The 144,179-nt window shown below is 42.0% G+C and overlaps 2 protein-coding genes and 2 non-coding genes across 4 annotated transcripts in view; 1 reads left to right on the forward strand and 3 right to left on the reverse strand.

Annotated features, from left to right (window-relative positions):
* Positions 1-9,350: 9,350 nt before the first annotated feature.
* Positions 9,351-59,375, reverse strand: LOC145415681 (calcium-dependent secretion activator-like). The gene is made up of 4 exons (XM_080284896.1): positions 59,342-59,375; positions 58,057-58,245; positions 18,254-18,390; positions 9,351-10,065 (listed from the first exon to the last, which is right to left on the reverse strand). The coding sequence occupies exons 1-4, from the start codon at positions 59,373-59,375 to the stop codon at positions 9,586-9,588; spliced, it is 840 nt and encodes a 279-aa protein (XP_080141022.1). The 3' UTR covers positions 9,351-9,585.
* LOC145415819 (5S ribosomal RNA) lies at positions 27,073-27,191 on the forward strand. Its single transcript, XR_013900127.1, has one exon. It is a non-coding gene; the product is annotated as a 5S ribosomal RNA (ribosomal RNA).
* Positions 35,084-35,202, reverse strand: LOC145415825 (5S ribosomal RNA). The gene has a single exon (XR_013900132.1). It is a non-coding gene; the product is annotated as a 5S ribosomal RNA (ribosomal RNA).
* A 38,040-nt stretch (positions 59,376-97,415) lies between the features above and the next one.
* Positions 97,416-144,179, reverse strand: part of LOC145415682 (calcium-dependent secretion activator-like) — a 603,137-nt gene continuing 556,373 nt past the window's right edge. The window contains exons 13-15 of the mRNA XM_080284897.1: positions 144,126-144,179; positions 108,747-108,922; positions 97,416-97,525 (exon numbers count right to left, since the gene is read on the reverse strand). The exon at positions 144,126-144,179 is cut by the window's right edge and continues 53 nt beyond it. Coding sequence (XP_080141023.1) covers positions 97,416-97,525; positions 108,747-108,922; positions 144,126-144,179 — 340 coding nt within the window. The remainder of the gene's footprint in view (positions 97,526-108,746; positions 108,923-144,125) is intronic.

Genomic DNA, 144,179 nt, shown 5'->3' on the forward strand with positions numbered 1-144,179 from the left:
ATGGCAATAGTTACCTACACACTATCCTACTTATTTATCCACAACTCTTGCACACATGGCTGTAGCTATCTGTACACTATCATACTCTGTGTATATATATATATATATATATATATATATATACTCCAAAAGCATCAACACTCCTGAAACTTCCATTAATATTTGAGCAATCTCTCTCTCTCTCTCTCTCTCTCTTGTAAAACAGAAGCACCCTGCTCTCACCACTAGCCACAAACAAGGATCAACATACTGTACAAATGACACTAAAAATCAAGAACATCAATCATATCCTTCAGCACACACTTTAGGAACTAAGTACATTAAAACCACTCAGTGACAACAGTTAAAGATTTTAACTAGAAACAAATGACTCTAATAAGAAAGTTATTTCTCAAAATTCTCAGAAACAATATTCTCAAAGAAAATTTTGTTTCATTTTAAATTTATTGTAACTAACAAAGAAGTATATTGAAAAAGAAAAAAAAAAGCTGAATGGGAATGCCAAAACAAGTATGAGGTAAGTCTGTTTGGTTAGGAAAGAGAAAAGTTATTTCCTTTAAACATACCTTAAAGCTTGGTGACTGCCACAGAGAGACACACAAACTATCATCAGTTAACATGTATGGGCGAGTCTCAACTCAAAGAAAGCAACTCACTGGAAAGCTTTGTTCAATATGTACATAAGTTACTAAGAGAGAGAGAGAGAGAGAGAGAGAGAGAGACAGAGAGAGAGAGACAGAGAGAGAATGTTTGACAAAAACAGAAGCATGAGGAAATTCAAGGTGAATTTTTGAGAGAGAGAGAGAGAGAGAGAGAGAGAGAGAGAGAGAGAGAGAGACAAAAATAGATGCATGAGGAAAGTCAGGGTGAATTTTTGAGACCACAAGAAACAAAGTTAGGCCAAATTACAGCTGAGAAAACGTTAGCCAATGATTTACACTGAAATATTATGTATACAAACCAATAAATGACAAACTTCACGTTACAGTATGGTATATAAACACTAGTGGCACTAAACATAATATTCTTAACATCTATTAAAGGGGCTAAGTTGCCTGGTGATGCTTAGTAATTTTCATTTCCAATGACCTTAATTTAAACTCAAATTACAACTGAACTCACAGCAGATATAGAAACCAAACAGGTCACCATCCCAAAAACTCTTGTTTCTTTTGCAAATGTCACACAGACATATAAAAGAAGATGACATAGCCACCACCACTATCCCCCACACAAAAATTCAGTGGAAATTAGGAAATTGTATTCTCAAGTAGACTGGTGCTGCAACTCCACTGTAGCAAGAGTTTTACAACTTTCCCTAGTTTCATAAAGTCAACTATTGTGTTTGGGAGCACAGGTGAGCATGAGATGGAGCTGCATCTAGCCAAAACAGCTGGACACATTATATTGTTCAGCATCATAAATAGTTTTGAAATACTCAATGCCCTCACACACAAAAAAAAAAGAAAAAAAAAAAAAAAAGTGCCTTGAGAAGGAAAAGCAGGCATATGGTCCATCTGGTACTATGCCTGAACAGGTAACATCATTACATCCTGATGGAAAAATAACATGTTTTTGAAAAAGTACGCAAAAACCAGTTCTTACACTCCTAGTCAACTGTTACAGTATTAAAGGAGGATGCCCAAGCAAGGGCAAAGGGACATATTTGTTCCCTACATCTTCTGTTTATTTTTGATTTTCCCACTTAATATGAATACTCTACCTTATTTTCTTCTCTTTAACCTTCTCTCTTTATAATGGTTCTAGCAATTATGCATTTCTTTTACCTTCTCCTTTAACCCTGTCTCTGTTAGGAAGTCTGGGAATACAGTTCATTGTTTCCTTTCCGCAACCATCTCAGGTTACGAAGGATTTCCCTCATCTAAATTATCTGGTATATGACAGAGCAATGTAAGAGATTGATGAGGCTAGGAACTGACAAGGGATTCAGTTGGTTGTATGTCCTATGATAAAACATAACAAGGATTTGACATCCCCCATTTAACATTATAATTGACAGACTGGCTCAATCTGATAAGTAACGGGAATATGAAGTGCATCTACAAAACCGTTTTGTTAATAAAGGCTCCAACATGCTAGCATGCATTGGCCATGGTCACCTAATGGTGGCCCTCCATACTGCTCGATCTCTGGCACCTCCATGCTCATTGATCTCTGGCAGCCTCCGTATTCAGTCCCTTAACATGATGCCAAACTCTATGACCATGTCTCAGGTTTTTTTTGGTCAGCTCCTCACAACCCTACCCCCAGTGTTAACACTCTTCACTTTCTGCACCCAACTGTCATCCCCCATCCTCTCCACAAGCCCAGATCATCTCAATCTACCACTCCTCATCACAAAACCAATACACTCCGGTCCCATCCTTCCTCTTAACTCTTTGTTGTATGCCCTATGATAAAACATAACAAGGATTTGGCATCCCCAATTTACCTTTATAACTGACAGATCAGCTCAATCTGTTGGGTAACAGGAATATGAAGTCTATCTATCTATTACCAGACGCCTCAATCCCGTCTGGGGTGGCCACAAACAAATTGCCTCCACGTCGCCCTGTCCCCCGCCATTTCACTGCCCTGCTCCCAACTCACACCCCCCCTCTCTCATATATGAGAGGAATATGAAGTGCATCTACAAAATCATTTTGTTTATAAAGACTACAACATGCCAGCAGGTGTCGGCTTTGGTCAGCTAATGGTGGCCCTCCGTGCTGCTCAATCTCTGGCAGCCTCCCTGTTCAGTCCATTATCCTGGAGGTCACACTCTATGACCATGTCCTAGTTCTTTTTTGGTCTGCTCATAACCACCCTACCCCCAACATTAATGCTTCTCACTCTCTGCTCCTAACTGTCATCCCCCATCCTCTCCACATGCCCAGACCATCTCAATCTACCTCCACTCATCACATTACCGATACACTGCAGTCACATCCTTCCTCTTAACTCTTCCATTGTAAACCTAGTTCCCCCAGGTCTCCCATTCAAGGATGCACTGCACATTCACCTAATCATTGTCATTTTCTGTACATCTGAGCCTGCGAATATAGTCTTGTTTTACTTCCCAAGTCTCACTACCATAAAGCATTACATTCCTAACACATCCCACATACAAAGATCCCTTAGCACAGAGGGAGAGCCCTCTCAATGTCAGAAGACACAACAGTTCCCTGAACTTCTTCCAACCACTCTTCACTCTAGCCACAGAGTTCACTCCAGCCCTACCTCCAGTACATAACATGTTTCCCAAGTAATTAAACTCTTCCACACACTCGAGAGACTCACCAGCAAGATCAAAATTTCCATGCCTGACATCTCCACATGCTCTCCCCGACACACAGCACACATGAAATCAGCATTATCTTGCACCCTACCTCTAATACCACTACATCTCTTATGTACTCATTTATCACAAACACTACAAAATAAAGAAAATATATGTGGATGGTCATGCCTATGATGTGAAGTCAGGATTCTGGGGGCTCAGACTGTAAGTAACTGAATGTACTGTATGGCCTATTTCACTGGGAATGCTGTTGGTTAGTTCTTTCTCTACCATCTTTTTCCAGGCTTTTATAACCCTGTCTCATCTAATCCTAAGGTGGGAAAAAGCAGTTTGGAGGATGATTATCATAATGAAGAAGATAAATGTGAAATATCTGTGGGGTGTTTTCAACACCATCTCATTCTTAGGTGCAACAGAGAGGTTGGGATGATGATGATGATGATATGATGAATGTGAAATACCTGTACTGTACAGTATTTTCAACATCTAATGGTGTTTCTCAGGCAGATTTTTTACCTTTTTGCTACCACCACCATCAATATACCAGGCTCATTAATTTAAAAACTGCATGTACTTTTCCAGGAATGATCCAGTATTTCAGCTACTTATGGCACCCCTCTACTCTCCACCCATGTGAAGCTGGTCAAATTTGGCTGAGTGAATGTAACACTCTCCAGTTAGAAAACAGAGAGTTGGTGGAAGGTACAGTAGGAAGTAGAGAAGTTGAAGAAGTAAAAGGTTGTGGGCTGTCCATCTTGCTCTTTCTCTTATTTTGCCCAAATTCCTCTCTTACCTCATTACTCTCCCCCACTCTGTTCCATCTTCCTATGTTGCTCTCCTTATCTGACAACTGATGCTTAAACTTCACCCATAGGAAGCTTGTTAATGACCTGGGCATAGTGCTTATTATCTATGGATCTGCCTGTGACATAATTCTATATCTGGTACCAATTTACATTTTTTTTTTTTTTAAATCAAGCCCATTTGCTACTTCTCTCATCTCTGATCTAGCACTTTCTATGTACACCATTCACAGATTCCTTGTTGCATTCAATATTACATGTCCTCCTCACATCTGTCCCTATACATCCATATATGTGTATAGATCATTCACTCTTTCTCTCATTCCTTAGCCTCACCACTCATTCTTTTTTTCCATAATCCATCATCCTTATTTCTTTCACACCTGCACATTTTTAACAAACATTGCCTATTTTTTTTTATGATGCTATCATCACATGCTCATATATATATTCATGTGAACATCTGTGTAAACACACACACACACACACACACACATTCATAATTCATATCTCATTAATTATTTCCTAAATGTGTAAGACTTAGATATTTGTGAACAATTTTACCAATTTTCATTATAGTATCTACCACTGAATGCAATACAAAGCATGTAAATCTACTTACAAGTCTCTGGCACCATTGCATTTACTATCAGTTTTCGAGGGACTAAAGGTAAACACATCATACATACTATAATTCCAATTGTTCACACGAAAATATAGAAAGTTATCTTTCCATCTCTTATGTACCCCACATACTTGTAACAGATCCCAAATACAACATCCCAAATAACGGGATTTTTTCAGTCATCAGTCAGGACTGGCACATCTTCTCTGACTCAGGAATTACGTGGGACTGAATCACAGGATAACATTGCTAAAATCTGCTAAGAAAAACTGACAGTTTTAAGACATGACAAAACACTTTTAGCACTGGCATGTGGAGATAGTTAAGAAATCAGGCAGTGACAGTGAAAATGTTAACCCCCTCAATTTGAGTAATATTTTTCATTATATACTTGCTACCACTAAACAGTTTTATTTACCCCAAGAGCTAAATTTTTACAGCATAAGGGTGTTACAACAACTTTTCCTCAATGCAGAACTGTGTTGAGATGACTCTCACTTCTACTACTACTTAGTGAACTGCGTTGAGATGGCTCTCACTTCTTCTACAACTTAGTGTGTGGCAGTCAGTGGTGGTGGCTGTCACCTTTATTTTGCTTGTTGTACTAACCAACAAGGAATAAGAAATTGAATAATATACAGTACAAACAAGTGAATATCCTGCACTCTACTAATAATAATTTCCATTTTACATTGTGAAAAAAACATCTATTAATCTTTACTCACCATTACTTAACCAGGTATTAAGAGATGTCAAGAATACAATACTATCCCCATGGAAATATGGAGAGACAGAATAGAGGGAGGTAAAGACTTAACACAGCCCAATAACCAGAGAGAGAACAGGCATAAGAAAATGGAGTAATCTTTAACAAGTTATTTTACAATACAACAGCTTTAAATCAAAAGTTGGGAAATAACAAGTAAGGATATACAGTATCAGACAAAAGATTAGAGTGAGTGTCCTGTATCCAGGCTGCTCTACAGAGGTAAGGATGATTTATTTATAAATGGCTTTCTGTATCTAGTGACCATATGTGCTGTTTCTGAAATGTTACACAGTTTTTGGAAGAATAAGGAGTCCCTAATATGCAGCAAGCAAGTAAAGCAATTCAGCCATACAATGTATCCACTCAACTGTCTCTACCCCACAAGAAGTAGCTCTTGCTGTTCATCTGAAAATAATCATTATTCCACCCCAAATCTAAAATAAGAGATATATCTGTGTCGATGAACATTTTCAGCATAAATGAAAAAATGTTCAAGTACTACAGAAGTTTGGTACAGAAGTTACTGAGACTAACTGTGCTGAAATTCTGTTCAAAACATGAACAGAATAAATACAACCAAAAACATGTATCATACTTCTGAAATCATACCAAGTCACCAAACCAGTTACTAACATATCATTTCTTTCAGCATCTGAAATTCAGGATGTGTATGTTGTCAGGATGGTCTATCAATTCCCTTCAGGCAAGATTAACTATTCTGGAAAATCAGCAGAAAGAGTCAGTATCTACTTTCTCATTTGCCTTTTTCTAATCCTTCCTCTACTGCAATATCTCTTTTTAATAGCTTTGCTTCAGAATATTTCCTTTGGATTAAAAGCTATAATACACCTACATTTTGGCCTTTCACGAGAAATCTGCCTAAACCATATTAAAAGTTATATTCGGTCATTTTCACGTTTAACTATGCCTCTTATTCTCCATGAATTTGTAGCAAATTTCAGTGCATGTATTACTCCTGGGTTGCATTTATTTTCTCCTTGTGATCAGTCCATGCATGCAAGAGTACCAGCAACACATTGTATATTAATGTGATTACCCTAGCTTCCTATCACTGCATCCAACATTGGTTTATGGGTCTTATTTGCTATCTAGCTTGACTATATCATACAGCCTTGCTCATTTTATAACTGTTGTTGATGTAGAAGTCTGGGAGCAATGTACTGATATGGATATGCTACAAGGTGTTAAAGTAACCAGGGATAATCTGGCCATATGCAGAGAATGGAGAATGAGACTGACAGGGAGACTGTACAGTATGTGGGTGAGATGGAGCAAACTGAATCAAGCAAATTTAAACTTGGTACACATAGGAATCTCAGATATGGACTTGACGGGCAATGAGAAACAATCACAGTGAAGAGGTTTTGTTGTATATATACATGCAACAACTACCTTTGGCTTTGATGGCAGTACAGAGAAAGCAGGAAACAGAAAATAGCATGCTGTCAGTAACCACAGACTGGGTTAAACTTTCATTTGGGAATGAAGCCTGGGTATGGAGAGAAAATTTCTAAACTGTAGGCTGTAGAAATTACTGTACATTTATCAGACCAGCTGGAGAAATAAGCAAGAGAGATGATGTAAGTAACAAAAGTTAATAAGTAATTAAGCATTAAAGAAAAGGTAACAGGAGTGAGATCTGGAATTACTGAAGAGATAAAATTGATATGGTTTGGGAATGTTGAGAGGATAGAAAACGACAAATGGGTGCAGAAGGCAAGAAGTGTAAATGCTGAGGGTACAGTTATGAGAGGCAGACCAAAAACAGAACTGAGACGAGGTCACAGAGTGCAACCTCATAGATGAAGGACTGAATAGGGAGGCTGCCACAGACTAAGATGCATGGAAAACCGCCATTAGGTGATCAAAGCAGATGCGTGCAAGCATGTTGGAGCCTCTGTAAATGATATAATATAATACGAATGAGATGGTGGGGGCAAATTCAAATAAGGTACATCAGTTGGATGCCCCATCTCATAGTAAGACTGAGGGAAATGCTGGAAGATGCAGGAAAGAGTAGAGCAATATATCAGTGAGAGAGAAAGAAGGAAAAGAGGAGTTTCTGAGATAGCTACTTGAATTATGTGAAGAATAAGTAGCCTGAAGCAGGCCATTTCCTGGTACGAGGTTCCCAGGTGTGAACAAGGTGTCTGGGGTGATGATTATGAAGAAGAACCAGTGATGTGAGGAAACATATTCTTTTTTTCTGTTATTTCCTTGTTAAGTGAGGTGATGTGTGTGTGTGGTTAATGGATGTGCAGGTATTCACTGGACTATCACCTTACGCCATGTTGCTAAGAATAATTTCATGAGTTCTACGAGGAATCATGTGTATGTACTATGTAATTTATGCCTTATATTTTACAACATAAGAGGACAGCCATCAATACATACTTGTGCTGTGAGTAACTGTCTTCTTATTTGGAGAGTATAACCTAAAGCTGTCTGATAGTATGGACTGACTGTTTAGATATATTACCAAGATTATGTCTAGCTTTTGCTTTCTGGTGAATTCCTCTATTTGCAGTTTCACTATGTTTATAGAATAATATTTTGCATTTAAAATTCAATGATTGGATGAGCTGTTGATTTTAAAAATCTGAGAGTGGTCCATTCCAAAATGCCATCATTTATAGAAATGGCTTTTCTATCTATCTATCTATCTATTGCCAGACACCATTATCCCACAAGAGGTGGCCATTTGACTGTGAGTTATTTGTTTTACAGGGAGGGGCACTAACCCTCCACCAACCCACTTGTTGACACGTAGGGAGCACGAATGGTTTGGTTATATGGTTACCACCCAGCGTTGTAAATGGTTTCTTGGCTTACAGGAAACCATTTGGCTTGTCACTCAATGTAAAGCCACCTGTAATGGAAAGAAAAGCAATAAGAAGTGACAGGAAAGATGGGAGAAATACGAAGAAAGGAGGGCAGGCACAGAAAAAGAATGATAAAGGCTAAGGAAGAAGTAAGCAGCACTACATGAAGTGAGTGAATGATGGTCGCCACCACCTACCACTATGGCTTTTAAAAATCTAATATACAAGGCTGAAGGTAAATATGTCTGAAGTAAGGGAAGATTTTTTTTTTTTTAACTTAGACGCTAATATGGCCTTACTACTCGACCTAACTGTCTGTGAAGTTTTCTTGCAGAGTGCTCAAACAATTTTTTTTTTTCCCTTTTTCTTTTCTTTTTTTCTTACCGAATGTCTCATTATAGTGTATGTATCGACTGTTAGCTCTCATATTTAGATATTCTGCTCCTCATTACAGGGCTTCCATATAGCTACTTTTGTCATGATGAACTGCATAGAAAAAATTATTAAATTATTAGGTTAACCTTTTTTACAGTTCTGTGATTTTCTGTTTCAGAAACAGTGGGTGGCTGTTGGAAATGGATTATCACACAGTTACAAGGATGTAGTTTCTGCTGGTGACCTTCACTGAGAGGACACATCTTGGAACCTGACTGTAAATGGTGTCCAGTCTGTTGTGTTCTTTCAATTGATGGCTTCCAAAGTTCTTCCTAGTAAGTTGTTTATGCTGGGATTTTCTTGTTGATGGTAAAGTTATTCATGGCAAATTCTTTCAAGTACTCTACATTTATGAGGCTCAAATAACAGGACTGGTCACAAGAAAATAACAGCAACACAAGGAATAAATGGAGTTTGTTGGGAACCTATGGAAGACAGGAAGGAATAGTAGAAAAAAAATATATATACTTTTCATCTGTTATAAAGGTAAATGGCCAGTTTGGTCCACAGGCAATCAGCAAAGGGAGTTTCTGATCAATTTCAATAGTAGCAAGAAATGGCAATAGGTGGCTTTATATACTGCCTGTATTTTCACTGTGCAGCACTGTTTTTCCTATCAATCTTCCAAAAAACTATGGTGTGTTGTTTTTCCATTCTTCTTCTTACATTTCCATCCATTTTGTATTCTATACTCTGTCTGAATTATTATGGCCTAAAATATAAAGTTTTCCTTCACTGAGGTCATTCAGAACAAATTTCAAGTTCTGCCATTACCCCTGTTCATTGCTTAATTACTACCTATATAATGCTCAGTCATCCAACCTCTGCTCAGGTCTGGTTGGCCCTAGTCTACCAAACATATTGACTATCTCCTTAAACACAAATAAACTTACTCTGCCCACATTAGTCAGGGAAGGAAAAAAACTGCAACACCAAACTTTACATAAGTGGGAGTTATCAAAATCATACTTAGCTAGACAGATTTTGTTTTTATTTTTTTCTTGGAAGGAACAATCATGTGGGCTTCTGGCACTTGGTTCCTTCTTTCTTATTAAGAAAAAATAAAAACCTCCATACTGCCCAACCCTATCCTGCACTTGCCTGTTGCCATGGACGTGAGAGGCACAGAAGGCGAAGGAGTAATGTATAAGGGTAGGATCAATCATCTGGCCCTTTTCTGCTCGGTCTAAGAGGTCCTCCAAGTAGCACAGATGTCGGTAGCAACCTCGCACGCCATATCTCGCCTGGTACTCATCTAACACGAAAATCTGGCCAGGGCTGAACCATCCCTGAGGTCATTAAAAAGTGAAGGATGTGTGTGAGATGAGAAGTAATGGAAAGGAAAAATCTGTCTGAGAGGTATGTGAGGAGACAGGATGAGTGAATAAAATTATTGATTAATGTTCACAAAGTGAACTGATTATGATTACTACGACAAGACATACCAGTGAAACTAGTTTAAAATTAAATACAGTAATCATCATCATCATCATCATCATCATCATCCCAAACCTATTTCCCTTTATAAAATGGGAAGGGTGAGATATAGGAAAAGGCAAGCACAAAAGTATAAAAGCTATTGACCCAATGCAAAATGAAGCAGACAACAAAACGATTCACTCATCCTTCAAATCTTCACAATTCTTGTTTCTATGCATAGGGAAGGCAAAATCATTCACTTTTTTTTCTGTTCAGATAAACAACATGAGGGGCACAACCATTCAAAAAAAAAAAAAAAAAAAAAAAAAAAAAAAAAAAAGTATCCAACCAGTCATGTGCACCTCCATTATCCATCCACTGTAATCCTTTGCCAATTATTCTGCTTCCTCATATTTCACTACTTGCATTCCCATATATTCATTAATCACTTTTTTCATAGTCTTCTTTTTACTATAAGATTTACAATATATTGTTGTTTTGTCAAATGCAATCCCTGGCAAAAGAATATTACTTAATAATATTAACCATTGCAGACAAACTGTGCTACTACTGTGTCAAAATTATTGTCTATTAAAGGGAAGATACTGGAGCCATCCTAGTATAAAACAGTCTTTCCTGCAGTCTACCACTCCCTGGTCCATGGATGACTGGGAAATGCATATACCAGACTGAAACAAGTACACTGATCAGCTATGTCCCTATGTCATGGTGGTTCAACTGTCACTTAGTAAACCATCAACTGGCATAATTATATGAACATGAACAATAGAAATGACCCAAGATATTCCTGTGTGGTCAATTCAAGCCATTCAAGTACTGGAAAATCCTTTCTTATATGCACTATTAGCCATGTTTACAGAGCAATCACAGCCCATTTTTGGTAATTCAGGAGCAGTCACATCAGTTTTAGCCCATTAAGTTTGGGATTGAGAAATGACTGGTTTGGGTGCTTATGGCAAGGTATGAGGGTACTTGCATCCAGCTGTGAGTAAATGGAGGTTTGTGTGTGAGTTTTCTGTGAATGATGGTGTCCATCAGGGGTCAGTTCAAGGTCCCTTACTGTTTATCTGGGTGCTTGAGGCTCTCTCTAGTGAGCTCAAAACTGGACTCTCGTAGGATTTTTTTTTTTTTTTTTTTTTTTTTTTTTTTTTTTTTAAAGCAAGGAAGAAGAAACCAAAGGCCAGGAGCCCACAAACCGTTCCTTCCATGAAAAACAAAAACAAAAACAATACAACAGAGAGCCAATTTCAAGATCCGTTAATTTTGAGATGCCTGGACACACTGCATCTGAAAGACTGGAGATCATAGGATGTGGGAAATACAGACAGAGGGAGACAGATTCAGAGTTGGCCTGTTGCATAAATGAAGGATTGGGAGTAATGGTTAACTCTTGCATTAGAAAGTTGGACAGAAAAGAGATATGTGTTTGTTGCTAGACAGGTGCTATGTGCCCATCGTGGAGGTGGACGGTTCAGAGGAGTAGTGACTACTGAAGTAGCGACAGAAAAATGATAAAGATGCAACAATGCGATGAAGAGACAGAGGTTGAAGAGAGCCAGTAAGAGGAGGAGAGTTAATGAGACAAATAGCCTTTGACTCCTTGTTGAGAAGAGCTGTATGTGGGGAGCCTCCCCACACGAGAGTTATACTCTACACAGGGACGAATGAAACCCATGTATGAAGTCAACAACTGTACAGGGGTAAAGAAAGTATGGAGTCAGCTTAGCACACCTCATCTCTTGGAAGCAGATTTTACAAGAGATGTAATATGATCTTTCCAAGATAAATATCAAGAGAATGAAACCCCAAGTATGTTGAAGGATGATGCAGGACTGAGCTGCATATAATTAAACATTAGTGGGTACTCCCTGGAAGATTTTGTTGGGTTGAAAATTGTAAGAACTGAGTCTTTGATGCATTAAAAACGACAAGATGAATTGGTGATAATCATGGAGAATGAGATAGAAGCAAAGGAAAGGTTCAAGTGACGGAGAAATGGGATGGAGTACTATACAATGGTTTGGGAGTAATGTAAATGTGGATAAAGCAAAAGTGATGATATCTATGGTAGGTGATGATACTGTCAAAGCTGAGGAAGTATGGCCATGTGCAGTTTGCCACAAGAGTGAGATGTAACTTCATCTTGTGCAGTGTTTGTGGTAAGAGGATGCATATGAGATGCAGTGGTATTAGAGGTAAGCTGCATAATTTCGCTCATTTTGTGTGTGCAATGTGTAGGGGCGATTATGCAGAGACACAGAGATGGGAAAGGGTTAATCTTGCTGAGAGTCTCTTCAGTGTACGAAAAAGAGCTGTTACTTGGGGGATATAATATATGCAGGGGATGGGGCTGGAGCTACCTCAGCAGCATGGGTAAGTAGTAGTTGGAAGATCATACAGTTGTTGCTGTTACTGTCTTTGAGAGAGCTCTCCCTCAATGCACAGAGGTCCCTGTTTGCAGCATGTGTTAGGAGTATATTGCTGCATGGAAGTGAAGGAGGATATTCACAGGCTCAAACATGCTGAGATTAAAACGATACGACAGATTTGTGGTACATCCTTGACTGACAGACCTGCGAGGTTAGGACTGCAAATGAATGGTTCAGAGGAAGGATAGGACTTCAATGTATTAGTGATGCAGTGACAACAAGGGGTAGACTGAGATGGTTTGGGCATATGAAGGGGATAGAGGATGAAAACTGGGTGTGGAGGACGAGAGGTGTAAACACTGAGGGCAGAGTTGTGGGAGGCAGACCAAAAAGACCAGGGATGTGATCATACAGTGAAAACTCTAGGACAAGAGACTGAACAAAGAGGCTGCTAGAGATCGAGTAGCATGGAGAGTCACCATTAGGTGACCAAGGCCAATGTCTATAAGCATGTTGGAGCCTTTATAAATGAATGTACAAACAAAGGAGGGTTCCAGGATATTTGATATTCATTAAGTCCTTTACATTCCAGTGTGTGGTAATCACAGGAGCATTTGTCTTCTTAGTGTAATAGGAAAAGTATATGGTAGGATACTTATTGACAGTTAGGGAAATAACAGAGGAATTAGTTGGAGAAGAATAGGGAGGCTTTAGGAAGGGAAGAGGTTGTGTAGAACAGATATTCATCCTTAGATCTCTAGTGGAAAAGTGTCTAGAGAAAGGAAAGAAGTTGTATGCAGCCTTCATTGATTTGGAGAAAACATATGACAGTGGATAGACAAGGATTGTGGAAAGTATTAAGAATATATGGAGTAGATGGGAAGTTGTTGAATGCTGTGAAGAGTATGTATTAGGGTGCTAAGGCTGCAGTGCATGTGGATAGTGAACTGAGTGAGTTTTTCTATTTGAAGGTTGGGTTGAAACAGGGATGTGTCAGGTCTCCATGGTTGTTCAATCTGTATATGGATGGGGTTATAAAAGAGATACAAGGTAGGGCAGTGGATGTTGGAGTGGCCCTAATGAGAGAGGGCTGTGTCTGGAAACTCCCAGTATTGTTGTTTGCAGATGATACTGTGTTGTTATGTGAAGACGAAGGGGAGCTGCACAGCTTTGTGGATGAGTTTGGGAGTGTGTGTAAGAAACGGAATCTAAAGGTGAATGTAGGGAAGAGTAAAATTATGGTCTTCGAGAGAGGTGAAGTCAGTGAATGTACAGTGAGGTTGGATGATGAGGAAATGGAAAATGTGAGTAGGTTTAAGTATTTGGGTAGAGTGATGAGTAAGGATGGAAGTTTGGAGGGTGAAGTGCTTGAAAGGGTACAACAAGGAAGAAAGGTTGCTGGTCCCTTGACAGCAGTGATAAGAAACAGGGAAGTTAGCATGGAAGTGAAGAAATTATTACATGACAGTATTGTGATACCAACTCCAATGTACGGTATGTAAGTGAAGCTTGGACGTTGTTGGAGGGACAGAAGTCAAGAGTGAGACCGGTGGTAATGAGTTATTTGAGAGGTGCCTGTGGTGTCACATGGAGTGACAGACTGACAAATGAGGAAGTGAAGGAGCATTGTGGTGTGGATGTGATAGGAAGTGATAGGAGAAACACAGTGAAGTGGTTTGGCCATGTGGATAGGGTGGAGAGTGAGAGACTGATGAGGAGAGTGTATGTGAGGTGGAGGGGGAGAGAGGGAGGGGAGGGTCAAGGATGAGATTGGAGTGGAGAGGTATATGAGAGAGAGGGGTGTGAATTGGAAGCAGGGAAGTGAAATCGTGGGGGACAGGGTGACATGGAGGTGATTTGTTTGTGGCCACCCCATATAAGGGATTAAGGCGTCTGGCAATAGACAGATAGACATTCCATCCAGCTCAACACGCTCAGTTCATATTAATTCATGGCCATTCAGGATCAACTAGGTCCATTATTCTATGCCACTTCAGAATTAATCAAGTACGGGCTCTGTTCAGAAAGTATCTGATCTTAGGCTCTGAAAAAAATAAACAGCTAACCTGTTGAGCAAGGACACAAATCCCCTTTCAAAGCAGGTCCCTTCTGACTTGACATATGTGGCCCAGCATTCTTTCCACTGCCTGAGATATTTTTCAAAGTCAATTTTCGGTATCTCCTGCAATGTTTCATCACATTTGTCATGCTCTCTTCGTATTAAACAGGGAACCTTTCAGCGGAGTACTGAGCTTGGGGAATAACCGAGAGTCGCATGGAGCCATGTCTGGTGAGTAGGGAGCCTGTTGGACCTGCGGGATGTTGTGCTTGTCCAAAAATTTCTGAATCAGTTGAGATGAATGGGCAGGGGGGTTGTCATGATGCAGCTTCAAACTTGCTGCTTTCCAAAGGTCAGGTCTCTTCTTTGGGCTGAGGTGACCCTGCATGCTTCTGCTGGGATGACTGTGCTTTGGTTTCTGGATTGTACCCGTACACCCAAGTCTCATCTCCGGTGATAACAGTCTTCAGAAAGTCTGGATCACGATTTGCACACTCCAGCATGTCTTGGCAACGTTTATCTGCAGAGCTTGTTGTTCACGTGAAAGTAGTTTTGGAATGAACTTGGCAGCAACTATCATCCATTAAAATTTTGTGTGCTGATCCATCACTGAATCCATTTTCATTAGCAATTTCTGTGACAGTCAACTGACAATTTCCCATGACCAAATTGCAGATTTTCTTCACATTTTCAGCACTCTGCTTGTTGATGGCCTCCCAGGACATGGATCACTATCAATTTGTACCACTCCATTATTTGCATTACCCTCATGGCTTCACTCCTCAAAACTTGCCAGATCTTCCTGGTAGTTTCAACCTGGGTATCACCAGTTTTTGGTAAAATCTGATGCAGCAACGCTGTTCAACTTTTCGGTCATCATTACAAGCGTGGGAACACTATAAGCATAAGGTGCATGACCATGAGCACCAGCTGACTGACGGCCACTGAGTCACTCACGGCAGCTGGCATTAATCACGCATGCAAACACAGGTCCTGCATTGTGCTACACTAAACGCCGCCCCTATCCTCAAACTGGTTGGTGAGAAAAAAAATGAGGTTGAACACTTTCTGAACAGACCTCGCAATTCACACCCTTTCTGGATTAGTCAGGTCATATGTGGTCAGTTTCAGGCTATTCAGGTCCAATTTGGTTCACTTAAATCCAATCAGGCCCATTTAGGTTGATTATATCTATTCAAACTCAAGCACATCACTTCCTAAAGGCAATGTCAGGAGAGACAGCAACTTCCTAAACTTCATCCAATCACTCATAACCCACACAACTGAGCCAGCTCAAATCCCATCTCCAGCACATATCATGTCCCTCAAATAACAAAACTTCTCCATGCACTCCAGATACTCTGCAGTAAAATTAATCTTTTCCTGCCTCTTTCCTTCCATATGCTCTCCTTTACATATTACACATTCAAAACCAGCATTATATCCTACCCATTATACCATTACATCTCTTGTGCACCCACTGATCACAAACACTGCACAAGATGGAGTTACTTCCCACACCATTGTGGCAAACTGCATATGGTCACAGTCCCTCTGTTTTGACAGAACTGCCATCAGCCTTTCATATTATCTCTTTTGCTTTATCGATACTTACTCTCAAACCCTTGAGCCTGATTCTATCTCTCCTTTTCCTAAATCTCTCCTCTGCCTTCCTTTCATCCTCTGTACTTGACACCAAGTAATCAGCATATATCTCCCATGGGAGTTCATTTCTGAAGTGAAAGAGCCTCAAGCGTAATGACAAACGTAAGAGGCTCAAGACTGACCCCTGTACGTATGTAAATAGGTATGTGGTGGTTACAGGCAGACCAAGGAAGACATGGGACAAGGTAGTGTGTAGCTCTTGGGCCTGGAGGCATTACTAGAGAGCTGGTGCAGAAGAGAGTATAACATAGGAGTGTCATCAAGTGAATTCAACTGACCCAGGCTACATGGAAAAGAAATGTAAAAGTGAAAATCATGATGAGGATGATGTCTGCATACACTGGACAAGATACAAAACATAAGAGATTTGTGACAGATACGAAGCAAAGTTGCCAAAAGGAAGCAAATAGTGTACCTTATGTGCTTATGGTATGGAGAAGTGGAAGTTGAGTGCATACAGCTGTGGACTGCTGTCCAAAAGAATGTGACAAGTATCCCGAACTAAGGCAAGGAACGACTGTGTGAATTTTAATTACATTCGGTTTGTACATGTCCTCCACAACATCGACCAACATGTAAAATTAATAAATCAATAAATAAATACGAAGACCACCACACCAGTCCTGAATGAGTCAGCTCTAGCACGTTTGCAGTATGGATGGTAGGTATTAGCATCAAAGTGATGCTATGAAATGACGCACAAGTAGGGAAACAGACTCTTGGGCATCAACGAACAGATTGTGCAGTTTATGCTGAGTTGGAAACTTGAGATGTTAAAGCATGGATAAATAAATACTGCAAATATGAAAAAAAAAATTAATGCTAAAGATGATATATGCAAATGAGCTTGAGGGTGGGAGATGGAATGGAATGCCAAGAACAATGCTGAGTATGTCAAATAACTGTGTGAAAGGTGCAATGTACTGTATGGAATTTAAGGAATGGAGAGATACATTATGCATGGAAATGCACATGGCAAGGAATGTATCTTTTTTACCTCTACAGTTTACAGCATGACCCTTTTCCACAAGCTTGTGTTTAAAAAAAAAAAAAAAAAAAAAAAAAAAAAAGCCTCTGGTTAAGCATGGAATTTCAAAGGCATGAATGATAAGTGATCCGATGCATGGTCCATTTCATGGATGCAGACATTCTGTCAACAATTCCCCTACAATTATAATTTCCTTTTCTTGTTTCCTACTTACATCACTTATCTGTGGGAAACAGGTTTATAATGATATGATGACGACAATGACAACAACAATGACGATGATGATGATGAGGAGGAGGAGGAGGAGGAGGATTTTGCTGTTTACATTAATCTGACAGATATGAATCATCCATGGAAAGTATGATCCCTAAAAGTACAAGAAAAAAAAAAAAAAACACTACTTGAATATCCTGTGCTTAAGTACTGTAATTATTCATACAATAATAATAATAATAATAATAATAATAATAATAATAATGTCATTCATTCATTCATCATCTAAGCCACTGTTGCCCCATGAGCAGTGTAGGAGCCCAGGGTTAGGCAAGTTGGTCCTGGCATTTAAGATGAAAGTAACCACCCTCACTCATCCCTCAGTGGAATTATATGAGCAATAAACCCCAACCACCCCTTAGATATAAACCTTCACAGGCTCAATCCGACTGGAGTGCCGTAATTACCCACTAAACCACCAGGTGCCAAAATTTAGTTATATGGTTACCACCCAGCATAGTAAATGGTTTCCTGGTGTACAGGAAATGATTTGGCTTAATAATAATAATAATAATAATAATAATAATAATAATAATAATAATAATAATCAGATGAAAAATAACAGTAATAGTAACGGAAATTTTGAGTTGCATTAAGTAACTGGGTTTCAACAGTACAGTACCAACACTGCATCATATTCAGCTCTGCTAAGTCCATGATGACAAGAACAGCAGGTGACTCACCAAGGAACAGTAAGGATCATTTAGCCGATATTCTAGGGTTTGCGCTTGTAGGACTCTGAACAGGTTGTGGTGATCAAATCTCACTGGGTCGGCTGAGATATACTCATCCATACCATGCTTCTTCGCCTTGTCTGCATCTAGTGGAAGGAAAGCGAGAAATGGAAGAAATTGATATATCACCCCCAGAACAATGACAGTTTAATGTTTCATTCTGGGTACTTCCAGAAGATGATACTTGGATTAAATATGTTCCTGAATGAGGAGGGTGACAAACTGACATGGGGATGAAGCCTTGCCTTAGGCCTTAAGGCTGAGGGTTTTAGAATACCGTGTCAAGGATGAACTTCTTCAATATGCCTTGAGGCTGAGGCTGAGGCCTCTTCAAAGGAGGCCTCTTGAGGCCTATGCAAAAATATATGTAATTCTACAATTTTACATTCAAGGAAGTCTAAAATCAGTAACATTCACTGATGCTTGTGATAGCTTCCCTTTCTTTAAATAAATATATAAAATGTTGATTTTCCCGCAATAAAATTAAAGCCAAGGTTCAGATACTAGTCCAACAAAGAACATAAACCAGGTGAGGACACATCAAGGGTAGAGCCAGGTGGTCAGGTCAGGAAAGAATATAACAGGGGTAAGGTGTAAAAGGAATTGCTCTCTACAAAGGAATGAATGTTCATTAATACCTGAAAACACGTTAAGTACTTACTGATGGTATACTTCCTCTTACCATGACTGAAAGACAGAGTCCAAATAACCTTACAAACAGTATTACAGCAACAGGGAGGCCATAAGGAAAGGGAGATAGGGAGATGATAAAGGGGGTCGAGATGTAGAGACTGGGAACTTAAAATGAGGTACAGTAACTGATTTTTTTATGCAAAGAAGAAACAATCAAAGGCTGAAAGCCCAAACACAAAAGTGGTGCTCTTTTCTTGAAAACTGGTCACAATGCCTATATACACGTGGGGGTCACTGGCAAAGGGAAATACGGAGACAGGAAGACATTTCCAGAGTTTACCTGTTGCTCTCATGAGGGACTGAGAGTACTGATTAACTCTTGCATTAAAGAGTTGGACAAAACAGAGGTAAAGTGCACTGCCAGATGGATACTGCACCCCTATCATATGGGAAGGGGGATACATGCAGATAGTTCAGAAGTGACTACTGATATAGTGATACATGAGGGTTAAAGATGCAACACTATAACAAAGAGAGGTTGATGGGGGTCAGTAAAAGGAGAATTCTTGAGATGAAATGCTTATGACTCTACCCTGTTTAGTAGAGATGTATGTGGTGTACTAACCAGAATGAAACTTAAATTAATCAGTGGTTTGGCTGGGATTTGATTTCAGGCCCTTGCACTCCACACATGCCCACATTACCACTGAGCCAAACAGAGGATCCCCACTTTGCATCTGGGCAGCACAGGCATTTATAGACCCCATTACACCACTCTTTTCTCCCCTTGGTTATATTTGGTTAGTTTTTAACACACAAAGTAGCGCAGCATCAGAGGCTACCACTGGGGACATGTCAAACAGCTCATCCCCAGGATGTAAGGACAAGGACACTGCCAGCTATCCAAGGAACATCATCAAATTGCCAACCAAGCCTTGCCTAATATCCCACACCACTAATAACCAAGGTAAATAACTGGAATGAAACTTAATAAATTAATCACTAGTTTGGCTGAGATCTGATCTCAGGCCTTCGCATTTCACATGTGCGCATGTTACCACTGAGCCAAACAGAGGATCCACACTTTGCCTCTGGGCAATGGAGACATTTATAGACCCCATTACTGTGGTGAGCACTCCCCTCCCCCTCCTCTGCCATATGAAAGTTGTACTAAATACAGAGGCCTATCAGACTCTTGTATTAGTTCAACACTGAGTGGGGGGGAGTGGAATAGAGTCATCTTAGCACACCTAATCTCTTGGAAGCAGATTTTGCAAAGATGGCAATGTGATCTTTTCATGATAGGTCCAGAGAGAAAGAAACTCCAAGGACACTGAGAAATACTGAAGGGTTGATTTGTGTACTGTACTAATGAATATTATGAGATGATCTTGCCAAGACAAAAGATGAAAGAATTGTGCTTCTGAAGCAGCAAAAACATGTCTTATAACCCAATAAAAAATAACAACCATGTCAAAACCAGATGAGCCACAGCTTTAATCCCATAATTCAACACTGTAACTGATGTGATGGATACTCTGAGCAGCAGGTGGAAATGTGAACCTAGATGTGTAGCTCAAAGGATCACTGATGAACACATGGTAACGAGGAAGGACAATAAAAGGGGGGAGGGGAGTTGGGAAGAGATATGAGTTGGTACTTCTGTGAATAGATGGAGAAAACAAAATGGAAATTGGGTAAGTGATGGAAAAGTAAGATCACATCAAAGGATGAAATGAAGAGTGGAAATGAGAAACAGAGAAAGGAAGGACAGAGACCACTAGGTGGGAAAGATGGTGGTGGTGAGGGAAGAGACAGGTGAGATACTAAAGTATTAAGTCAGGCATCTGTCACCACACCATGCTACTTTTCTCTCATTATAGCTCTTAGTATCAACACATCTATCTCTTCACACATGTCTGGTGCTGGAGATTGACATCTTCAAGTGGTGACACCAATATGACTAGGCTGCCTGAATTGTATAAACGACCCTCAAACCTTTCCCTATAATGTGACAGGAGGAGGATGGACTGAAGGGCAGCTTAACCTGCAGTCCCCTGGGTTTAAGCATGGATGTATTCACACACACATGCTGGAAAGAGGGGAGATGAGAACAGAGCAGCGACACTGTGTAAGGAAGTGAAAGTAGACTAAATGTAGAGAATATATAATGGTAGGATGAGAGTAACTCTGACAGAGCAGTGGACAGAGAATTATCACTTCATGAAAAAAGGAAAAGAGCCCCAAGATAGACGGCTCCCTCTGGGCACTTCCTACCAAAGGGAACACACAGACTTGAGAAGAAGATTGAAAAATAAATTAATAAAAAAATGCCATCTGGGAAAAAAAACAAAAAAAAAAAAAAAAGCATGAAATAAGACTCTTTACCATATTCCAGTTCTACTGTTGTCACTCAGATACAACAGTTTCAGTTCAGTTTGGATGTTCCTCATGCAGAGATAAAGCTCTTCTAACATGAATTAAGAAGTATGGACCAATTAGTCTGCATCAGTTATCCTTTTATATTTATAGATCAGAAACAGAGATGATCAAAACATATAAGAGGATAACAGCAAAATGCTGCCTGATCCATGCTTACCAGTGCCTGCAAAAGAGGGATTACAGTATGGTAATGAATACAGAAAGTTAGAGAAGAGAGAAAGGAAGCAAGGACAATGAAAATGTGTGTGTGAGTGTGCATATGAAAATTTCCTTGTTCTATTAATGCTCTGTGTTAAGCTGATACTGTCCTCTCTCTATAAATACTTTTATCAAATTTAGTGTTAAACATACAAATGTTCTCTGTTCACACCACCTTCCCTTCCAGATGTGTGTGTGTGTGTATTTACCTAATTGTGATATACAGGAAATGAGCTACGCTCGTGGGGTCCCGTCTCTGTTTCTCAGTAAGTCAAATTTAGCTTTAAACTCGTTTAAGTTTTTAGACTGGACGATCTCTTTGTCCAGGCTATTCCACAGGTCTATACATCTATATGGAAAACTATATTTCTTGATATCTTTCAAGCAGCTTGGCTTCTTCAGTTTCACTCCATGTCCTCTTGTTACTCTCATCCCATAAAAACAGTTCTTCTTTGTCAATTTTATCTACACCCATCATGGTCCTGAACACTGCAATCATGTCGCCTCTCTTTCTCCTTTCTTCTAAGGAAGGCAAATCCAGCTTTTCCAGCCTCTCTCTGTACGACATCTGCCAGACTGGGGACCATTTTGGTTGCTGGTCTTTGTATTCTCTCAATCTTGTTCATATCTTTTATTTTGTGTGGGGACAACACTACTGCTGCATACTCTAACCTGGGGCAAATCATGGCCACTATCAATTTCTTCATCATCTCCTCATCCATATAATGAAAAGCTACTCTTATATTAGTCAGGAGTTTATATGTTTCTCTAACTGTCTTATTAATGTGTTTTTCAGGTGACAAACTGTCCTGGACCAGCATTCCCAAATCTTTCTCTTCTCTTGCTTTTGTGATTGGTTCATTAATCATGAAATAATTCAGTGATGGCCTCTTGGTACTTTTTCCCATTTCCAAAATTTTACATTTTTTTGCATTCAATTTCATTTCCCACACCTGGCTCCATTTGTGTATCCTATCCAGATCCTCCTGCAGCATTTTACAATCCTCCTAAACCTGTACCTTCCTCAAGATCTTTGCATCATCAGCAAACAGACTTGCATAACTGTTCACTCCATCTACCATATCATTTATGTAAATCAGGAATATTACTGGCACCAACACCGAGCCCTGTGGGACTCCACTTGTTACTTCCCTCCATCCAGACATCCTGTCCTTTATTACTGTCCTCATTTGTCTGTCTCTCAAAAAGTCTCTCATCCATTCCAGGAGGTTCCCCTTCAGTCCTCCTACATGCTCTAGTTTCCATATTAGTCTCTTATGGGGTACCTTGTTGAAGGCCTTCTCCAAATCTAAATACACACAATCCACCCAACGATTTCTCTCCTGAAGCACGTCAATCATTCTTGAGTAAAAACTCAAGAAGTTGGAAACACATGACCTTCCACTTCTGAATCCAAACTGACTATCACTCAAAATATTCATCTCTTCCAGATATTTTACCCATCTATCTTTCAGAATTCTCTAGCACAATTTTGCGACCATGCTGGTTAGAGACACTGGTCAATAATTCAGGGGTTCTTCCCTGTTTCCTCCCTTATAAATTGGTACCACATTTGCCCTCTTCCATTCTTGAGGCACTTTCCCCTCTTCCAGAGAACACACAAATATCTATATGGAAAACTATATTCTTGATATCCATCAAGAAACTTGGCTTTTTCAGTTTCATTCCATGTCCTCTTCTTACTCTCCCGTCCCACACAAACAGATCTTCTCTGTCAATTTTTTCTACTCCTATCATGGCCCTGAACACTGCAATCATGTCACCCCTCTCTCTCCTTTCTTCTAAGGAAGGCAGATCTAACTTTTCTAGTCTTTCCCTGTATGACAGATCTGCCAGGCTAATCTTGGTTGCTGTTCTTTGTACTGTATGCTCTCGATCATGTTTATAACTTTCCTTTTATGCGGGGACCACAATGCTGCCAAATATTCCAACCTGGGGCGGATCATGGCCACTATCAATTTTTTTCATCATCTCATCCACGTAATGAAATGCTACTCTGATATTACCGTATTTGCCCATGTATAAGATGACTTGAACCTCACAAAATAATGTCCAAAATTGAAGGTCGCCCTAAACACCAGGTATAAAATCCTAACCTCTACATCCTGTGGTTATGGGATCCACAGGTGAGATGGGGAACATCACCAAACACTCACCTTGACTACTGTTTTGCTGATTATAGTACTGTACATATACTTTCAAAAATCATTGAAGTTACTAACATCATCATCAAAAATGACTTGTTCTCTATATGATGGCAATTTATTATAAAAATATCTCCATGGATACAGCCATGAGGACATAAAGGTGAGTAACCTGTTGAGCCCATGCCATGACCAATGGCATGTATCTTGGTCTGAGAGTGTCTGGCTGGGTTGTGGGTTGTTTGCCACTGAGTGCAGGGTTACCAGATCTGAAGCAGGGCTCACTGATAAACAACAGTGACACTGCTGTTATTCTTGGTGGATAAACTTCAGTCCTACAACCACTTGATGTCTGTCTGAACAAACAATTCAAAGACTGCATCCGTGAGCAATGGAGTGAGTGGATGACCAGTGGTAAAATGTCGTATACAAAAGGTGGGAATATGCATGCGCCAGGTTTGGATGTGCTGTGTGATTTCAATATCATGGCATGGAATGATATTTCTATGGAAACAGCCATCAGTTCTTTCAAGAAATGTTGAATGGATGGCATGGAAGATGACATTTTGTGGGCAGATGAGGAAAAGGAAACTGATCCCAAAGCTACACCTCTGAATTCAGAGCCTGATCCTTATGATGAAAAACTGCAAACATTAACCCACAATGATGTTGATGAACTGATGAAATCAGATGTGGATGATACTGATTTTGAAGATTTTAAACACTGACAATTGGTGTGATGACTGTAATAAAATATTAGTTTCTTTTAACCTATTGTATAAAACTGATGGTACCATGATTTTAAGTTTCTAATACAGTATAAGTTAATACTGGATTATTAAATGTATAACCCATTTATATATTGGAGGTGGCACATGCACGGTAGATAGCCTGTAAAACCCACATAGAAGCTGCTTTAAGGTAAAAACCTAACCAAAGGCTGTGTTGCTTAGCAAGGTGTTAATAGTATCACTTCACTGGTCAATGGAAAGAGTGATAAAGGATTGGAGTTGCTGGGGCAGCAAGCTCCCAGTGTCTGATGAGTTAGGGCTCGTCTTATGCACAGAGTATACCTCTAAACTTACATTTTGTATGGAAATATTGGGGGTAGTCTTATACACAGGTCAGCCTTATACACCAGTAAATACGGGTGGTCGCAAGATTATACATCTCAAGAGAGAAACTTGTATTGTACACAGGAAAAATCATCCAATATATTACCAATATGCCAGGAATCGAACCCAGGTCTCTCAGGTGAGAGCCAGGCTGCATACCTGGTTGTGGTGTAGTGGTATGCTGCCTGGCTCTCACCTAAGAGTCCCAAGTTCGATTTCCAGCATATTGGTAACATACTGGATGGAAGATTATACATCTCTCTAACTGTTTTGTTAATGTGTTTTTCAGGTGACAAATTATTCTGGACCAGCACTCCCAAGTCCATCTCTTCTCTCGCTTTTGTGATTGGTTCATTACCCGACAAATAATTTAGTGATGGTCTCTTGGTACTTATACCCATTTCCAATATTTTACATTTTTTGCACTGAATTTCATTTCCCACATCCAGTTCCAATCATGAATGCTATCCAGGCCCTCCAACAGCAATTTACAGTCTTCTTCAACTTCTACTCTCCTCATGATCTTTGCACCATCAGCAAACAGACTTGCATAAAACTGTTCATTCCATCTACCTTATCATTTATGTAAATCAGGAACATTACGGGCGTTAATATCGAGCCCTATGGGACTCCATTTGTTACATCCCTCCATCCAGACATCCTATCCTTTATTACTGTCCTCATTTGTCTATCAAGAAGCCTCTCATCCACTCCAAGAGGTTCCCCTTCAGTCCTCCCATGTGTTCCAATATCAACATTAGTCGCTTGTGGGATACCTTGTCAAAGGCTTTCTCCAAATCTAAATACACACAATCCACCCAAATATCTCTCTCTTGTAGCATGTCAATCATCCTTGGGTGGAAGCTCAGCAAGTTGGAAACACACAACCTTCTACTTCTGAATCCAAACTGACTTCATGCCAATATGTCCATCTCCTCCAGATATTTTATTCATCTGTCTTTCATGATTCTCTTGCACAATTTTGCTACCATCCTGGCCAGGGACACTGGTCTATAATTCAGGAGTTCTTCCTTGTTCCCTCTCTAATAAATTGGTACCACATTGGCCCTCTTCCATTCCCTAGGCACTTTCCCTTCTTTCAGAGAACATCCAGTTAAACTGTGAATCTTATCTGCCAGTTGTTTTCCACATTCCTTTAGATTCCAAGTAGAGATCCAGTCTCGTCCTGCAGCCATCCTCACATCCTGAGTTTCCTGTAATTTATATACTTTTTGCACTTCAACTTTTACATCTTTTAACACTACATTTCATGTCATGCCCTCCTCCTCCACACAATCACTTTCTCTGGTGAAGACTGATTGAAAGCCTTTGTTCATTATTTCAGTTTGCATAATTGCATCTTTATAGACATTTCCTTCTACTTTCAGCTAATTGATTCTTTCCTTTTGTTTCAATCTGCCATTAACAAACCTGTAAAACAATTTAGGTTCTTCCTTACATTTGTCAACTATACCTTTTTTGAAGTTTCTTTCTCACTCTCTATGTATTCTTGCATACTCATTTCTAGTTCTTCTATAGTCTTCTATAGTCTAGTTCTTCTATGGGGGGGGGGACATATGCTACTGTGATGTCTCTTTTGCCTTTCCCTCCGGTTTCTAGTATCATGTTTATCACTTCAGCCATACCTACGCCCAGTTCCACACTATCCACATTTAGGCTGTTTTTCATGGATATCATCACTCCTCCCACTTTTTCTTTTCTATCTCTTCTCCATAGTTTGTATCTCCCATCTCCCATTTGGATTTCATTGTTCTCTCTTAGCTTGGTCTCTACAATGCACATAATGTCTGACTCATTAACCCTCAAGAAAACATGTTTCTAGCCTTGCTGAGATTACACCATCTACTTTAGTGTATGTCAATTTCAATCTTTTTGCATTGCAGTAAATCCTCTATAATTCAGATTAATTGGGGAGAACCCTATGTCGAATTATCCAAAAATCGGAATTATTGGAGCTCATGCTTACCCCTATCCCCAGATCACACCCTCGCTCACTAAAACATGGCTTTTTCACAAAAACATTGAACAGTACAGTATATTATTACTTAATACACAAAGAGTGCACAATACAATAAATAAAATAGTGTCAAACCTTGATAATGAAGTCTTGCAATGCAATAGTAGAGTATAGTACACTTAACTGTACCGAAGGTACTGTACAGTTCTTAAAAATTACATTTATTACTACACTTATGCCAACGGCCATATCACGTTGAGTACACCGCTTCCCGTCCGATCAGCGAAGTTAAGCAACGTTGGGTCTGGTTAGTACTTGGATGGGTGACCGCCTGGGAACACCAGATGCTGTTGGCATCCCTACGTGTCAAGTGGGGTTGGTGGAGGATTAGTGCTCCTCCCTGTAAAACAATTAACTCTAAGCCGTTGGCTACCCCGTTTGGGATACATGGCGTCTGGCAATGAATGAATGAATGAAACTACACTTATCACTACAAAAACTGTTCACATCCACTTATCACTGGAACCCTTTTAGGACTTGTCTCGCTTAATTCGAATTTCTATCTGAATTAAAATTATTTATCTGGTGGTCAAAAAAGATCCAAATTATCCGATTTCCAAATTATTTGGGTTCGAATTAGAGAGAGTTTACTGTGTTTCTTATTTTTTTATTCTGTCCTTCTCTCTCCCTCTCCTTTGATACCACTTCCTCAATTTCTGATCCATAACTCTCCAATAGAGCTCAGTCTTCTGTTCTTCCATTCTCTGGTCGTTCTTTTCCTTAGCTTCCTTAACAAGTTCCTTTATTATAGCTCTCTCTTCCTCATTTCCATCTCTCCTTATCTATATCATTTTCAATCCCTCCTTATCTGCTAATTTCCAAGTTTTATTGATTATTTCATTTACCAGGACCTGAGAATGAAATTTTACTCTTAGTGGCCTTGCCCCTCCCTCCACATATTTTCCCAGCCTAAACACTTCTTCAGTCTCCTCTTAGGCTTCATCATTTCCTTCCATAACTATTGACACTATTTCCTTCTCCCTTCTCAGTTCTTTCCTTTCTCTTTTTGACCTTACTGACATCGGTTTTTCTTTCAAACCTGAGATAATCATGCATTTTTTCTTGTCTGCTGCATCTCTGACAGTTGTGTCTTTACTTTCTAGTAGCCTAACCACTACTTTCTCTACTTTTTCCTGGTTTTCTTTCCTCTGTTGTTCTATAATTTCCTTTAGATGTATTTTCCCTTCCTCCAGAGTTCTCTTCCACCCCTTATGCTCATCCTTGATTTCCTTAATGTCTTCATCTTGCATTTTTGCTTTTGGTTCACACTGTTACGTCCCTGTCCCCACACTGCCACAGGCTCCAACAGCAGTAGTTCAGTACAGGATGGACATTGCCCAGTGAGTTTTGCTTCCTATGGTCAGCCTTCAGGTGTACAATACACAAGATCAGCTGAGGCATTGTAAATAAACACTGGCATCTTAAAGTTCACTGTCTTTATTTCCCAAATGGTCACACTTAATGCTTTCCAACGTCACTTTACTATTCTCACAAGCACTGGAGCTATACAGATTTTACTAACTGAAATTACACTTAATGCTTGACAACACTTCACAGTTTTTCACAAGTACTGAAAATAATCTTCACTGACAGCAATTACACTTAATACTTACCAGCAACTCTTCACAAACTTCACTAACAGCACTACACTCAAACTGAACCAAAACTGACCGAACTTGTTACCGATCCTTATATAAGCTTGCATTGTACTAGAATGATCTACTTCAACATTCTAGGATATGCTGGTCTTGCATCAGCCCCTAGCAACAACAGTTATCAACTAGGAGACATCAAAACATGCCAAGAGTTTTCCTACATTACATAACACTGTAAATTATTTAGCATACTGACTTGGATAATTAACAAGTATCACATAAACATTATAAAGAAGAAAAGAGCACAAAAATTAATGTATAACTTACGAAATAACTAAGCTCACAAACAGCAGGCAAACAGGCAACTCTGACTCGTACCAGTATGTAAACATCAAGAAACGTCAAGAAGCTATGAGACTATCTAACTACCAAATCTCGCTTCCTAATAATACTCTTTGAGTTTACTTTTCATCCTATCCCTTTCTACCTCCAACTTCTTATTTTCTCTTTTAGGCTCTTCTACAGTGGGACACCATCTTTCGCGCCTAATTGGGACTGAAAATAATGCGTGAATGTTGAAATCGCGAAAGTTGGGGCATTGTCCTTATGGCAAAAATGCTAATTTGTTCCTGGCTATCCAGATTTTCATTTTCACTAGCAATACAGTACAGTACAGTACATCAAATCAATATTGTACACTGCACTGTGAGATCATTCATCATCATTCATTGCCAGACGCCATGTATCCCAAACGGGGTGGCCAACGGCTTAGAGTTAATTGTTTTACAGGGAGGGGCATTAATCCTCCATCAACCCCACTTGACACATATACAAACAATAAATACAGATTATATAAGGAGAAACATACCACAAAGACAAGGTTGAAGTATTTAATGGATGCTGGGGATATGTATCTGAGGTGTGTGGTGGGGTTATTGGGTCCCGCCAGCCACCTCGGAGCTACCTCTCGCTGCCTCACTGCCAGACGCCTCACCGCCACCCCTCGCTGCCTCACTACCACCCTCCCTCTCTCTCTCTCTGCCTCCTCAGATGCCACTTGATGCAACACTTCCACTTTGTGCTGAATTTCCTCTTGTGCTAGGTGCTTTTCATTTCACTTCATTATCATACTGCTGTTTCTTCACTCAAACACGATACTCTCTTTTTGCCTTAGCCTTTCCTCCCGATTTTGAAGGTCCCGGGTACTTTTTATCACCACCACTACCTCCTGGCCCTCGCCCCACACCACCTGTCCCTTTCCCAACACCACCAGGTATAGTAGAGGCCACTGAACCGTGAGAATCCAACACAATGGAGCCAGCGGTGTTCGTACACAATGGCGGGAGTGGGTAGACTGAGTGTTGACATGACGTCATTGAAGATGGTGGCGGGTTGCAGGTGGCCGGTGTGGAAAATTCAAAGTTCAAAATATTACCCAAAACCCGAAATTTGTGCGCAAAACTCGATTTTTTTCACGCAAAAGTGGAAGTTCAGGAACATTTGGTCAATGCTGCGAAAGTTGAATTCGTGAAACCTGTTGTCACGAAACTTGGTGCCCCACTGTATTTCATTTGAGGCTGATACATTAGGCCTACTCACTTCAAATTTTCATATTTTTCTCTCTTGTTCACCACTGTGTACATGGACTTTGTCTAACTTGGTCTGAAGCTCTTTAATTACTGACCATACCTTCTTTAACTCCCTAGCATTCTTCTCAGCCATTTTCTCTACACCTGCTACTCTTGTCTGGCTGAAATTTGATACTTACGTTATCCTGGTCATTGGTGGAAAAACCTGTAAATTCAGATTCACTAGATGTAAACATCAGAGAATTTCCTTCCACCATTATGTTACAGAGCAAAAACTATAAACTTTCACTGTGTCTTATGCTTGTTTTGACTGAATCCTCCGGTTTTCGTTTTTTTCACTAATATCAGACGGGACCACCACCTCGTGCACTCATTCCACGTATTCACAAATAGGTTGGCCTCTTCTTTTTTGCTGATTAGGCATTTTCTCCCCACGAGTCGACAAAGACTTCTGCATCCGATGACATCTGGACTGTGTATGTGTGTGAGTGTGTATTTACCTTATTTACCTAATTGTGATATACAGGAATTGTGCTAGGCTCATTAGGTCCCGTCTCTGTTTCTCAGTAAGTCAAATTTTATGTACGTGTGTGTGTGTGTGTGTGTGTGTATTTACCTAGTTGTGATATACAGAAAATGAGCGACACTCACGGGGTCCCGTCTCTTTTTCTCAGTTAGTCAAATATTGCTCTGAACTCGTTTAAGTTTTTAGACTGGACAATCTCTTTGTCCAGGCTGTTCCACAGGTCTATGCATCTATATGGAAAGCTAGTGCAAGAACTTAACAAATAGTGCAGCGTGTAATATTTAGTGAAGTGATACCATATCTTTGTGTGTGGAGAGGTCGTCCAGGCCCTACAACTGTCCCTGTCCTTGGGGAAAGGGGGAACATTGATGACGACTCACACCAGCATGTGACAAACTTCAGGTAGACTGTAGCACCAGTCGAGCAGGGCGGTACTCCCGAGGTGGATGGAAAGCTGATGACAGGGAGTGCTGGAGCTCCCGTTTCATCAGCCCTCAGGACTAGTTCCTGACCATCCCCCTTTGCTGAACTTTTTCAGTGTCTCAGTTACACAGAGAGTAGGCCAGCATGCTCTCCAGTACAAATTTCTCTAACTATCTTCACCAAACTACATGCACAGTACACACTACACTTCCTATTCAAAATGTACCCAAAATGGCGTCGTTTTATCAAGCCTCGGAGTCCCCAGGGGGGGAGACCATAAATGCCCCCACCATCTGCCCCTCTCCCGGTGACGACTCAAGGTGCCTGGAACCACTGTCTGACTCTCTTCTTCTTCATTTCTGCAACATTCGCGGCCTTTTCTCTAACTTTTGCTCTGTTGAGCACCACCTCTCCTCCTCTAAACCTCACCTTCTTTTTCTAACGGAGACTCAGCTGTCTGAGGCAACTGACAGCAAACCCTTTTCTGTATCCTCCTACTTTCTCTATACTCATTTCAAAGCCAAAGGTGGTTGTTGTGTATATATACGCAACGACTTATCTTGCTCTCGTGTTCCTGAACTTGATTCTTCTGAATTCTCCACACTCTGGCTTCGGCTTTCCTGTCATTCTCTGACTAAATATATCTGTGTTGTTTACTTATCCCCTAATTCTACTGACTATCAAAAATTCTTCGACTATCTTACTTCTACGATGGAACACATTCTATCCATTTCTCCTTTCTCTGAAATCTCCATTCTTGGAGATTTCAATGTTCACCACCACCTTTGGCTCTCCTCTCCTTTCACGGATCCACCTGGTGAACAAGCCTACATCTTTTCTATCCTTAATGACCTAGAGCAGCTTGTACAGCACCCTACCCGTATCCCTGACCGCCTTGGAGAGAGCTCCAACATACTTGACCTGTTCCTCACAACTAATCCTTCTGCTTACTCTGTTAATCTTTTCTCTCCGTTGGGCTCCTCCGATCACAACCTTATTACCTTAACCTGTCCTATCACTCCGGTACGGCCTGTGGACCCTCCAGGGAAACGTCGTCTGTGGCATTTTGGAGCTGCAGACTGGGAGGCCCTCAGGCAGTACTTCTTTGATTTTCCCTGGAATGATTATTGCTTCCATGGCCGTGAGCCATCTGAGTGTGCCTTGCGCATTACGGAGGTTATTCTCTCGGGCATGGAAGCATACATTCCTTTCTCATATCCTTTGACTAACGCAAGAAAGCCTTGGTTTAATCACACTTGTTCTAATGCTGTCCGCAACAAGGAGAGGGCCTACAAAAGGTACCGGAGCCAACCCACCTCTGAATCACATCATCTTTACGTTTCTGCCCGGAATCGTGCCAAGTCTGTTCTTCGCTCTACTAAAAATAATTTCATCCATACTAAATGCTCTCAACTCTCCAACTCGAATTCCTCCCACTCCTTCTGGCATCTTGCCAAAAATCTTTCTAACAACTTTACCTCATCATCCTTCCCTCCTCTTTTCTACTCTGATGGTTCTGTAGCTATTTCTTCTACTGATAAAGCAGATCTCTTCGCACAGACTTTCTCCTCCAATTCTACCTTAGACGATTCCAGTGCTGTTCCTCCATCACTTCCCCCCTCTGACTTCCTCATGGCTGACATTAAAATTTCTTCAGTTGATGTATTTTCTGCCATCACTGGCCTCAGTACTAACAAGGCATATGGGCCTGATGGGGTCCCTCCTGTTGTTCTCAAGAACTGTGCTTCTGTGCTTACACCCTGCCTAGGCAAACTCTTTCGTCTTTGTCTGTCAACTTGTTCCTTTCCTTCTTGCTGGAAGTTTGCTCTCATTCAGCCAGTCCCAAAGAAGGGTGACCACTCCCAACCCTCCAACTATCGTCCAATTGCTTTAACGTCCTGTATTTCAAAAGTTTTCGAGTCAATTCTTAATAGAAAAATTTTAAGGCATCTTTCCTATCACAACCTTCTTTCCGATCGTCAGTATGGGATCCGTCAGGGACGCTCCACTGGCGATCTTCTCACCTACCTTTCAGACTCCTGGTCATCCTCGTTTCGGGACTTTGGCGAAAGCTTTGCCATTGCACTTGACATCTCAAAGGCTTTCGATCGAGTCTGGCATAAATCTTTAATTTCCAAACTGCCCTCCTACGGTTTCTATCCTTCTATCTGTGCCTTCATCGCTAGCTTCCTTTCTGGTTGTTCTATAGCTGCTGTTGTAGACGGCCATTGTTCTTCTCCTAGATCTATCAACAGTGGTGTTCCTCAGGGCTCTGTCCTATCACCAACTCTCTTCCTTTTATTCATCAATGATCTTCTAAGCTGTACATCTAACCCTATCCACTCATACGCTGATGACTCCACCCTTCACCTTTCCATTCGGTTCCCGCAACGCCCATCTCAACAGTTACTTCAACAAACAAGGGATGAGGCTATGGCACACCTAATGTCTGACTTGGCTCGTATCTCTGACTGGGGTAAAAATAATATGGTTGTCTTTAATGAAGCTAAGACTCAGTTCTTACACCTTTCAACCCGACAAAATCTTCCACAGGTATACCCACTAATGTTTAATAATATTCAGCTTAATCCTGCATCATCCTTGAACATGCTTGGGGTTTCATTTACTCGGGACTTATCTTGGAAAGATCATATTACATCTCTTGTAAAATCTGCTTCCAAGAGATTGGGTGTGCTAAGCCGACTCCGCTCTTTCTTTACCCCTGCGCAATTGTTGACTCTATACAGGGGTTTTATCCGCCCCTGTGTGGAGTACAACTCTCATGTGTGGGAAGGCTCCCCTCATACAGCTCTTCTCAATAGGGTGGAGTCAAAGGCTTTTTGTCTCATTAACTCTCCTCCTCTTACTGACTCCCTTCAACCTCTGTCTCTTCGCCGCACTGTTGCATCTTTATCTCTTTTCTATCGCTACTTTAATGGTCACTGCTCCTCTGAACTGTCTGCTTGCATTCCTCCACCTCTACGACGGGCACGTAGCACCCGTCTGGCAGCAAACTCTCATCCTTTTTCTGTCCAGCTCTCTAATGCAAGAGTTAACCGTTACTCCCAGTCTTTCATTTATGCAACAGGTCAGCTCTGGAACTGTCTCCCTCTGTCTGTATTTCCTGCTGCCTATGATCTCCAGTCTTTCAAACGCAGTGTGTCCAGGCATCTCAAAATGATCGGATCTTGAATTTGGCTCTCTATTGTATTTTGTTTTTCTTTGGAGGGAACTGTTACTGCGGGCTCATGGCCTTTGGTTCCTTCTTCCTCGCATAAAAAAAAAAACAAAAAAAAAAAACATCATTTTTATCTACTCCCATCACAGCCCTGAACAATGCAATCATGTCGCCCCTTTCTCTCCTTTCTTCTAGGGAAGGTAAATCCAGCTTTTCCAGCCTCTCTCCATAAGACAGATCTGCCAGGTTGGGGACCATCTTGGTTGCTGTTCTTTGTATTCTCTCGATCTTATTAATATCTTTCTTTATGTTTGGGGACCACATTACTGCTGCATATTCCAACCTGGGGTGGATCAGGGCCATTATCAATTTTTTTATTATTTCCTCATTCATGTAATGGAATGCCACTCTTATGTTAGTCAAGAGACTGTACGTCTCTTTAACTACCTTGCTAATGTGTTTTTCTGGTGACAAATATCCTGAACAAGCACTCCCACATCTTTCTCTTCTCTCACTTTTATGATTGGTTCATTACCCAACATATAATTCAGTGATGGCCACTTGGTACTTTAACCCATTTCCAATCTTTCATATTTTCTTGCATTAAATTTAATTTCCCACATCCGGCTCCAATCATGAATCCTATCCAGGTCTTCCTGTAGCATTTCACAGTCTTCCTTGACTTCTACTCTCCTCAAGATCTTTGCATCATCAGCAAACAGACTTACATATCTGTTCATTCTGTCTACCATATCATTCATTCATTCATTCATTGCCAGATGCCATGTATCCCAAACGGGGTGGCCAAGGGCTTTGAGTTAATTGTTTTACAGGGAGGTGCACTAATCCTCCACCAACCCCACTTGACACGTAGGGATGCCAACAGCATCTGGTGTTCCCAGGCGGTCACCCATCCAAGTACTAACCAGACCCAACGTTGCTTAACTTCGCTGATCGCATGGGAAGCGGTGTACTCACCGTGGTATGGCCGTTGGCATCTACCATATCGTTTATATAAATCAGGAACATTACTGGTGCTAACACCAAGCCCTGTGGGACTCAACTTGTTACTTCCCTTCATCCAGACATCCTATCCTTTATTACTGTCCTCATTTGTCTGTCTATCAAGAAGCCTCTCATCCACTCCAAGAGGTTTCCTTTTAGTCCTCCTATGTGCTCCAATTTCCACATAAGTCGCTTGTGGGGTACCTTGTCGAAGGCTTTCTCCAAATCTAAATACACACAATCCACCCAGCTGTCTCTCTCCTGTAGGACATCAATCACTCAAGTAAAAGTTCAACAAGTTGGAAACACATGACTTTCCACTTCTGAATCCAAACTGACTTTCAGCCAAAATGTTCATCTCCTCCAGATATTTTATCCATCTGTCTGTCAGAATTTTCTTGCACAATTTTGCGACTACACTGGTCAGGGACACTGGTCTATAATTCAGGGGTTCTTCCTTGTTTCCTGCCTTATAAATTGTACCACACTGGCCCTCTTCCATTCCCGAGGCACTTTCACTTCTTCCAGAGAACATACAATTAAATCGTGAATCTTATCTGTCAGTTGTTCTCTACATTCTCTCCGTACCCAAGTGGAGAGTCCATCCGGTCCTGGGGCTTTCCTTACGTCTTGAGTTTCCAGTAATTTTACACTTCCTGCACTTCCACTTTTATACCTTTTATCACTACATTTCTAGTCACTCCCTCCCCCTCCACAAAATACCTTTCTTTAGTGAAAACCGATTGGAAACATTTGTTCATTATTTCAGCCTGCATTGCCACATCTGCATAGACCTCTCCTTCTACTCTCAGTCTGGTGATTCCTTCCTTTTGTATAAAACAAATCTTTTAGTATAAAACATATCCTTTGACTAACGCAAGAAAGCCTTGGTTTAATCACGCTTGTTCTAATGCTGTCCGCAACAAGGAGAGGGCCTACAAAAGGTACCGGACCCAACTCACCCCTGAATCATATCATCTTTACGTTTCTGCCCGGAATCGTGCTAAGTCTGTTCTTCGCTCTGTTAAAAATAATTTCATCCGTACTAAATGCTCTCAACTCTCCAACTCGAATTCTTCCCGCTCCTTCTGGCACCTTGCCAAAAACCTTTCTAACAACTTTACCTTATCATCCTTCCGTCCTCTTTACTACTCTGATGGTTCTGTAGCTATTTCTTCTACTGATAAAGCAGATCTCTTCGCACAGACTTTCTCCTCCAATTCCACCTTACACGATTCCGGTGCTGTTCCTCTATCACTTCCCAACTCTGACTTCCTCATGGCTGACATTAAATTTTCTTCAGCTGATGTATTTTTTGCCATCACTGGCCTCAATACTAACAAGGCATATTTGTCTGATAGTCCCTCCTGTTGTTCTCAAGAACTGTGCTTCTGTGCTTACACCCTGCCTAGGCAAACTCTTTCGCCTTTATCTGTCAACTTGTACCTTTCTTTCTTGCTGGAAGTTTACTCTCATTCAGCCAGTCCCAACAAAGGGTGACCACTCCCAGCCCTCCAACTATCGTCCAATTGCTTTAACGTCCTGTATTTCAAAAGTTTTTGAGTCAATTCTCAATAGAAAAATTTTAAGGCATCTTTCCTATCACAACCTCCTTTCTGATCGTCAGTACGGGTTCCGTCAGGAACGCTCCACTGGCGATCTTCTCACCTACCTTTCAGACTCCTGGTCATCCTCGTTTCGGGACTTTGGCGAAAGCTTTGCCATTGCACTTGACATCTCAAAGGTTTTTGATCAAGTCTGGCATAAATCTTTAATTTCCAAACTGCCCTCTTACGGTTTCTATCCTTCTATCTGTGCCTTCATTGCTAGCTTCCTTTCTGGTCGTTCTATAGCCGCTGTTGTACACGGCCATTGTTCTTCTCCTAGATCTATCAACAGTGGTGTTCCTCAGGGCTCTGTCCTATCACCAACTCTCTTCCTTTTATTCATCAATGACCTTCTATGCTGTACATCAAACCCTATCCACTCATACGCTGATGACTCCACCCTTCACCTTTCCATTTGGTTTCCACAGCGCCTGTCTCAGCAGTTACTTCAACAAACAAGGGATGAGGCTATAGGACACCTAATGTCTGACTTGGCTCGTATCTCTGACTGGGGTAAAAATAATCTTGTTGTTTTTAATGCATCTAAGACTCAGTTCTTACACCTATCAACCCGTCAAAATCTTCCACAGGTATACCCACTAAAGTTTAATAATATTCAGCTTAATCCTGCATCATCCTTGAACATGCTTGGGGTTCATTTACTCAGGACTTATCTTGGAAAGATCATATTACATCTCTTGTAAAATCTGCTTTCAAGAGACTGGGTGTGCTAAGCCGACTCCGTTCTTTCTTTACCGCTGCACAATTGTTGACTCTATACAGGGGTTTTATCCGCCCCTATGTTGAGTACAACTCTCATGTGTGGGGAGGCTCCCCACATACAGCTCTTCTCAATAGGGTGGAGTCAAAGGCTTTTCATCTTATCAACTCTCCTCCTCTTACTGACTCCCTTCAACCTCTGTCTCTTCGCCGCACTGTTGCATCTTTATCTCTTTTCTATTGTTACTTTAATGGTCACTGCTCCTCTGAACTGTCTGCATGCATTCCTCCACCTCTACAATGGCCGCGTAGCACCCGTCTAGCAGCAAACTCTCATCCCTTTTCTGTCCAGCTCTCTAATGCAAGAGTTAACCGTTTCTCCCAGTCCTTCATTTATGCAACAGGTCAACTCTGGAACTGTCTCCCTCAGTCTGTATTTCCTGCTGCCTATGATCTTCAGTCTTTCAAATGCAGTGTGTCCAGGCATCTCGAAATGAATGGATCTTGAATTTGGCTCTCTCTTGTATTTTGTTTTTCTCTTGGAGGGAACTCTTATTGTGGGCTTGTGGCCTTTGGTTTCTTCTTCCTTGGAAAAAAAAATAAAAATAAAAGAATTTGGGTTCTTCCTTACATTTGTCAATTATACCTTTTTCAAAGTTCCTTTCTTCCTCTCTATGTATTCTTGTATATTCATTTCTAGTTCTTCTATATTCTTCCTTTGTTCTATTATCACCTCTCTTTCTCCAGTTATTCCATCCCATGTCTCACTCTTTTCTTGCTATCATACACCTTCTGTTAAACCAATCCTTCTTCCTGCTTTCCCACTTACTCTTGGAACGTGTTTTTCCACTCCCGAATTATACAGGTCTAGGAAGATATCCCACTTCCTCTGTATCTCTCTTGTTCCTCTCTATTTTGTCCAATCCACATTTTCAAAGAATATCAAAAATCCTGTAAAGTTCGCTTTCCCAAAGTAGTATCTTCCCTGTCCATAAGGTTCATCTCATGGCACCACGTTCCCTTTTATCATCTGGAACTCAAAGACCACGTGATCACTTTTTCCTATAGGACACAGATATTTCAAAGATTCAGTTACATCAGGTTCTTTGGTTAGCAGTAAATCTGATCTTGCTGGCGTGTCATCACCTCTGAATCTTGTCACTTCTTTGACCCATTGGGTCATTACATTATTCATTGTTATATTTAACAATATAGTGCCCCACGAATCATCACTGCCTCCTGAGTCCCATTCCTCCCAGTTCATCTCTTTACAATTAAAATCACCCATCAGAATTATGTTGTTACTTTCCTCAATCACTTTCTGTAGATAACTAACCATATCTGACAACATCTCCTGTTATTCATCGTCATTCCATGCCCTTGTCTTCGGGGGAATATATTCCACTGTGATGTCTTTCTTGCCATTCTCTCCAGTTTCTTGTTTCATATTTATCGCTTCAGCCTTACCCTCTCCCAGAGTGTGTGTGTGTGTGTGTGTGTGTGTGTGTGTGTGTGTAAGATATAGTGTCAGAATTAAGATGTGCATGCATGTGGGGGGGAGGCAGTAAAGGGATCTAGCACTCAAGATATCACAGTGAGTTGGCCTAGGATTTATCTTCAGACTTCTACACTTTTCCCTCGACTTCAAACTGAAACCAAGGTTTGAGTTATTCCTGAAAGTAAAACCCGAGGGCAAAGTTTGAGTTCTTGAAAATATGGCCTCAATACATGTCTGAAGCCAAAATATGGAACTGCTTTCAAGCACCAGTTATGATAACCGGTGCACACTCCTGGTGTATCTCACTGTTACAATGATTCCATCCAAATATCTTACACACTACCAGAAACAAAAATTACTGTACAGGTATACCCCAGTTTACTGATCCAACTGATTAGGTAAAAGCCCATCGTTAGGCGGGGTATTGTATATCGGCATAAATTTAACATGTAAAGTAGTGGGATGCGTTTTTCAACATTAGGTTTCCCTCCAACCAAGTCCAAAACCCATCCAAATGAGCTCCAAAACAAGTTTAACCCCTCCGTGGCCATGGGTCCGAAATTTTACATGCACCCCAGGCCGATGTTGGGGCCATTTTCTGAAGTTTCAAAAATTGATTTTTTTTTTTCTTGCCATATTGAAGAGAAAGTTCAAACCCACCTAACAGTGCAAATCCCAGCTTCCTGGACCCGACCCATTGTGAGGCTTGAATGGAGCATAAGTTGCAGAAATATCGGCAACCGATATCCGCCACCGCGAGGTGCTGCCGCGCTGGAACATCGCATGTGTTACCATTTTTTTTTTTACCCCCCAGAACAATGTAATGGTGCTGAAATGTTGCACATATATTAGAGATACTGAATGATTTCAGTACATAATATATTAGGATTGGCTCGAAAAAAAATTATTACGAATCTTTTTTCACCTTTTTGATATAAAACATGTTTACGGTAGTGTCGAGTTATTTTTTAAATTATTATTGTGCCCATGCTTGGAAAAGGGAGTGAAAGGGTTGAGCTTTCAGTCCTAAATGAGAAAATTGCCCATCCCCCAAGGCTAGGCTCTCCCATGGGGGATGAAAGTGGAGGGTCATATCCAATTAGGATAAGGTCATTGAAGGAAATGCTGAGGAAGGGAACTGATGAGATAAAAACAAAAAAATCTTGACTTCATATGTCAATATATGTGACCAGCACTCTGTGCACAGTATATAGGGTTAAAAAGGGATAGCATCAGTTCTACGCACCCAACTTCTGAAGAGCTGAATTTTCAAGTACAAAGATTCAGCAAGAAATTTCATGAACATGTACACAGGTAATAAACAAACTCTGCTGAAGTTTATGAGAGTGAAAAATGCTACTGAATGAGAGATGGACAGGCCCTCTCCTAGAAATGCTGCCACATTTTTAAAAAGAAACCAACAACTTAACAGAGTTGTGTTATTTCAAAGGCAAGGTGATAGTCTGTGGCAAACAGAATGGAAATAAAACTCAGTTCTGGAGGCATTAAAAATGGTTTGCTTTGTCCCAATCACATATCACAAACTGAGGAAATTTTATGTGCCACAGCCTCGCTGCATGAGATCTGTGGTGTCACATGTGATGACAGCTATGAAAGGTGGGTTAAAAACTGGGGTGTGAGACCGTCAGCATGAGCAGCTTATGCTAACTGTACAGCTCAAGTCAATAAGAAGCAGAAAGCTCTAAAAAAATAAACACCACAACTGGTAGTTTTGGAAGAAAAAGAATGGCCACATATCACAGTAGCTACAGAATGATTAGAATGGAAATTACAGTTCACTGCAATGACAGAAGGACAGATACCATGGGAAGGTAAATCAGAAATTTATGACAGACAGAGGGAGGTATACAAACCACAGAAAAGTATAATAAAAATGAAAGATTTGTTGCTGACCTAGATGAAAACCATTAGACATGTCTGACAAAAAAGCAAGTGTCTGCGTGGTCCCAAAAGGATACTGTTGGATTGAGAACCAGGAGAGAGATGGAAAAAGCAAGGCCAGCTTGAGATTTATTCTAACAGGTACAGGCAAGGGCGTGTCCTCTCTCTAGGGCAGCCTGGGTCAGACTGCCTGCCAAGCCCCAGGCACAGACGGTGCCGGGAAACTTCCTATGCAAATTCAAACTCCAACACCCCCTCTCCATAGCAGTGAATTCCCCACTTCCTGTAGTACTGATACAAAGCACACTGGTCAAGGAGGAGGGAGGTCACTGAAATAATAAAACAATGGGCAGATACTAACACTCATCATAACTTAAGACTAGGTGTTACATGGCACAAGGCTGGCAAAATTTACATGTAACATACATGCTGACTTCAGAATGGCATAACTGCACAACAATAAGGAATTCAATTACCCACGCTGAGCAACCATTGCTATGGTATCATAGTACAAGCACAACAAGGTTATACACATTATAAAACACCTTAACATGCCAAGGGGTGCAAAGCACTGCAATACCATGGTACATAGTTTTCTACATGTATTGGGGTGTGCCTAGCACATCACAGCCTCTCCAGGGGAGGGAGAGGCTGAGGGGCCTCCCTCTTGTGGCCAGCCTCCTGCTGGGCACCACCCTTAACGTGCATGGTGCGTGTCTGTTCCCCTGTCTCCCCGTAGGGATGTAGGTGGCAGCAATTCCTAGGGGAGGCTTGCCCACTGCCGTCCAGCCACACCAGGTATTGCCTTGGGGCTGGAGTGCCAACAATAACTCCTACATGGCCCCACTGCCCTGTCTCCTAGTTCTGTAAGTACACCTGTTGGCTTGGGTTAAGATGGGCAAGGCTGTGTGCCGTCTGGCTGAATCTTGTGGCTGCTGCATCCTCAGTGTGGGCCATGGCTCATTCCTGCTTCTCAGCATCCTGCCCCATCACCTGCTGATCCTGTAGTGTTCTTTGGCAGCAAGTACGGAGTCTCTTAGCTGACGTCCCATCAGTAGCTGGGCTGGGGACGCATCAGTGTCGTGTTGCAGGGTGTTGAGGTACTGCAATATGACCCGGACAGCTGCATCCGAGTCCGGGGAGTCTTAAGGGCCAGTGCTGTTCCTCAGCAGCCTCTTGGTGGATTTGACTACGGCCTCTGCTCAGCTGTTGGACTGCGGGTAATGGGCAGATAACACCCTCAGCTGCACATGCTACGCAGATAGGAATGCTTTCATTTCCCCACTCTTGACATTCGTACCCCCATTACTAGGCAGGACCTCCGAGATACTGAACTTTCTGAACCATTTACGAAAGGCTGTTATGAGCCATGAGCTGGCAGTGCCCCTGGGCAGATGCTCCACCTCCAGCCAGCCAGTTAACCTGTCTATGTAAGCAATGTGCTCTTCCCCCTCCAGTCGGAACAGGTCAGCCACTGTTTGCTGGAAGGAGTACTTGGGTGGGGATGTGGGCAGCAAGTTTTCCGCGGGTTGTGATGGGGCGTTGATTTCGCATACTTGACTATGCCTCCTCTTCTGCTCCACCTCAGCATCTACGTTGGGCCAGTACTGTGTACACACATTGCCTGGCATGCCTGAGCATGAAGTCCCTGTCCTGGTGACCTGTGTGGAGGTTGGCTAGGACCGCACAGCAAAGGGCACTGGGAATTACAAGTCACAGGTGATCCTCATCGCTGGTGTACATGACAATGTCCCCCTGGCATGACAGGTGCCTCCTCATCCTGTAGTATGGGCAGAGTGCTATCGGCTCTTCATCCTTCAGGTCAGCCCAGTCCCCAGCACTCATGCGCTCATGGAGGAGCCTGTAGTCCTCAACCTGGTGTGCTTCCTCCTCCACTTGACGGGGGTCCACGATGGCACCTTCTTCATCTTCTAGGGCGCAGGCCATCGCTGCTGCAACCACAGCACATGTAGCCTCGTTTTCCTTCAGGTCTGTCTCGTCTGGTCTACCCCATAGCAGGGTATATCTTGACAGTGCATCTGTTGTGTGATTCATCTCCCTCTTCAGGTACTTTATGCAAAATCAGTACATCAATGTCTTCTCCTTGAGGATGAGTATGTGGGGGTTGCTATTGTCTTTCAGCTCTTTATCCTTTAAGATCTTGGTGAGTGCACCGTGTTCTGTGATGAAAGCGAGGTCTAGACATTCCAGCAGGAACAGGTGCACCTTTTTCAAGCACTATGCAATGGCAAGGGCTTCCCCCTCTTAAATTAGTTCTTTTCAGCCACTGTTAGATGGTGGCTGCCACACGGCCAGTTTCCAGCTGCTCTTGTAGCACAGGGGGGCCTCTTGAGACACACACTGGCAGTACTGCTGCAGGACCATGAAACCAGTGCCAAGCCTGCTGAAGTCAGTGAACACCACTGTGGGCCTTGTGACGTCATAATAGTGGAGGCCCTCCACCGCAAGCTTGCCTATAGCCTCCTTCAATGATTCGAAGATGGAGTGGAGCTGGCTGTCCCAGTACACCACTTTCCCTGATGGTTTTTTCAATAATTCTCTGAAGGGCTCCATGAGTGGTGTAATGGCGAGAACCTGGTTCACCAGTCTGAACCACAAGGGAGAGGTGTGGCAGCATCTGGAAATTGGTTATACAGCTTAGCAAGTCCTGGCTTGGCTGATACTCCTCCCAGCCAAGCTGATAACCTGCGAAGGTCACGCTTCTCCTGCAGAAGCAGAATTTGTCTGGGCGGAGCATGATCCCGTTTTCTGCAAATGTTCACAGGATCTGGTATGTGTGCCAGAAAGCAACAGCTATGCTACAGTCGTGCAGAAGCATGTCATCATCACATTTTAGTTTCCTGGGATCTCTGCTGTTGCGTCGTCGAAGTTGTTGGTAAAAGTGTCCTGCCCTGCACAGTGGCCAGTGGGTGTGCGCTGGTAGTGGAATCGGCCCCTATCTATCTATCTATCTATAGCCCGACGCCCTAATCCCGCAAAGGGTGGCCGCAGACAAAACGCCTCCAAGTCACTCTGTCATCCACCATTTGACTCCCCTCCCCCCAGCTCACCCCCCCCTCCCTCATATACCTCTCAACTCCATCCCTCCACCTCATCCTCGGTCTACCCCTCCCTCTCCCTCCCTCCACCTCACCTACATACACCCTCTTAGTCAGTCTTTCGCCCCCCCGGGGTAATAATGGTGGTTAGCTTCTTGCTCTCCTCATCCAGGGGGATCTGGTGGTACTCTGAATAAGTGTCTGCTACTGTTTTGAACGTGTGCTTTGGCATGCTGGTGACTGCACTGGATGGGGGGCGGGTGTTGTGGCTCTCCCACTGACTTGCCTGGTTGAGTTGCTGATAGTCCACTGTTCTGCACAGCTGCCCATCCTTCTTCAGGACCACCACCATACGAGAACATCACTCTGTGGGTTCTCAAGCAGGTACATGCTCAATTATACGTTCCTTATGTCCTCTTCAAACTGCTGGCGAACTTCATCATAAAGGAGGTGGGGGACAGACGTTAGCATGTGCACCATGTAGGGTTTTGAACAGGGGTGCAGGTGGATGTGGTGGGCTGGCCCCTTCGTCTCCGGCAGGGGGGCGTGATTCACTGCAAATATCATGTGCTTGAAGTGCTCCAGGAACCACTTTTCCAACAGGTTCACATCTTCTTCCATCAGGGCGTATGGGGGAGTATTGGGTTGGGTGGGGATTGGGGGCTCTTCCACCCGTTCAACGGCCCCTACAGTCGCAGGCACGTTGGGGAAGTTGTGTGGCACCACGCCCAGCGCTTTGCATATCTTCAGCGACAGATACAGCCGCTGCACCCCATCAGTGAAGTACAGGTTCGCCCTAGCAGACCTTCTGCCCATGTTGAAGCTGCATTCCTTGCATCCCACAATATGTATGCTCCCACCTGTGAGGCGATTGATACTCACAGTAGGTCTCTGTAAACTTCGTGGGGTCAGCCCGAGGCCCAGCATGAGGTGGCGTCTCGCTATGCATACCTGTGCACCCATGTCGGCTACCGCCGTCACCTCGCATGTTGCAGGTGGGTCATCGCGCTTCACTTCCTCCCCGAGGCATGCAGACGCCTCAGCACCGGCTACCGTGAAGCTGCAAGTGGTTTTGGCAGGGCTAGGTTGCTTTGCTGACCTACACACTCGCTGAAAGTGGCTGACCCTGACCCTCCCATATATGTGGCAGATGGCCTTGACAGCAGGGCACCTGCACCCCCCACTGCACTTGCTGCCATCGTACCTCCAGCAGCCTTTTGCTGGTGGGGGAAGGGCACGAGGCTGGGGTGGCCCTGCACTTGCCTGCCGTGCCCATGTGGCACCGGCCGCTTCTGTCTCCTTGTCACTCACTGAAGCACCTGCCACACCACTACTGCTGCACACTCCTGCCATTTTCTCCGCCGATTCAAACCCTTCACAAGCATTTGTGATATCTTCCACAAATTGCAACACTGGAAGTCACCACAGCACTTCTGTTTTCATACTGAGGTTGTGCAGCCCCACCACAAGCTTTTTCAATAGCATGAAATCATCAAGATTTCTGAAACACTGAGGGCACTTAAAATCAAACTCTACTGCCTTGGCCCTACATTTTACCACATAAGAACACACACTATCAGTGGGCTCCTGTGTATGAAGAAGTCTGACCATGCTTCCACAATGAACCTGGGGTCCACCACCATGCTCCTCATCATGCCGACGGCCTCCTCTGTGCACATGGCCTCAAATCTATGCTTGGCCACCTATGTGTCCAAGCACTGCTGCACTTCAGGATCACTTAGCAATCTCACGCAACCCGCAGCCAAGGGTGGGACCCACCTGCAACCACTGCTGTAGCACTCGACAATGCAGGCCCATTGCTCGAGCTGGGATGGCACCATTCCCATAACAGCCTTACCGGGAGCCGCTGGTGATGCAGGTACTCGCCACTGGGCCTGTGCCTCCGGGTGCAGGGTTGGGTACGCCAGCTGGTAGGCTGTCCCCATTCCTGGAGGTTGTAGCTGGGGTGGTGGCACATTGTACATGTTGTTGCGTACTTGGGCTCCTGACGTCATGCAGCGGAACCAGTCTTTTGACGCTGGGTTCCCCTGCTCGAGCACTGGCGGCGCTGCTCCTAGGTCACCTGTAGAAGCCCAGTACACCATGTTGGGGTGAGAACCAGGAGGGAGATGGGAACAACAGGGCCAGCTTGAGATTTATTCTAATAGGTACAGGCAAGGGCAAATCCTCTCTCTAGGGCGGCCTGAGTCAGACTGCCCACCAAGCCCTGGGCGTGGGTGGTGGTGGGAAACTTCCTGAGCTAGTTCAGACTCCAACAGATACTGACCATAATTCAGAACATAATGAAAGATCAACAGCCGAGCATCTCTGACGAACCCCAGAAAGCTGCTGTCATTGTAACCCCAAGATTATCCGAAAGTAAACTCAGCAAACAGTAGGATGAAGTTGTCTGCTGCAGCCCACCATCCTCATTGCATAGGACAAGGAAAGGGTTGAAGGATGCTTGTATAACTGGGTACCTCTCCACCATAGGAAGGTATTCCTCACCAGCCCATACAGAACTTTGGACAGTCAAAGGGGTGGGAAGTCATTCTTCAGAAAAGGCTGAATGAGGCTTCTTCCAGGCAAAAAAAAAAAAGATGAGTTATCAGACAAAAACACAATGATTTGGCTAAGCAGGATGGTATCAGTACAAAAGCACAGCTCTTGAGAATATGAGGAAGGACCCCATTAGAATCATACGCCTCTGATATCAGAGGGCAGAAAGTACTTATGAGACCCACTGGAATGTAGGTCACCAATAACTAATGTCCTTTGTGAGCTATTTCCAGATCTCCAAGTACTGTATGTCATTTGGAAGAGAAAAATACAATAACATCGGTGAAATGACACTGGCGAGGGGATCTACACCCTACGAATCTTCTCCTGGTCACCGGCTGTGATCGTACAACCTCAAACTACCTTAGAATTCCAACATTCATTGATTGTCTGCTGTTGGTGTCATCATCTTCCATGCACTCAGCTGGAAGGTCACCCTGACAGCTGTTCTTTTTGGCCTTTTTTAACTAGTGTGGGCAGTGTGGTGTTCAACAAGTGCCATAAGGCATACCTATATGCCTATTCTCAATCACCTAAGGAGCTTTGGTTAAATGGCTACAGATGGACCTATGGGCCATGGTAGTGCAGAAGTTCCCTCCACCTCCAGATCTAGCAATCCTCACAGATGCTTCCAACACAGGTTGGAGACATCTCTGAAAGGTCATCAAGGAAGAAAACCAGTGGCATCCTCAAGAAGTCCAGTCACACTTCATCTTCAATGAGTTAATAGTGGTGGAAATCTTCATCTAATAACACAATCTCTCAATGGCAGACCACTGGTATTCTGAAAGCTTGTTACTTCCCTCAGCCTTAAATTATGGGTCTATTGTATAAACCAAACACTAGGTTGTTGCAGTCACCTCTAACAAACATAAATCATACAGAATTATCAGCTATATCATCAGCCTTCCCCTAATTGGTTCAATATATTATGGGTACATTCAGACTATGCATAGGTACTTCTTTATTCCCAAATTCATGGAAAGAAGCCAATATCCACCCAATTCTGAAGAAAGGAAATTCGTCTGACCCCTCCAATTACAGACCAATAGCTGTTGCATCTTCTCTTGGTAAGGTATTTGAAACTTAAATCAATAAGCACATTGTTAAACATCTTGAATCCAACAACTTAATTAGTGATAGACAATATGGTTTTCACCACGAAAGATCCACCATTGACATACTCAATCTCCTAACTCACACCATCCATCAATCAACTGATCTACATGGAGAAACTCATGCAGTAGCTCTTGATATTTCTAAAGCTTTCGACAGAATATGGCACCGTTCCCTGCTGTCCAAACTCCCTTGCTATGGACTAACATCTTTTGTTCCTTTGATTTCTTCATATCTTAGTGACAGGAAAATAAGAGTAAAAAGTAGATGATGTACATTCCAATTTCCCCTCAATTAACACCGGCATGCTGCAGGAATCAGTTCTGGTGCCAACCCAATTCCTGGTTCATATTAATGATCTCTTATCTGTCACCCACAATCCCATCCACTTATACGTAGATGACTCAACACTACATAGTTCATTCACACTCAGACACCCATTTACAAAGTCTAATACCTCTACCTATCAACTCAGTACAGCCATCTCCATAAATCAAGACCTATCTACGATCAGTGAATGGGGACAAAACAACCTTGTCTCTTTTAATGCTAGTAAAACTAAATATATACAATTTACTAATAGACAGATATTGCCAGATTCGTATATTACCTTCAGTGCCACTAATATTCCCTTCTCCAAAAGTATTGAAATTCTTGGCATCTCACTTAACAATGCCCTCAGCTGGACCTCTCATGTCAGATCACTTGCTAAAACTGCCTCAAAGAAACTTGGATTATTGTACAGAGTCCGTAACTTCTTTGCTGATAAGCAGTTAGCTATAATTTATAAAAGTCATATGCGCTCTCAGCTTGAATATTGCTCACCCTTGTGCAATGGATGTGGAGAGGTTGCATTAAAACAACTAGACAAAATTTAGAACAATGTTGTTAGAATTATTAACAACCCTGCCATTACAAATAAATTACCTCCCCTCAAGTAAGAAGGAATGTTGCATCTCTTGCATTATTTTACAGATATTTTTTTGGCAAATGCTCAGACGAAGTTGCGTCCATGGTGCCACCTCTCCATGCCTTCCCTCGTGCTACACTTGCATCTGGTAGCGCTCATTACTGGAATGTCACTCAGCCATATTGCAGAACTTTTGCCTATCAGAATTCTTTCATTCCCCAAACTGCATCTCTCTGGAACTCGCTTCCCCAGAATTGTTTCCCTCCAAAGTTCAACCCACAACTGTTCAAGTCTAACTGTTACAGATATTTTATGAACATAGGACACCAGTAATCTGGTGTATGGATTATTTTTTTTTATTCATTTGTTTTTCCTTTCTCCATTCTGTTAAAAAAAAAAAAAAAAAAAAAAAAAAAAAAAAAAGTGATGCCAGTAAACTTTTGCAAAATATGATGCCAAAATCAAGTTTGTTACTATCTTTCCATGTACTGATTATTTGCAAAAGAGTGAGTTGGACTCATTCAATGCAAAACCTATAAAAATTCTTCATCTGAGATCAGGACAGCCCCTTCACCCTCTTTGCCCAGTCAAAGCAATGTATGATATCATTAGTTCAGATCATCCCTCACTCTCCAATGCACTGTAGGTCTGGCCTAAACTACTCAAGCCCTGTTTAATGGCCCAAATTTTTAAGTTACTTTATTCTGCCATGCATGATTATATAAACTAAGTTCAGCCTTTAAACTTCAGTGCACTGTGGATCTCGCCCAAACTGCTAATGTCCTGTTCAGTGGTCCAAATTTGTAAGTTACTTTGTTCTGTGACTGAATTAGCTAATCCTGCAACCACTCTTATGGCTCATGTCATCAGAAATAATGTCTTGTCAGTCTAATTTTTAAACAGTTTCTCAACAAATAGCTTGGCACTTCTGAGACTCTGTGCCTCAACCAAGATATTTTTCAGTTATTATCTGAACCTGGAGGTCTCTGTGGAAATGTGTGGCAGCAGAATTGCTCCAACAGTAACAGTGTATTAAGTGTTTGTAAGGCCTCTGTGAGGAATGATGACAGCAGTTACTTTTCTAAGGGAAATATATAATCTCCTCAGTGTGTTCATTTGTCATTTATTACTCTGGACTACCAGATGAGAAACCCCTTAGCAATTCCTTTTATGACAAGAGTTGTCATAATCACCAGTCTTCTTGTGATGCATATGTGATTACACTGATCCCTTGGTTATTGCACATAATTGGCACCAAACATGACACACGATAACAAATGTGTGATAATGAAAGCACAGAACCTATGGGATTTTCCTAACTGGTATCAGGCATCCCAAGTGCAAACCCAAATTTTCCTTTTTATGACAATTTAGACCCATTAGGTACATCCTCGTACATACCGTTATGGTATCAGACACGCAACACAGCCATTGTTAGGTTATTAGAAAGTAATGAAAAGGACACAATAAGGAAGAAACACACACCATAAAGAGACCTGAGATGGGCTTGGGGTAAGAGTTTCTGAGGCTAGGAGGTAGAGAGTTAATAATATCCACCACCTGGGATTAACTCCTTGAGTAGGGCCCAATCTTTGAAGCCTTCAAAGCCATCAGAAACTATAGACACCTGCACCGTTACTGTCAGCAGATGCCAGGTCAGGTGCACGATAATTATGTTTTTTAGCTGAAAAATGTGCAATAACGGCAGGATTGCAGATTTTCATCTTGCAGCTATAATGAAAACTGACATAAACAAGTGGGTGATAACCAAGGGATCACTGTACTTGTCTATATCCATGATTCTTAATATTTTAGCTTATTATTATTATTATTATTATTATTTTATTTTATTTTTTTTTTTTGCTTTGACATGTCTTATTTTTCAGTGATAGTAAGGTTTGCCATTTAATATATTCACTGCATGATCCACCTTTATTCCCATGTGTTTTCTCATCTGTTCTATCATGTGTTCACTCAATGGATGGGCATTTGTGCAGGGTTATTAGTTCATATGGACCCCCTCATGAAAGTGGTACAGGGCAACCTCAAAAATTCAAATTGCTTGTGTCTACAAACCATTTGAACTTTTGAAAAGTTTGAACTTTACATAAAGCATTTATCTGGCTCTCCTTGCCTTAATTCTCAGAGTTCAGATGCTTTTGACATGAGCATTATAGTATGGGCTAACCAGCTTGCTTCAGGCATCTAGTTTCCATTGTTTTTATAACACTGTCATTCATCTTTTACCTGTGTTAACTCAGGGTAATGATAATTATCAGTACAATACTCACTACAACCATTAAGTATTTGTTTTGTATATTTCTCTCTCCTCATCCTCTGTAAGCCCACTTGTTCTAAAACTCTTTTCAGTTGTGTTCATATTTAACACCGATCAAGGGAAAATAATTTTGCTTTTCATTTATTTATTCACAACAAAACTACATGAACAGACTGTACTGTCCACGTCTTTCACCACCGCTTTGCACTGCATAGCAGGCGATCAGCTTTGATGTTTGTTTACAACCTGACTCATGCAATATTGTGCACTGCTCACTCACAGAATGCTTAGCTTGTATTATTTAAGATGTATTTTATGCCACTGCAGAAATACTGGATCTCAAATAGTGATGCAATGCATCTGTGTACATGAGTATGTGTAAAACAAGTGGTAAAAGGTCTATATCTATCTATTGCCAGATGCCTTAATCCCATAAAGGGTGGCCACAAACAAATCACCTCCATGTTGCCCTGTCCCTCGCCATTTCACTGCCCTGCTTCCAGTTCACACCCATCTCTCTCATATACCTCTCCACTCCATCCCTCCATCTCATCCTTGACCTCCCCTTTCCTCTCCCCCCCTCCACCTCACTCATATACCAGAGGTTTGTATTTACTGTGGAGTTATGTGGAAATTTACTCAAATATAGAATGCACAGTGGCTTAACAGTGATACAAATCATCTAGGAGAATATATTAGGAGCCTGCTGCCTACCAACAATCTAAATCACATGGAAAGGAAAAATATGATATTTAAGGCAGCAAACTAGATGAAGAGGGATTATTGGGATATTATAAGTGAGCAGTGTGTGAAGAATGATGAGGGAGGGGTAGTGGTGAACAGTGGGGATATTAAAGATGCATGGAGAAAGCATTATAGCCATTTGTTGAATGAGGAGTTTGAATGGGACAGGGAAGGTTTGGAGCCAGAAGATCCAGTGTTTGGCCCTTGGCCTTTGATTGATGCTGCTACTGTGAGTGAGGCAATTGGCAGGAAGCAGGTGGGGAAGGCAGCAGGTGTGCCTGGGTTGACTGTCAAAATGTTGAAGGCCTCAGGAGATATAGGGGTGCGGTTAGTCACTGACATATATATGATTATATATGAGTGTGTTGTCCCAGATGACTGGCTGAAGAGTGTAACTGTAAATGTGTACAATGGGAAAGGCGATGCCCTGGAAAGAGGAAATTATAGAGATATAAAGCTTCTCGATCAGATAATGAGGGTAACGGAGAGAGTTCTAGAAGGTATGATTAGAGAAAGAGTGAATATTGATGAGATGCAGTTTGGGTTTATGCCAGGTAGGGGGACCACTGATGCCACATTCATTGTTCGACAGCTTCAGGAAAAATATACAGTATTGGGAAGAAATGGGATCTGTATTTTGTTTTTGTTGGTTTGGAAAAGGCCCTTTGACAGAGTTCCTAGAGAGGCAGTGAAGTGGGCAATGAGAAAGCTTGGCTTGGAGGAGTGGCTGGTTAGGGTGGTTATGGCTATGTATGTGGGTGCTCCCACCCAGGTAAAAATGAATAGAGATTTGAGTGATGAGTTTTCCGTGAATGCTGGTGTGCATCAGGGGTCAGTTTTGAGTCCCATGTTGTTTATCATGGTACTTGAAGCCCTCTCATGTGACTTCAGAAATAGAATTCCGTGGGAGATGTTGTAAGCTGATAATTTGGTGTTGACTGAAGAGAATGAAAGGGAGGCAGAGGAAAGATTTAGGAAGTGGAGAGATGGTATGGGGCACAAGGGCTTAAAGGTAAATGCAGATAAAATAAAAGTGATGATATCTGGGGTTGGTGGCAGTACAGTCAAAGAAGAGGGAGAGTGGCCATGTGAAATTTGCCACAAGGCCGTGAGAAGTAATCCCATCTTGTGCAGTGTTTGTGATAAATGGGTGCACAAGAGATGTAATGGTATGAGAGGCAGACTGCGAGATAATGCTGATTTTATGTGTGCGGCATGTCGGGGAGAGCAGGTAGAGATTGTCAAGCGTGAAAGGACTGAACCTGCTGGGGAGTCTTTTGAATGTGTGGAAGAGTTTTGTTATTTGGGAGACATGTTATGTGCTAGAGGTGGGGCTGGAGCTCTGTGGTTAGCTCTGTGGCTAGGGTGAGAAGTGGTTGGAAGAATTTCAGGGAGCTGTTGCCTCTCCTGACACTGAGAGGACTCTCCCTACATGCTAAGGGGTCTTTGTATGCAGCATGTGTTAGGAGTGTGATGCTGTATGGTAGTGAGACCTGGGCAGTAAAGGAAGAGGATATTCGCAGGTTCAAACATACAGAAATGACAATGATTAGGTGGATGTGCAGTGCATCCCTGCATGCTAGGCCTGGGGGGCTGGGTTTACGATGGAAGAGTTGAGAGGTAGGATGGGACTGGAGTGTATCAGTGATGTGATGAGAAGAGGTAAAGTGAGATGGTTTGGGCATGTGGAGAGGATGGGGGATGATTATTGGGTACAGAATGTGAGAAGTGTTAATATTGGGGGTGGGGTTGTGAGGGGTAGACCGAGAAAGACATGGGACGAGGTCATTAAGTGTGACCTCAGGGTTAAGGGACTGAACATGGAGGTTGCAATGGATCATGCAGCATGAAGAGCCGCCATTAGGTGACCAAGGCCGATGACTGCAAGCATGTTGGAGCCTTTAAAAATGAAAATGAAAACGATTTCATTGATTTTGGTAAAGTTCTGTAGTGAAAATTAGGTTTTTGCTGAATTTTTCGAGTTTGGGATTTTTTTTTTCTTTTTTTACTCTCATGTTGACCCCTACACCTAGTTTCATCAACAAACATATTTTACATTGATTTTACTGATTTTGGTAAGGCTCTGTAGCAAATATTAGGTTTTTGCTGAATTTTTCGAGTTAGATTTTTTTTTTTTTTTTTAACTCTCACGCTGATCCTTACACCTACTTTCATCAACAGAAACATATCTTACACTGATTTCATTTATTTTGGTAAGAATCTCTAGGGAAAATTAGGTTTCTGCCAATTTTTACATTTTCTCTCTTACCACCAAGGGGGAATTTTTATAATCTTTGATGGGCAGTTTTGTGGTAACCATTATGCCTAGGGGACTGAGACTGATATTTTCAGGTGTGTAAATTCAAGCTCTTCATATCTGTAAGAAAAAAATTTACCTTGGTAAATGCTGAACAACTGACCCTGAACTGCAGCTGGGGTGGAACAGTTTCAGAAAAATGCTGTCATTATGAGTTAAAACCAAACACCAAGCTGTTTGGTAATTTCCCATGCATCATGGCTTTTACTGAACAAAGATTGTTAAATATAGACCACTATTCAGCTGTGCAGTCATACACAATAACATACAGCTAGGTCTAAATGTCTCTTTTCCTAATAAATGCTCTATTTAAGGCTCCTCTCACGAGGTTGGTCATCCAGAGACTGATGCAGCATTCTGTGGGATACAGAGGAACACGGGTGTGTGTAAGGACACCATGGTGGTCGGTTTCCTGCACATCCATTCTTTTAATGAATAAATTTTGTTATATGAACATAACGTTCAGCCAACTCATGGTGGTCGTTAAAACCGAAATTCGTTAAAAGAGGGTTTGGTATATCAAGGGTTTACTGTATGTGCAAAGAGAGTTATTTACCCTAGTTTCAGTCTGCACAGAACATCTGACTACTTTCACGTTTTCATGTCGTACAGGGTTGTGTTTCCATCACCACAATGATCTCATAATACATGCACACACTACGTGCTTGTGGCTGGATTGTCATGTTGCATACTTTTTTTTCTTTTTTTTTTACAGCACTGCATCAATCAGCCACAGTTGTGGTGAAATCTGAATATGTTTAAACTGAATCAAAGAATAACCACAAGGAGGAAAGGAAGCTTTTATTTTGGGTGACCAGACACTTTACAGTAAAGTCATCAGTACCAGATAAGTGCAGCTGTCAATTACGGATGCTAAAGTATGAGTCAATTGTAAGCTAATTTGGGGAAATAAAAATAAAAGATTTCCTAAATTACTGAATTCAAACTTAAGACATTTCCAAACTTTAGATGTTCACATTTTTGTGGTTGCACTGTATTCAAACTTTCTGGGAATTGCATTCCAACAAGCCTTGTACTGTAAACTGCTGGATTTTAACATAAAACCCTCTTCTGCAAGCCTTAGGAATATAAAGCATTTAAATGACTCTCCCACACAATACATCTTTTCCTTTGCACCTTCAAGCTATCTCATGTACTCATACTGACCCATGTAACTGAATATTCTAGACGACAACAACAGCAGACAATCAACAAATGTCAGGATACTAAACAATGTCCAAGGCTGTATGACCACACTTGGTGACCAAGAAAGGTTGCATGGTGTAGGTGCCCTTGTTTACCTCAGTTAACTGATATTACACTACATTCCTGAATATCTGTCATAATTCAACGAAAGCCATGTCAGATAATGCAGTACTATCCCCCTAGTCCTTACAAATACTCTAGGCTATACTGCACTGTACAATTGTTCAAACACTCAAAAAAAAAGTTTCCCTGTCAATGTAAAGCTGTAAAAGATTTTACTGACTATTTCTGAGTGGTTTGGGGTTTGCTACTGGTTAATGAAGCAAAAAACAGGTAATATATTACTTTTGCCAGATTGTAGCTTCATCACAACGAAGTTTGGTTTATGCAATGTCAGATAATTAGGAGTTTACTGTACTTTTCTCTTCCAAGCAGAATACTGTACAGCAACTGATGCCAAGGAAATGACTCAGCATGAGTACTGGCTATAATGGCAGCACATTTCAAGAGCTTACGAAGAGAGAATACAGTATTTTCATTTTCGAGGAAATGATTACAACAGGCATGCAGAAGCAGAGGACATGGATAGGGCAGAGTGGCATTAGACTCATCTTGTGTGGAATCACAAGCAAATATTTTAGCAGAATTTAGCTTTATCAGAAGAGACAGCTGCAGTCAACCTGATGATAATGGGTGGAAGGGGAGGGGACAAAAAGAAAAAGAAGTCATATCACAGGAGAATCTTTTGTTGAGATAACTTGAAGGAATGGAAAGTATGCAATTTGGAAAGGCCACTGCACATACACCTACAATATATGAAGTTACACTCACAAAGATCAAAAACAGATTTATTGTGATTCATGTCAGAAACATACCATCGAGGGCATGAAATCTATTCTTTTAACTTCTTTGTGATGGGTGTTGTGGATACTGACTTCATTATATGGGGCTGAAACATGGAATATGGGTGTAGCAGAGAGGAACAGTTTGAATGTAATGGAGATGAGGTGTCTGAGGAGTACGTGTGGAGTGATGTATATGGATCGAGTGAGAAATGATAAAGTGCAAAGGAGAACTGGCGTCGTGTGGGAGATGGCTGATCGAGTTGAACAGAGAGTGTTGCGATGGTTTGGGCATATGGAGAGAATGGATGATGAGTGACTGGTGAAAAAGATAACCGGATCGGATGTGAGAGGTGTAAAGCTGAGAGGAAGATCACGAACAGGATGGATGGACAGTATGAAAAGAGAGTTAGATGTGAGAGGGATCTGTTGAGCAAGGAAGAGTGGCTGCGCATAACAGAAATGACTGGAGAGAAATTGTGAATAAAATGATGACACAGCCCTGAGGGTATATTCTCCTGCGTTTGGTCTGCTCAGCTGATCGGGCCAGGGGATGGGTCCATTATGATGTGGCAGGGGTACACCAGCTCTGCTGTCGGGCCCTGCTGCAGATGTCATTGATTGCACTGCGCAGTTGATCCTTGTGCGGTGTGGTGCGGTAAGGATCTGTCCCTTGTCCCATTGGGGCTAAGACGTGAATGAATGTGTTTGTGTGGATGAGTAAATTGAGAATGTGTCATCCTGTTTCAGCTACCTTCCTTTCTTTGGGGGAAGCAGCCTAGGTAAACAGATAGATAGATAGTGATGGGAGATGATTAACAAAGTTACATGGACAAAATGGATATTAGACTAATGCAATGAGCTGTATATCTCCAATGAATGCATGGTCTCTGGAGTATTCTTGCTTCCTCGTGAAGGTACTTGTTCTGACAGTCTTTGTGCATCCATTTTTCTTTTAGCTTAGTTTTAGTAAATGAATTTCATTATGCATATATTTAATTATCTATGCACCCAATTCTACTTCTGAAAGGCTAGTTTCAATACTAGTCACTCAAATCATAGTCATCATCACCATCATCATCATGCAGATCTCCTTTCCCACCCCAGGGCAGGGTGAGGAGTAGCAATGTCCAGACAGCCCAAATTTGTCCAGTCCAATGGGCCATGCTTCCATTCACTGATCATTCAAGCCCCCGAATCCTGGCTCTATTGGATACACCAAAAACATTCACCACGTCCTGTAGCTTCACATTAATGTATCCAATTGAGTCAATCCAGACGCTGCCACGTTAAAAAGGGGTGCCAAATTCATAGTCAACCCTAGTATTTTGCATGGGTTTGGTTACATGGACACCTGCAAGAGATGAATTTCCACAAAGCTGCGTAACCCCCCCCCCCATCTAATCCCTACTGGTTTGCAAACTACTGCAGAGCAGTAATATAACCATGCAAAGGCCTAAAAACCCTCTTCAGTGCCTCTCAGCACCTTCACATGCCAGAAACTACCTGACAGATTACAGTTACTTAGACTAAAGGTTTAGTTACAGATACATGTCATGAAGTTGAGCCAAATTCACTGGGCCAAACTCACCATGGGATGTGAACAGTGTTGGTATCTTGGAACTGCCTCTCATGAACATATAATGCTACGTGATACTTTATTTATTTATTTATTTATTTTATTTTTTTGCATAAAACTTTGCAAATTGTTCCTTACAACCAATGGAATGCAGAAGGTTCCTGATTCTCATTATTCTGGTGACTTTCTATACACTTACCTAACCTTAAAGTGAATGGAGCATAGTCATCTTTCTGGATGTTTCTCAGTCAATACAGGTGAATGCCAAACCCCACAAAATAATCCCACCTTAATAAGGTACTGGAGTTACTGTCCGGTAAATTCTGTGGTGCACCCCATGAAAAAACAAAACCAGCAATAGCAACTCTGTGAGAAATGAGGGGTGCCTAAGCACTTAATCATTTACTTTGTAATCCATCCATCCATCATAATAATAACATTTGAAAATGAATGAATATGGAAATTTATAGCTTCATTTAACATTCAAAATATAACTTCAAAATCTTACCTCCCTGAATCTTTGATAGTGTAGAATTCTTTCCCTGTGGCATTACTGGTGGTGTGGGTTTGTGTGCTTGCCCCGTGGCTCGATAGAGTGCGGTGACCCATTGATGCGACTCGTTCTCATCCTCTGTGGCAAACTGTATTGATTCTCCTTCCTTCACTGCATTGAAGAAGAACCGCCCTCCCTCCAGGTCTGAATATGATGGATGGATGGAATACGAATTAATCTCTCAAATATTCGGTGCCTAATCAAAGAGATAATCCTAAATGGCTGCATCAAATATGGGTATCATCACTCACCAAACCTCTCTCCTGCCTATTCAAACCACTCATCCTTGTGTATTTTTCTTTACCCTTCTACTTATCATGATTTTGTTTTTCTAACTTCCGAGCACTGTCTTTAAGGGAGGTAGCACTACTCAGTATCACTTTGGAATTGTGACTTTCTGAAAGAAACCATTCTTCTTGCTAGATTAGATTTTGTAATGCCTTTTCCACAGTGATGAAGGTACAAATGTACAAATATGAAAATCAAATACAGCGTACAATTGAAAAAACAAAAAAATGATGAATACTATACATAAAGCTGTATTTCATGTTATGTCCCCACAATACTGTACAGTACATATGTCAGATAAGGACAAATAGATCTGTAATGTATTGAATTTGTTTCAGTTAAACTAAGAATTCACTACCATTTGACAGGAAGTATTAGTTCTGAAGGCTGCTCTTGCAGAAACAAGTGTATTACAATGCAATACAAAGTCCCCTACAAGATGATAACCATACATATGTACTGTATATACAATGTGGGTATGACAGCACCCAACCTTGTTTGAGTCCCAGGTGTGACCTTGACCTTGGGAGCACAGTAAAACCTCGATATAACGAACTTCAATAGACCGGAATTTGCTTTTATCGGACTCGAGGAGCTACTGGACTAAATTCCCATACATTGGAAAAAGTCCGATAAAGCCAGAAACAGTCTGGACTGCCTGACCACCTCAGCTATGTTCACCACAATAAGGTAAATAAAAGATATATTTATCAGTGTACAGTAAAGTATAATTATATACATTATACCATTTGATTAATGTAGTGAAGTTATAACACTGTACAGTACCACAATGGTAGTCAAAGCAGTTTAAAAACAGTTCATGTGATCCGGACTAATGTCTGATATATCAGAAAAAGTCCGGAAGGGGGAAGTCTGGATGTCGCTTTTATCGGAATTTCGCATTTTTCGGAATGGTTTGGGCCCCAATTAGTCCATTATAGTGAGGTCTTACTGTAGATGGCTGGCTGTTGTGTGCGACACACCATCATGGTATGGGGAACAAATGTGTGACGTTGTCAAAATCTGTTCATGCCTGTGGAAGTCAGAGTGGACACAAAATTGCGGACAGACTGTCAGACATACTGCCATACTGACGAAACCATGCAAACCTATAGTCTCCGACCAGTTTGACCAGTAGGGAACTAATAAAATGAAATAAAATAAATTGGCATTTCCTGGTCTGATGGAGCAGTAACCAAACAAACTGGTGAGTGCAATACAGCCAATTTTGTCTTAATTTAAAATAATGTCCCTTTCATATTTGAAAACAAAAGTAAAATTATACAATAAAATTAATATGACATTCTGGAAGATATTAATGAGCAAGAAAAAAACATTAACTCTATAGTACCTGTCCCATACCTTTTTTTTTTTTTTTTTTCAATACACTTCTAAATCTTTTTTATTCATTTCAAACCTCGTAGTCCTGGTGTCCACCACAGCTTTTCATTATTTGCTTTTGTCATATTTAAGAAATACTATTCAAGGTAATATTATAGTGCTGTATTATATACAAATAAGTAAGATACAAAGAAAAATTTTTCTTAGTAACCTTTTTTTTAATTAGTAAATAAATATAACTGTGTGTAACTGTTCATTTATGATATTTATGGCACATTTATTGTGTCAAATTTGCTGCCTAAAATATGTTTTTAAATCACTGATTAACTTATTTGATTTAAATCATGCCAATTCTGCATCACATAGTGGTACAGTACTCTGAAAGCCTGACACCCACCCATCGTTTACTATCTGCAACAGCAGTACAGTAAAACCTCACTAAAATGGACTAATTGGGGCCCAAGTCACTCAAAAAAAAAAAAAAAAAAAAAAAAAAAAAAAAAAAAGGCAAATTTCTGATAATAATGACATCTGGACTTCCTCCTGCTAACCCAGACTTTTTCCGATTTATCAGACATTAGTCCGGATCGCACCAAAGGTTTTTAAACTGTTTTCACTACCACTGCAGTACTGTACTGTATTATACACTCAATACAATACTCAAATGGTATAATATATATATAATAAAACTGTACTGGACTGTTCACTGATAAACATATCTTTTATTGACCTAATAGTGGTTTTATTTACCTTATTGCGGTGAACGCACCTGAAGTGATCAGGCAGTCTGAACTGCTTCTGGCTTTATCAGACTTTTTTCGATATATGAGAATTTAGTCCAGTAGTGCCTCGGTTCTGATAACGAATTATGGTCTATTGAAGTCTGTTATATCAAGGTTTTAGTGTACTATAAAAAGCCATCATGAAATTCACCACATGAATAATGTACGATAGGGTGGTTTTAGACATTTTTTGTAATTTCAGCAGCAATCTTCAAAAGAAGGCTAAAGGAGATTCGCTGTTAAAACTGATGGGCTGCAAAATGTGCAGTACTATAAATTCAGGACAAATTTACTTCCTCACAATTAACTGCACACTCTCAGCTCAATCTGATAGTCATATACTTCCCAAAGATATTTCCAGTCTTTCTCTTACTTTTGTACTGACATTTGGCAACTTGTGAAAATGTTTTCTCCATCTCATACATACTGCTGCTTCGTTATGTTCTTCAACCATACTTCCACTGCCTTTATCTCCTTTATAATCTACTGTATTCCCTTAACCTTTACTTTTCCACTTCCTTCCAGAATATGCTGGTACCCTATTCTTTTTTCTCCACATATGTTACTCTTCCTTATCCATCTTAGCCTTGGTCTCTCTCTCTCTCTCTCTCTCCAATCCTTACCTTCTTTCATCACTCATATACTTTTACAGTCCTTACCTTCTTTCATCACTCATATACTTTTACTTTCTTTCATCAGTGTCATATACCCTTACCTTCTTTCATCACTGTCATATACTATTACCTTTTGCTCTCACTTGACCAGCTCTTCCTTGATTCTCTTTGCAATCACTGTTTCTTTCTTTATTTCATTCCATCGTGCTCTATCTGGAGGGAGTGTGCTCCAAAAGGGATGAGATGAAGGCAACCAACATATGCACTGTGCATATGGGTTTCATTTACATGGACACTAAAGTGAGTGAGGAAGCTTATTCCGAAGGTATTTCAAGGTCCTGGCTGATGTTGAGCAACATCAGTGCAATTTTATTTTTGACTAAAGTGATTAAGAGAAAAAGGAGGGTTAATCTAGTCATGCTATGGATATATATAGCTTTCCAGTCATTAAATTCTAGGAGAAAATAAAATTATAAATTATGTAAAATACAGATGGTCAAAATTCTACTCACCCATTCCAACCATTAGTTGAGCTGTGAAATACAAAGATATATTAACAGACAGCAGATACTGAAAACTTATATTAAGTAACACTTCTACATAACAAATACCACTAGACATCAGTGTTATACATGATTACATTTACTGTCTCTCCTCCTCTTTTACATTTATGAATTTTGGTCAAGTAACAATAGCCATAGACTCTGGTTATCAAAACAAGTGAAAAGTAAGTTTTCTTAAAGACAAACCTATAAAGGCAGAGTAAACCCTCAACATACCCAGCTCATGTACCTGTATTACCTAAGCTCCCTGCATAAGCAGAAGTTGCATGAGCAGGACCTTTGGACCCATTATAATAAAGTTAACATGTAGCCCATCCATAACTTTCCCACTAAAAAACAAATATGACCCTAACTTGCTTAGTGATATGCTTTTTAACCCTTTAACCACGGATGTCATCCCAGAATGACATTGCAAAAACTGGACCAAACCGCGGGTGTCATTCTTGAATGTTTGTGAACATTTTTAATACCCCGCGTTTTTTCCGTGCGCCAATTGTTTCAAGGGAGAGTATCTATTAAGTTCTTTCACTCCAGCCAACCTCTACCTCCCTCCTCCTACCCCCCGGGCCCCCACCTCCCACCCCCCGGGTCCCCCACTCCACCCCTGACCAACACGCATCAGTATCTGTGCAGCTGTGTGAGTGACGACATCGCTGATGTGGCAGTGAAGTGCGGTCAATTACAGTGCCTTTTACCTGCCTCAGTGAACACAGAGTGGGTGTTTATCATATGTGCAGTGTTCATATATGTTTATAGTATTATCATCAGAATGAGGTTGGCATTTGGTAATGGTGTGTGAGTGAAAAATAGTGATTACAACACCGCTGATGTGGCAGTGAAGTGCAGGCAGTTACAGTGCCTTTTACCTGCCTCAGTGAACACAGAGTGGGTGTTTATCGATGTGCAGTGTTCAAATATGTTTATAGTATTATTATCAGAATGAGGTTGGCATTTGGTAATGGTGTGTGAGCGAAAAATAGTGATTACAACACCGCTGATGTGGCAGTGAAGTGCGGGCAATTACGGTGCCTTTTACCTGCCTCAGTGAACAGAGAGTGGGTGTTATTGTATGTGCAGTGTTCATATATGTTTATAGTATTATTATCAGAATGAGGTTGGCATTTGGTAATGGTGTGTGAGCAAAGGTAATGGTGTGTAAGCGAAAAATAGTGATTTTAGATCGCTCACTTCTAACGGCACTGCCCATCCAGTGATAGTCAACGAAATCATGAAACCTACATCACTGCAAAGCCGAAGGTTAGTACTTTCTAATGGTACCTTATTTTTCGCTCTAGATTTATTCTGTGCAGAGTTATAAAAGTTTAATGTTTGTTTACATTTTGGCTGGAACCCCCGCGGGAGAGGCCAGTCGGGGCAAAACAGTGCCTGCGGTTAAAGGGTTAAGGGCTTACCTTACTATACAGAGATAATACAGACATAAGTGAGTAACATAAGAGAGGCTTAAAGAAACAAACATTGGCAGTTACTATCACTATCACAACAACAACTACAGTCACTACTACTGTTACAGCTACCATCACTAGCACTACTATCATGCTACCATTGCTACAACTACCTTTACTACTGCATCTACCATCATTACCACTGCTACACTTACCATGACTACCAATACCTATTCTACAACTAAAATCACTACCACTACTAAAACCAGCAGCACTATCACTGCTGCAAGTACCAACACTATGATTACCACAACTACCATCACACTCACTACTGCCATCAATATGTCTATCATCTTTACTGCTATTCTGTTTACTGTATATCAGTCCTTGTACACAGTAACAGAGGTACATACAAACTGAATGGGGCACATTTGATTTGCCTGCATAACAAGAAAAAGTATATGCAGAAACCACATGAGCAGAGGGTCAACTCTATGCTTAAACTATAAATCGTGGCTTAGAGAAATAAACTCATTTTATTGTTTTTTAATGCAAGGAAGATGCAACGAAGGGCCAGAAGCCAACAATATTGCTCCCTCTAAGAAAAAAATAAAAACAAGATAACAAGAGAGCTAAATTCAAGATCCATTTGTTTTGATATACTTTTTTCTTTTTTCTTTTTTTTTTTATGCAAGGAAGAAGGAACCAAAGGCAAGGAGCCCACAAACCATTCCTTCAAAAAAAAAAAAAAAAAAAAATACAAAAGAGAGCCAAATTCAAGATATGTTCAGTTTGAGATGCCTAGACACACTGCATTTGAAAGACTGGAGATCATAGGAAGTAGGAAATACAGACAGAGGGAGACAGTTCCAGAGTTGACCTGTTGCATAAATGAAGGACTGGGATTAATGATTATAGAGAGATGGACAGGGAAAGGATGAAAGTTTGCTGCTAGACAGGTGTTACATGCCTGTCATAGAGGTGGAAGGATGCAAGCAGACAGTTCAGAGGAGCAGTGACCACTGATGCAGTGACAGAAAAGAGATGAAGATGCAACAGTGCGACAAAGAGACAGAGGCTGAAGAAAGCCAGTAAGAGGAGGAGAGTTAATGAGATGAAAAGCCTTTGACTCCACCGTATTGAGAAGAGTTGCATGTGGGGAGCCTCCCCAAACATGAGAGTTATACTCTACACAGAGGCAAATAAAACCCATGTATAAAGTCAACAACTGTGCAGGGGTAAAGAAGGTATGGAGTCGGCTTAGCACATCTAACCTCTTGGAAGCAGATTTTACAAGAGATGCAATATGATCTTTTTAAGATAAGTCCAGAGAGAATGAAACCCCAAGTACAGTATGTTCATGGATGATGCAGGATTGAGCTCAATATTATTAAACATTAGTGGGTACTCCTGTGGAAGACTTTGTCGGGTCGATAGGTGTAAGAATTGAGTCCTTGCTGCATCAAAAACAAGATTACTTTTATCCCAGTCAGAGATATGAGCCAAGTCAGACATCAGGTGTGCCATAGCCTCATCCCTTGTTTGTTGAAGTAACTGCTGAGATGGACATTGCAGGAACTGAATGGAAAGGTGAAGGGTGGAATCATCAGCGTATGAGTGGATAAGGATGCATGTACAGCAACTTGAAGTTGTGACAGAAAAGAAATAAAGATGCAACAGTGTGGCAAAGAGACAGAGGTTGAAGGGAGCCAGTAAGAGGAGGAGATATAATGAGACAAAAAGCCTTTGCCTCTACCCTATTGAGAAAGCTGCATGTGAGGCGCCTCCCCACACGAGAGTTGTATTCTACACAGGAGAGAATAAAACCCGTGTATAATGTCAACAACTGTGCAGGGTAAAGAAGGCTTGCAGTCGGCTTAACACACCTAATCTCTTGCAAGCAGATTTTACAAGAGATGTAATATGATCTTTCCAAGATAAGTCTAGAAAGACTGAAACCCCAAGTACAGTATGTTCATGGATGATGCAAGATTGAGCTCAATATTATTAAACATTAGTGGGTACTCCTGTGGAAGATTCTGTCAGGTTGATTGGTGTAAGAACTGAGTCTTTGATGCATTAAAAACAACAAGATTACTTTTACCCCAATCAGAGATATGAGCCAAGTCAGACATTAGGTGTGCCATAGCCTCATCCCTTGTTTGTTGAGGCAACTGCTGAGATGGACGTTGCAGGAACCGAATGGAAAGGAGAAGGGTGGAATCATCAGCGTATGAGTGGATAGGGTTACATGTACAGCTACTTGAAGTAGCGACAGAAAAGAGGCGTCATAGTTTGGTTACATGGTTACCACCCAGCATACTAAATGGTTTCCAAGTGTACAGGAAACCATTTTGCTTGTCACTCTGTGTAGAGTCATCCATAAGCAGAAGGAGGAAAGAAAGAAGGAAAGAAAGAAAGAGGAAAGAAGGAAAGATGGAAGGAAGAGAGGAAAGGGTAGTCACCCGTAAGCAGCATTACATCAAGTGATTGTATGGCAAATGCCCTCACCTACCACTTAGTTATAATAATAATAATATTAATACCATACAGTAATACTATGAGGTCTGTCCATAAAAGAAACAAAACCTTTTAAACAGCACACCAACTATCTGGTGATGCATGATTGCAATGGGAGCTCTGTTCAGCGACAACTTTGAGCTTTAGTCTAACACTAGCCACATCATGCCATATCACTTAGTCACTGAGGTACACGTGCTTGAGCTAATGTGTGCTTAGTGCACTCGGTGAATTTTCTTCATTCTCTTCTATCGTCTAAAATCAGCAACTTTTCAAGGTGGATTTCAACTTGAGGGTGAGTGGGTGGAAGAATGCGAGAGAGGGGGAGCGAAAGGGAAGCCCACCGGGACCAAATCCAGGTAGTAGGGTGACTGGCGGATGACAGTAGTTTTGTGCTTCGCCAAAAAGTCACTGATATGGGGCGATGAGTGAACAGGTGCATTGTCATCTTGCAGCATCCAAGTTTTGTTTGTCCATGCCTCACAACTCTTCCTTCACGCTGCCTCCCTCAAATGCTTCTGGACATCCATGTGAAACTCTTTATTGACTATCTGACCACGTGGAATAAACTCAGAACGAGCAGCACCCTTCCAATCATAATTTTGCAACAAACCTCCTAGTGCACTAAACATGTTCACTAAAGCAGCTGTACCTTGATGACTAGTTAAACATGGCATGATGCATCTAATGTTAGACTAAAGCTCAAAGTCACTGCTACACAAACTCCCTTCATGATCATGCTACATCAGCTAGGTGATGCGCTATGCAAAAAGTTTGGTTTCTTTTTGGACAGACCTTGTGGTAACCAGTAAAGTGCACTTTGTGAATGCAAGACAAGTGAGCAACCGCCATGTTATCACAATTTCCCTCTGATATAAAATTACAGGCAGAATCTCTGATATGTACAGTAATTGCTAAAGTTGATGCCAAAAAACACAGTGTTACGACAAAAAATCTTTAAATCTGATGTCGAAGTTGAGTGCCTTGGACCAGGACGGACCATACGTTGACAGCCAAGGAATGGACAAAGGACATTCTAAGGATGGGAATGTGGAATGTGAGAGGAATGAATGATGAGGTGAAAGACAGAGAGAATGTTCAGGTGCTTGATGATCGAAGAGTGGATGTATGTATTTAGACTGAAACTAAATGGAAAGGTGAAAGGGTCAGAAAATGGGAGCATGGTTTAGGAATATGTGAGGGAGTTAATGAGAATAAGAGGGCAAGAGAGGGAGTACATCTGATGATAAGCAAGAAGTGGAAGGAGAACATAAGAGTATGAAACAGTGGGTAAAAGGATTGTATGGGTGAGGATGAAAGTAGGTATACAAGCTTGGGCAACTGTACATGCAGATGTGCCAACAGAGGACCGAGTAGCAAGAGTTAAAGATGAGTTTTGGGCGAGTGTAGAAGCATGTATGGATAAGTTCAAGAGAACCAAGAGAGTGTTTTTGATTGGAGACATGAATGGCAAAGTTGAGAATGTACAAGTGGACGGAGTGGTTGGTCAGTGCGGTGTGCCAGCTGAGGTAGATGGGAATGGTGGAGCTTTGGTGGACATCTGTGCCAGTGAGGGGTTGGTAATAGCCGACATGTTCCAGCATAAGATGATCCACAGGTATACATGGAGAGTCATGAGGAGGATGGAAATTGAATTTGTTGAACGAAAGGCAATGATAGATTACGTATGTGTGGATGAGCGAATGAGAAGGCAAGTGTTGGATGCAGGAGTGTGGAGAGGGTGGGGGAATGGAATCTCAGAACATCACTTAGTGATGCCCATGGTAAGGCTGCAAAGAAAATGGTTGAAGAGACAAAAGGGAAGACAGGAGGAAACAACTCCTGTGAAAAGAGTGGAGAAATTGCAAGAGAGTGAGAAAATGGCAGAGTATATGAGCACAGTGGAAGAAAGATTGGGAAGGTATGAGTTAGAGCAGATGGAAGGGATGGAAGAAGTATGCAAGATATTCACGGAAGAGGATAGGAGTAGCATGCAAGGTGGTTTGTGGAGTAAGAAGGAGATGCAGGGGTGTGCAAGGGACACCATGGTGGAATGATGAGGTGAAACGAGCTGTGGAACAATAGAAGAAGGCATATAATGACTGGCTAGTGAGAACAGGTAGGGGAGAAGGTGAGAGAGAGTGAAGAGAGAGGTACAGGATATGTGAACAGGAGAAGGGAGGTGAAGAGACTGGTGAAGGAGAGTAAGAAGAGAGTGGATAAAGAGTTTGGGAGGAATTTGAGTGTGAAATGGAGGGAGAGTAAGAAACTGTTTTGGAAAGAGGTAAAGAAAGTAAGACGGTGTGAAAGGGGAAATAAAAGGGGAGTGAAAGATGGGAATAATAGTGTTACTTCCATGTCCCACACTGCCACAGGCTCCAACAGCAGTAGTACAGTATAGGAAGGCCGTTGCCCAGTGAGTTGTTCTTCCTACGGTCAGCCTATAGGTGTACAGCACACAAGATCAGCTGAGGCAGAAATAAACACTGGCTTCTTAAAGTTCACTATCTTTTTTTTCCAAATAACTACACTTATTGCTTTCCAACTTCACTTCACTGTTTTCACATGCATTGGAGCAATACAAACTTTACTAACTGCTATTACACTTAATGCTTGACAACACTTCACAGTTATTACACTTAATGCTTAACACTTCACTATTTTCACAAGTTCTGATGATATACAAACTTCAATAAACACTTCGCTGTTTTCACAGGTAAAGAAAATACAAACTGGCACTACACTACACTCAAACTGAACTGAAAACTCACTGAATCTGTTCTAGTTTCTTATCCATCCTTATATAAGCTTGCATTATTCGAGAATGATCTACAATCTACGAGAACAACAGTTCTGGTGTATTCCAGAGAAAGAGAGCACACTTACCAACTCGGAGACAAATAAAACATGCAAGAGTTTTCTTACATTACATCTATCTATCTATCTATCTATAGCCAGACGCCCTAATCCAGCAAAGGGTGGCCGCAGACAAAACGCCTCCAAGTCACTCTGTCACCCACCATTTGACTACCCTCCCCCCAACTCACCCCCCCCCTCCCTCATATACCTCTCAACTCCATTCCTCCACCTCATCCTCGGTCTACCCCTCCCTCTCCCTCCCTCCACCTCACCTACATACACCCTCTTAGTCAGTCTTTCATTCTCCATTCTCTCCACATGTCCAAACCACCTCAGTGTATTTCTCCTAATCTTCTCAACCACATCCACATCTACCCCACAGCGTTCCTTCACTTCTTCATTCGTAAGCCTGTCCCTCCACGTCACTCCACATGCTCCTCTCAAGTAACTCACTTCCACTGCTCTCACTCTTGACTTGTTCCCCTCTTGCAAGATCCACACCTCGCTTCCATACGTCAGGGTAGGGATCACAATACCATCATGCAGTGACTTCTTAACTTCCATACTCACCTCCCTATTTCTCATCACTGCTTTCAGTGTACCAACATCCTTCCCTGCTGTACCCTCTCACGTACTTCATCCCCCCAAGTTCCATTCTTACTCATCACACTACCCAAGTACTTGAATGCACTCACATTCTCCATAACCTCACCATCCAACCTCACTGCACACTGTGACTTCATTCCTCTCAAACACCATAACTTTACTTCTGTTTACATTAACTTTCAGCTTCCTCCTCCTACACACTGTCCCAAATTCATTCACCAAACCTTGCAACTCCCATTCATCTTCACTCAACAATACTGTATCATCAGCAAATAGCAACACCGGAAGCTTCCAAATCTCACCCTCATTCATTAGGGCCAGCCACACATCCACTGCCCTACCTTGCACCTCCTTTACAACCCCATCCATATATATATTAAACAGCCATGGAGACATCACACACCCCTGTTTCAGTCCCACACTGAGATCAAAGAACTCACTCAGCTCACCATCCACTCGCACCGTAGCCCTAGCTCCCTCGTACGTACTCTTCACAGCACTCAACAATTTCCCCTCCACTCCATATATTCTTAATACCTTCCACATACCTTGCCTATCTATTCTGTCATAAGCTTTCTCCAAGTCCATGAAGGCAGCATACACTTTCCTTCCCTTCTCTAGATACTTCTCCACTAAACATCTTAGAACAAATATCTGATCTACACACCTTTTTCCCTTCCTAAATCCCCCTTGTTCTTCTCCAACTAGCTCCTCTGTCATATGCCTAACCCTATCAATGAGTATTCTACCATATATTTTACAAGTCACACTAAGAAGGCAAATACCCCTATGGTTACCACATACTTCTCTTTCCCCTTTTCCTTTGTACAGAGGAACAATTATACCTGATTTCCAGCATTACATAATGCTGTAAATTATTTACCATACAAACTTAATTTCAATTACATAATTTAACAATCACATAAATAAAACATCATAAAGAAAAAAGGGCACAAAAATTAATGTAAAACTTATGAAATAACTACGTTCACGAAAAGCAAGCAAACTGGCAACTCTGACTCGTACCAAAACCTACGGAACAAGAAATGTCGAGAAACATCTTGGCTACCTAACTGGCAAATCTTGCTTCCTAACAACAGATTGTTGGTGGAGAAGAGAGGCAAAATGAGGAGATGGAAGGAGCACTTTGAGGATTTGTTGAATGGAGAGAGTGAGAGTATAAGCAGTCAAGGAATGGATGGGAGAAGAAGAGATGATGAGAGGAGGGAGGAAGAGATCACTAGGGCAGAAGCAGTTGAAGCAATGAAGAAGATCAAGATGGGAAAGGCCCCAGGAACTGATGGAGTGTGTGGTGAATTTTTTTTTTTTTATGTGAGGAAGAAGGAACCAAAGGCTGAGCCTGCATGAACACTCCTTCCAAGAAAAAACAAAAACAATACAAAAGAGAACCAAATTCAAAATCCATTCATTTCGAGATGCCTGGACACACTGCATTTGAAAGACTGGAGATCATAGGAAGTAGGAATACTGACAGAGGGAGATGATTCCAGAGTCAATCTGTTGCATAAGTGAAGGACTGGGAGTAATGGTTAACTCTTGCATTAGAAAGTTGGACAGAAAAGGGATGAGAGTTTGTTGCTAGACGGGTGCTATGTGCCCGCCGTAGAGGTGGAGGGATGCAACAGACAGTTTAGAGGAGCAGTGACCATTGAAGTAGCAATAGAAAAGAGAGTTTAGATGCAACAGTGTGGCAAAGAGACAAAGGTTGAAGGGAGCCAGTAAGAGGAGAGTTGATGACACGAATAGCCTTTGACTTCACCCTATTGAGAAGAGCTGTATGTGGGGAGCCTCCCCACACGATAGTTGTACTCTAAACAAGGGCGAATAAAATCTGTGTATAAAGTCAACAACTATGCAGAGGTAACGAAGGCACGGAGTCGGCTTACCACACCTAATCTCTTGGAGGCAGATTTTACAAGAGATGCAACATGATCTTTCCAAGATAAGTCCCATGTGAATGAAACCCCAAGCATTTTAAAAAATGATGCAGGATTGAGCCAGATATTATTAAACATCAGTGGGTACTCCTGTGGAAGATTCTGATGGGTTGATAGGTGTAAAAACTGAGTCTGATGCATTAAAAACAACAAGATTATTTTTACCCCAGTCAGAGATATGAGCCAAGTCAGACATTAGGTGTGCCATACCCTCATCCCTTGTTTGTTGAAGGAACTGCTGAGATGGACGATGCAGGAACCGGATGGAAAGGTGAAGGATGGAATCGTCAGTGTATGAGTGGAAAGGATTAGATGTACAGCTTAAAAGATCATTGATGAATAAAAGGAAGAGAGTTGATGATAGGACAGAGCCCTGAGGAACACCACTGTTGATAGATCTAGAAGAACGATGGCCGTCTACAACAGCAGCTATAGAACGACCAGAAGGGAAGCTATAGATGAAGGCACAGATAGAAGGATAGACACCGTAAAAGGGCAATTTGGAAATTAAAGATTTATGCCAGACTCAATTGAAAGTCTTTGACGTGTCAAGTGGAATGGCAAAGCCTTTGTCAAAGTCTCGAAAGGAGGATGACCAGGAGTCCGAAAGATAGGTGAGAAGATCGGTGGAGCGTCCCTGATGTAACCCATACTGACAATCAGAAAGAAGGTTGTGATAGGAAAGATGCTGTAAAATTTTTCTGTTAAGAATAGACTCGAAAACTTTTGAGACACAGGATGTTAAAGCAATTGGATGATAATTAGAGGGTTGGGAATGGTCACCCTTCTTTGGGACTGGCTGAATGATAGCAAACTTCCAGAAAGAAGGAAAGGTACAAGTTGAAAGACAAAGGTGAAAGAGTGTACTTAGGCAGGGTGTAAGCACAGAAGAACAGTTCTTGAGGACAACAGGCGGGACTCCATCAGGCCCATATGCCTTGTTAGTACTGAGGCCAGTGATGGCAGAGAATAAATCAGCTGAAGAAATTTTAGAGTCAACCATGAGGAAGTCAGAGGGAGGAAGTGGTGGAGGAACAGCACTGGAATTGTCTAAGGTGGAAATGGAGGAGAAAGTCTGAACAAACAGATCTTTATCAGTAGAGGAAATAGCTACAGCACCATCAGAGTCACAGAGTAGACCGAGGATGAGGTGGAGGGATGGAGTTAAGAGGTATATGAGGGAGGGGGGGGTGAGTTGGGGGGAGGGGAGTCAAATGGTGGGTGACAGAGTGACTTGGAGGCGTTTTGTCTGCGGCCACCCTTTGCGGGATTAGGGCGTCGGGCTATAGATAGATAGATAGACCATCAGAGTACAAAAAAGGAGGGAAGGATGAGGAGGTAAAATTGTTAGAATGGTTTTTGGCAAGGTGCCAGAAGGAGCAGGAAGAATACAAGTTGGAGAGTTGAGAGCATTTAGTACGGATGAAATTATTTTTAGCAGAGTGAAGAACAAACCTAGAACGATTCCTGGCAGAAAGATAAAAATGATGTGATTCAGGGGTGGGTTGGCTCCGGTACCTTTTATAGGCCCTCTCCTTGTTGCGGACAGCATTAGAACAAGCGTGATTAAACCAAGGCTTTCTTGAATTAGACATAGGATATGAGAAAGGAATGTATGCTTCTATGCCCGAGAGAATAACCTCCGTAATACGCAAGGCACACTCAGATAGCTCGAGGCCATGGAAGTAATAATCATTTCAGGGAAAATCAGAGAAGCACTGCCTGAGGGCCTCTCAATCAGCAGCTCCAAAGTGCCACAGATGACGTTTCTTTGGAGGGTCCACAGGCTGTACCAGAGAGATAGGATAGGTTAAAGTAACAAGGTTATGATCAGAGAAGCCCAATAGAGAGAAAAGGTTAACAGTGTATGTAGAACGATTAGTTGTAAAGAAGAGGTAAAGTATGTTGGAGCTCTCTCCAAGGCGGTTAGGGATACGGATAGGGTGCTGTATAAGCTGCTCTAGGTCATTAAGGATAGAAAAGATGAAGGCTGGTTCACCAGGTGGATCAGTGAAAGGAGAGGAGAGCCAAATGTGTCGGTGAACATTGAGATCTCCTACAATGGAGATTTCAGAGAAAGGAGAAATGGATAGAATGTGTTCCATCATACAAGATAGATGAAGAATTTTTGATAGTCAGTAGAATTAGGAGACAAGTAAACAGAGCAGATATATTTAGTCAGAGAATAACAGGAGAGCAGAAGCCAGAGAGTAGAGAATTCAGAAGAATCAAGTTCAGGAACACGAGAGCAAGATAGGTTGTTGCATACATATACACAACATCCACCTTTGAAATGAGTATAAAGTAGGAGGATACAGAAAAGGATTTGCAGTCAGTTGCCTCAGTCAGTTGAGTGTCAGTAAGGAAGAGAAGGTGAGGTATAGAGGAGGAGAGGTGGTGTTCAAGACAGAAAATTAGAGGAAAGACCGCGAATGTTGCAGAAATGAAGAAGTGAATCAGACAGTGGACCCAGGCAGCTCAAAGAGTCGTCACCAGGAGAGGGGGTAGATGGTGGGGGCATTTATGGTCCCCCCCCCCAGGGACTCCGAGGCATTGTTGTAGTGCGCCATTTAACTTTTTTTCTAATTTCAAAAAAGAAGTGTAGTATGTACTGTGCATGTAGTTTGGTGTTGATTGTTAAAGAAACTTGTATTGGAGAGCATGCTGGCTTACTCTCTGTGTTACTGAAACACTGAAAAAGTTCAGCAAAGGGGGATCAGAACTAGTCCCAAGGGCTGATGAAACGGGAGCTCCAGCTCTCCCTGTCATCTGCTCTCCATCCACCCTGAGAGTTCTGCCCTGCTGTACTGGTGCTACAGTCTACTCCTCACAATGCTGAAGTTGAGGGGTAAGATTGTTGTGGAGTCGATACGAAAGTTCCATAGATTGGTTTGGGAATAAGGAAGGGTTCGAGATGACTGGAAATCATGTATAACTGCTTCTTTATACAATGGAAAAGGGGAGAGAGAAATATGTGGTAACCATAGGGACATTTGCCTTCTTAGTGTGATTGGAAAAATATATGGTAGAATATTTATTGATAGGGTTAGCCTTATAACAGAGGAGCAAGATGGAGAAGAACAAGGGGGATTTAGGATGGGAAATGGGTGTGTAGATCAGATATTTGATCTAAGATGTTTAGAGAAGAAGTATCTAGAGAAGGGAAAGAAAGTGTATGCTGCCTTCATGGACTTGAAGAAAGCATATGACAGAGTAGATAGGCAAGGTATATGGAAAGTATTAAGAATATACGGAGTGGATGGGAAACTGTTGAGTGCTGTGAAGAGTATGTATGAGGAAGCTAGGGCTATGGTGCAAGAGGATGGTGAGCTGAGTGAGTTCTTTGATCTAAATGTGGGACTGAAACTAGGATTGTGATGTCTCCATGGCTGTTTAATATATTCATAGATGGGGTTGTAAAGGAGGTGAAAGGCAGGGCAGTGGATGTGGGGGTTGCTCCAATGAATGTGGGTGAGGTGTGGAAGGTTCCGGTGCTGCTATTTGCTGATGACAGTATTGTTGAGTGAAGATGAATGGGGGTTGCAAGGTCTGGTGAATGAATGTGGGACAGTGTGTAAAAAGAGGAATCTGAAAGTTAATGTAAACAAAAGCAAAATTATGATGTTTAAGACGAATGAAGTCACAGAACACACAGTGAGGCTGGATGTTGAGGATACAGAGAATGTGAGTGCATTTGAGTACCTGGGTAATGTCATGAGTAAGGATGGAAGTTTTGGGGATGAAGTGTTTGAAAGGGTACAGCAGGGAAGAAAGGTTGTTGGTTCACTGAAAGTGGTGATGAGAAATAGGGAGGTGAGTATGGAAGTTAAGAAGTCAATGCATAATAGTATTGTAATCCCTACCCTGACGTATAGAAGTGAGGCATGGACCTTGCTAGAGGGAAACAAGTCAAGAATGACAGCAGTGGAAATGAGTCTCCTGAGACGAGCACGTGGAGTGACATGGAGTGACAGGTTGACGAATGAAGAAGTGAAGGAATGTTGTGGGATGGATGTGGATGTGATTGAGAAAATTAGGAGTAATACACTGAGGCGGTTTGGACATGTGGAGAGAATGGAGAATGAAAGACTGACTAAGAGGGTGCATGTAGGTGAAGTGGAGGGAGGGAGGGGGAGGGGGAGACCGAGGATGAGGTGGAGGGATGGAGCTGGGAGGTATTTGAGGGTTGGGGGAGTGAGGTGGGGGGAGGGCAGTCAAATGGTGGGTGACAGAGTGACTTGGAGACGTTTTGTCTGCAGCCATCCTTTGCAGGATTAGGGCATCGGGCTATAGACAGATAGATAGATAGTAGTTGAGACATTCACCGATTACAGCCGAGCACTCCCTTGGGAAACATGAGATTCCAAGGGGTGCCTATGCCATTATGGGTGAGTTTTTAGTTGACACAAAATTTACTGAATTAATGTATCATATGCAAAAAGAATTTCAACTCTACTTCACATAAGAGTAAAGTCATCGGCTTCTCTTTAGCGTGACAGTCGGGTTGGGCAAGGTCGCTCATTTCCAAATTTAACTGAGAGAAAACATCACTCGCTTGCTTAGTTTGCTTACCCGGAATAATAAGAATAAAGATAATAATAAACAGCAAAATAATAGTTGATTATATTAACCTTTAGGGCCATATTGGCTTCCAGATAATATGATGAAGTATTTGTGTATAAATTTCTTGACAAATATTCCCAGCTTTTCTGCTACAGGAACCTGATATACAGGAGAATATTTTTCAGCATGTCCCCCACCCCAAGCCCCAAATTATTTAATTAAATATGCAGTGCCATAATTTTAAGTATTAGTGTAAGTTAGTAAAGCTAGTATTGTAAGTGTAATCTTAAGCTTAAGTATTGTAAGTATGCCTCATTATTTAACCATTAAGTTCTATATTTAAGTCTAGTCTTAGTTGATATTCATAATCTGAATATGATTCTGCTATTGATAATACCAAGTTGATTATTAATGTGAATATGATTAATGTTTATACATATGAACCTGCCATTATTAACAAAAAAGTATAACCGCGGAAATATTACTAGGGATTAATAATTGCAAATGTCATTCTTTGTATGCTGATCTAGAGATTTACTTGCTGAAGTTAATAGATTTCCCCTTTTGAACTATGCAGTGGTGATTAAAAGTTGACTGAAGTAAGAATACTGAAGACTGTCATTTGTGAGGTGCAAAATTCATGTTGTAAAGTCCTGCTTACAGTCACGTAAACATGTAACGAACACGGGTAATAAAACTGTTAGAATTCTTAATTAATATGGCTTCATTATGAATAAAGTTCCTATACGCTTATTACAAAAATTTCAACATCATAAGTCACTTTTCTGTGTATGTGCAAACATATCTTTCATATTCTTTGTAGATCGAGTAGAAACAAAAATACCTGTATTACAAAGTAATCAGTTGAAATTTTAGCTGATTCCTGAACACTGCGTTGATGCTTATAAAAAGGCAGGGGGCAGTGGCAACCGCCAGATCGCTGTTCCTCTCTCCATCGTTCACAGACAAGAGTTATGGAGGGCCGTGGCTAGCATCCCAAGGATTTGAGCATTCTAGCCGCAGCCTAACCGCTAACACACTAAATCCTTCCCCCCCTTTAGTTCATGGAATCAAAGAGGATATCGGCTGGTCCATTTGATTACAGTCCACGTGATTATTGGTTCTTTTGATTATTGTGTCTAGTTTATATAAGATTCTTCAATTATCGTGCATTTAATCTTAGAGAATATTCATTGGTGATAATCTTTACGTTTCTTCCCGACGAGTCCGTCAGAGACCAAGGGACTACATCCATGCGTACCAGTATTCTTGGGATATTAATCTAGTGTGTAAAGATACACATTTCTGGAGTTATACTGTAAATCCTATCTATCTATCTATCTATCTATTGCCAGATGCCTCAATCCCGTTTGGGGTGGCCACAAACAAATCACCTCCAAGTCGCCCTGTCCACTGCCATTTCACTGCCCTGCTCCCAACTCACACCCCCCTCTCTCATATACCTCTCCACCCCATCCCTCCATCTCATCCTCGGACTCCCCCTCCCTCTTTCCCCCTCCACCTCACTCACATACACTCTCTTCGTCAGTCTTTCACCCTCCATCCTCTCCACATGGCCAAACCACCTCAGTGTGTTCCTCATAACGCTTCCTATCACATCCACATCAACACCACAACGCTCCTTTATATCCTCATTCGTCAGCCTGTCTCTCCATGTGACTCCACAGGCTCCTCTTATATCCTCATTATTGAATATTAATTTATTTCGTGAAGAGTCATATTTCTGAAAAGTGTAATACTGTAGTATTCTTTGAACATTCAGTTTGAGAAGATTCATAGCACAGGAGGAGGCCGTAGCACAGGCGGAACAGGGTAGTACTCCCGAGGGAAATGGGAATGCTGATGATAGGGAGAGCTGGAGCTCCTGTTTCACTAGATATCCAACCATCCCCCTTTGCTGACCTTTTCAGTGTGACAGTAACATCGAGAGTAGACCAGCATACTCTCCCAAACATTTCCTCTAACTATCTATGCACTACACCACATGCACTTTACATTTCACACAACGTATCCCACTACATTACAGGGGTTGGCGCCACCAAGGGCATGCGGTCAGAAAACTTTGCCCCCGCTACCTAGTGGCGGATTTCTGGGGGGAGGCATGACGGGGGTTCCGCCAGCATAGATCGTGGGTCCAGGGTGAGATGGGGCTCGGGCCTGTGCTAGAGGGTACAGAGCATTGCGGTTCCCAGGCTGCCGCTTCTGCCCAATAGAGAGGGGCCCAAACCTGGGAGCAGCGCCCCAGGAGGCTGCCCTATCAGTGGGTGTATAATGGCGGGATACTTGCAGTGGCAGGGCGCGCTTGGAGGGTGTCCCTGCAGCTGTCCTGGCAGGGTGCCCTGAGGCCACTACCACAGCCACTGCTAAGCTGGTGGCCTAAGGGTCCCAGATCCATTGCCTGGACCTAGGACTGTGCAGTGAGTGGGACCTGTGCTATGTCTGTCCCCCCTTTATTAATACTGAAGATGACAAAACAAAATAAGTTTCAAAACAAGCCTGAGGACAGTAAATCACCCATGGGGATGAGGGTGGGTTCATGGAATGTGGGAAGTTTGAGGGGAAGAGCGGGGGAAGTCGTTGAGGCATTCAGTAGGTGGGTGGATGTGGCATGTTTGCAGGAAGTCCGGTACAGGGGTGGATCAGCCAGAAAGATTGTTGGGAAGGACTGTTGCTATAAGTTGTTTTGGCAGGGGGGGAACAGACGGATATGGGGGTGTTAGTGTGATGGTTGCAGAGAAATGGATGGAATATGTTATGAATGTTCTGAGAGTAAGCGATAGGATACTGGTAGTGAAAATTCTGTTGGGTAGAAAGATAGTCGCGATTATATCGGCATTTGCTCCACAGGCAGGATTGGATGAAGCAGAGAAAGACAGATTTTGGGATGATTTAATACGTGTAGTGGGTGGTATGAGGGATGATGAGATAGTGATTTTGGGAGGAGACTTAAATGGTCATGTAGGTGAAGCAGCACAAGGTTATGAAGGAGTGCATGGGGGATGTGCGTATGGCCTAAGGAATGCAGAAGGGGAAAGGATACTCGAGTTTGGGGAGGCAACGGACATGATTGTGTGCAACACATATTTTAGGAAAAGAGACAGTAGGTTAATTATGTAAGAGTCGGGGGAAAACAGCAGTCAGATAGATTATTTTCTGGTTAGGAGGGCTGATAGGAGGTTAGTGAGGGATGTTAAAGTTATAGGAAGCGAGGAGTGTGTGCAGCAACACAAACTATTGATTTGTGATATGGTGCTTAAAGAACAAGTGATGAAAAAGAAGACTTATGTAACTAGGAGGAAAATATGGAAGCTGAAAAGCCAAGTAGTCAGGGATGCCTTCTATAGCGAGTTGAGGAGAGTGGTGGCTGAACAGGGAGCTGTAGACAGAGGCGTTAATGAACAGTACAGAGCCATAAGAACAATTTTTTGAGTTACTGATTTAACATGCGGTTGGACAAAAGGACCACCAAGACATAAAGTAACTTGGTGGTGCGATGAGGGTGTAGAAGCTGCAGTTAAGGAGAAAAGAAGGCTTTTCCTGGAATGGAAGAAGGGTGGTAGCAAAGAGGAATATTTGGCTGCCAAGCATAGGGCTACAAGAGAGGTATACAGGGCAAAGTCTGAGTCACAGAGACTATTACTTGATAACCTAAATCATGGGGAAAGGGAAAATATGATATTTAGGGTGGCAGGTCAAGTGAAGAGGGATAATCGGGATATTATAGGTGAGCAGTGTGTGAAGAATGATGAAGGAAGGGTAGTGGTGAACAGTGAGGATATTAAAGATGCATGGAGAGAGCATTATAACCGGTTGTTGAATGAGGAGTTTGACTGGAACAGGGAAGGTTTGGAGCCAGCAGATCCAGTGTCAGGCCCTTGGCCTTTGATTGATGCTGCTACTGTGAGTGAGGCAATAGGCAGGATGAGGGTGGGGAAGGCAGCAGGTGTGTCTGGATTAACTGCCAAAATGTTGAAGGCCTCAGGCGATATAGGGGTGAGTTTAGTCACTGACCTGATGAATAGGATTATTTATGAGTGTGTATGGTAGAGTGTTAATTATGAGAGTTAGAGAGGATACAGAGAGAGTGATTGGTGAGGAGCAGTGTGGCTTTAGGAGAGGGAGGGGATGCGTGGATCAGGTGTTTGCTGTGAGACAAGTGTGTGACAAGTATTTAGCGAAAGGCAAGGATGTGTTTTGGGCATTTATGGATTTAGAGAAGGCGTATGATAGAACTGATAGGGAGGCTTTGTGGACTGTTTTAAGATTGTATGGACTTGATGGTAGGTTACAAAAAGAGGTGAAAAGTTTTTATGTAAATAGTAAAGCATGTGTTAGAGAGGGAAATGCTGTGAGTGATTGGTTTCCCGTGAGAGTGGGGCTGCGACAGGGATGTGTGATGTCGCCCTGGTTGTTTAATATTTACATGAATGGTGTTGTAAGAGAGGTGAATGCAAGAGTTTTAGGTGGAGGTCTGAGTCTGGTGAATGTTGATGGTGGAGAGTGGAATCTGAAGCAGCTGCTGTTTGCAGATGCTGCTGCACTGGTGGCTGATTCAGAAGAGAGATTGAGACAGTTGGTAGAGGAGTTTGGAAGGATGTGTGCAAGGAGGAAATTGAAAGTAAATGAGAATAAGAGTAAAGTGATGAAGTGTACGAGGTTGGTAGATGATTGGGGGATGAATATAGTTTTGAATGGTGAGTTGCTTGAGGAGGTAGAGTGTTTTAAATATCTAGGGTCACATGTTGCTGTGGATGGAAGAATAGATGCAGAAGTGAAGTTAAGAATAAATGAAGTAGGAAAGGTGCTGGGAGGAATGAAAAAAGTGTTTAGATGTCATTCGCTTAGAATGGATGTAAAGAGAAGGCTGTATGAGGGTGTTGTGGTACCGACTGTGTTATATAGGGCTGAAACATGGAATATGGGTGTAGCAGAGAGGAAAAGTTTGAATTTAATGGAGATGAGGTGCCTGAGGAGTATGTGTGGAGTGACGTGTATGGATCGAGTGCGAAATGATGAAGTGCAAAGGAGAACTGGAGTTGTTCGGGAGATGGCTGGTAGAGTTGAGCAGAGGGTGTTGCGATGGTTTGGGCATATGGAGAGAATGGATAATGAGCGATTGGTGAAAAAGATAACTAGATCTGATCTGAGAGGTGTAAGGCTGAGAGGAAGACCAAGAATAGGATGGATGGACAGTGTGAAGAGAGCGCTGGATGCAAGAGGGATGTCTGTTGAGCAAGGAAGAGTGGCTGTGCGTGACAGAAATAAATGGAGAGAAATTGTGAATGAATAAGTGATAACGCAGCCCTGAGGGGATATTTTTCCGCATTTGGTCTGATCAGCTAGTCAGGTCAGGTGCGGGTAAGGGGATGGGTCTGTTATGATGTGGCAGGGGTAAACCAGTTCTGCTGTCGGGCCATGCTGTGGATGTCACTGATTGCACTGCGCAGTTGACCCTTGTGCGGTGTGGTGCAGTGAGGATATGTCCATTCTCCCCTTTGAGGCTAAGATGCGAATGAATGTGTTTGAATGGATGAGTAAATGGGGAGTGTGTCGTCCTGTCTCGGCTACCTCCCTTTCCTTGGGGGAAGCAGCCTAGGTATATAGATAGATAGATAGTGTTGTCCCAGATGATTGGCTGAAGAGTGTAATTGTAAATGTGTAATTCACCAGGTCGGTCAGGATCACTTGATGGTCGTGATTGTCAGCTTTTACCCTCCCGGAAGGGAGCTGGGAGCTCATATAGTCCGATCTAAGGGCAAGGCTGTGACCTTCACACACGCACACACCCGTCCCCTTGCTCAAGGGGGACAGTAACCACCCACTTTGTCAGTGAAACTTTTCGCAACCTGAGCGAGGCGCGAACTCCCGTCCACCAGTTGGCAGGCGAGAACGTTACCACTGCACCAGCGAGCGGTATAAAGGGAAGGGTGATGCCCTGGAAAGAGGAAATTATAGAGGTATAAGGCTTTTAGATCAGATAATGAAGGTAATGGAGAGAGTTTTAGAAGGTATGATTAGAGAAAGAGTGAATATTGATGAGATGCAGTTTGGGTTTATGCCAGGTAGGGAGACCACTGATACTATATTCATTGTTCGTCAGCTTCAGGAAAAATATATTGGTAGGAGAAGGGATCTTTATTTTGTTTTTGTTGATTTGGAAAAGGCCTTTGACAGAGTCCCTAGAGAGGTGGTGAAGTGGGCAATAAGAAAGCTTGGTTTGGAGGAGTGGCTGGTTAGGGTGGTTATGGCTATGTACGTGGGTGCCCGCACCCAGGTAAGAGTGAATGGAGATTTGAGTGATGAGTTTTCCGTAAATGTTGCTGTGCATCAGGGGTCAGTCTTGAGTCCCATGTTGTTTATCATGGTACCTGAAGCCCTTTCACATGACTTTAGAAACGTACTCCCATGGGAGTTGTTGTGTGCTGATGATTTGGTGTTGATTGCAGAGAACGAAAGGGAGGCGGAGCAAAGGTTGAGGAAGTGGAGAGATGGTATGGGGCACAAGGGTTTAAGGGTAAATGCAGATAAAACAAAAGTGATGATATCTAGGGTTGGTGGCGGTACTGTCAAAGACGAGGGAGAGTGACCAGGTGCAGTCTGCCACAAGGGCATGGGAAGTAATTCCATCTTGTGCAGTGTGTGTGATAAATGGGTGCATAAGAGATGTAGTGGTATCAGAGGTAGACTGCGAGATAATGCTGATTTTATGTGTACAGTGTGTCGAGGTGAGCAGGCGGAGATTGTCAGATGTGAAAGGATTGACCTTGCTGGTGAATCTCTTGAGTGTGTGGAAGAGCTTTGTTATTTGGGAGACATGTTGTGTGCTGGAGGTGGGGCTGGAGCTAGCTCTGTGGCTAGGGTGAGAAGTGGTTGGAAGAAGTTCAGGGAGCTCTTGCCTCTCCTGACATTGAGAGAACTCTCCCTACGTGCTAAGGGGTCTTTGTATGCAGCATGTGTTAGAAGTGTAATGCTGTATGGTAGTGAGACCTGGCCAGTGAAGGAGGAAGATATTCGCTGGCTCAGACGTACAGAAATGACAATGATTAGGTGGATGTGCAGTGAGTCCCTGCGTCCAAGGCCTGGAGGGGCTGGGATTACGATGGAAGAGTTGAGAGGTAGGATGGGACTGGCGTGTATTTGTGCTGTGATGAGGAGAGGTAGATTGAGATGGTTTGGACATGTGGAGAGGATGGGGGACGATAATTGGATGAGAAAGGTGAGAAGTGTTAATACTGGGGGTGGGGTTATGAGGGGTAGACCGAGAAAGACATGGGACGAGGTCATTAAGTGTGACCTCAGGGTTAAGGGACTGAACATGGAGGCTGCAATGGATCGTGCAGCGTGGAGAGCCGCCATTAGGTGACCAAGGCCGACACATGCAAGCATGTTGGAGCCTTTAAAAATGAAAATGAAAATGAAAAAGAATGATAGATCCTCATTAAATTTTGTTTGGTATTCCCAGTTTGAAGAGTACTCTGTGTCTCAGTTCTTAATACTTAGTAAATCTTTGGTTAAGTTATTGTGAGTTTGAATTTTGCTATCCTCCAAGGAGTGGTACAGACAAGGTTTGAGTGGCCTGCAAGATGTGCTAATATCTAACTACTCACGCCCTCTCAAATAGGATCACGCTAACACATTTTCCATAAACCCTCTGATAAGATCATGCTACCCATTCTCCATAATCTCTAAAATTCTCAGCATCATATTGGAGGTGACAAAAACTTCTTGCAACACACTGTTGGCTAAAGCGGTGGGATAAGATATTATTGTGGGATAAGATATTGTTGTGAGATAAGATATTGTTGTGGGATAAGATATTGTTGTGAGATAGAATCCCTCAATAACAGTACACTGGAGGCCCACTTAATCTCACGATATTTCTAGAATTGGTGATCTTTAAAGCTCCTGGAGGACCAGCAAAGTTATACTTCACTGTGGGTAGAATGAATACCAAGATGGTGACACAACTTATGAATTTTGTGGCTTTGTCTAGTGGAAGGAGGAGTATGGTGGAAGATGAGTTGTCGATGGAACTTAGAAGTCAAATGTCAAGAAGAATGAGTGTAGCTCAGTCGACCATGATAGCCGATTCGTTAGGTTCTTCCCCCTCAAAACAAAACAATCCACACACATCAAGCCATCGCGTAGTGGAAGTGTTGATGGATGGAGGTGCGTACGTGGTAGAGGATGTGTTCACAGGGAAGAAGATGCAGGGAGCTGTGGGATGGGTGAGGCCGTGTTGCAGAGAAGAGGGGCCCTTGGGACCCCTGGAGGGGGCCTTTGAGCCTGATACGGTGGATGAATAGTTGCCGCCCCATGAGAGATGCCCTCCCCGGAGACTTATTGAGAAGTTGGTTATGGCAGTATTAGGAGATGGACAGGGAAATATGTGCAGGGTCAGAATGTCTGACTATTGACTGTGAGTTCATAGGAGCTTGGGTTATGGATGCAGCCCAGTTCAGTGGAAATATCAGACTGCTTTAATTCAAGAGGCAGTGGGCGTCTACCTCTCTACTTACAGTCAACACGGTCTCAGGTGAAACAGTGACTTCAGGACCTGACAGGCGCTTGTCAGTTACTTGGTGGAGAGCAGGAAGCATAAGAACAAATAGATGGGAGCCTAAATGTGATTAGTTGTATGAATGGGAAGCGCCTCTAGCAAGATCCTGGCAGCGAGAGTACGGGTCTGTCCAGGTAAGACGACCATGTTGCCACCCAGGCAGGAGGTTGGCTGGGGCACATCTATCCACTGAAGTTCGAGTGTTTATCATGACAGAGAAGCGACCTCCTGGGGTACGTGATTTTTCTTGTGGACCGATAGGTGCCACTTATTGGAGTCGTGTTCACAAATTGGTAAGTCCGTCCCGTCCGCACACACGTCCCTAGGAAATGTAGATGAATGATTTGATTGTTGACTTCCAATGTTAAAGTTCTTTTTTCCGGAGAAAGGACCCGTGTAGTGCCATAATTTTACGTATTAGTGTAAGTTAGTATAAGCTAGTACTGTATTGTAAGTGTAATCTTAGGCTTAAGTATTGTAAATCTATCTATCTATCTATCTATTGCCAGACGCCTCAATCCCGTTCAGGATGGCCACAAACAAAACGCCTCCACGTCGCCCTGTCCCCCGCCATTTCACTGCCCCGCTCCCAACTCACATCCCCCTCTCTCACATATCTCTCCACCCAATCCCTCCATCTCATCCTCGGCCTCCCCCTCCCTCTTCCCCCCTCCATCTCACTCACATACACTCTCTTTGTCAGTCTTTCACCCTCCATCCTCTCCACATGGCCAAACCACCTCAGTGTATTCCTCCTAACACTTCCTATCAAATCCACATCCACACCAAAATGCTCCTTTATATCCTCATTTGTCAGCCTGTCTCTCCATGTGACTCCACAGGCTCCTCTTAAATAACTCATTTCCACTGCTCTCACTCTTGACTTGTGTCCTTCCAGCAAAGTCCAAGCTTCACTTCCATACGTTAGAGTTGGTATCACAATACTGTCATGTAGTAACTTTTTCACTTCCATGCTCATTTCCCTGCTTTCAAGGAACCAGCAACCTTTCTTCCCGGCTGTACCCTTTCAAGCACTTCACCCTCCAAACCTCCATCCTTAATCATCACACTACCCAAGTACTTACGCGTACTCACATTTTCCAATTCCTCACCATCCAACCTTGCTGTACATTCACTGACTTCACCTCTCTCAAAGACCATCACTTTACTCTTCCCTACATTCACCTTTAGATTCCGTTTCTTATACACTCTCTCAAACTCATCCACCAAACCTTGCAGCTCCCCTTTGTCTTCACTCAACAACACTGTATCATCTGCAAACAACAGGACAAAGAGTTTCCAAACACTACCCTCTCTCACCAGGGCCACTCCAACATCCACTACCATACCTTGTACCTCTTTTATTACCCCATCCATGTACAGATTGAACAACCATGGAGACATGACACATCCCTGTTTCAACCCAACCTTCAAAGAGAAAAATTGACTCAGTTCACCATCCACACGCACTGCAGCCTTAGCACCATCATACATACTCTTCACAGCATTCAACAACCTCCCATCTACTCCATAAATTCTTAAACTATCTATATACCTAGGCTGTTTCCCCCAAGGAAAGGGAGGTAGCCGAGACAGGACGACACACTCTCCATTTACTCATCCATTTAAACACATTCATTCACATCTTAGCCCCAAAGGGGAGAACGGACAGATCCTCACCGCACCACACCGCACAAGGGTCAACTGCGCAATGCAATCAGTGACATCCGCAGCAGGGCCCGACAGCAGAGCTGGTTTACCCCTGCCACATCATAACATACCCATCCCCTTACCCGCACCTGACCTGACTAGCTGATCAGACCAAATGCGGGAGAATATCCCCTCAGGGCTGCGTCATCACTTATTTATTCACAATTTCTCTCCATTTATTTCTGTCACGCACAGCCACTCTTCCTTGCTCGACAGACATCCCTCTCGCATCCAGCGCTCTCTTAATTCTTAATACTTTCCACAATCCATGTCTATCCACCCTGTCATATGTTTTAACTGATAAGTACTATACTTAAGTTTAGTCTTAGTTGATATTCATAATCTGAACATGATTCTGCTATTGATAGTAGCAAGTCGAGTATTAATGTGAATATGATTAATGTTTATACATATGAACCAACAGTTATTAACACAGACATGTAACCATGGAAATTTTAGTAACGATTAATAGTTGCGAATGTCATCCTTTGTATGCTCATCTAGAGATTTACTAGCCGAAGTTAATTGATTTCCCCTTTTGAACTATGCAGTGGTGATTAAGAGTTGACTGAAGTATGAATATTGAAGACTGTCATTTGTGAAGTGCAAAATTCATGTTGTTAAGTCCTACTTATAGTCACATAGGCATGTAACCGACACGGGTAATAAAACTGTTCGAATTATTAATTAATTTGGCTTCATTATGAATAAAGCTCCTATATGCTTATTACAAAAATTTCAACATCGTAAGTCACTTTTCTGCGTATGTTGAGCGCAAACATATCTTTCATATTCTTTGTAGATCAAGTAGAAACAGAAATATTACAAAGTAATCAGTTGAAGTTTTAGCCGATTCCTGAACACTGTGTTGATGCTTATAAAAAGGCAGGAGGCAGTACCAATCACCAGATCGCTGTTCATCTCTCCATCGTTCACAGACAAGAGTTATGGAGGTCATGGCTAGCATCCCAAGGATTTGAGCGTTCTAGCTGCGGCCTAACCGCTAACACACTCAATCCCCCCACCCTTTAGTTCATGGAATCAAAGTGAATATCGCTGGTCCATTTGTCCAACTGATTACGGTCCACGTGATTATTGGTTCTTTTGATTATTGTGTCTAGTTTATATAAGATTCTTCAATTATTGTGCATTTTATCTTAGAGAATATTCATTGGTGATGATCTTTAAGTTTCTTCCCGACGAGTCCATCACAGACAGCAGGACTATATCCATGCGTATCAGTATTCTTTGGATATAAATCTAGTGTGTAAAGATATTTATTTCTGGAGCTATACTGTAAATCCTCATTATTGAATATTGAGGGGTGTCAGTTCCGATTTTTGGTTCAAATCTACGTGAAACTTTACTGGATAATAGCTATGATACTTACTTAAATGTGTAGAAAGTTTCAGGACGATACATGAAAAAAGGAAAAAAATAATCTGTAAAATCTTAATATATTTAACCTAGCTTTCACTGACTACTGCTCCTAAGTGAGTAAACATATAATCATTTTAAAAATATCAGTGATTAAATTAATCATTTACAAACAAAGCTCAGGGATTAGTTTTGCCAAATATAGCTATTATCCAGTAAAATTTCATATAATTTGATGCATAATTTCATTTTCAACCAAAAAAATGAACTGACTCCCCTTAATTTAGTTCGTGAAGATTCTTATTTCTGAAAAGTGTAATAGTATTCTCTGAACATTCAGTTTGAGAAGATTCATATTTCTGTTGATATAGATCCTCATTATATTTTCAGCATCACAGTAAATCTTACGTTAAGTCATTTTGAGTTTGAATTTTGCTGTCCTCTAAGGAGTGGTATAGACGAGGTTGAGTGGCCCGTAAGGTGTGCTATTCTCTAACTACTCATGCCCTCTCTAATAAGATCACGTTACCTCATTTCTCATAAAGCCGTATATTCTCAAATAAGATCACGCTACCCTATTTATCTATTATCTCTGAAATTTTCTACATTATAAGAAATATGAGTAACTGATGATACAAGGAATGCTAAAACATAGGTAAACAGATCTGCAGGTCAATATCTACCATATAGTGCTTTGGCAGTACCAGGCACTCGTAAAGAATAGGAAATCAATTTCAATTGGTCCTCAACTGAAGTGTAGGAATTACCTGATACCCAGACTAACGATGTCCTTATTTGTTTATCCAAATCAACATTTTTGCACCCAAAACCTTTAACTGAATCAGAATTTCCATTTACTTGGTATCTAAATATGAAAAATACCTTACAAAAGATTTATCCAACTATACAAATGACTAAGCATGAAGAAGTGCCCAGCCAACCCCTGGAAAGTGTGCCTATACTGTACTTTTTGTACAAAAACCCTTTCAGTAATCCTGCTGATCTTGAAGGAACCCTCTATGGTCACTAGACATAGCCCCACAAACCCATGTGTTATTGAGCATTATCCAATGTCTGCTGAAGCTACTGTGCTACAGTAAGTGTGTAATAACCACACTAGATCTGAATATGTACTTGAAGGGTTACTAATGTCAAAAATAAATAACTCTTGTGGGGACCTGACAAAACTCCATAAAACTGAAGTATTAATGAGTGTTATCCAAAACCTCTTGTAGGTATTGTGATGGTGCTTGTCAGTGATGGGCAGCGCAAACGAAGAAGGACCTTGCGCAAGCGCAAAGCGCAATCCACAGTTCACTACCTTGCGCAAGTGCAAATAGGCAATCTGACAAATATTTAGCTTGCGCAATGTCGCAATGCGCAAGTGCAAACCATTTGCATATATTTTTGGGAATTACTGAAAAATATTGAGATATTTATATAAAACAGCATACCTACTTACTTTTATTTATTATTGTTATTTTCTATTTTTTGTAATTTGCGCAAGTGCACAATCTAATATTTAGCTTGTGCAATGTCGCAAAGCGCTAGTGCAAATCATTTGCATATTTGTGGGAATTACTGTAAAATATCTATCTATCTATTGCCAGACGCCTCAATCCCGTTTGGGGTGGCCACAAACAAATTGCCTCCAAGTCGCCCTGTCCCCCGCCATTTCACTCCCCTGCTCCCAACTCACACCCCCCTCTCTCATATACCTCTCCACCCCATCTCTCCATCTCATCCTCGGCCTCCCCCTCCCTCTTTCCCCCTCCACCTCACTCACATACACTCTCTTCGTCAGTCTTTCACCCTCCATCCTCTCCACATGGCCAAACCACCTCAGTGTGTTCCTCATAACGCTTCCTATCACATCCACATCAACACCACAACACTCCTTTATATCCTCATTCGTCAGCCTGTCTCTCCATGTGACTCCACAGGCTCCTCTTAAATAACTCATTTCCACGACTCTCACTCTTGACTTGTGTCCTTCCAACAACGTCCAAGCTTCACTTCCGTACGTTAGAGTTGGTATCACAATACTGTCATGTAGTAACTTTTTCACTTCCATGCTCACTTCCCTGTTTCTTATCACTGCTTTCAAAGAACCAGCAACCTTTCTTCCCTGCTGTACCCTTTCAAGCACTTCACCCTCCAAACCTCCATCCTTACTCATCACACTACCCAAGTACTTAAACGTACTCACATTTTCCAATTCCTCACCATCCAACCTCGCTGTACATTCACTGACTTCACCTCTCTCAAAGACCATCACTTTACTCTTCCCTACATTCACCTTTAGATTCCGTTTCTTATACACTCTCTCAAACTCATCCACCAAGCCTTGCAGCTCTCCTTCGTCTTCACTCAACAACACGGTATCATCTGCAAACAACAGTACAGGGAGTTTCCAAACACTATCCTCTCTCACCAGGGCCACTCCAACATCCACTACCCTACCTTGTACCTCTTTTATTACCCCATCCATGTACAGATTGAACAACCATGGAGACATGACACATCCCTGTTTCAACCCAACTTTCAAAGAGAAAAATTCACTTAGTTCACCATCCACAAGCACTGCAGCCTTCGCACCATCGTACATACTCGTACTCTTCACAGCATTCAACAACTTCCCATCTATTCCATATATTCTTAACACTTTCCACAATCCTAGTCTATCCACCCTGTCATATGCTTTCTCCAAATCCATGAAAGCCGCATACAACTTCTTTCCCTTCTCTAGAAACTTTTCCACTAAAGATCTGAGAATGAATATCTGATCTACACAACCTCTTCCCTTCCTAAAGCCTCCCTGTTCTTCTCCAACTAATTTCTCTGTTCTTTCTCTAACTCTGTCAATAAGTATCCTACCATACACTTTTCCTATTATACTAAGAAGACAAATGCCCCTATGATTACCACACACTTCTTTTTCCCCTTTTCCTTTGTACAAGGGAATAATTATACCTGACTTCCAATCCTCCAGGACTCTACCTTCCTCCCAGGCCAATCTGCACATCTTCCACATCCATTCTACTACTATCTCTCCCCCATGCTTCAGCATTTCACCACACACTCCATCAATTCCTGGGGCTTTCCCTGATTTAACTTTCTTCATTGCTTCTACAACTTCTATCCTACTGATTTCTTCCTGTCTTCTCACCTCCCTCCTTCTCCCAGCCATTCCCCAGCCACTTATACTTGGATTACTTCCATCCTCCACGTTCAACAATTCCTTAAAGTGTTCTCTCCGTCTGCTCACTTTTTCTCCCTTCTCCACTAGTAATCTACCATTTTTATCTTTCACTCCCCTGCTAACTTCACTTCCACCCTGTCTTACTCTTTTCACCTCTTTCCAGAACATTTTCTTACAGTCCCTCCACTTTACACTCAAATTCCTTCCAAATTCCTCATCCACTCTCTTCTTACTCTCTCTTACTAATCTTTTCACCTCTCTCTTCCTTTCTACATATAACTCTCTCTTCCGCCTCTCAACTTCTTCCACGTCCCTATTTCTCATCCATTCATTGTATGCTTTCTTCTTTTGTGCCACAGCCCGTTTCACCTCTTCAGTCCACCACGATGTTCCTTGCACCCCCCTCCGTCTTCTCTTCCTTCCACACACCACATCACATGCTGCACATATTTCTTCTGTAAATATTCTACACACACCTTCCACGTCCCCCATCTGCTCCAACTCATATTTGCCCAATCGTTCCTCCACTTCTCTCTTATACTCTGCCTTTTTCTCATCCTCTTATAACCTTTCCACTCTCCTTGCAACTACTCCTTCCTCTCGTCTTTCCCTTCTTCTATTCCTCCATCTTACTTGAACTTTAACTCTGGCCACCACCAAGTAGTGGTCAGAAAGTCCACTCCCCAACCTCTATAAACTCTTGCATCCAATATACATCTTCGCATCCTTTCATCCACACACACATAATCAATCATTGCCTTCCTTTCACTCAATTCACCACCCACCCTTCTCATCACTCGCCATGTATACCTGTGGATCATTTTATGCCTGAAGAGGGTATTGGCTATCACCAACCCCCTCCCAGCACAAATGTCCACTAACGCACTCCCATTCTCATCTATCTCAGCAGGCACACCCCACTCACCAACTATTCCATCCACCTTCACATTCCCAACTTTACCATTCATATCACCAATCAAAAACACTCTATCATTCCTTCCAAACTTTTACATGCACACTTCTACATTTGTCCAGAACTCTTCTCTCACTCTTCTAGCACGATCTTGCGTTGGTGCATACACACACACAATCACCCAAATTTGTATTCCAACTTTCAACTTTACCCACACAATCCTTGATCCAACTGATCCATACCGTCTTATGCTCCTCTTCCATTTTTTACTCACAACTATACATACTCCTTCCTTTGCCCTCTCATTCTCACCTACTCCTGCACATATACCCCATCCATACTCCCATTCTCTCACACTTTCTCCTCTCCATTTTGTTTCAGTTATTCCACATACATCCACTTTTGCATCCTCAAGCACCTGGACAATCTCTCTCTCTTTCACCTCATCATTTGCTCCCCTTACATTCCACGTTCCAATTGCAATGTCCTTTGTCCGGTCCTTGGTCGTCAACGTTTGGTCAGTCCTTGTCCGAGGCTTATTGTTTGTTTTTTTTAGTTAGTTGTTTTCCGGGGAGGGGCACTAACCCTCCGCCAACCCTTTTAGTCGCCTTTTACGACAAGCAGGGATACTGGGGGAGTATTCTTGACAAACCCCCCTACCCCCAAGGGGGACAAACCCCCCTACCCCCAGAGGGGTTGTAAAATATATATTAGTATAATTAAATTACTAAATTAGCAACCTGCCCACCATCCGCGGTGACTGAGGTACAGTAAATCATTGTCCGGGAAAAACAGCCTATATTTACCAAGGCATTGGCAAAGATCACGTGATTATTGTATCATCAACTCTCTCTCTCTCTCTCCGACAGAGGAGGGAAGGAATGGAGAATAAGAGAGAGAAGAGGGACAAAGTTTATGCCTTATCTCCTCACTCAAAGGGACGCTCCTTTGCCATTCCCATATTTATTCTCTCTCTCTCTCAGAATAATGCTATTTATCTCTCTCTCTCTCTTGTCTTGTCAAGACAATTTATTTAATAATTCAATATAGATATACAATACCATATGTAATTCATTATAAAAAATAAAAAAATCATTAAAACAGAGTATTTAAATCAAATATCCATAGCCTAATAGGCTGTGGATATTTGATTTAAATAATATGTTTTAATGGTTTTTGTAAGGAATGGTTTTTGTAAGGAATTGTATATGCTAATCTTAATAAATAATGTATATTTATTATTATCTAATAATAATAATTTAAAAAATATTAAAAATACATTATCTCTGTTGAAGCATATTAAGAAATGCTACTACCCCCTTCCCTCCCGCCTCCCCCTACCAACACCAACCCACCCTCGCGACCCGCCCCAGCCTCCCCCATCCATCGTCCAGCCCCACGTGTCCCCTGGAAGACCACGTGTCCCTTGGACAGGGCAGGTGCGCAAGTTAGGTGCGCAAGCGCAACAAAGTTTGTGCTTGCGCACCTGCGTTTTCATGTGCACAAGCGCAAAACTGTGCATGGTCTCATGCAGTGTGCAATGCGCAAACGATATCACCAGAGCGCAAGGGTGCACAATTGCGCTTTCAGCAAGTGTTTGCGCACCTGCCCAGCACTGCTGTTTGTAATGAGTATATCATTACTGGATATGCATGGGAGAAAGGGTGTATGTATGAATAAAGTCACACAAGAGTAACCCTCCATATTCACTTGATACAAGCCATATAACCTATGTGTTACTGTTATGTGACATCTGTTGCAGGTACTGTCCTGCTGTAAGTGTGTAATGAGTGTATTATGACTGAATATTTACTTAAATGAGGGTGACTAAAGTCAGACAAAAGTAATCCTATATGGCCACTTGACATAAACCCATATAATCCATGTCATAATCACCCCAGTATCCAAAAAATTACCGTCCAAAATAACTTTCTGTGACATAATCCTTTTGGATAAAGAAGACTTTCTGCATGTCAAAGGCAGAGCCATGTCCTCAGCTGAGGTACGCTGCACCTCTAACTCTTTTCAGGAAGTTATGATCCTAAGACAGCTGTTGTGATGGATGATTACAGAGTCTAGCTGCTGCAACTTCTGCAGATGAAACTAGTATGTATTGTATATGAGTTACATCATAATTACAGTAAACACTCGATATAAAGAATTAATTGGGGGGAGGGATGGGTCACTGTATCTGAAAGTTCGCTACATAGGAGGGGTTTGGTACTTCCGAGGGATTACTGGACTCAGTTCACTATATAAGGGGAGTTGTTCGGTCTTATGTGCTCAAACATAACCTAAACTAACTCCATGAAGTTTTACATGGAGAATTCACTGGTTTATGAAGCTGTACATGTAAATACAATACTGTATGAAGTTGTACGTATAAATACAATACTGTACCTATAATAAGAATACAGTATAATGTAGTACTGTTACAGTACACTTACTGTGTCAGGAATGGATGCTGTTGAGGTACACTTACTGTGCCAGGAGGGGATGCTGTTGTCATTATGGGCTGATTTGCGAACGTCCCGCGCATTTAGTGACCTTTGTTCGCAAAATCCGGGGGAAGTTCAGTCGCGATTTGGTCGTTCATTATATCCAAAATTTGCAATACCGGGGTTTGTTATATCGAGGATTTACTGTACTGTAATTTTAAAGATGCAGGTGTGCTTTGAGTACTGCTGAATTCATTAGGAAGAAAACTATGCTTTTGAGAAACAAAGAAACAAAAAAGATTATTACTACTATACTACTACTACTACAGCTACTACTACTATTAATCGTTTCGTTTTTTAAGGCTCCAACATACTTGCATGCATCGGCCTTGGTCACCTAATGACGGCTTTCCATGCTGCACGATCCATTCCAGCCTCCCTGTTCAGTCCCTTAACCTTGAGGTCACACTTAATGACCTCGTCTCATGTCTTTCTCGGTCTACCCCTCACAACCCCACCCCGAATATTAACACTTCTCACCTTCTTCACCCAATTATCATCCCCCATCCACTCCTCATGCCCAAACCATCTCAATCTACCTCTCCTCATCACAACAGCAATACACTCCAGTCCCATCTTACCTCTCAACTCTTCCATCGTAAACTCAGCCCCCCCGGACCTTGCATGCAGGGATGCACTACACATCCACCTAATCTCTGTCATTTCTGTACGTCTGAGCTGGCGAATATCCTCCTCCTTTACTGCCCAGCTCTCACTACCATACAGCATTACACTCCTAACACATGCTGCATACAAAGACCCCTTAGCACATAGGGAGAGCCCACCCAATGTCAGAAGAGGCAAGAGCTCCCTGAACTTCTTCCAACCACTTCTCACCCTAGCCACAGAGCTAGTTCCAGCCCCACCTCCAGCACACAACATGTCTCCCAAATAACAAAACTCTTCCAGACACTCAAGAGATTCACCAGCAAGTTCAATCCTTTCACGCCTGACAATCTCCACCTGATCTCCCCGACACGCCTTACACATAAAATCAATGATAATGATAATTTTAAAAATTATATTATTAACCTGTGGTAGGTGGGGACATTAACCATCCACTCACTTGATGTAGTGCTGCTTTGGGTGTCTGCCCTTTCCTCTCTTCCTCCCTTTCTCTTCTGTCTTTCTTTCCTTCATCTTTTTTCTTTCTTCTGCCTATGGGTGACTACACTCCCTCTTGTGTCTTTCTTTCCTCTTTCATCTGCCTGTGTGTGACTCTACACTGAGTGACAAGCCAAATGGTTTCCTGTACACCAGGAAACCATTTACTACATTGGGTGGTAAGCATATAACCAAATTATGGCGCCTGGTGGTTCAGTGGGTAATTAAGGCGCTCCAATCGGATTGAGCCTGTGTAGGTTTATATCCAAGGGATGGTTGGGGTTTATTGCTCACGTAATGTCACTTACGGATGAGTGAGGCTGGTCACTCTCACCTTAAATGTCAGGACCAACTTGCCTAGCCCCAGGTTCATACACTCCTCATGGGGCAACATAGGATTGGATGATGGATAGATGGATATATTATTAATAATAACAATAAAACAATAATAATAATCATAACAATAATAATAATAATAATACAGTAGCAAAAATAATAATAATAATAAAAATAATAATAATAATAATAATAATAGAAATAATAATAATAATAAAAATAATAAAAAAAATAATAATAATAATAATATAGTAGCAAAAATAATAATAATAATAATAATAATAATAATAGTAATAATAATAATAATAATAATAATAATAATAATAATAAAAATGATAATAATAATAATAATAATAATAATAACAATAATAATAATAATAACTAGAACATCATAAAATTGTCCAAGGGCAATTGTGATACAGAAAAACTTCCCACAGCCACTTCCTACTAGAAGCTGAGCTATAAAGGGACCATGAGATAAAGGTCACTGTTTAGTGCATGTCCCATTAGGTCATTACAGTATATAAGTCCACCAAGTTTGGTGGCTCTAGCTTTAATCCTTTAGGGAAAATTAGGTGACATCAGGAATATCCAGAAAAGTCCCAGTTCTTGACCCCAGGCAATCTCTGAGAGTAATCAACCAATGAGATCAAGGTCACTGTTATGTGCGTGTCACCTTATGTCATTACAGTATATAAGTCCACCAAGTTTGGTGGCTCTAGCTTTAATCCTTCATGGAAAATCAGATGACATCTGGAATATCCAGAAAATTCCAATTATTTGGCCCCAGGAGATCTCAAAGAGTAATCAACCAATTAGAATCATACTCCTTTTCGTACTGCATTCACTTTAAGGCTATATGGCAGTAAAATTTCAGCTTCCTAGCTTCAATGGTTCTTGAGATAGCATGGCTGATTCACTTTTCTGTGTTCCAGTTAACATCCAGAGATCCTGTTGATGGACTGCCACCATATTTGGCTAAAAGAAGTGGATTGCTGTCCAACTAAGGTGACCAAGTTTGGTTTGAAGGCTCTAGGCCAAATAGCCTTTGTTATATCACAATTTAAAATACAGTAAGAATAACAGTAATACTGACAAGAATAGCAATACTTCCAACAGGGATATGGAAAGCTTTAATAATAATACACTGTAATACAGTAATATTAATAATGATAAAAAGAAAAAATAATAATAATAATAATAGTAACTAAATCATTCATTCATTCATTATCATCCAATCCTACACTGCCACATAAGGAGCGTAGGAGCCCAGGGCTAGGCAAGTTGGTCCTGACATTTAAGTTGGGAGTGACCAGCCTCATTCATCCCTGAGTGGCATTACATGAGCAATAAACCCCAACCACCCCTTGGATATAAACCTTCACTGGCTCAATCTGATTGGAGCGTCATAATTACCCACTAAACCACCAGGCGCCAAAATTTGGTTATGCGGTTACCACCCAGCATAGTAAATGGTTTCCTGGAGTACAGGAAACCATTTGGCTTGTCACTCAGTATAGTCACCCACAGGAAGAAGGAACTGGAAAGAATGAAGGAAAGAAAGACAGAAGAGGGGGTCTAAACACACCCACATGCAGAAGGATGAGGAAAGAATGAAGGAAGGAAAGACAGAAGAGGATGGAAGGAAAGAAGGATGGAGGAAAAGGCAGACACCTGAGAGCAGCACTACAGCGAGTGAGTGGATGGTGAGCACCCCCACCTACCACAATAATAGTAACTAAAACACTGTAAAATTGTCCATGGGCAATTGTGATGAAGAAAAACTTCCCACAGCCACTGCCTACTACAAGCTGAGCTATAAAAGGGCCATGAGATCAAGGCCATTGTTACATGCATGTCACCTTAGGTCATTATAGTATATAAGTCCATCAAGTTTGGTGGCTCTAGCTTTAATCCTTCAGGGAAAATTAGGTGACATCTGGAATATCCAGAAAAGTCCCAGTTTTTGACCCCAGGTGATCTCAGACAGTAAACAACCAATTAGAACCATACTCCTTTTCACAGTTTTCACCTTAAGGCTATATGGTAGTAAAATTTTAGCTTCCTAGTGTGGTTCTTCAGATGGCACGGCTGACTCACTTTTCTGTGTTCTGGATAACATCCGGAGATCCAGTTGACGGACTGCCACCATATTTGGCCAAAAGAAGTGTTAGCTGTTCGACTAAGTTGGCTAAGTTTGAAGGCTCTAGGCCATATGGCCTTTGAAATATTGCAATCTAAAAATAAGTATGAATAATAATGATATTGACATAATTAACAAAGCTTTCCACAGGGATGTGGGAAGTACAGTATTACAGTAAAAGTCCAATTATTCAGCATCTACGCGACCGGGCAGATGCCATGTAACTAGCTTCGCTGAAGAATCAAAATACCTACCCACCAATTACCTTATATGTACTGGTGAACACTGTCATCACTACTTATATTATTACAAATGTGTTTGGAGGTATATGTGAGCAGGAGAAGGGAGGTTAAGAGACTGGTGAAGGAGAGTAAGAAGAAAGTGGATGAAGAGTTTGGGAGGAATCTGAGTGTGAAATGGAGGGAGAGTAAGAAATTCTTTTGGAAGGAGGTAAAGAAAGAAAGGCAGTGTGAAAGGGGAAATAATAGGGGAGTGAAAGATAGGAATAATAGATTGGTGGTGGAGAAGAAAGAGAAATTGAGGAGATGGAAGGAGCACTCTGAGGATTTGTTGAATGTAGAGAGTGAGAGCAGTGTGAGTATAAGTGGTTGGGGAATGGCTGGGAGAAGAGATGAGAGGAGGGAGGAAGAGATCAGTAGGGCGGAAGTAGTGGAAGCAATGAAGAAGATTAAGCTGGGAAAGGCCCCAGGAATTGATGGAGTGTGTGGTGAAATGCTGAGGTATGGGGGTGAGATTGTTGTGGAGTGGATATGGAAGTTGTGTAGACTGGCTTGGGAGGAGGGAAGGGTTCCAGAGGACTGGAAATCAGGTATAATTGTTCCTCTGTACAAAGGAAAAGGGGAGAGAGAAGTATGTGGTAACCATAGGGGTATTTGCCTTCTTAGTGTGACTTGTAAAATATATGGTAGAATACTCATTGATAGGGTTAGGCATATGACAGAGGAGCTAGTTGGAGAAGAACAAGGGGGATTTAGGAAGGGAAAAGGGTGTGTAGATCAGATATTTGTTCTAAGATATTTAGTGGAGAAGTATCTAGAGAAGGGAAGGAAAGTGTATGCTGCCTTCATGGACTTGGAGAAAGCTTATGACAGAATAGATAGGCAAGGTATGTGGAAGGTATTAAGAATATATGGAGTGGAGGGGAAATTGTTGAGTGCTGTGAAGAGTATGTACGAGGGAGCTAGGGCTAAGGTGCGAGTGGATGGTGAGCTGAGTGAGTTCTTTGATCTCAATGTGGGACTGAAACAGGGGTGTGTGATGTCTCCATGGCTGTTTAATATATATATGGATGGGGTTGTAAAGGAGGTGCAAGGTAGGGCAGTGGATGTGGGGCTGGCCCTAATGAATGAGGGTGAGATTTGGAAGCTTCCGGTGTTGCTGTTTGCTGATGATACAGTATTGTTGAGTGAAGATGAATGGGAGTTGCAAGGTTTGGTGAATGAATTTGGGACAGTGTGTATGAGGAGGAAGCTGAAAGTTAATGTAAACAAAAGTAAAGTTATGGTGTTTGAGAGGAATGAAGTCACAGAGTGTGCAGTGAGGTTGGATGGTGAGGATATGGAGAATGTGAGTGCATTCAAGTACTTGGGTAGTGTGATGAGTAAGGATGGAACTTTGGGGGATGAAGTGCGTGAAAGGGTACAGCAGGGAAGGAAGGTTGTTGGTACACTGAAAGTAGTGATGAGAAATAGGGAGGTGAGTATGGTAGTTAAGAAGTCACTGCATGGTAGTATTGTGATCCCTACCCTGACGTATGGAAGCGAGGCGTGGACCTTGCAAGAGGGGAACAAGTCAAGAGTGAGAGCAGTGGAAATGAGTTACTTGAGAAGAGCATGTGGAGTGACATGGAGGGACAGGTTGACGAATGAAGAAGTGAAGGAACGTTGTGGGGTAGATGTGGATGTGGTTGAGAAGATTAGGAGAAATACACAGGTGGTTTGGACATGTGGAGAGAATGGAGAATGAAAGACTGACTAAGAGCGTGTATGTAGGTGAGATGGAGGGAGGGAGAGGGAGGGGTAGACCGAGGATGAGGTGGAGGGATGGAGTTGAGAGGTATATGAGGGAGGGGGGGGTGAGTTGGGGGGAGGGTAGTCAAATGGTGGGTGACAGAGTGACTTGGAGGCGTTTTGTCTGTGGCCACCCTTTGCGGGATTAGGGCGTCGGGCTATAGATAGATAGATGTTTGGAGAAAGTACTGTATACTGCATGATACTGTACAATACTGTAATCAATACAGTGCTATACCTGAATCTGAAAAATGTAGAAATTAGTGAACATATACAAGCGTAATGACACAGTAGGCCTACAAGTCACAGATAACACTTTCTGGACTGCCGAGATGATTTAGAATATTACCTACCCACTCTGTAACTCATATGTTATGGTGAACACTTTCATCACTACAGTCAAGTTGCCTATGGCGCGGACTTCTATGCCACGGTTTTCTATGACACAGCAAGGTGCCAGACCCCGAAAAAATGAACCACACGCATAAACTACCTATGGGACGGGTGCGGCAAGGTTTGAAACGTGCGGGCAAATTCCCTTGGCGGCGCACTCCCCTATTAGTAAACAAAGAAGATGGTGATCACTTCAGCTCCATACTACAAGTGCTCCAACTGTGGACATTTCCTCTCTAATGAGGAGGTTAAACTTCACCAAATTCATTGTGTTAAGTAATGAAACACTAAAGATTCTCTGGGTACTGTGATTAGTTTATAGGTTTGTTCGTAAAACCGCAGTAAATGGACTAGTGACAAAGCACCTATCTCTGAGCTAAAACGAAATATAATGCCTCCCATCATCATCATCATCATCATGTATATAAGATTGATGATAAATGTGTTAAATGTGAGTTTTGTTGACACTTGAGCATACAAACTTTATCAAATAAACTTCTCCAATCAGTGCTTGACCATGCACCATCCACCATCTTAAATATTTTGGTCAGTCAGCTGATCTGTGTCTACTTGGCCGAGCTTTTATTCGCTCGATCTGCAGCACATGGTATGGCCCAAGTAGACACAAGGCTGATCACCCTCCCGTTTTTTCTGCCTATTGTTACGTGTAATACATGCATTGACTGAGTGCTTGATTGTGTGCATGTGTAAAGTGGGGAAAAATGGAGAACAGTGGGATAAAAAGGGGGACTTTGGGCGAACGTCCAGAACCAAATTCCATTTTTCCCATAGGTTTAGTTATTTGTATGGCATGGTTTTCTATGGCACAGGCATGGTCCAGAACCAATTAGCCATGCCTTAGGCGACTTGACTGTACTTATATAATTACAAATGTGTTTGGAGAGAGTACCGAATACAGCAGAACCCCATAATTGCCAGACTCATAATTAATGACTTCACTAATTAGTGATTTCCTTAACCCCTTAACCGCGGGGCGTCACTTTCGTGACGCTCGGCCACAATGGATCATACCGCGGGGCGTCACTTTTGTGATTCTGTGTTATTTTGAATTATCCCGGGCTCTCAAGTGGTGGCTTGTATCATCTATCAGTACTGCCAATGTCCAACATTAGTCAGCACTCCAAATCTCATCTGTACTCCCATCCATTGTTGACATTTTAGCGATTTTACCCCCTTCGTGACTCCCCTCCCTACCTGCTCTCCATTACCCTCTCCTCTCACCTCCCACGCCGCGCTGCGCTACGGAAATTTCCCCCTGATTTTTCCACATATTTCATCCATTGAAATAAGCCCTATGCCCTATATTTATACCAAATAATATATACCAAAAGAAAAAACAGGTAAGTGATAGTGTTATACTCCAGAAATTGGCAAATTATCACCTGACAAAACCTCACGTGCATTCATTCGCTACATTACCATGGTAATTTCCCCTTTGATTTATGCCTTGTAATCGATGTCTGTAATAAAAATATATATCAGAAAGGAAGGGAGAATCCTAACTGACATTTACATTCACCTGGAACTACCTATTTCTTTATTTATTGCCGAGATTTTCTACCTATAAAAAATTAGCCTGTAAGTTAGCAGCAGTCAGCCTAAAGTGTCATTGTCAACCCTTCCCTTCTCAGATAAGCTGCGGCATTTAGTTCCTTGCCCTCCACTGTAGAGAAAACATGTCGCACTCGCGCCCCGCCATTCCTGCCGCTTCTGCGCCCATTGCAAAGGGCCCCGTAACCTCTACTCCAAAGAAAAGTGTTGAGGCAAGCAGGAAAGGCCTCAGTGACTCTGCAGTGGTACGAGAACTTGCAGAATTGTCCATGATAATGATGGACAGTGACTATGACGATTCGGGTGAATCGTGTGATGAGCCGGGTGAGGTTATCGCGCCAGAAACAGCGACAACAAGTGCTTCAACAAGTGAATCAGTGTCTAGCTCCAAGGGAAACGAGCCTTTAGTGCAGGAAGGACAAGAATTTGGGAAGAGAGTGAAAAGGCGGCGTGTTAGCCCCAGAACAATGCCCCCACGTGACCCAGCCCGCCATGAGTCACGAGTGCATTCACCTCCCCGTTCCCCAAGCCCCGCTTTACTCATCTCGTCATCATCGTCGGCTGAGTTATCTCCGGAGTCTTCGTCGTCGGAGTCACCACCAGCATCAACAGTGAAGGCAGGCCGTAGAGGCAGAGGTAGATCTAAGAGAGTGAAAAGTAGTGTAGCTAGTAGGGTAAGGGCTGCTAGTGCTGTATGGCAACCTAGGGTCAGTGAGAGTGACCTTGACAGAGATAAGCCTCCCTCACAGCCAACCTCCACCACCACCACCACCACCCGCCCTCCACCGCCACGACAGGGAATCCTGGACGCCTTCGCGTGGACGGAAGGGTCAGATTTTGTCCCCGAAAATCTTGTTTTCGATGAGAGCTCCTCAGGAGTTCAGCCTGCCTTCACTATGGACGAAAATGCTGAGTGTGTCAACTACCTTTTGGCCTTCCTAGATGACGAAGTCATGCAGCACATATGTGATGAGACCAACAGGTACGAATCACAACGTGCTGCTAGTGGTACAGGTGCAGCCAAGATGCAACAGTGGTCCATGCTGGGAGTGCAGGAGCTGTATGTGTTCTTTGCCCTCATGCTTCTTATGCCACACTCCAAGAAGCATGAGTTGGAAGAATACTGGTCCATGGACCCCTTACTACCCTCACCCACCTTCAATAAGTACATGGCCAGAGATCGCTTCCAGAACATCATGGGAAACCTGCACTTTGCCGACAATGATGTACCTTCCCAAACTGACCCACTCTGGAAGATCCGGGAGATTCTGAGCAGAATGAAGGATAAGTTCATGTCATTCTTCCACCCATTTCAGAAGGTTGTCACTGATGAATCCCTGGTTTTGTTCAGAGGATGTCTTCGGTTTGTTCAATATATTCCAAGCAAACGCCATCGCTTTGGAATTAAGTTCTTTGTACTATGCAACTGTAAGACGGGGTACATCCTTGACTTCGTCATATATTCAGCCAGCACTGTCGATCTCAATAAAACTCACCCCCTTGGCTTCTCAGGCTGTGTAGTGAAAGTGCTCCTAGAAAAGTATTTTGGTGGGAATCATGTGCTGTATACAGACAACTACTATACAGCACCGAAACTTGCCAAATACCTTTCTGAGCACGGCATTGGCTCCTGCGGCACTGTGAAAAGTAATCGTGCCAACTTCCCCAAATTCCCAGAGGCGGGAACCTCGCAGCGAGGAGACGTGCACCTACGCAAGTGTGAGAAGATGCTGGCAATACGGTGGCATGACAAAAGAGTCGTGCACATGCTCACCACCGTACATAAAGGGGAGATGAGAGACAGTGGGAAGGTCGACCGTAGGACAGGCGAACCTCTGATGAAACCTGATGCTGTGTTGGACTATAATATCAACATGCGGCTGGTGGACAAGTCCGACATGATGATTGGTGAGATCGACTGCCTCAGGAAGAATACTAGGTGGTACAGGAAAGTTTTTCTGCATCTCATAGATATGACGATACTGAACGCCTTCATCCTGTACAAGATGAAGGTCAAGCCACCCAAGTCCTTCTCCCTAAGGTTGTTCGCCAGGACTTGTGTCCAGCAGCTGCTGGAAAGATATGGTAGGGTGCAAGCAGCAACTCCAAGGCGCCATCCAGTAACACTTCCCGACCGACTTGAGCAGAGGGCGTATATGGATCGGCACAGACTTGAGCTAATGCCTGCCACAGGGAAAAGGAAGGCTGCGATTCGCAGGTGTCAGGTATGTGCGCATACCACACGCCGCACACCTGAGCATAAACGCACCTCTTGGCAGTGCGCTGAGTGCCAGGTTCCCCTCTGTGTTACCTGCTTCTTCGATTATCACAGCCAGAAGCAGTTCTAACAGTGCAAGTGGGGAAGCAGAATTATTTGGAAATAATGTGTAAATAATGTGTAAATAGCGGGTGAAAGCAATGGATGTTCAGTTCATATGATTGAACAGTGTATTATAGTTTTATCTTACTGAAAGTGAAAGTGAATAACATAGTGTAAGTAAAATAGCAGGGTAAATATTGAAAATAGAACAGAAAATGTAAATAGTAATGTAAGTAATTAGTAATATAAGAATATGAGTACAAATAATTTATGTTATAACAATGAGAGTGAATCCGTGGCTCTCTACGTATTTTACTGACTGAAAAATTGAATGACTTCAGTGACAATAAACTAATACGACTGAAGGAAACTTATGGAGAAAGACTCCAGATATATATAAGTGTGATATAGTAATAGAAATATAAAGTGTGAGGGGTTTTATGAATAATAAATGACAGAGTGCCTAGAGCGAACTAGCGCAAGTGCGACGATCAGACGCGCTCGTAATTTCCATTGCTTTCACAGTGTTTTTTTTTTTTGAGTATGGATCCCAAACTACTTGAAAATTGTAGAATAGTGTTTATAGTGTTTGTATCTGGCTGTGGTAATCATATTACGGGTTGTCGGGAAGTGTAAAGTGGAGACTTAGTTACCCTACTTCAGAGGTCTCCACAAGTCCTACGGTAACCGACGAAGGCTCAACAATCATTCCAGGAGAAAGCTGAAGGTATGTGCCATAAGCAAATGTAATTTTATTATTCTAGGACTAATAACTGATTTTTGGCAAATATTTTTTGAGAGTCTGTCGGAGCCCAAATAACCCCGCGGGACACGCAAGTCATTGGTAAACAAGCCCGCGGTGTAGGGGTTAAAAAACTGTTGGAAAAATACAGAAAATAAACTGGAGGAAAATTAACTGAACTGGTAAGATCTTTCTGCTGAAGGTTAAAAGTACATTTAGTGCTCATTCTTTTGTTCATTCTCGTGTGTATATGTGAAAGAAAGCGAACTGATGCAAGCAGTAATGTATTTCATTAACCCCTTAATAACCCCTGGCGATGAACAACCCATTACAATACCAGTGTCAGTTATGTCAACCTAGCGCGAGCTATAAAACACTGTGAACAATTATGGAAAGGGAATGAAGGTCACTGACATGTTTACACGGCTCTATGCTATCATCCCTGGCAGTCAGGAGGTCACTGTCTTAATCTCAGATGTTTTCCCCCATATGGCACATGCACCATACAGTAATTTTGTGAATTCTTCAATGACTCATAGCAAATTACAGGATGGGTTTAGGAAGCTAAAAACACATTGCTAGGTGCACCAGATGATTCTATTCACATCTTTATGAAAAATAAATCAATTCCGGGGCCAGGCAGGGATGCACGCAAATTTCTGAACCCACAGTCATTGAGGTGTTGAGCCGTTAAGCCATACCTACGATTGTTTGTTTCTGGCACAGTGGAAGAAACTTACTCAACGTACTCAAAGATGGATTTCGTTTCCAGTTTCCAAACTGTAGGTTAGGTTAGGTTTGGTTAAATTATTAGGTACAGTTAAACTGGGCTAGGTTAGGTTTTGTTAAAAACTGAGGACAGTCCCTTCTGCCATTATGCTGACGAATCAAACCAGAGTTGTCACAGCCAAACAGCTAAAAAGAACGGGAAACAGATTTAACAACTATTTGGAAGTAATTTGTTGGTTTTGACTTTTGGTTTAGTTTCCATCCATCCATCTATCATGTAATCCTATGTTGCCCCATGGGGAGCGTAGGAGTCTGGGGCTGGGCAAGTTGGTCCTGACATTTAAGATGAGTGTGACCAGCCTCACTCATTCCTGAGTGGCATTACATAAGCAATAAACCCCAACAACACCTTGGATATAAACATGCACTGGCTCAATTCAATTGGAGTGCCTTAACTGCCCACTAAACCACCAGGTGCCATAAAATGGTTATATGGTTCCCAACTGGCTTAGTAAATGGTTTCCTGGTGTACAGGAATCCATTTGGCATGTCACTTAATGTTAAGACACCCACAGACAGAAGGAAGAGGAAAGCAAGAAAGAAAGTAAGACAGACAGAAGTCGAAAGATGGAAAGAAAGAAGAGAGGAAAGGACAGGCATCCAAGTGCAGCACTACATTGAGTGAGTGGATGGCGAGTGTCCCCATCAATCACTATACTTAAAAAAATCCAATCATACAGAGCCATCCTAAGTTATGGATTCCTTGAGAGAACACATGATATCAGACTAGCTGTGTGCTGCCAAACTAGGGTTCCAAAGACAGTCTTCTATGAACCTTACAGTGTGAAGTAGATTGTTAGTTATGCTCTTTCATCAGGTTTTGCAACCACTCTGTTAGACTGTGTGATCTTTTCACCAAAAGTTATTAATGTGCAAGTTAAAGAAAAATGGATTCTCTCTCTCTCTCTCTCTCTCTCTCTCTCTCTCTCTCTCTGGTTTAAAAAAAAAAAAAAAAAAAAAAAAAAAATATTGGGTGGGCAGCGAGTGACTGAAAATTTGGGGTGAGGGTTTACATTGGTTTGCTGGCTGTACATCACAGGAGATTCCTACCTGACTGGCTTGCACCATTTTTTGGTCACTGCAATCATGGGGTTGATGTGAATGGGTTAACCACCAAGTTGAGAGCACACTGTCAGTAGGAGAATTTTATTCTGTCACCTCAACTGTCAAAAATCAGTCCAAAATTGTAGCCTGTAAAGTGCAAATGAATGGATGAACATAAGATTTTTTTCTGGATCAGCCATCAACAGCCCTCAGCTTTGTCTTCAGGAATTTTTGTGTATATTTATGCTGTTGTATTACCCCCTCTGTCTGACTGACCAGACTCATCAACCACAGGCAAGCAACTGCCCCACCAGGGCCTCCATGCAGTCAAACAATGTTCTCATGTGGCTCGCCATAGGAAGATGTGGGGCTTTGTGTGGAGGTTTGATTCCTGGGTGGCTGCTGCATTTGTGTGTCTCACCCCCTACTTAACTGAGGCATCATAGTAGGATCTATGTCGCACTGTTATTTAGCTATCGGTATATGGTTACCACCTAACACTGTAAATGGCTTCCAGAGTTACAAGAAACCATTTGGCTTGTTACTCAGTGTAGAGCCACCTGATGTGGACAGAAGAGTAATAAACAGTTACAGCACAAACAGAAGGTGTAGGAAGAAAGGACAACAGACACAGAAAGAAAATGATAGACATGAAGGGAGAAGTAGGCAGCACTACATCATAAGAGTGGATGATAGATGTCCCCACTTACCACCTGTGTACACTTTTAGATATGTATATAACCCTAACCTATTCAGTTTTTCACCAGTCTTACTTCTTAACAGTCAGTGAACATTGGCATACAATTCACCATTCATCCATCTTAACCAAGACTGCCTAACAATTTCATCTAGACAAAGAAAGAACTCTAATTAACAAGGTTAAAATTTTTATCAATTAACCTCTAAAGGATTGTCAAGACATTTCAATGGTTTGAGTTACTCAGACCAGTGCCAGACCTACCACATTATGGGGCTCATAAGGCCCTTCAAGTAATACGACCCACCCCAAAATTAGCATGGCATATTTTGAAAAAAAGAAAAAGAAAAGAAGAAAGAAAGAAAAAACTAATAATAACAAATAAAAATAATAATAATAATAATAATGATAAATAAGGGTTTAACTGCCCAATGTACTTGTCCAAGCCAGCACCTATAAATGCTTATGGACTGTCAAGATATTTCAATGTTTTACTTAGACCAGTGCCAGACTTACCATGAGACCCTTCAAGTAATAAGACCCACTTCAAAATTAGCAAGGTATACTGTATACTGGAACAAAAAAAAGGTACGGGGTGGTTTCATGGGTAATTACGGCACTCCAATTGGATAGAGCCGGTGAAGGTTTATATCCAAGGAGTGGTTGGGGTGTATTGCTCACGTAATGCCACTCAGGGATGAGTAAGGCTGGTCACTCTCATCTTAAATGTCAGGACCAACTTGCCTAGCCCCAGGCTCCTATGCTCCTCACGGGGCAACGTAGGATTGGATGATGGATGGATGGATGGAAAAGAAGGTAATAATGATTTTAACAGCTCAATGTACTGACAAGTGCAAGTCAGCATCTATATACGATGTCACCTTTCTCAATACCACAGCCACTTTTCATTTCATTGATCTAATTATCAGATATTTGATAGTATTAATGATTATATATAGCACAAAACTATATTTTTCTATTGGTACCGATAATATACACATCACAAATACAGTACTTTAGGACACCAGGTACGATGACTCTGAGTTAAGCTTGTTTACATCCAAAGTATGAGTGCACAGATCAGCTGAAAGAGATGGCAGCTCGTCTAACTGCCTCCAGATGACATGGGTGAGACACTATCAATAAACTGCTACAAATATTAAATATGGCGCACATCTGCTAGCCTTACACTTATTTCTTTCTTTCAAATATCTTTAATAAAAATTTATTTACTGATAAATGAACAGCTTATGAAAAGAAAATATCACAGTAAGTAAATAACTATCATAACAGGTAAGCATAATATAAATAACTGTCTCCAGTATCACTAAAAATCATGAGCTGGAGAATAACTGCAATGTCTGAAAGTGACACAGCCCCACTTTTTATTTTCATGGTTATAAAGCTGGTTCCAAAACATTAATGCTAGTTGGTATGTATGACACTGGGTATTTTTTTTTTTTTTCCAGAAAAATAATAGCACCTTACAAGCCAGGAAATATGGTAATCAATTTATGAATTATTAACTACCATAATATATTCAATTACAATATTAACAATATACAAATTACCTAATCTCATATCAACTAAAATTTATCTACAATACTATCAACTACCATTCCTTACCTTCCAGTCAACTTTCATCTGTCATTCACAGACCTTCTCAACCCCAAGATCTGAACACTGTTAAAACCTACCTGAGACAGGTTCAATATAGTCCACTGTGTAACCATCCAACTGCATCATTTCCGTTGGTTCACTCTTCTTTTCCCGGTAGCTACACATGGCAAAGGTGTATTGGGATACTTGCACTAAACAGAAATACCGTTTTTTCCATTTCTTCCAACAGCTCTTGCCTAATGCATATAAGTATCTGAAAGAGAAGAGGTTGTTGATGTTATTCTAATAACTATGTTAACATTCTGTAAATTCAAAAGCATGCATTTCCCTCTCTGCAAAAAAGTTGTCTCCACTTTGTGGAATTTGTGCAAGCAGTAATGAGTCATGGACTTGTTCTGACAAGTCTCCACCATACTGTGTACAATCTGATTCTGTCAGTTATTTTGCATCTGACACACCGTCCTGTTATGCTTCCCATCATTAAAAGTTAATGGAAAATAAGGAATATATGTGCTCAAAAAATGCTTAGCACCCCTTCTAGTCCTTTGAGCAAGTATACTAAATAATCACTCACTCTGTAACAAAATGTCAGGTTAATGAGTGAATTTAACTTGCATATGCTCTGTCTGACTGAAACATGGCTATATGAAACAGACACATTATTCATAGTGCTCATTCAAAGTTATATGATTAGTCCTCCAGTTATAATTCCTGCTAATACTCCAGGTGGGAGAGTGGAAGTTATTTATTCCTTAATATCATACTGACTGAATGTGATTTTGTTCCTTCTCTCTTTGAATATATATACATATATATATTTTTTTTTCAGGACAAGTCACAAGCCATCTGCTAACCCACTTTGTCACTTTAACAACATGTAGGGAACATGAGGGCTTTACTATAAGGTTACCAAGTACCACAGAAAATGTTCTCCTAGTTTACAGGAAACCAATGGGCTTGTCATAGTTAGCTAAGGGTAACCCTATACTGAGCAACCGAATGATGGTTCTCCCACTTACCTTAATTCTGCCCTCTCTCCACCTCACACACTCCACACTCATATACCTGGGGTGAGGAAGTACATGAAAGAGATGTGAGATGGAGAGATGGCAGCCTGATGGCAAGGACAAAATGACATGAAGATAACTCATTTGTGACCACCCATTTCAGGAGGGCACCTGGCAACTGAGAGACTAATGAATTATCATAATTACCATAATAAAAACCATGGGTGATGAGACATTGAGGAAGATAGGACAAAGCGTTTCCTGCAAAGAGAGAGACAGGCTGCAAGAGGAAGAAGAAAAGGTAGAGTACATGAGAGATGTGGAGGTATGACTGAATACAGTCATCTTGCATAAAGAGCGTGAACATGGGTGACACAATCCAGTGCACAGTATAAATTCGCACTTTGCGAAGCATAGGCTCCCATGTTAAAATGGCTTTATGGGCGACACATCCTGAATTTTTGTATATTGATTCAGCAATACCTAGCCCTAACCAAAATATAAAAGGCACTGCTTCCCTCTCCTTTCTCTTTCTGCTTAATAATCACCGGCATTTGCTGGTAAGTAAGGTGGAGATACTTCTTGGGTAACATGGCTGGGGTAGAGACAATCAGACCAAGCGAGGGCAGACTATGTCAGAATGGACCAGAGATAAGTACAAATATGACAATGGCCTTGGGGAAGTGAGGGGAAGCGGCACAGATGCTGCCAATGTCACAGTGCGCCATGACGTCAGCCCCTCCCTCACCGTTACGTCACAGCACTGGCACCTCCCACGCCACCACTCACTCACACACCAGCCGCACCCCACCACACATATTCACCAGCCCCACCCATCGCGTGCTACAAATCATGCTCGCAAGTTGCGAGAGAACACCGTATTTGCCTCAATTTTTCATGCCTGTAGCACACTGCAAGTAAAAAACGCACTTTTTAAATACTGTAATTAATTATTGTCAGACTCCCGTCGCACATTAGGTGAGACGCACTTTGCGAAGGCGCACTTTAGGCTAGATGACTGTATTATGATTTGGAACAGAAGAAAAAGGTGAAAGATATGTGTAAGTTATCCACACAAGAAATCTGTGCATCAAGTAAGGTAGTGTGCAATGCGAAGAGAAGACATATGCAGGTGATAGGCACGGCATGGTGGAATGGTGAGGTGAAACAAACTGTGGAAGAAGAGAAGAAAGCATTTAGGGACTGAATGGGAAATAGAGGAATGGAAACTGTGGAGAGATGAAATAGAGAACTGCATGCTGAAAAGAGAAGGGAGGCGAAGAAGCTAATAAGACAGAGTAAAAACAGATGGAGGAATTTGGAAAAAACTTGTGTAAAATTGAGGGAATGTATGAAACTGTTTTGGATGAAGATAAAGAAAGTAAGGTAACAGAGGGGTGATAAAAGAAAATGACAGTGATGGTGGAGAAGAGAAAGAAAGGCAATGCTGAATATAATGAACAAAAAAAAAGTAATGCAGGTGGATAGGGAATAGCTAGAAAAGGAGAGGCAAGAAGACAGAAAAGATCATTAGGATGGAATTATTTGAAGCACTGAAGAAAGTTAAAATGAGGTAAGCCCCAGGAACTGATGGAGTATGCAGCAAAATGTTGAAATACAAGGAAGAGATAGTGATGGAATGGTTATGGAAGATGTACAGCTTGGCTTGGAAGGCAACATTTTAAGGAAATGCTGAATATAAAGAATAAAAAAAAGTAGTGCAAGTGGATGGGGAATGGCTAGAAAAAGAGAGGCAAAAGGCAGAAGAGATCATTACGATGGAATTATTTGAAGCACTGAAGAAAGTTAAAATGAGGTAAGCCCCAAGAATTGATGGAGTAAGCTGCAAAATGTTGAAATACAAGGAAGAGAGTGATAGAATGGTTATGGAAATGTACAGATTGGCTTGGAAGGCAGGCAGAGTTCCTAAGGATGGGAGGTCAGGTATAACAGTTCCCCTAAACAAGGGAAAAAGGAAAGAGAAGTATGTGGGAATCAAAGGGTTATTTGTCTTCTTAACCCGCCCCGTCCCGTCGACGTATGGGTCCGTTGCAACGATTTGCATTTGCCAGTCCCGGCGACGTACTGGTACGTCATGCAATTGCAAGGTCCCTAATTTGCACAATTTTCAATTTTCGCGCGTGATTTTTCGTATGTATACACGGGACACCTTCCTCTATTCCTCTACAAGATCCCAAGCAGGGACAATGCCTTACACCGCATAACCCCCCCCTCACGCCATTGTCTCAGCAATTCACCTGTTACCAGTGACCTGGCCAATAAAGACATTCAGGGCCAGAGTGATTCCCCAATCGATGACAATGTGGAGGACAAGGTTTACATAGCATTAGAGGAAGAAATAGTCGGAAATGATGATCAGGTAATGTGGGAAAAAAAAGGTCACGAATGGTGATTAGTTAGTGAGTGAAACAATGCTTATAATGCCTATATTACTGCTTGAAAACCAATATACTCTCACACTACATATAAATTCGTACCAAGTAAATAAATAAATACCGTTTATGAGTGGATAAAGAAGTTACCCTCCCATAGAACTCATTTTCTTTGGTGCCAGCATGTTAGAAAACCCAGTCAGGTAAGAAGGAACTCCTACCTGGATTGAGTATTTTAAACCTCAGGTGAGCGATTTCTCTATGAATTTTCGATGTTTCTCACCAAAAGCGGAGGTTTTAGCCAAAAAAAAAAAAAAAAAAAAATCGAAAATACCTCAGGACTGGGGGATGTCGGAGGTGCGGAAAACCTCGGGACGTGACGGGTTAATGTAGTAGGAGAGGTATATGGTAGGATACTTGCCTACAGAGTAAAGGAGATACCTGAAGAACTAGTTGGAAAGGAACAAGGGGTTTCGGGAAGGGAAGGGGTTGTTCATATCAAGATATACAGTACATTCTAAGATGTTTGGTGGAAAAGTATTTAGAGAAGGATAAAACACCGTATGCTGCATTCTAACTTCATGGATTTCAAGAAAGCGCATGATCAGATAGATAAGGAATGCAGATGTTGGAAATATAAATAGTACATGGGAATCTGAAGATTGCTATCAAGAGTATGTATGAGGGCAGCAATGTGTGTGGAGACTGAACTTAGTGAATTCTTTTATTTGAATGTTAGGCTGAAAAATGGATATATCATATATCCTTGGTTGTTCAATAAAATTGGTCATTCAATGTTGGAGTATCCTTCACAAGAGTGGGTAGGGTTTGGAAACTGCCTATACTCTTTTCTGATGATACTGTAAGTGAAGACAAATGGAAGCTGCAAAGCTTGGTGAGTGAATTTGACAATACGTATAAGAACCGAAGTTTAAAAGTGAAGGTAGCTAATGTAATGCTATGGTCTTTTGAGAAAAACGAAGTCAATGGTCTTTGAGAAAAATGAAGTTGCAGAGTACATAGTGAAGCTGCATGGTCAGGATATGGAAAATGTGAGTGTTTTTAAGATATAAGGTTGTGTGATGAGAAAAGATGGACGTTTAGATGATGAAGTGATTGAAAGGGTATACCTGGGAAGAAATTTTGCTGTCTCACTTCGGAACAGTGATAAGGAATAGAGAAATGAGCATGGAAATTTAAAGTCACTACATGACAGTATTGTGATCCCTCTTTTAATATATGGAAGTGAAGTTTGAACCTTGTTGGAAGAATACAAGAGTGCAAGTAGTGGTGTTTAGATATTCAAGAGGAGCACATGGGGTTACATGGAGAATCAGACAAAGAAGGAAGTTGGGGAGCATTTTGGTGTTGATGTGGATGTAACTGAGAGTATATGGAGAAATACTTCAAGATGGTTTGGCCATATGAAGTGGATGAAGTATGTGAGTGAGGTAGACAGGGGGAGGGGGAGACCGAGGATGAGATGGAGGAATAGTGGGTGTGTATTTACCTAACAGTATTTACCTAATTGTGATAAACAGGAAATGAGCTACGCATGTGGGGTCCTGTCTCTGTTTCTCAAAAAGTCAAATTTAGCTTTGAACTCATTTACGTTTTTAGACTGGACGATCTCTTTGTCCAGGCTATTCCAAAGGTCTATACATCTATAAGGAAAACTATATTTCTTGATATCCTTTAAGCAGCTTGACTTATTCAATTTCATTCCGTGTCCTTTTGTTACTCTCTTATCCCAAACAAACAGATCTTCCATGTCAATTTTATCTACTGCCATCATGGTCCTGAACACTGTAATCATGTCGCCCCTCTTTCTCCTTTCCTCTATGGCAAATCTAGCTTTTCCAGCCTCTCTCTGTACGACAGATCTGCCAGACTGGGGACCATCTTGGCTGCTGTTCTTTGTATTCTCTCAATCTTGTTTATATCATTCTTTTTGTGTGAGGACCACACTACTGCTGCATATTCTAACCCGGGGCGGATTATAGCCACTATCAATTTTTTCATCATCTCCTCATCCATATAATGAAATGCTACTCATATTTTAGTCAAGAGTTTATATGTCTCTCTAACTATCTAGTTAATATGTTATTCAAGTGACAAACTATCCTGGACCAGCACTTCCAGATCTTTCTCTTCTCTCGCTTTTGTGATTGATTCATTACCCATCAAATAAATCAGTGATGGCCTCTTGGTACTTTTACCAATTTCCAATATTTTACATTTCTTTGCGTTGAATATAATTTCTCACATCCGGCTCCAATCATGTATCCTATCCAAAATCTCCTACAGCATTTTACAATCCTCCTCAACCTCTACCTTCCTTAATATCCTTGCATCATCAGCAAACAGACTTGCATAATTGTTCACTCCATCTACCATATCGTTTATATAAATCAGGAACATTACTGGCATCAACTCCAAGCCCTGTAGGACTCCACTTGTTACTTCCCTCCATCCAGACATCCTATCCTTTATTACTGTCCTCATTTGTCTGTCTCTCAAAAAGTCTCTCAACCATTCCAGAAGGCTTCCCTTCAGTCATCCTATATGCTCTAGTTTCCACATTGTTCTCTTATGGGGTACCTTGTCGAAGGCCTTCTCCAAATCTAAATACTGTACACACAATCCACCCAACCGCTTCTCTCCTGTAGCACGTCAACCACTCGAGTAAAAGCTCAACAAGTTGGAAACACGTGACATTCCACTTCTGAATCCAAACTGACTTTCAGCCAAAGTATTCATCTCTTCCAGATACTTTATCCGTCTATCTTTCAGGATTCTCTTGCACAATTTTGCGACCATGCTGGTTAGGGACACTGGTCTATAATTCAAGGGTTCTTCCCTGCTTCATCCCTTATAAACTGGTACCACATTTGCCCTCTTCCATTCTTGAGGCACTTTCCCCTCTTCCAGAGAACATACAATTAAACTGTGAATCTTATCCGTCACTTGTCCTCTGCATTCCTTCAGTACCCAATCAGAGATTCCATCTGGTCCTGTGGCTATCCTTACATCCCGAGTTTCCAGTAATTTATACACTTCCTGTACTTCCACTTTTATATCTTTTATCACTACAATTCTAGTCACTCCCTCCTCTTCCACAAACTCCTTTTCATTAGCGAAAACTGATTGGAAACATTTGTTCATTATTTCAGCTTGCACTGCCGCTTCTTTATAGACCTCTCCTTCTACTTTTAGTTTGGTGATTCCTTCCTTTTGTTTCAGTTTGCCATTAAAAAATCTATAAAACAGTTTGGGTTCATCCTTACATTTGTCTATTATACCTTTTTCAAAATTCCTTTTTTCCTCTCTATGTATTCTTGTGTATTCATTTCTAGTTCTTTTATATTGTTCCTTGTTCTGTTGTTACCTCTCTTTCTCCAGCTGCTCCACGCCAGGTCTCTCTCTTTTTTTGCTATCATACACCTTCTATTAAACCACTCCTTTTTCCTGTTTTCTTTCTTCATTACTCTTGATACAAATTTTTCCACTCCCAAATCATAGAGGCTAGAAAGATATCCCACTTCATCTGTATCTCTCTTGTTTTTCTGAATTTTCTCCAATCCGCATTTTCAAAAATTTTTCTCAATCCTGTAAAATTTGCTTTCCCAAAGTTGTATCATCCCTTCCTATAAAGCTCGTCTCTTTGCACCACGTTCCCTATTATCATCTGGAACTCAATGACCACATGATCACTTTTTCCTATGGGACACAGATATTTCAAAGATTCTATTACATCGGGTTCTTTGGTAAACAGTAAGTCTAACCTTCCTGGTGGGTCCTCACCTCGAAACCGTGTCTTTATTTGACCCATTGGATCATCACATTGTTCATTGTTATATTTAATAATGTTTTGAGAGTAAGCGATAGGATACTGGTAGTGAAAATTCTGTTGGGTAGAAAGATAGCCGCGATTATATCAGCATATGCTCCACAGGCAGGATTGGATGAAGCAGAGAAAGATAGATTTTGGGATGATTTAATACGTGTAGTGGGTGGTATGCGGGATGATGAGATAGTGATTTTGGGAGGGGACTTAAATGGTCATGTAGGTGAAGCAGCACAAGGTTATGAAGGAGTGCATGAGGGATGTGTGTATGGTCTAAAGAATGCAGAAGGGGAAAGGATACTCAAGTTTGGGGAGGCAACGGACATGACTGTGTGCAACACATATTTTAGGAAAAGAGACAGTAGGTTAATTACGTATGAGTCTGGGGTAAATAGTGGTCAGATAGATTGTTTTCTGGTTGGGAGGGCCGATGGGGGGTTGGTGGGGGATGTTGGGGTTGTGGGAGGTGAGAAGTGTGTGCAGCAGGACGAGCTGTTAATTTGTGATGTGGTGCTTGGGGAACGGGTGGTGAAAAAGGGGACTTATGTACCTAGGAGGAAAATATGGAAGCTGAAGGGCCAGGTAGTGGGGGATGCCTTCTATGGCGGGTTGGGGGTGGTGGTGGCTGGGTGGGGAACTGTGGGTGGAAGCGTTGGTGAACAGTGCAGAGCCCTCGGGAACAGTTTCTTGAGAGTTGCTGATGTAACATGCGGCTGGACAAGAGGACCACCGGGGCATAGGGTGGCTTGGTGGTGGGGTGGGGGCTGCAGTTGGGGGGAGGGGCTTTTCTGGGAGTGGAGGGGGGGGGCAGGGAGGAGTATTTGGCTGCCAGGCGTGGGGCTGGAGGAGAGGTGTGCAGGGCGAAGTCTGAGTCGCAGAGACTTTTACTTGATAACCTGAATCATGGGGAAGGGAGAAATGTGATATTTGGGGTGGCAGGTCGGGTGGGGAGGGATGATCAGGATGTTGTGGGTGAGCGGTGTGTGGGGGTGGGGGTAGGGGGGAATGTTGGAGATGCATGGATGGGGCATTGTGGCTGGTTGTTGAATGAGGAGCTTGACTGGGATGGGGAAGGTTTGGAGCCAGCGGATCCAGTGTCTGGCCCTTGGCCTTTGGTTGATGCTGCTACTGTGAGTGGGGCGATGGGCGGGGTGTGGGTGGGGGGGATGGCGGGTGTGTCTGGGTTGGCTGCCGAAATGTTGAGGGCCTCAGGCGATAGAGGGGTGAGTTTAGTCACTGACCTGATAAATAGCATTATTTATGAGTATGTTGTCCCAGATGATTGGCTGAAGAATGTAATTGTAAATGTGTATAAAGGGAAGGGTGATGCCCTTGAAAGAGGAAATTATAGAGGTATAAAGCTTTTAGATCAGATATTGAAGGTAATGGGGAGAGTTTTAGAAGGTATGATTAGAGAAAGAGTGAATATTGATGAGATGCAGTTTGGGTTTATGCCAGGTAGGGGGACCACTGATGCCATATTCATTGTTCGTCAGCTTCAGGAAAAATATATTGGTAGGAGAAGGGATCTTTATTTTGTTTTTGTTGATTTGGAAAAGGTCTTTGACAGAGTCCCCAGAGAGGTGGTGAAGTGGGCAATGAGAAAGCTTGGCTTGGAGGAGTGGCTGGTTAGGGTGGTTATGGCCATGTATGTGGGTGCCCGCACCCAGGTAAGAGTGAATGGAGATTTGAGTGATGAGTTTTCCGTGAATGTTGCTGTGCATCAGGGGTCAGTCTTGAGTCCCATGTTGTTTATCATGGTACCTGAAGCCCTTTCACATGACTTTAGAAATGTACTCCCATGGGAGTTGTTGTGTGCTGATGATTTGGTGTTGATTGCAGAGAACGAAAGGGAGGCGAAGGAAAGGTTTAGGAAGTGGAGAGATGGTATGGGGCACAAGGGTTTAAGGGTAAATGCAGATAAAACAAAAGTGATGATATCTAGGGTTGGTGGCGGTACTGTCAAAGACGAGGGAGAGTGGCCATGTGCAGTTTGCCACAAGGGCGTGGGAAGTAATTCCATCTTGTGCGGTGTGTGTGATAAATGGGTGCATAAGAGATGTGGTATCAGAGGTAGACTGCGAGATAATGCTGATTTTATGTGTACGGCGTGTCGGGGTGAGCAGGTGGAGATTGTCAGATGTGAAAGGATTGAACTTGCTGGTGAATCTCTTGAGTGTGTGGAAGAGCTTTGTTATTTGGGAGACATGTTGTGTGCTGGAGGTAGGGCTGGAGCTAGCTCTGTGGCTAGGGTGAGAAGTGGTTGGAAGAAGTTCAGGGAGCTCTTGCCTCTCCTGACATTGAGAGGACTCTCCCTACGTGCTAAGGGGTCTTTGTATGCAACATGTGTTAGGAGTGTAATGATGTATGGTAGTGAGACCTGGGCAGTGAAGGAGGAAGATATTCGCCGGCTCAGACGTACAGAAATGACAATGATTAGGTGGATGTGCAGTGCGTCCCTGCGTCCAAGGCCTGGAGGGGCTGGGTTTACGATGGAAGAGTCGAGAGATAGGATGGGACTGGAGTGTATTGGTGTTGTGATGAGGAGAGGTAGATTGAGATGATTTGGACATGTGGAGAGGATGGAGGATGATAATTGGGTGAGGAAGGTGAGAAGTGTTAATATTGAGGGTGGGGTTATGAGGGGTAGACCAAGAAAGACATGGGACGAGGTCATTAAGTGTGACCTCAGGGTTAAGGGACTGAGCAGGGAGGCTGCAATGGATCATGCAGCGTGGAGAGCTGCCATTAGGTGACCAAGGCCGACAAATGCAAGCACGTTGGAGCCTTTAAAAACGAACAAATGAACGAATAGTGCCCCACAAATCTTCACTGCCTCCTGAGTCCCATTCCTCCCAGCTTACCTCTTTACAGTTAAAATCACCCATTAAAATTATATTGTTGCTTTTCTCAATCATTTTCTGTAAATAACTAGCCATATCTGACTACATCTTCTGGTATTCATCATCATTCCATGCTCTGGTCTTAGGGAGAACATACATTACCGCCATATCTCTCTTGCTATTCTCTCCAGTTTCTAATTTCATATTTATCACTGTAGCCTGCCTTCTCCCATTTCCACGGTCTCTACATTTATGTTGGACTTCACTGCTATCATCACTCCTCCTCCCATTTTTTTCTTGTCTGTCTCTTCTCCACAGTTTGTATTTACCAACTCCCATATGAACATCAATATCTTCTCATAACTTGGTCTCTACAAAGCACATAACATCAGGTTCATGTACCCTCAAGAAATCGTTGATTTCTAACCTTGCCAATATTAAACCATCAACATTAGTATATACCACCTTAAAATTATTTTTGATGTTTTTTATACCCTCTTTTCTCCTCTCTGTTGGTACCACTTCCTCAATTTCTGATCCATAACTCTCAAATAAAACACTGTCTTCTCTTCCTCCATTCTCTGTTCGTTTTTTGGCTTTGCTTCCTTTACTAACTCCTTTATTTTAGCTCTTTCTTCCTCATGTGCATCTCTCCTTACCCAAACATTTTTGAACCCTTCCTTGTCTGATAATTTCCATGTTCTATTGATAATCTCATTTACTGTTGCCTGGGACTTAAACTTTACCTTCAACGGCCTCGCCCCTCCTTCCTCGTGCTTTCCTAATCTAAACACATCTTCAATCTCTTCTTGAGCTTCGTTGTTTCCGTCCATAACTATCGATATTATTTCTTTAACCATATTCAGTTCTTCTCTTTCTCTTTCTGATCTTACTGTCATACATTTTTCTTTTACTCCTGAAATTATTACACATTTTTTTTATCTGCTACATGCCTGACTAAAGATTCTCAACTTCTCAGTACCCTAACTACTTCCTTCTCCACCTTTTCCTTGCTTTGTTGTTCTATAATCTCTTTCAAATTTACATTTCTTTCTTCCTGAATTTACTTCCACCCCTTATTTTCCTCCCTGATTTCTTTAATGTGCTCATCTTGCACCCTTGACTTTGATTCATACTCATCTAGTTTGCTTTTCATCCTATCCCTCTCTTTTTCCAACCTATTATTCTCCCTCCTGAGCTGTTTTATTTCATTAGAGGCAGATTCATTACTCACTTTTAATTCTGTGACTTGTCTTTCTTGTTCATCACTGTGTGTACAAACTTTTTCTAGTTTATTCCGTAGAATTCTGACTCTTGTTTTCCTGCTCTATGGTCCGTTCCTGTAACTCTCTAATTACTGTCCATACCTTTTTTAACTCCTGGACATTCCTCTCCGCTGTCTTCTCTACTCCTGCTACTCTTGTTTGGTTTAGCTTAGTACTTCCATTTCCCACATCATCTTCGGAGAAGCCCACAAAATCCCCCTCACCGTTTGTAAACAAAGCACCGTCCATTTCCGCCATGATGCAACCATATGGAGACTTTCTATTTCCACTATATCTTGTACTTTTTATGACCGAAACTGTGTTTTTTTTAACTACTGTCCAACGGTACCACCATTTACGCACTCATTCACATAATCACAAATAGGCTGGTCTCCTTTTCGTCACTGATTCAGCGAATATTTCCCCACGATCCAGGAAGAGGTCCGTCTTTGTCAGTGAGTGTGTGTGTGTGTGTGTGTACAGTGAACTCTCAACAATCCGTTGTAATTCAGACAAATCCTTTGACGAATAAAGTGAATTGTCGGATATTGCATTTTTAGCTCAACATTCAGCTTTGAGCTGGATACTGTGATTCTATCTGTCTTGATCCTCTATCCTAAAAACTTTCCCATGGGTAAAAGATGAAAACTAAGCACATAAAAAAATACAGTAATTATACAGTACAGTAATACTATTACTGTTCATACATAGTATACTATTGTATGTACTCATCAAGTTTTGGCATTGATGGAGTGCAGAGTTGTACACCATGCAGTACAGTATTGTACTGTACTGTACTGTACCTATCTATTTATCTATTGCCAGACGCCTTAATCCCTTATATGGGGTAGCCACAAACAAATTGCCTCCATGTCACACTCTCCCCTGCCATTTCACTGCCCTGCTCCCAATTCACACCCCCCTCTCCCATATACCTCTCCACTCCAACCCTCCATCTCATTCTTGGCCTTCCCCTCCTTCTCTTCCCCTCCACCTCACTCACATACACTCTCCTTATCAGTTTCTCACTCTCCATCCTCTGCACATGGCCAAACCACCTCAATGTGTTTCTCCTAACACTTCCTATCACATCCACATCCACACTACAACGATCCATCACTTCCTCATTTGTCAATCTGTCTCTCCATGTGACTCCACATGCTCCTCTCACATAACTCATTTCCACAGCTCTCACTGTACTGTACAGCACACAAAATCCCATATGGTCTAGTGGTGAGTGTCTCCCCCAAAGATTACTCTAGCTCCACCACCTCAGCCTCGATTTTTGCCAAGGGTGCTGGAGTAGGTAGTGGAGATGGAGTGGCAGAGGGTGTCAAGTGGAGCTCCCATGAAGCCTCTGACTGAGGCAAGACCTCAGGTGGAGACACCACAGTCCGTGGGGCTGATGGTGGTGCTATGGCCAGGATGGCCAGCTGAGGTGAAGAGAAAGTGGCCATGGAGGTTCCTGGCTGGAATAAAGAACACCAATATGAGGAAGTAGAGGGCAGGGGTGACAGAGACCAGTATGAAGAGGCTGAAGGCTGGGGGGACAGGACAATGCGAGGAGGTCGAGGGCTGCGGTGATGGAGTGGAAGGTGTCATGGGACGTAAAAAGGACATGATGGAAGACTGCCTGGGGATCCTTCTCAACTGCAGCCTTATCACATTCTCATGGTCCTGTCACAGGTATGTGACCATGGCATCAGTAAAGATGGGCTGCCAATTATGATGTTCGCAGAAGTCGAGAAGGACATCCACTGCATCATGAACCCTCTGGAACCTTGAGTTTTCTGCCACTTCATCGTCATCATCGTCCTCCTCTTCTTCATCCTCAGTGGCCCCTACAGTCATGAACTCCACAATTTCCCTGTTGGACAGTCTGGTATCCGGGGTCTTCCTCATCCACTTGCAGCCAATCGTGGACCATGTCCTCAGCCACCTGTTCTCCTGCTGCTTCCATATGCTGGACAAGTCCTGAGCTTCAAAGCTTGTAAAGTCAGCAATGGTCTCTTCATTCTTAAGGAGCTTGTTCCAACCATGCTCAAGCATGAATGCGGAGAGTTCTCTCCAAGCCTGCGTCCAGTTGTTGACTGCAGACTTTAGGAAATACTGCTTGAGGCTGGCCAAGGTCCTCTCCCCCTCTAGTGTCCATGCCTTGAGCTGCCTCCTCCTCATCCTCGAGCACAACCATCATGTCTTGCATAAATCTCTTCTGGTACAGCCATTTTGTTGCCTCAATAATGCCTTGGTGCATGAGTAGCAAGATGGAGGTTGAATTTGGGGGCAAGAACATGACCCTAATGTGATCTCCATGTCCAACAAACTGTCTCAGAAGGATGAGCAGGTGCATTGTTGAGAAGCAGCAGAGCCTTCACTTGGTTGCAGGCAAGGCCATGACTCCCTGTGTGATAATGGATAACTTCCTTCACAGCATGATTACAGAACCAATCTATGAAGATTTCGCTGTAAACCAAGGCTTCAGTGAGTGGAAATAAATCACTAGGAGACTATCCGTTAACCCACGGAGACAATGTGGCTGTTTGGCGTGCCCAACTGCAACTGGTTTCAGAAGATTGGAGCCTGTTGCAGTGGAATGACACAAAACAGAAGTGCTGCTTGCCCATCTTACAACCAGATAACAACTTCTCATCAGCCAAGCTAATAGCTGGGACTGACCCGAAGAAGAGACCAGTTTTATCAGCATTATAAACCTGATTGAGACACAACCCTCCTTCATCAATCAGGTTTTTAAGCTGGGTGCAAAACTCATCAATTCCTTCCATGTCTGCATCCAACACTTTACCACAGGTCATCTTGTTGGACAGCCCATGCAGAAGTTTGAACTGAGTCAGCCAACTCTCAGACACCTTGAAATCCACGATCCCAAGTTGCTTAACGAACTTTGTGGCTGCAGCCTTCAGCTCGATGGGATATACAATCACATCACTGCCATGCTGCTGTCGAAACCAGTGCAGGAAGGCCTTGCTGAGTTCATCAAAGGCCTGGCCATCATCTTGCATTTGTGCCATCACACAGTCACACCATTTTGACCCTGGAAGAACATATTGATGAAGTGCTTGTTCTTCCGCAAATCCTGCAACGTGGTCCAGAGCATATTGTAATGCTCCAATAGCCTTATGATGATCCTGCCTTGCTCCATCTTCATGATTAGCTCCATTTTCTTCTCCATGGAGAATATGATATGATGCCTCTTAGCAGGTGATGGAAGCACCATGAAGACAATGACTAGAACAGAACACAAGGCCAGCAGGACCTGGAGCAGCAAGGGCACCACCAGAAAAGCCAGAAACTAAGCTATCACGCACAACTAGCGTCAAGTACAGTGCCAAGCAATTTGAGGCCACAGGTGAGGCAAGTGGGAAGGAAAAACAGCATTAGGGGGCTCACACCAAGTGCACTCGTAAACAGTACAGTACACAATGCAGTACTTTCACAATCACAATAGAACACCAGGACATGAGCACTGACAGGCCATTAGCTTTGAAATAACAATGAACACAGGACCATAGGATGTCACAGAGTTAGTCACAGCACCAGGGTTTTGCAACCGTGTGGTTGGAAGATTGGAGTGAACACATACGTCTTTGTGACATTCACGGGCAAGAACAAGCCTGTGATGGTATTCTCAGCACGCCAGGTGAGCCGCACCCGCAACACATTTTGATTGGTTGGTGTGTAGTGGGCGTTTCCATTGCCTCATGAGTTTGGGGATTTTCCCTGGTGCCGGTTGGCTACCGCTTACAAGTGGGTTGAGACACCTCAACACCAGATATTGCACAGAATCACCAGTTACATCCCTTTTTGGTGCCTGATATTGCATAAAATTACCGATATTTCTTTAATAAAGCCAAGATAGCTACATCTCATATTGCACTGGGAGGGATATTGCAATGACGGATAATTGAGAGTTTACTACCCCTCCCTCTCCTCCCATCCACCTCACTCACATACACTCTCCTCGTTAGTCTCTTGCTCTCCATCCCCTCCACATGGTTTGCCCATGTGGAGAGGATGGACAGCGAGAAGCTATTGACGAGAGAGTATGTGACAAAGTAGAGGGGGGAAGAGGGTGGGGGTGGCCGAGGAGGGGATGAAGGGATGAAATGGAGAGGTATTTGAGAGAGGGGTGCGTCAGCTGGAAGAGGGCAGTGAAATGGCAGGGGACAGGGCGACATGGCGGCAATTTGTTTATGGCCACCTGTTACAGGATTAAGGCATCTGGCAATAGATATACAGTACCCTTGCATCCAAGACGGGTTTGTCCAAGACGTTTTGGATCCAAGATGGAGACCATAAATAATAATCTAATATACTGCTGTAATACGGTTGCATACCTCCAGTACAGAACCAACGGTTCATAACGGCCCAAATCCGAGGAGAATACAGTTACAATGGTCTCATCCGGTCCAACATGGTTCCCGCGCCCAGGAAAGTGACGTGGTTGGGATGTTGTCCAGTAAAATATTGGCATCTGGTCACGTGACGGACAGGCGGGGCTTGCTTTTGTCTCCCTCACCAGGGCATCGTGGACACACTTACCACGTGTTGTACTCAGCTTTTGCTCCTAGATTACTGTCTCTCCTTACGTAACTATGCCTAGGAAACCGTCTGCGAACCCCTTGAAGCTCCGCCATCTATCTCAGGCTATTAAGCTGGAGATAACAAGCTCAGAAATATACTTTCAAGGTGAGGAAATTTGTTTTGGTGCCAAAATAGATCTAGGCTGATGTTTTGGGGGATACTTTTTGAAGATTTTGTGAGAATATTAATTTTTTCCATAAGGTCTTGTGTTTTGTGGTAGGTGGGGGCATTCACCATCCACTCACTCGATGTAGTGCTGCTCTCGGGTATCTGCCTTTCCTCTCCTCCATCCTTCTTTCCTTCCATCCTCTTCTGTCTTTCTTCCTTTCTTCTTTCCTCATCCTTCTGCCTATGGGTGACTTTACACTCCCTCTTCTGTCTTCCTTTCCTTCATTCCTTCCTCTTCCTTCTGCCTGTGGGTGACTCTACACTGACTGACAAGCCAAATGGTTTCCTGTCCACCAGGAAACCATTTACTATGCTGGATGGTAACCATACAGCCAAATTTTGGTGCCTGGTGGTTTAGTGGGTATTTAAGGCACTCCAAATCGGATTGAATCAGTGAAGGTTTATATCCAAGGGGTGGTTGGGGTTTATTGTTCACGTAATGCCACTCAGGGATGAGTGAGGCTGGTCACTCTCATCTTAAATGTCAGGGCCAACTTGCCTAGTCCAGGGCTCCTGCGCTCCTCGTGGGGCATTGTAGGATTGGATAATGAATGAATGAATGAATGAATGAATGAGGTCCTGTGTTGGTCCAAGACGCTTCTCGTCCAAGATGGGACCCTCAGGCGACTATATTACTGTCTTAGACATGAGGATACCATCCATCCATCCATCATCCAATCCTACGTTGCCCCATGAGGAGCGTAGGAGCCCGGGGCTAGGCAGTTGGTCCTGACATCTAAGATGAGAGTGACCAACCTCACTCATCCCTGAGTAGCATTACGTGAGCAATAAACCCCAACCATCCCTTGGATATAAACCTTCACCGGCTCAATCAGATTGAGGCACAATAATTACCCACTAAATCACCAGGGGCCAAAATTTGGTTATATGGTAGCACTCATGACTGGAATGTCACTCAACCATATTGCAGAACTTCTGCCTATCAGAATTCTTTCATTCCCCGAACTGCATCTCTCTGGAACTCGCTTCCCCAGAGTTGTTTTCCTCCAACCCACAACTGTTCAAGTCTAACTGTTACAGATATTTTATGAACAGAGGACACCAGTAATCTGGTGTATGGATTATTTTTTTTTACCTATTTGTTTTTCCTTCCTCCGTTCTGTTATTTAAAAAAAAAAAAAAAAAAAAAAAAAAAAACAGCGTAGTAAATAGTTTCCTGATGCACAGGAAACCATTTGGCTCGTCACTCAGTGTAGAGTCACCCTTAGGCAGAAGGAAAAGGAAAGAATGAAGGAATGGAAGACAGAACAGGGAGTGTAAAGTCACCCGTAGGTAGAAGGACGAGGAAAGAATGATGGAAAGACAGAAGACTGCATATATATATATATATATATATTATACAGTACCTTTGCATCCAACACAGGAATATTGTACTGTCAGACATGGGTGCCGCGTTGGACCAAAACTGAATTGGAGGAATAATAGACCTTATGGGAAAAAATGACATGGTCAATAAGCCTTGAAAAAGTGCTCCTAAAAATTTTACCCCAAAATATTTGGATACTAAAAGGTGAGTGTTGGTGAGCTTGTTGGGGGGGACAGGTGTTTTCTGAAGCTGTAGGTAGTCCTACTGACCTGCCGGAGGAGGGTCGTTGGGGTCACTAGGTCTTAGTGGTTGCTCCTCCTCCTCAACCTCACTCATAAAGCCTTTGAAATCACCCACAGATGCATTATCATCAACATGGAAAGATGCTGCTCCTGCCTGTTGTTCAGCTTCCTCTATCACTCTTCTCTCATCCTGGCGGCACTGGAAAAACCTAGTGATGATTGACAGACTCCTCTGGTTGATGTGCTTCCTGCACAGATTAGCTTAACAATGCACACAGTTCTCCACATTACTGAGCACTTGCTGACGATGAACTTTGCTGGGTTCCTTGTTGATAGTTCTTTCAGGATCTCAGTAGCATGTAGGATCTCCACGACACACTGCATACTCATGGGGAGGTCCGGAGGAGGTGAGTTGGTGCCAGGAGCAGCTAGCCTTGCCTCCTGCTCTACCTGTGACCCGTCGATCGTCGCAACTCGACACATTGCTTCCTCCATTCTTGTCTCCTCTCTCCGCTGCACTAAGGCTGTCACGTCCTCCTCAGCAACTCCTTCACATCTAGCACTCCCTCATCACATGACCGAATTCCCAATTTGATTTGACAGCATCACAAACACAGGTAGTGAGGCCAAGCTTTGTGAGTTTTGCTTGGCTGGCATCACTAGCATGGGCTGTGGGTACCATGTTGGACTAAGTAGCACTGTGAAAGGGAAGAACTCCTTGGATATCTGCCACTTCTAGGGGTTGGTTCCGCATTACCAGGGAGGAACCATGTTACAATGAAATATGTTAATATTTTTTCTGGTGGCCGTGATGGACCCAAAACGAATTGGATGATTACGTGTTGTAAATATATATATACTGTATATATATATATATATATATATATATATATAAATATACAGTATATACAGGTCTCCCTCGTTTTACGTTGTATCGTTTTACGATGTTTCGCATTTATGATCCTTCTTGTTTAGTATCGAGTGTTCATTTTACGATTGAGCTCCCTCGCATTTACGATTGGGCATGTGGAAATCCTGCACTCACAGGCAGATCAGCTGAGAGATGCGTGGCATACCCGCCCCACCCACACAGTTTCCCGCGCTTTTGCCAGTCTCACCCGTGTGCTTGTTCAGCATACAACCTCTGTGCATCTGTGTGCATCAGTGCCCATGATATTACTATTTCTCCTGTTCTTCATATTTTGCACCCCTAGTGCCACCACCATGATGTCTTGTAAACGCCCTGCAACATCTGGTGCTGGTGATATGAAGCCAAAGAAAGCAAGAACGTCCTTAACCCTGGAGTCTAAGCTTAATATTGTGAAGCAGCACGAAGCAGGTGAGGGGGCAAACTCCATCGCTCGTTCCATGAGTCTTGCACAGTCAACTGTTTCGACTGTTATAAAGCATGTTGTCAACATTAAGAAAGCTGGGGAGACAAGCACAACTTTATAATACATAAAACATCATCATTATTATTGCATATTAGATCACTTGTATGGGTCTTGGGTTCCTTATACACGAGTCCAGGAATGTATCCCTATTTATCCCATTAAACCTTAATTTCGCTTTACGATATTTCGGTTTACGATTGCCTTTCTAGGAACGCATACCAATCGCAAAACGAGGGAGACCTGTATATACATATATACACCCCCACTACAAATTGACTTAGGACCTACACACAGAATTGCTATGGGAGAGTTGTCTGTCTTTGCTTTGTGTTTTCCCCTCTACCAAGTGAATTTTTTTGGGCAAGAAGTAACTGCAACTCCTCTGGTGTTGGTGGGAGGTGGTGAAACACTCGGCATGTAGGTGCTTGCCCAGAAGAGAGAGTGGGAGTATATGTTCCTGTCGCTTCAAGTTTGCACCTCCCTCTTTTTTTGTATGCATTACTGTTTGCCCTGTTATTTTCCTAGAGTTGAGTTGTCATGATTGGAAAGTACTGCTCAAGGGATGAGAGGGTCCGTATCATTGCATGGAAGCAGGATAATGTCCCTGTCAACACGATTTGTGAACGTACTGGACTTGCAAAGTCGACCGTCATGAAGATTCTTGCTGCAGTGCGCGGCCTGCCACCTGATGTCATACTAAAGCACAAGCATGGCGGTGGAAAGAAGAGGACGACTTCCAAAGGTACAGATACGCTTCTGAAGAGGGAAGTAATCAAGAATCCTCGACTGACAGCAGCAGAATTGAAGAGAATGCATCCCCAGATGTTACAAGACATCTCAATTCGAACTATCCAACACCGCTTGCAGAAGGAGCAGGGTTTGCCAAGCCACACTGCAGCCAAGAAACCACTTCTCACTGACCACATGAAGAAGCAGCGCATTCAGCTTACCAAGAAGTATGCACACAGGACATTGGATGAGTGCAGGAAGTTATGTTCAGATGAAAGCACATTTCAAGTGTTCCAGGTGCCTTCTGCCAAGGTTCATCACCCTGCCTCCCATAGTCGATATGACCCTGCTTACACGGTGCCGATGTTAAACACCCACAATCAGTAATGGTATGGGGGTGTTTCTCAGGTGAAATGGGAAGGGGAAGCGTCTACTTTCTTCCTAAGAACTTGATGATGAATGGTGGCTGGTACGTTCAAGTTCTGAAAGATCATTTGTTAAACTTTCTTGCTATTCATGGATGCAACTTTTCATGCACGATTCAGCTCCATGTCACAAGTCAAGAAAGGTACAAAGTGGCTTCAGGATAATCGGATTGAGGTCCTCAACTGGCCTGGCAAAGTCAAGATCTAAATCCGACAGAAAACTGCTGGGCAAAGATGAAGAAAATCATGGCACAGAAGAAGACACACAATCTTGACAACCTCAAGACTGAACTGACAAATGTTTGGCGCAAAGACATATCCTTACATTACTTTAGAGATCTAAGTGATTCCATGCCAAATGCATCCAACTGGTCCTGAAAAACAAGGGAAACATGATTTCATATTAATGAATGGAATTTCATGAACAAATATTGCGATATACTATGATTTCTGTGTTTTTTTAATAACTTGTCGGGGGAGGTCCTAAGTCAATCTGCGGTAGGTGTATATATATACATATTATATACTATATATATATATATATATATATATAGACAGATAGATAGATAGATGGATAGATTGATATATAAAAATATATATATATACATCTACTGTATCTATCTATAGCCCGACGCCCTAATCCCGGAAAGGGTGATCGCAGACAAAAAGCCTCCAAGTTGCTCTGTCACCCACCATTTGACTGCCCTCCCCCCAACTCACTCCCCCCTCATTCATATACCTCTCAACTCCATCCCTCCTCCTCATCCTCAGCCTACCCCTCCCTCTCCCTCCCTCCACCTCACCTATATACAACCTCTTAGTCAGTCTTTCATTCTCCATTCTCTCCACATGTCCAAACCACCTCAGCGTATTTCTCCTAATCTTCTCAACCACATCCACATCAACCCCACAACATTCTTTCACTTCTTCATTCATCAGCCTGTCCTTCCATGTCACTCCACACGCTCCTCTCAAGTAGCTCATTTCCACTACTCTCACTCTTGACTTGTTCCCCTCTTGCAAGGTCCATGCCTCGCTTCCATACATCAGGGTATGGATCACAATACGATCATGCAGTGACTTCTTTACTTCCATACTATCTATCCATCTATCTATTGCCAGATGCCTCAATCCCGTACGGGGTGGCCACAAACAAATCGCCTTCACGTCGCCCTGTCCCCCACCATTTCACACACCCCTCTCTCATATACCTCTCCACCCCATCCCTCCATCTCATCCTCGGCCTCCCCCTCCCTCTCCCCCCCTCCACCTCACTCAAATACACTCTCCTCATCAGTCTCTCACCCTTCATCCTCTCTACATGGCCAAACCACCTCAGTGTGCTCCTCCTAACGCTTCCTATCACATCCACATCACAACGCTCCTTTACATCCTCATTTGTCAGCCTGTCTCTCCATGTGACTCCACAGGCTCCTCTTAAATAACTCATTTCCACTGCTCTCGCTCTTGACTTGTGTCCTTCCAACAACGTCCAAGCTTCATTTCCATACGTTAGAGTTGGTATCACAATACTGACATGTAGTAACTTTTTCACTTCCATGCTCACTTCCCTGCTTCTTATCACTGCTTTCAATGAACCAGCAACCTATCTTCCTTGCTGTACCCTTTCATGCACTTCACCCCCCAAACTTCCATCCTTACTCATCACAGTACCCAAGTACTTAAATGTACTCATATTTTCCATTTCCTCACCATCCAACCTCACTGTACATTCACTGACTTCACCTCTCTCAAAGACCATCACTTTACTCTTCCCTGCATTCACCTTTAGATTCCATTTCTTACACACACTCTCAAACTCATCCACCAAGCCTTGCAGCTCCCCTTCGTCTTCACTCAACAATACTGTATCATCAGCAAACAACAACCCCGGAATCTTCCAAATCTCACCCTCATTCTTTAGAGCCAGCCCCACATCCACTGCCTTACCTTGCACCTCCTTTACAACCCCATCCATGTATATATTAAACAGACATGGAGACATCACACAACCCTGCTTCTGTCCCACACTGAGATCAAAGAACTCACTTAGCTCACCATCCACTCGCACCGTAATCCTAGCTCCTTCGTACATACTCTTCATGGCACTCAACAATTTCCCCTCCACTCCACATATTCTCAATACCTTCCACATACCTTGTCTATCAATTCTGTCATAAGCTTTCTCCAAGTCCATGAAGGCAGCATACACTTTCTTTTCCTTCTGTAGATATTTCTCCACTAAACATCTTAGAACAAATATCTGATCTACACACCCTTTTCTCTTCCTAAATCCTCCTTGTTCTTCTCCAACTAGCTCCTCTGTTATATGCCTAACCCTATCAATGAGTATTCTACCATATATTTTTCCAGTCACATTAAGAAGACAAATACCTGTATGGTTACCACTTCTCTCTCACCTTTTCCTTTGTATAAAGGAACAATTATACCTGATTTCCAGTCCTCCAGAACCCTTCCCTCTTTCCAAGCCAATCTACATAACTTCCATATCCACTCCACTACAATCTCACCCTCATACCTCAGCATTTCACCACACACTCCATCAATTCCTGGGGCTTTTCCCATCTTGATCTTCTTCATTGCTTCCACTATTTCCGCCCTACTGATCTCTTCCTCCCTCCTCTCATCTCTCCTTCTCCCAGCCATTTCCCAATCACTTATACTTGCACTGCTCTCTCTCTCAACATTCAACAAATCCTCAAAGTGCTCCTTCCAACTCCTCAATTTCTCTTTCATCTCCACCAACAATCTATTATTCCTATCTTTCACTCCCCTACTATTATCCCTTTCACACTGCCTTTCTTTCTTTACCCCCTTCCAAAACAATTTCTTACTCACCTTCCATTTCACACTCAGATCCCTCACAAACTCGTCATCCACTTTCTTCTTACTCTCCTTTACTATCTATCTATTGCCAGATGCCACAATCCCATAAGGGGTGGCCAATTGACTTTGAGTTATTTGTTTTATGGGGAGGGGCACTAATCCTTCACCAACCCACTTGTTGACACGAAGGGAGCACGTATGGTGTGGTTATATGGTTACCACCCAGTACAGTAAATGGTTTCTTGGCTTACAGGAAACCATTTAGCTTGTCACTCAATGTAAAGCCACCTGTAAAGGAAAGAAAAGCAATAAGAAGTGACAGGAAAGATGGGAGAAATATGAAGAGAGGAGGGCAGACACAGAAAAAGAATGATAAAGGCTAAGGAAGAAGTAGGCAGCTCTACATCAAGTGAGTGGATGATGGTCACCACCACCTACCACAACTCTCCTTTACCATATATACATATCTATCTATCTATCTATATATATATATATAGGTAGACAGATATATGGATATATAGATATATATACAATATAAATTTATATATATATATACACACTCAATCCTCGTAAATCGTGGCAATTTGGGTCCGGACCACTGCCGTGATTTATGAATAATAACTCTTATGTGAAAAATTAATTTGGGTCTGGACTTTCGCCAACTCACCCCCACAGCACCCTACCTACACCTATCTAGGCACCATCAAACACAAACATACAAATTTAGGAATATTCAGTGCATGTATTAAGGGATCTCACCTTAATCCTATGATGAAATTACTTAAGTGAATGGAGTGGGGTGGTGATGGGAAGAACTTAGAACCTCTCAGCACTTGTTCTTCCCAAACTCTTTCGCCAGCTTTGAAAACTTTTCTCCCCTCTCAACACGACAAATGAGCTCCAAACGTTGACTGTACGACAACTGCGGCAGCTTCTTGACGCCATAGTGCTTAGAGCGCTTCATTTGGGGGTCGGAAGGGGCCATGGCAGGTAGGAGGTGGGGAGAAGTTCCAAAAAAAGGCAGGTATCTCTTGTACTCCATGGCGACGGTCTGTAGTGTGTGGACTGGCGGGAAAAGAACAACAACATGGCGGCATTAGTATGCACATACGCCACCAGGGATGCGCGGTGATTGGTTGTTGGGTCGCAATTTTCAGTTTGAATGCCGAGGTTTACGGTTCTCCTCGGAAAAGGCCCATTTGGGTGCCTAGATCCATGATCTTTGTGACAACAGTGATTTAAGGTTGCTGGCAGTCTGACAACCACCTAGCCATGATTTACGAATCCGTGATTTATGAATATGTGATTTACGAGGATTGACTATATATATATATATATATATATATATATATATATACAGGTAACTCGCACGGAACACGTGGGTTTTGTTCCTACCGTGCTGTGTTAGGTGCGAAATCGCGTATATTTAAACTACTCCGTATTTTGCTCCCTAGACCCCCCAAATGTGTTGTTTTGCTGTTATCTGTCACTGGTAATCACTAGAAAGCACTTTAAGTGGTTAGAAGGTTTATTTAATGTTATAACTCACAAATACAGTACTCCAGAGCAAAACTTCAACACACAAATACTGTACGTAAACACAAGGAAACATTCTGACGCCGATCATAGGTAATCATATAAATCAGGTTAACTGGTACCAGTGCTTTAACTTACAAGTACATACCAGAACAGTATATATTTAACTTAGAAATGCAGTACTGTGATATCGAATGATTTCAGTACATAATCTGTTAGGAATGGCTGGAAAAAAAAAAAAAAATGTTATGAATACATTTTCACCTTTTTGATATATGTTTATGGTAGTTTCGAGTTATTTTTTACGTTATCGTTGTGCCCATGCTTGGAAAAGGGAGCAAAAGAGTTGAATTTTCAGTCCTAAATGAGAAAACTGCACGTCCTCCAAGGCTAGACTCTGCCACGGGAGAATAAAGTGGAGGGTCAGTCCGATTAGCAATAAGGAAGTTGTATCACAATGGCTAAAAATAGAATCGTAATGCAGTTTCAGAACTAACATTAAGTCTAATTATTACGAATACAGATACAAAGCAGAAATAAATACGTTTACAGACAGGGAAAACGTACTTCTTCCGTCATAACATGTTCATCTTTCTCTATCATTTTACGTTCATCTTTATCATTTTACCTTGTTATTTTCGCAATATATATTGCTGTCTCATAAACAGGGTGGTTGTTTGTGTTTTGCAAGGGAGGAAAAAGATTGTATTTTCTGTCTGGGTCGAGATAATGGGTGTAACTATGTGTGGTTAGGCATGGCCATGAGCGAAAAAGTCGTACATCCACTCATCACGATAGCAGGTGGTGAACTGACAGATGATACATGAGAGGGTGAAGTCAAGGTCAGTCTCATGTCCCAGATTTTCGTTCAGTTCCCGAAAGTTTTCACAGTTTTCTACAAGTTGCACTGCATCAAATGATCCAAACCATTACAGCAAACCTGAGCAAATAGGTAAAGATACCAAGACAAAAATGTATTTTTCTCTTAATATAAGTCTTTAACGAACAAACAAAAAAGGCAATATTCCGACGCCGATTATGGGTAATCATATAATTCGGGTTAACTGGTTACAAGGCTTTATTTAATGATTTAACTTTATTTAAGTGCTTACAAGTACAGTACATACGAGAACAGTAAATATATAACTTACAAATACTGTACAGTACTGTGGAAAAACCGAACAAATAAAAAAGGCAATATTCTGACGCCTATCAGGTAAACTGGTTATAAGACTTTATTTCTTGCTTTAACGTTATTTAATAGTACTTTAAGTTGCACATAAACTTACCAGAACAGTACAGTACTGTAAATATTTAACTTACAAATACTGTGCTACTGTACTCGGGAATGTCTCACTCACTGAGTAATTTCCCGCCTAGATCGTCACGTAATCAAAACAAACCGCGGCTGCGGTGACGTTCGAGGATTTGATCTTTCAAAGGCCTCTCCTGCGTTAATTTGTAGTTTTCATAATGGTTTTTTAATCTTACGTTGTCTTATATGTATCCAAGCCCTTACCGTGTATAATTGTGAGCGCGTTCCGTGAGATCGTGTTCCGTGCGAGTTACCTGTTTATATATATATATATATATATATATATATATACATACAGTATATATATATGTACTGTATGTATGTAAGTACAGTATGTGCATATATATATATATATATATATATATATATATATATACAGTACAATCCCAGGTATCCGGTATCCAGACAAACGGAATACTCAGAACAACGGGAAAATTCAAGGGCTGGTAAAAATGTCAGTAAGTTATAACTGTGCGCCAATTTGAATGGACCACCAAACCGCTGTTTGATTGTGTCACGCGAGGCTGGGTGAAGTCAGACAAAGCGAGGTGAAGGCATTTCTGGCTAATGTAAATCCCTAGCAAATCCTCTTAACCACCCCTCCTCTCCCCTTCTTTCTCCTACTTGAATTCAGTCATCCTCCACACCCTCCAAAAATCACCAGTCTGTGTTTTGCCACCAGACAGTAAACAAGCTCTCTTGCTATTGTGTTCCTCTGAGAGACGGTAAGTTGTACACTCCAAAATGCCTAAAGTGCAAACTAAACGTAAGCGTATCGTGCTTACCTTGAAACAGAAGCTGGACATATGCAACAAACTTGAAAAAGGCGAACATTATAAAACACTAATGGCTGAATATAAATGTTAATAGGAATGAAAGTTTACTTTGTTGGAAGAAAAATAAATAAATAATATGCCTGCATTTCATACGTACATCATTTATTTTATTTTCTGCAAAACAGCTGAGTGGCGGGTGAGGGGCGGAGTGATGGAGGTCAGGTGGGGAAGAAGAAGAACAGTCGGAAATGTAAACAAACTCACGTGGGGGCACAGGTGTCGTGATAATTCTACAGTGCAGTCTTAACACATCATCAGTTCACTAATAAATGTTCAAGCTTTAATTTCTTTATTTTATTTTTCAATTTTTATGAGTACAGTACATATAATGAATACAGTAATTCAGTAAACAATGGACTGGTGCAATTAAATTGCTAGACACTGCACGCACGTCCGTTATGACCATGGTGTGTGTTTACAAGGCAGTTTTTCAGGCGGAATCTCTTGTAACCCCTAATGTGACTGGTGAGTACCTGAACTGTATTTACTGCTGTGATAGCCTTTGTATAGATTTGACTTGAAAATCAGAAATACGGGAAAAATCTGTAACCGGGAAGGTAAATTCCCCAAGCCACCCGGTTAACTGGGATTGTACTGTGTATATATACACTATATATATATATATATATATATATATATATATATATATATATATATTGTATGTATGTATATATATATATATATATATATATATATATATATATATATATATTGTATGTATGTATATATATATATATATATATATATATATGTATATTGTATGTATGTATGTATATATATATATATATATATATATATATATATTGTATGTATATATATATATATATATATATATATATATATATATATATACATATTATATACCCATCCATCATCCAATCCTATGTTGCCCCATGAGGAGCGTAGGAGCCTGGGGCTAGGCAGTTGGTTCTGACATTTAAGATGAGAATGACCAGCCTCACTCATCCCTGAGTGGCATTACGTGAGCAATCAACTCCAACCATTCCTTGGATATAAACCTTCACCGGCTCAATCCGTTTGGAACGCAACAATTACCCACTACACCACAAGGCACCAAAATTTGGTTATATGGTTACCGCCCAGCGTAGTAAATGGTTTCCTGGTGTACAGGAAACCATTTGACTTGTCACGCAGTGCAGAGTCACCCACAGGCAGAAGGAAGAGGAAAGAATGAAGGAAAGAAAGACGGAAGAGGGAGTGCAAAGTCACCTGTAGGCAGAAGGATGAGAAAAGATTGAAGGAAAGAAGGATGGAGGAGAGGGAAGGGCAGACACCTGAGAGCAGCACTACTCGTACATCGAGTGAGTGGATGGTGAGCACCCCCACCTACCACAAATAAATATATACAGAAATAGCCCGATTATCCGGGCTATATGGTGTTAAGGGGTGCCCGATAGGTCCGAAAGCACGATTAATCCGGCGGAAACACAAGTACTGTACTGTTAGACTGATTTATTTACTGGTAAATGTACACTTTAAATACCAGAAAGACCTTTCCAGTTCAATGTATGTTCCTCCAGCTTGTTTCAGTATTTTTCGGACTATATTCAGTTCGGTAAATCATGTTTTCTTACTGAAAGATTTCCTCCCTGTTAGTATCGTCTCGTTCTAAAGCTGTACCTACGATTGTTTCCAGCACAATGGACGAAACTCATCGTACTCAAATGTGGACTTCGTTTCCCAACTTCCCAACTGAAGATTTGGTTAGGTTACATTATTAGGTGCAGTAATGCTAGGTTAGGCCAGGTTTAAACACTTAGATTAGAACAGTGTCTTCTGCCATTACATTAACGAATCAAAGAGTCGTCACACCAGAACAGCTAAAAACAGCGGGGAAAGATTTAACAAGAAATGTTTATTTACCAACCTAGAAATAATCAGAAAAATATAACAGACTATCAGGATGAACTGATTTGGTAAGGTGCTTTTACTGCTTACGCAAAGTGTATGTTTACCCCCCTCAAATCCTCAATGTTCGTGAGTTCAGAAATTTGTGTGCTCCTGTGACAGGCCTTGAAACCATTTTTTCAAAGTTATAAAGTCAGTTTCTTTTTCTTACAGATTTGAAAAGACTCGTCTGGTACACCTGGCTTTTTCCCCTCCTCCCTAAACCCATCTTGTGATTTGCTATGATTTGTGAAAGAAAATTAGGGGGCATTTTACATTAGAATTTAAACATAAAGTTAGGGTGCATGTTACTTTAGCATTTAAACATATCGGCGAAAACATCTGGGATAAAAGGACCGCCGAGCTGTTTGGGATGGTAAGAGTAGGGTCGTGTAAACATACCAGTGACCGTTCCCTTCCCATAATTGTTCGCAGTTTTTATGGCTCTCCCTAACTTAACGTTACTGACACCGGTACAGTAAAGCATTGTTCAAGGCTAGCAGACATAAGGGGTTAATGGAATACATTATTGTTTGTATCAATACTCTCTCTTTCACACATACACGACGAACAAAAGAATGTGAAATAAATGTACACCTAACTGTAAGGAGCAGAAATAACTGTATGCTCTGTCAGTCCGAAATGTGTTGGGAAGCGACATCGAACACAGAATGTGGAACTGAAAGCCACCTTACGAGAACACTTGAGATGAAAGTATTTATTCTTATTAGTAAACATAATTGTTCCATTTCGTCCCCTATAATTGTGAAACTCGTAAATTTTCGTCCAAGCATACACCCTAATATTCTCTAGATTGTTTTCTGTATTTTTCTAGTTTGTTTTCTTATTATCATAACGTTCCTTAAGCCTTACCTACGATTGTTTCCGGCATAATGGAAGAAACTTACTCATAATTAGGGTGCATGTTACATTAGCATTTAAACATATCGGCGAAAACATCTCGGATGAAGTGGCAGGCCGCCTGACTGTTTGAGATGGTAGAGGAGGGTCGTGAAAACATACCAGTGACCTTCGTTCCCTTCCCATAATTGTTCGCAGTTTTTTATAGTTTTTTATAGCTCTCCCTAACCCAACATCCCTGACACCGGTACAGTAAACCATTGTTTGAGGCTGACTGCTATGATGGGGTTAATGGAATGCATTATTGTTTATATAAATACTCTCTTTCATACATACAGTACACTTAAGAACGAACAAAAGAGTGAACAGTAAATGTAAGAGGAAGAAATAACAATGCTCTGTCAGTCCGAAATGTGTTGGGAGGCGCGATACCTAACGAAGATTGCAGAACTGAATGCTAACTTACGAGAACACACGAGATGAGTAATTTTTTTTTTTTTTTCTGATTAGCAGACATTCTTGTTTCATTTCGTTCCCTAAAACTAGGAAACCCATTACTTTTCGTCTAAGCATACAGCCTAAAGACTTCAGCAATTCACTTCATATCCTTCCAGTTTGTTTTCTGTGTTTTTCTATTTTGAGGGTAGCAAATTACCTTCTCTTGCTGAAAGATTTTCTCTTTTATCACGTTTTTAAGCCGTACCTATGACTGCTTCGGGCATAATGGAAGAAACTCATTGTACACAAAAGTGGATTTAGTTTCCCAATTTCCCAACTGGAGCCCAGGTTAGGTCAGGTTAGGGTAAATTAGGTTTAATTATTAAAAAATTAAGCAAGGTTAGGCTCCGTCAGGAGTATCAGTTGCCTCACCAAACTCCACCCTACCACCCTTGTGATCGAGTTGTGAGCAGGAGGTGTGGGTGGGGGCAGGGTGAGCAAGACTCTCTCTGGTTTATCCATGCCTCTCTCCCTAGCAACTGGATGCTTCCTGTTTAAACCGGAGCATTCGTATGGATAATTCTATGAATTACTGTACCACTGAACCATTGGGTCACGGCCCGGATATACCGAAAGCTGGATAATCCGAGCCTGGATAATCGAGCTTCCACTGTATATATATATACACTCAATCCTTAAGTAACACGTGGTTGAGTAACACGTTTTTGTTCTAACGCGGTCAGCATAATGAGACAAGTCATGTCAACATGCGGAAAAACTCGAGCTCACGCGGGAAGTCAGCTGGCCTGGGGACGAAATTTGAAAGCCGCGCGCTATGACGTCACCCTCTAACCTCTGGGTACATTTCCTGGGCGCATATTTCCATTCTGTGTGGGTATTTATCTCAGTATCACGGCCAGCCACCTCAGCCAAACAGCCCTAGTGAGATGGGATAGTTTAGGGTAGGTTAGGTTGCTGAAATTTTGCCTGGGAAGCACAGTGGGCATATTTTCGTGAAAAACCTATGGTTAGTTTTGAAACGAATGGGCAAGCGTTGTTCCTGGCTGAGGGTTCCTGGTGGTTTTTATGAATACGCATACAGAATGGAAATATGTTTTCTGGGCAAACTCAAGGCCGAACGGTTTGACGAAATTTATGGGTTTCGGCAATTTCAGGGGACAAAATGGAACGACAATGTATGCTAATCAGAAAAAAAAAAAAAAAAAATCCTTGCATTCTTGTAAGTTACAGTTCAGTTCCACATTCTTTGTTTGATTTCATGCTTCCCAACACATTCTGGACCAACTGGGCATATGGTTATCAGTCCTTTCTCATGCCTCATCTAGTTCTTACCCACAATTTTCATGAATTTTGCAGTTTTAAGGAACGAAATGGAACGAAAATGTTTGCTAATTAGAGGAAAAGTTACTCTTTCGTCCATGTGTTATCGTAGCGTTCAGTTCCACATTCTTCGTTCGATTGAATGCTTCCCAACACTTCCAACTAACTGGGCATATGGTTATCAGTCCTTTCTCATGCCTCATCTAGTTCTTACCTACAATTTTCATGAATTTTGCAGTTTTAAGGAACGAAATGGAACGAAAATGTTTGCTAATTAGAAAAAAATACTTTCGTCAATGTGTTCTTGTTAGTGTTCAGTTCCACATTTTTCGTTCGGTTTCGTGCTTCCCAACACATTTAGGACCGACTGAGCATACGGCTATCAAGTCCTTTCTCGCGTCCCACAGACTCTACCTCACAGTCATATGGGTTTCGAGTTTTAGGAGACGAAACTGAACGAAAATGTTTGCTAATCACACACACACACACACACACACACACACACACAAAATACTTCTGCTCGTGTAAGTGAGCATTCAGTTTCACATTTTTCGTTCTTCCTGATAGTCTTATGTTTGTCGGATTACTTCTGGGTGGTAAATAAACGTTTCATACTAAATCTGTTTCCCCTGTCGTTTTAAGTTGTATTCCGCTGTCAACTTGTTTGACACATCAGGGTTACGGCGAAATTAGGGCCTGTCCTAACCTAAGTGTTTAAACTTGACCTAACTTAGCTTAACTATACCTTATAATTTAACCTAACCTAACGTAGCATCCAGTTGGGAAGTTGGGAGAAGAAAATCACCTTTGAGTACATCAAGACAATCATGTTATGGCTTAAGGAACGTGATGATAAAAAGTGGGAAATTTTTCAGCAGGAAAAGGTAATTTACCACCCTGATGATAGAAAAATACAGAAAACAAACTGGAGGAATATGAACTGAATTGGTAAAATTCTTCCACTGCTTTAAGCGTACAAATACCAGAATGGCAAAAGAAAAAAAGAAAAACCATAGCATAAAAGAAAGCACCATCACAACGATTTGGAAGGACAGGGAGAAGATAAAGATCGTTCGTAGGAAGTGATGCAATCCTGGCAGCTGTGAAGGTTTATATGTTGTCCTGCAACTGACTGAGAAGCTTATAGGGCGTTATGTGGAGCATCAGAGAAAGCAAACTCTCACTTTTACCCCTTTTTACCATCTTACCCCACGTATTTACCTCCACCTATACGCACCATCAGGTAAAACACTGAAAGAGATATAACTGTTGTAATTAAAAACATCAGTGGTATTAAAAATGGCATTAACAAAAACAGAAGTTGGACTGGGTCAACACCACCTCCACTGAGTACCCTTTTGTTGATACGTAGCTCCACGGTATTTTACTCCCGCCTCCCAACCCCATGTGGCCTTCGGGAGAGACGTTAGGCTGTATAGTTAGACTAAAATTTACGGGTCTGGCTGTTTTAGGGAACAAAATGGAGCGAAAATGTTTGCAAACCAGAAAAAAGGTACTCTTTCATCCATGTGTTCTCCTGAGTTAGCGTTCCGTTTCACATTCTTCGTTCGGTATCGCTCATCCCAACACATTACTCTTCGTTCGGTATCGCTCTTCCTAACACATTTCGAACTGATTGAGCAGTTTAGCCATATGTTTAGTTTATCAGAAATGCGTTGGGAAACGCGATATCAAACGAAAAATGTGAAACTGAACGCTAACTCACGAGAACACACGGATTAAAGTAATTTTTTCTTGTTAGCACAAATTTTCGTTCTATTTCGTACTCTAGAACTGCCAGACCCATAAATTTTTGTCTAACCATATGGCCTAAGGTCTTCCTGAAAGCCACATGATAAGAGAAGGCGAAACTTTGACAACAATATTGGGGTTGCGGGATGGGAGGAAAATACCGGGGAGTTACGTATCAACAAAAGGGTACCCATCCCAACTTTTATTTTTGTTAATGCTATTTTTAATACCACTGATGTTTTTAATTACAACAGTTATATCTCTTTCAATGTTTTACCTGATGGTGGGTGTAAGTGGGGGTAATTTACGTGGGGTTAGGTGGTAAGAAGGGGTAAAAGTGAGAGTTTTGGAATGTTGCCAGAACACATTGTACCATTATACATGTAAACATATTGTCTGAGTGACGCGGATTTGGGTACCACGGTCCTTGTCCAGTCCCTATTGCCCGCGGTACTCAAGGATTGAGTGTATTTATATATATATATATATATATATATATATATATATATATACAGTAGGCTCGCCCACTGCGCGTCATCACAGTGCACGGATCGCATTGTGCGCGAGTGACCAAAAATCATAACGAAAAACCTTGAATGCGCGAGTTTACCCCACAAAACACGAGGTAGAGGCAAGAAGTGGCTTAGAAACGCCATTTTCCATCAGTACGCGACCCCCCCCACACACAACGAGCCAATAGTGACCTAGAGGCTCATGGGGAAGGTGCTCAAGAGGAGTCTACAATAAGATATCGCCAATAACAGCTTCAATAATAACGTTTTCGGCAATAACAGTAAGTTAGAATACATACCCAGTTTCTACAATAATGATGTTTACTTCATGAATACCAAGTTGTTATACTGCCAATACGTCCATAACGAGATGAGGAGTGATACAAACAAGCAAGAAGAGATGAAGGAAATTACCGAAAATGTGAGCAGCAGTGAGGAGGAGAGGGAGGATCCTCCCCTCACCACCTCCCGACTAGCCCACCGCCGTCCTCCACTGCCCCACCTGACTCACCAGCCGCCTCCCTCTCCACCTTCACAGCCCCACCTGACTCACCTGCTTCACCTGGCATACCTGCAACCCCCACCATAATGACTGTTGCTGCATTCTGGAAGAAATGTAACATTCAACAGGCCATAAATTTCTTCGTCAAAGCCTGGAATAATACAACACTGGCAACCGTTAAACAAGCGTGGTGCAGCCGGGATGGTGGCGGGGGCACTGTAAGTGCATTGCCGCGCCTCAGAACCCCTGTTGTTTAAGTCCATCAGGCCTGTTGTCTACTGTTGTTAAGGTGACTGCCCATATTTTTGTTATTGCAGCTATATCTGTAGTACAATGTCTGAAAAATTTGACCTTTTTTATGACTCTAAGGGCCAAAAAATGTCCAGGTATTAGGGGGTACCGCCCATATGTAATTTCTCCCATAAGATTATGTATTCCCAGTACGCAAATTCCCAGTACACAAGGTCGTGGACCGCCCAATCTCTCATGCACTGTGCGAGCCTACTGTATGTATATATATATATATATATATATATATATATATAGGAAACAGACAAAGTACAGGGATCACCACCAGGACAAGCAGCGTAAGCAATCCTAGTGATCAAGCACTACACTCAACACCATCTGTGGCTGCCTGGTTAATTAGTCTGGTGGGCATAGAAATTTCAAGTTCCCTCATGAAATTTTGTCCAGATTAAAAGCTGTGCTGGATCATCAGATGCCAGAAAATTGGTATTGTATCTGTACTAGTGTAATCAGGGCAAATGTTTCAATATTAAAATTTCAGAGGGGCTTATATATATATATATATATATATATATATATATATATATATATATAAAATACACCATGGTGGGGAGATAAGAAGAGTGGTTTAAAAACCTTGACACCTGGATCTATCTTAGAAGCCATATTCTGAGTAAAATGAAGGCAAAATAAGTCAATAATTGCACAAATCAAGAGACTGCGACCAATAACTGCAGTGTAAACAGTCAGGTGATGGCATGCCACAGAGAAGTCCATACGTGTCCGCTCAGTAATCTAGTGTGGTAGCCATGTGAATATCAAGCCCCCTCTCATAATTTAACAAGGTGCTGGACCATCAGTTAAGGGAAAATTGAAGGTATACCTGTATCACCATTATTATTACTGCTATTACTACAACTACAACAACAACAACAACAACTACTACTACCATTACTACTACTACTACTACTACCATTACTACTACTACTACTACTACAACTACTGCTGCTGTTGCTGCTACTATCAACTGTCCATGATAACCACCAGATCTGTTCACAACACAATGTAAAATTTCAATTTTTTTCAGCTCTTCATTAACAAAAACAAAGTTACTTACCCACAATGCTTGAGATTTTGTGGCTTGTCCATCCGCACAGCAATCTTTATTCTG

Source organism: Coenobita brevimanus, chromosome 103, assembly GCF_032717465.1.
Source record: "Coenobita brevimanus isolate Jiangsu-jjx chromosome 103, ASM3271746v2, whole genome shotgun sequence".
Classification (NCBI taxonomy): Eukaryota; Metazoa; Arthropoda; class Malacostraca; order Decapoda; family Coenobitidae; genus Coenobita; species Coenobita brevimanus.

What these genes read in the sequence shown, in the direction of transcription:
- LOC145415681 (XM_080284896.1), bottom strand. Translation starts at nt 59,375, where the DNA reads ATGGTGTGTCGCACACAACAGCCAGCCATCTACA. An exon ending in ACAACAGCCAGCCATCTACA is followed by an intron (nt 58,246 to 59,341) that starts GTAAGACCTCAC and finishes CATCATATTCAG; the next exon opens with ACCTGGAGGGAGGGCGGTTC. An exon ending in ATGATCCTTACTGTTCCTTG is followed by an intron (nt 10,066 to 18,253) that starts GTGAGTCACCTG and finishes TAATGACCTCAG; the next exon opens with GGATGGTTCAGCCCTGGCCA.